The sequence below is a fragment of the Bos indicus x Bos taurus genome, chromosome 4 (assembly GCF_003369695.1).
Source record: "Bos indicus x Bos taurus breed Angus x Brahman F1 hybrid chromosome 4, Bos_hybrid_MaternalHap_v2.0, whole genome shotgun sequence".
In the NCBI taxonomy this organism is placed as follows: domain Eukaryota; kingdom Metazoa; phylum Chordata; class Mammalia; order Artiodactyla; family Bovidae; genus Bos; species Bos indicus x Bos taurus.
Genome location: NC_040079.1, coordinates 93800146 through 93944324, shown reverse-complemented (window position 1 = coordinate 93944324; position 144179 = coordinate 93800146). Strand labels below are relative to the sequence as shown.

The 144179-nt window shown below is 37.9% G+C and overlaps 1 protein-coding gene, 1 non-coding gene and 1 pseudogene across 2 annotated transcripts; 1 reads left to right on the top strand and 2 right to left on the bottom strand.

The window, feature by feature from the left end:
• The first annotated feature begins 43994 nt into the window (after nt 1–43994).
• Nucleotides 43995–96628, top strand: AHR (aryl hydrocarbon receptor). The gene is made up of 11 exons (XM_027539997.1): nt 43995–44719; nt 55863–56050; nt 73237–73340; nt 78328–78417; nt 81159–81282; nt 83069–83199; nt 85038–85240; nt 85924–86033; nt 86835–86976; nt 89663–90905; nt 94170–96628. The coding sequence occupies exons 1-11, from the start codon at nt 44655–44657 to the stop codon at nt 94302–94304; spliced, it is 2535 nt and encodes an 844-aa protein (XP_027395798.1). The 5' UTR covers nt 43995–44654; the 3' UTR covers nt 94305–96628.
• LOC113891928 lies at nt 84924–84989 on the bottom strand. Its single transcript, XR_003510907.1, has one exon. It is a non-coding gene; the product is annotated as a small nucleolar RNA SNORD31 (small nucleolar RNA).
• LOC113891948 lies at nt 96593–96720 on the bottom strand (annotated as a pseudogene).
• Nucleotides 96721–144179: the final 47459 nt, after the last annotated feature.

Here is a 144179-nt window from a genome sequence, read left to right as displayed (position 1 = left end):
CGATGGTGAAGCCCAGGGAAGGGGCTCTACAAGTATTGAAGGAGGGAATGAACAAATGCAGATATCATGGTGACTGAAGTTTCAGTGTACATCAACCTAAATGTAATCCCTTTGGTGCCAAATACAAAGCCTGTGGCACCAAGTTTAAGTCTGTCTCACCAGATAATGGGCCAAAGCTGTTGCTATAACTCCTACCTTGGTGGTAGCTGAGTCATGACTAGGAAGACAACAGTGGCCAGAGGTCTTAGAGTCTGGGGAAATTTGTCTCTGCTAACTCCTCAATTCAAATTCAAATTCATCATTCCCCATCAGCAGTTTTGACCTAGTAGATCACTCCTTCCTTCTTGACACAACTTCTTCACTTGGCTTCCAGGGCCCCATATTTTTCTGGGATTTCCTATAGACTCCTTTAGCTGAATCCTCCTCTTATTTCAAAGTTCTTGCTCCTCTTCTTATTTCCAGGTTCTTGTGTTTTTATTTTTTAAAAGTAGTCTGTCTTGAGAAGAGCAGACTTTTTAAAAAATTGAATGAAGTCTAGTTTAGCATTTTTTTCTTTTAGAAATGTGCTTCTGATGTCTCATCTAAGAAATTTTCACCTGATGCAAGATCACACATATTTTCTTCAATGTCATATTCAAGATTTAACAGTTCCAATTTAGCTTTTAGGTCTCTGATACATTTTGAGGTAACATTCTTGTTTGGGGATACGAATCAAAGTTCAATTTTTGGATATGAATGTCCATTTATTCCAGGATTCTTTTGTTATAAAGATTGTCCATTCTTTACTACATTGCCTTTGAAACTTGATCCAAATCAATTGTCTAAAACAGTGAAAAGGCAGGCTAGCAACTCAGAAAACATTTGGAAATTATATATTTGACAAGGAACTTTGCACTGAAATAAAAAAGGAAGTCACAAAATACCACAGTAAGAAAACAACTCAATTCAAACATAATGAAAAAAATTACTAGACACCATTAGAGAGAATATTTAGAAGACAAAGGAACATAGGAAAAGATATTCAACATCATTAGCCATTCAGGAGATATAAATTAAAACCACTGCTTACATGTTAAAATGGCTAAAATTAAAACTACAGTATTAAATCCTAGTGACAATGCAGAACAGCTTATACATTACTGCTGGGAAAGCATAAAACATAAGAATGTTGAGACTGTGACAAAATTGTCCTGCCTTGATTTCTTATGACAACCATTTTTCAAAATAACTTCAACTTTTTGCATATAATTACTTGTGTAATTAGATCATCTATTTTCAATAGAAATATGCATCATATATCAAGATATACATAAAACACTAAGGCCATACTTTGGATATGGTGTAACATATAATAGTAACATGAGAGATATTTAGAAAAAATGAGATTGATGATTTTTTTTTCCTTGTGCCTTACTTACTGGAATTATTTGAGGATAAATAGTTCTTTAGAAATAGCAGGGCAAACAAGATCTTCCTTACTGCCAAGTCAGTGAACTTCTGAAGTTCAAAAGGACTCTTTAGCTACTGCCTAGAGCCATTTCCTCATTTTTGATGACAGCAAAAAGTGGTTCATTTTCTCTTTTACAGTGTTTTGCCCTTTAGCTAATTCAGAATAAAACTGCTGCACTTGTTTGCTGAGAATTTTTTCGACATTCCTCACTGAACATACCCACTGTTCATAACCAGACCACATAAGTTCAGAGCATAAAGATAAGCTTTCAAAAAATAAATAGAAAATATAATGATGTCGGATCTCCATATTAATTTACCAGTGATATGTCTTGAGTTGTTTACACGTCTGACTTTACCTTTCCAAGTGCCAGCTCAGGCTGTGTAATGAGACATTTAAGACCAAGATTCTGATCGATTCACTTCTACTTCACAGGCCAAAGGTCAGCTCAAGATTTAACATTTTTACTTTGGGGTCTTAGAGAATCAAGTCAAGACAACTACTGGTGTGCTGTTTACCTCCTGGTAAACATTGTCTAATGTATGGACTAAAAGGCTTATAGAACACACACTAGTCATGATAAATGTTGGACACTGTCAACATATACAACCAACAATCACCATTTCTCCTCACTGCATGTATTTGGTGCTCTTCTTATTAAACAAAATACTTTTCAAACCTAAAACTTTGCTACTTAAAATTCAGGCATAGCAATCTTTCCTTGGGGCTAATTTATATCTAATATTTCTACCAATGTCTGTGTGTCAGCACCCAACTATGACTTCAGTTTATTGTCAACACACAGGCAGACAAAGCTCATGCATAGACCATATTTATTGAATTATTTCCTATCATAGTCTCATTGAAATGCAAAATGCTTTAGTGCTCAGAAAAACATACAGTCAATTATCCTGATCTGGAGCTTGCAGGAAGAATATCAAATGAAATTTCAAAGTTTTATTTTATCTGCATATGAAATTGATAGCTGAGAAATATGAGTTTATCAAGAACATTCTTGGTTTGTTAATAATACAAACAGTGGGTATACCAACATTTACGGAATGGATAGAGGAAAAGTCCATGATTTGAATGGAAAAGAAATGTCATAAATGTCCAAAATGCCTATTTTGGAGAGGCAAAGATAGGGTTAAGAGACAGCTTGGTGGTGTTCACTGGAGACTTCTTTACTGATGTAGAGCAGGATCCTAAGGTGGTAGCCTTGGGAAGCCCAAGAATAAGCAGAAACTATATAAGGTAGAATTCATGAATGATAAGCAGATCTGCTCCTTTGCTTCAACAAATTACTTTTATTGTTTATTAAAATTTTTAAATTTTATATTGGATCATATTTGATTGATGATATTATGTTAGTTCCAGGTGTACAGTGAAGTGATTCTGTTATGTATATATACATGTATCTATTCCTTTTCAAATTCTTTTCCCGTTGAGGTTATTACAGTATATCGAGCAGAGTTCCCTGTGCTAAACAGTATGTCCTTGTTGGTTATCTATTTTAAATATAGCAGTGTGTACAAGTCAGTCCCAAACTCCCAATCTAGTCCTCTCCCCCACCCTTTGCCCTGGTTACTTATAAATTCATTCTCTAAGCCTGTGAGTCTGTTTATGTTTTATAAATAAGTTCATTTGTATATATATATTTTTTGGATTCCACATGTAAACCATGTATGATTATTTGTCTTTCTCTGTCTGACTTATTTCTTAGTATGACAGTCTCCAGGTCCATCCATGTTGCTGCAAATGGCATTATTTTATTCTTTTTACAGCTGAGTAATATTCTGTTGACTATATGTACTCTATCTTTCTCCTTTCATCTGTTGATGGACACTTAGGTTGCTTCCATGTCTTGGCTATTGTAAACAACACTGCAGTGAACGTTGGACTGTTTGTATCCTTTTGGACTGTGTTTGTCTTCAGATACATGCCCAGGAGTGGTATTGCTGGATGATACACTAGCTATGATCTGGGCTTCCCTTGTAGCTCAGCTGGTAAAGAAGCCGCCTGCAATGCGGGAGACCTGGGTTCGATCCCTGAACTGGGGAAGATCCCCTGGAGAAGGAAATGGCAACCCACTCCTGTACTCTTGCCTGGAGAAATCTATGGGCAGAGGAGCTGCAGTCCATGGAATCGCAAACAGTCAGATACAACTGTGCGACTAACTTTCTTTCTTTCATGCTACCTATATTTTTAGTTTTTTAAGGAACTTCCATACTGTTCTCCATGGTGGCTGCACCAATTTATATTCCCACCAACAGTGTAGGAGGGTTTCTTTTTCTCCACACGCTCTCCAGCACTTATTGTTTAGATAGTTTCTTGATGACGACCATTCTGTCCAGTGTAAGGTATTATCTCATTGTAGTTTTGAATTTAATTTTTCTAATAATTAGTGATGTTGAGCATCTTTTCACGTGTGTGTTGGCCATCTGTATGTCTTCTTTGGAGAAATGTCCACTTAGGTCTTCTGCCCACTTTTTGATTGGGTTGACAAGAATATACAATGAGTGGTACTGGGAAAACTGAGCAGCTACAAGTCAAAAAATGAAATTAGAACATCCTTTAACATCTTACACAAAAATAAAATCAAAGTGGATTAAAGACCTAAATGTAAAACTGAATACTACAGAACACTCAGAGGAAAATACAGGCAGAACACTGTTTGACATAAATTGCAGCAGTATCCTTTTTGAGTCATCTTCTAGAGTAATGGAAATAAAAACAAAAATAGACAAATAAGACCTAATTAAACTCAAAAACTTTTGCACAGCAAAGAAAGCCATAGACAAGATGAAAGACACCCCACACGATGGGAGAAAATATTTGTAAACAATAGGACCTGCAAGGTATTAGTCTCCAAAATTTACTAATAGCTCATGAGGCTCAAAATCCAAAAGAACTGCTCTGGATGTAAGGAATTATTTGTTCCCCAATTTTTACCCCTACCACCAGCCAAAAATACTTTTATCTGTTCTAGTCTTTCTTTTTATTTTGAGATAGTTTTCAATGAACTTATGCTTACGACATCATTTTCCTTAAAGTTCTAAAAAAGACATTTAAAATTAACTTTAAAGTCAATATCCATCAAAAAATATTCTTAATCATTCATCACTTAGATACTTTGTATACTTGTTATATGCTGTACTAAATGATACTATTCAGTATAAACAAAAATCACTGAAAAATAATTTTGCCTTTGAACAGTTTTCATACAAACATAATGTTTAAAAGACTATGATTTTATAGCATTTTATCTTAGTCCTAAGTTTCTTGAATTACTAATATATGTCTTCTAAATTAGTCATTTCCTCAGATACCTAGCTGTGCTTTTAAATGCCCAAATCTATATTATGGCTCCTTAGGGTAGTTGTAATCCAATGACCATCATACAACAGAAATACAAAGTCAACAAGATAATATATATATATATAATGTGTCTGCCACATAAATATTTGTTTTGGCTTTTGTTTTTAAAAGCAGAGTTTTGTTTTCTTCCCCAGAAGCAGTACACATTCAAAACAATTTTCTGTGGTTAGAAGACTTTTCAAGAATTTTTTTTTTCTTAAAAGACAATCATCCCTAACTCATTATATGTCAGACATGCAGTAAGTTAGGATATACTGATCTCTTTTGCTCACAAGGGCAGTTTTAGAACAGAAGAACCCAAGACGGAAGACTTATCCCTCTTACCAGAAACGGCCTTTCTCATGTGAGCTGACTGTCATCACAGAGATACTGTGTTCCTGCTGGTTAGATCAATTTCATGTATTTTTCCACCATTGGAATGAGCCTTAGCTGTTAATATAACCACAAAGATGTGTGTCTATAGCACAATAAAGACATTTACTGTGTTTTCTCATAGCAATGAGAATGTTTATTCAGTGCATCTTAGTGGGACAATGTTGTTTACCTGGGTAATTTTTTTAATTTTTAAATTTAAAATATACTTATTATACATATAAAATATACATAATATAAAATTTGCCATTTTGATTATTTTTAAGTGTACAGTTCAGTGCCACTAAATATATTCATATTATTGTGTGACTGTCACCATCATGCATCTCCAGAAAATTTTTCATCTTCTTCAAACTGAAACCCTGTACCTATTAAACAATAACTTTGTTTTCCCCTTCCTCCCAGCCCCTGACACCATCACTCGTTGTTCTGTCTCTGTGAATTTGACTACTCTAGTTATCTCCTGTAAGTGAAATATGACAGTATTTGTCCTTTTGTGACTGACTTTTTAAATTTGTAATCTCATCCTCCAGGTTCATCCATCTTGTGGTCATATATCAAAATTTCCTCCTTTTTAAAGCTGAGTAATATTCCATTATATGTGTATGCCACAGATAAGAACTTTTAATGTGCATCTTATGCCCTAAGCTGTATGGGCATATTATCTAAAAACATTAAAAACTGAAAATTGTTGAACTGAGTAAAATGATTTGAAGGTGTGGAATCCTAAAAGTATAGACTAATTTGAAAGTTTCTAGGGCTTCCCTGGTGGCTCAGCTGGTAAAGAATCCACCCAAAATGCAGGAGACCTAAGTTTGATCCCTGGGTTGGGAAGATCCCCTCGAGAAGGGAATGGCTACCCACTGCAGTATTGTGGTCTGGAGAATTCCAGGGACCATACAGTCCATGGGGTCACAAAGAGTTAGACACAACTGAGCAAGTTTCACTTTCACTCTTCAGGAAATACACAGCTCTCAAGCTCCAGTATGAACCAGTTAGTGTTGGGTGAGACAGAATGATAATGAGTTTAAATCATATACATATATGAGCATTCAAATGATTAAAGTCATTCTTTTAAAATGCTTTAATAGTTTTGAAACAAGAGAGGTGATGGTTGTACAACATTGTGAACGCACTAGTACCACTAAATGGTATACTTTAAAATGATTAATTACACATGAGTTTTACTTCAATGAAATAAAATGCTGTAATGATAGAAATTTTCTTTAACTTTGAATTAAAAATTATATTTTTGCTATAAATATCACATATGTTGATAAACAATTTTGAAACATTTGTATTATGGTTTTAAGGGTTAATTTACTACTGTAGTTAATTACTATTCATAAAAGCAAAGGAGCAGGAAATAAGCTTTGTGGAAATGCCATTGTACAAATGGTTCTCTCTGCTCAGAATATTGCCCATGGTCTGCCCATCCTCAGAGCCAAACTCATTGGTCATTTTCTTATAGAAGCCATTCCCATTACCTGAAAATAAAAGAAAGTTTCCCCTGTTTTTGCACCTCTGTCAGAGTACTGAGGTTCTGTCTAGTTGTAATTCTCTGTTCCCCCTGCTGTATGGAAAGTTCCTTGAGGACAAGATCATGCTTTGTTCCTCTATATATTTATCTGTCAAGTAGTACATGCTCTGTCAATCCTGGTTATGTTGAAATTTACTGATTTGAATTCGTTAAAATTGATTTTTCTTGCTCACTGGACTTTGCAAACCGTTGTTTCTTAGTTACTTTTTCTCAAATGCTCCATCCATTTGGAATAAAGAAAGTGAACACAGAAGCTTAAAATTGAACCTGCCAACTTCATGAGGTCATATAAAAATTGAATGGTTGGACAGGTCTTTCTTTATTTGTCCATTCTCTTTCTTTGAGAAGCATGCATTTCTTACTGGTTTACTTTGGCAATTTGTTTCTTACTTTAAAGCAAAAATATTTTCTTACTTCTCTTGTATGTCTCTTTAATGTACTTATCATAACCAAAGCAGTCCAGTTTTCTAGTATGTACCTACAGTAAATAAATCATTGAGCAATATCCTGTTGATTAGAGTCCCTCTTCTTGAGTGGTGTCAATATATGGTTAATATAGTTGAACCATACATGCCTGAACTCATTTAAGGAAAGTGGCAGAACAGGTATCCAAGGCAGAATTATAGAAAGTAGAATAAATTGGTCATAACAAAATTTATATTTATTTATGAACAATTGAGTTGGCCAAAAATAACATTATGGAAAAATTCAAATGAACTTTTTGCTCAATCCAGTAGTTTCTTCCACGTAGCATATAAAATTGTTTCCCATGAAACAAAACGTCAAACAGAATGAATCCATGTGTGATGCCAAAAACTGAGCCTTGAGAAGTGGCTAAGTTTAGAAATCTGCAGATCCTGCATAGAAAAGAAAAGAAAAAGGAGGGAAGTATCCTAAGAGCCCAGAAAAGAGATTCTTACTTGGAAAGTGGGCACAGGTAATCTGGGCCTCCAGGAAAAGATTCTAGAACTCTGAAGAAGTCAATAATGACGAGATGCATGTAATGGGAGTAGCAAGTTTGCTCACATTCTCACTGAGAATTGAAAGGAAAGTGGAGCTTCTTCCTTTCTCTGTAACAATGAGATCATTTTCATGATATGTACCTACAAGGCAGGAAGAAAAATGTAAAATTTGGTACATTCAAAAACTAAACCCACTATAATATTAATCTCAAGTAAAATAAGCAGTATCTTAGAGGCTGTCTTCCTTGCCCCTTTCCAAACTGGTTTTTATAATGGTTTTGGGGAGTGTGGTTTATTTGACATTGTGGAGACAGGAGTAGCCTCTGGAACCTCTTTGGCATCTGTTGTGAAGCACCTGATTGGTCAGCAGGCTGAGCCAAGTGGCCGGGGAAGGGCTCCTTGAGCATCTCATCTGAGCAGCATTCAGGTAATTGCTGTGGAATTTAGAGTCTAGATACCCTAGACTCGGTCGAGCACAGTCATCTTCCTGCTGACCTCACAGGTACTTGACTACACAGCTGCTGAGCCTCAACTTCTGAGCTCCCTGAAAGAGCCCCTAGCCGAACTCTCAACTTCCACATGGCCCCCTTAGGGCACACAGGCTTGTATGGGTCTGATCTGGGACACACAGGAAGCAGGTGTAGAAGGAAACCAAGCTCAGATCTTCTCTCTGCCTTGTCACTCTCTGCCACCAAGTTTCTCTGCTATTTGGGGTGCAGGCTGACACAGGAGCCTTTGAGGGCATTGCGTCCCATGTCACACGCCTCTCCCCTTTAGAACTTCAGCCTGGAAAGGGGGAGATCTAGCTATAAATGTCTCTCGGACTTCTACCTGCCCCTCCCTTTCTCTTCCTATCAAGCCTTGGGACCCAACGGGTAAAATTTTCCCTCTTCCTCTTTCTTTTTGACTAGAAATTCTTTTTTTCTCAAAGTCTGGCTTTCAAGATTATTGTCTGTCTGCATATTGCCTTCGGGCAATTTCTTTTTTCTTCTTCTCTTTTTTCTTTCTGCTACAACTCTCCTGATCTCTCTTAAATTCCCAAGATGGTATTGGGAAACAGCTCTTCTCAAGAAAGGGCAAAAACATAACCACATGACATTTCTCAAAATACTGTATCCCTTATACCTCATTTCATATAATGCTATTCTTTGTCTAACAGGAAGATATCTAGATTATATTTCCATGCTCTATGAAATTCTTTTAAGAGAAAAATTAATTTTATTTGACTTCTAAATTTTGAATGCCATTTCTTTCTTTTTTTTTTTTTAGAGACAAATTTTTTAGAGCAATTTTGGATTTACAAATAATTGAGAGAGAGGTATAGGGATTTCCTGTGTTCCCCCAGCCCCTATACATGCAGAGCCTTCCCTGCCGTCAGCGTCGTTTTCCAGAATGGTGAGTTAGGATTATACTGACACATCATAGTCACCCCGAGTCCCGAGTTTACACTAGGATTCACTGTTGGTGCTGTGCATTCTGTGACTTTGAGCAAATGTATAATGATGTCTGTTATTATTATCATATCACAATGTATTTTCACTGCACTAAAATGCCCTTTTGATGACTTTTTCCCACATTTGTGTTTTTGTAGGTAACTCATGTTACATTGTCTAGCCTTCTGACGTTCTAAAAACACAGTGTTTACTTTTATTTATTAAGTTGTTCATATTAATTTCTGCATCTTAAAGTTTGTAAAAGTTTTTAACTTTTCTATCTGAGTTTGTAAAAGTTTTGAACCAAACGTATTTGCATTTAGATGCCTCTTTTGTGTTCCATTGTGTTTATTTTCTTTATGGCATTTCAGTTTACAGTGGTGATTTTAATACCAAATATTTGCCTTTCAGGATGCAAGTTCTGCCATTTACAACCTATACTGTCCTTCTTCATGGAACACTGTTTGATGTTATCTATAAACTTAAGATGGCTTTTATTTTTCTGGTGGTGTTTGATTACATTTACCTGTTTAATTTTTTAGTGTGAGACAGCATCCTGAATGCTTATAGTAATGGATGGTTCATTTTTTCTGAACTCCTTTTGGTAGAGTTGGTGGTTCTACTCTAGTTGTTTTTAAGCTCTTGAATTAAATTATAGATACATTTTTGGCAAAGGAAAAAATTTAAATTTGAGGTTATCCACTGCAAGCTTCAGAGTAAGTGAACCAAAAATTCAACTGTGTGATTTAATCATTTAAAAAGTGGTAGACCCTGTTTTGACTGTAAGTACAGTCATATCAGTGGGAAAGGATGTTTGAACTAGAAAGTGTAGACATAAACTCATTTTAATTTCTGGGCATCTTCCTTAAGTGTCCTATCAGATTACCATGTATAGCAACTTGCCATTCTGTGGTTACTCACTTCTAAGACAGTAAATGTCGAGAAATGCCAGACTACCACCTTGGACTGCAAAGTGTGATTATTTTGTGTATATGTGGTTTCATACCCAAGTGAGTCATTCTGCTAAGAACCTTGAGAATATCAGTCTCGTCTAGACGTTTCAATCTTAATGACTGATATACCAGGCCTGGCATAAGATTTGGTATCATTAGAAAGAGGAGGTAGGTGTAAAACGGTTTTGTACAAATACAAATACTGTATTCTTGAACCCACAGAATCTTGACTAGTCATTTCCTCTGCTAAACCTTTTCCATTCCCACCATTTTTTATTATCATTTTTTATCAAAAACTGCTCCTCAGTAAACCTCGTATCTTTAAAATCTTCTCGGCCTGTCCTATTTATATTTCCAGCATGTACTGTGATGCCTGCCTCAGTAGCTTCAGTAAAAATCTGTTAAATAAATATTGACTTCAAGGGACTTACAGGAAAACCATAGCATTTGCACCGCTGATATTTTTTCTTTTTTTCCTTCAGTCTTTCCCCCAAGTATTTCTTAAAGCTTCTAGGAATTCGTTGCTGATTTTTTACTATGTTATCCTATTTTATCAATAAGCAGATAGTAGGAATAGCCGTGAACGATCACATCAATATTACTTTTATCAGATTTTTTGGTTTTATAAGAGAATCAGGGTAATTCAATGTTAGATATTCCTCAACTCCGAGGGAGTATTTTTGGAAATATCAGTCAGTTTTGCATGAATAAATCTGCTAGTAATGGGCATAGTGATTAAAATGGAAGTTTGGAAAGTAAAATGTTAATTTTACCCAGGGCTACTTCTGTGGGCCCCCATGTTTAGAAAATTTTCATTTTGGAATCAAGTGATAAATACATTAAGAATCTAATATAACTTTCATAAAATATTTTGATGAGCATGACATAGAAGGATGTATACTAAAGACAAAGCCTGCATGATTTTTTTCTCTTCAGCGAGAAAAGGGCTATTTCTTTATAGGATAAGAACATGTAGATCTTTTAGAATCACCAAGGGTAGCATGCTTTAGAAGAGTAGATATGATGGGAAGTTCCTATTTGCCTAGAGGAGGATTATGATAATATATTTTGGATTTTTGAGACTTGAGAAATTGCCTAGTACTTTGGCTGGACCAAGATGATGGCTGCTTTTCAGCTGACATGCCCGTATCAGTTTTAACTTCTAAATATGTCTGTACTGGTTGGTGTCCCTGGCTTTGACTTCCTGGGTGCTGCAGTGGTAAGGAATCTGCCCGCCAATGCAGGAGTCATAGGAGACACTGGCCGGAAAGATCCCCTGGAGGAGGAAATGGCAATCCACTCCAGTCAGTATTCTTGGAAAATGTCATGGACAGAGGAGTCCGGTGGGCTGAGTCCATGGGGTCACAAAGAGTCAGATGTGACTGAGCACACACGTCCCTGCTTTATTTTCCCTGTTCCTTTTCCTGGAGAAACAGTAGACCTCCTAACAGTCAAGCCACTAACGGAAATGTGCCAGGGATCTTCTGGATCTTTCTCCAGCACCAGAACTTGCTTCAGTTCTGATTCATCTAGGCCCATACAGCATCCCCCTACTGAGACATTTTAGTGTAGGCCTGCCAAGCATGATGTGGAAGAATCTTCTTGATTCAGATCAAGGAGTGTTCAGGTCAGCACCTAGGATGATGGGCAGGGTGAAGGACCCAGCCCTAGCCACCAGGCTGAGGTCCATACCTGAGGTACCGTCCATGCCTCACAACTCCAGTGTTCCACTAAATGGGTGGCATCACTCCCCAGTTACTTAGACATAACTCCCTCAGGTTTTGGAGCTACCTGACACTTTGTGCCAATGGCATTCATCTACCACGTGCAGATTCCCACAGCTGGACACTTCATACCCATGAAGCAAGTAGAGTAGGGAATAGAAAGATTTCCAGCCTACGTGGTTGAGGTGACTTTAGGAAGTATTTCACCCTAGATCATGTTATTTTAGGGAGGGATCTCTTCCATCCAAGAGTAAGTGGTGCCAATAAACTTGACCCACAAGTTGCTAAGCACGATGTTTATTCTCCCACCAGAGCATCTCTTTAGCAGACAGGGTATTGAGACAGGAATAGGCTAATCTGGACTGCCCCACAAAACACACACACACACAACAAGAACACCAGAAACTGGGGACAATTAAGGCACATTATTTCTTCCTGAATTATACTTAAATAAAATACTGAAAGGTAAATAAATATTCTCTCACCTGGGAAATACTTTTTTCCCCCTCTTTTCTTTAACATTTAATCAATTTCTCAGTGGTCTCAAGAACCTGCTGCCTGTTTTGTTTTGGTCCAGTTTTCACTCTGATACCTGTGTCTTCCTGATTTCTTAGCCCCCTGGCTTTAAGCAACCACAACCTCCTGAAGATGTCCCTGTCCAAATTCCTGGAGTCTGTGACTATATTGTGTTACAGACAGAAGGGAGTTAAGGTTGCAGATGGAATTAACGTTGCTTGTCAGCTGACTTTAAGATAGGAAGATTATTTTGGATTATTTGAGTGGGCTCTATCTAATTACGCTCCTTAGCAGAGAACCTTTCCTGCCCGTGTTCAGAAAGAGAGATGATGTGGGAGAAAGGCTATAAAGGGGCCACTTAGGGTTTGCCCAGCCATTGCTGCCTTTAACGATGGAAGAAGGGACCCATGAGTCCAAGAATGTGAGCACCCCTTGAAGCTGGAAAAGCCAAAGGAATAAATCCTCCTCTAGAGCTTCCAGAAAGGATTTCAGCCCTGTTAATACCTTGATTTTTTACCCAATGAAAAACCCATGCTGGACTTCTAACCTATTAGACTATAAGAAAACCTGTTTGTATTGTTTAAGCCATTAAGGCTGTGGGAATTTCACACAACTCCCACAGAAAACTAGTGCTCCAGTCCCCCCCTCCCCCCAAACAAAACTAAATTAAAGAAGTTTATGATAATGACACAATTCTTGAGTCACATTCTCTGAAGCTGAGAAAGCAGAAAACTCCCCCTCAATTCCCTTTCAGTTTGAAAGACGTTTGCTCAGTTGTTCGTCTCGGTCTGGGCTTACACTGATAGTGTTTTCTGAAGTTACTGAGAAAACTGTCAGGGTGAGGCATGCTTTGACACACAACAGAAACATATTTGACCCTTTGATGCTGTACAAGTCATACACACGCTGAAAGCCAGAGTTCTTGAAAGAGAGATCCACACCCCATCTCTAGTCTCAACTCTTAATCAGTCTGGATTTGCTTCATTGCTCATGAAACTCATCTGAGGTTTTTCTAGAAGCCAGGGGGGGCTACATCTGTTGGAGAGTCTGGGCCTGATGGATCCTGAGTGTGGCCATGGGGAGAAGCAGCAACTATAAATTATACATTGAAATCACTGTAGATGGTGACTGCAGTCATGAAATTAAAAGACACTTACTCCTTGGAAGGAAAGTTATGACCAAACGAGACAGCATATTAAAAAGCAGAGACATAACTTTGTCAACAAAGGTCCATCTAGTCAAGGATATGCTTTTTCCAGTAGTCATGTATGGACGTGAGAGTTGGACTATAAAGAAAGCTGAGCGCAGAAGAATTGATGCTTTTGAACTGTGGTGTTGGAGAAGACTCTTGAGAGTCCCTTGGACTGCAAGAAGATCCAACCAGTCCATCCTAAAGGAAATCAGTCTTGAATATTCATTTGAAGGACTGATGCTAAAGCTGAAACTCCAATCCTTTGGCCACCTGATGTGAAGAACTGACTCATTGGAAAAGACCCTGATGCTGGGAAAGATTGAAGGTGGGAGGAGAAGAGGACAACAGAGGATGGGATGGTTGGATGGCATCACTGACTCGATGGGCATTAGTTTGAGTAAAGTCCAGGAATTGGTGATGGACAGGGAGGCCTGGCATGCTGCAGTCCATGGGGTCGCAAAGAGTCAGACACGACTGAGCAACTGAACTGAACTGAAATCTCCCATCATCTCTGATCCTTCTTGTTCAACACTATAGCCTAGTCTCAGGTTTAGTGAATGAGAAAAGGGCCTGATCTAGCCACCTTGACAGAAAGCTAAATGGAGAATATTGTCCAAGGCCTCAGACAGTAACTGTGATGGTCACTAGCTGAGAGCAGACGCTGTGGGAGAAGCCAGGATGAAAGATAAGAGATCTGTTGATTAGTGCATATAAAAGCATCCTTAGGCATCAGAGTGGTACTTGGGAGTGTAGTATCAGGGTTGAGGGGCTAATGTCCTGCACTGACCAGTAGAGCTTTAAGCAATTCTAATTCAGGTACATAAGGAAAATCAAAATTTATTTTTTCCACAATTGAATAAAGATATAGGTATTGGTTATAGCGTGAGATTATGTCTAGTATTACATACATTCTTATTACAAACCCTGGAATGGAACTGAATTGTATTTGGAAAGTTATACTGGTATGAATAGGGGCTTTCCAGGTGGCTCTATGGTAAAGAACCCTCCTGCCAATGCAGAAGGCATAATAGTTGTAGGTTTGATCCCTGGGTAGGGAAGATCCCCTGGAGGAGGGCATGGCAACCCACTCTAGTATTCTTGCCTGGAGAATCCCATGGATAGAAGAGCCTGGTGGGCTACGGTCCATGGGTGGCAGAGAGTTGGACATGACTGAAGTGACTTGGCACGTACTGATACAGATAGAGGACATGATATGGATGTGATTTCACTAAAATAGGATTTCTGCTTTGAAGGAACCAGAAAACTGTCATGAAAGTGAAATGAAAGAAATTCAACCAACAAGCTGATTTACACCATGACCCACTATATAGAGAGTTTAGGAAGAGTGTAAGGAAGAAAATAAAAAAAAAAAGAAAAGGAATGCAGACTTACTAAAGCTTGTTGAACAAGTTAATTACTTGAAATCATCAAGTAGATTCTGGTTAAAGGAAGTGATCTTTAAGTCTCCTACCTCTCACAGTAAATTGTTTGTAAGACTGAATACTTTTATTCAGAGATGGGATAGTGGATACTATGACATATGGCCTGAATCTAGGCCTGGTGACATTCCTATAAATCCAAACCTCCCATTAGAAAAACCATGTCCATTCCATTCCTTTCCAACTCCACTGCCTCTGTGTTGGCGATGACTTTCCTTGTCTGCTTCTTGGACCAAGTAGTAAGAGCTAGACTCTGCTTCCACTGTTGTGCTCATCTCACCAGCCTACATATGGACATTAGGTTCCTTTCCTAAAAATTAGATCTAACCTTGTCTTCCCCCTGCTCAAAATCTTTGGTTAGCTCCTAATCTATACATAGTATCATCTAACCTGCTATGACTGAGATTTAAATTTCTCTAATAAATTGTCCTTGTCTGGCTTTCTAACGTTATCTCTTCCAATAATACCCCTCTTCTCCAGTTTCACCCCAAAGTATCTATTCTAGTTAAAAGTGTCCAAACATTCCTTGGATCCTGCTGCTTCCATACAGAGGAGAAGGAGCTTGATGTTTTTTCAATGAGGAGATTTAGGTTTTAGTCCATCTTTTACTAACTCGAACTTGGAGCAAGTCACTTTCCCTGTCTTTTTTTTTTTTTTTTTTTTTATTTCATCATCTGTGAAGTAGGAAACTAACATGCATACTTACTCTGTAGGCAGCTGTCAGAGTCAAGTGGGAATGGTGGTGAAAGTACATGTTACAGTGTGAATTAGGATCTGGAAGAAACTTATTATAAATGTGGCCATTCTCCTCTCCTATTAGATACTTAGCTCCTGTAGGTAACTACCCTGACTTCATTTTGCTATCTTCTAAATCTGACAATAATGGGTTTTCAATAAATGTGTGACAAATTGAATGGAAACATTTGATATTGTAGCTCCAGCATTTACAAGGTGCATCATTACAAGTTTGTACAACATAGAATTATGGAGGAGAGCAGAATTCTTACACTTTTCCAAGTAAATTCAAAAATCAAAGGTCTACAGATGAAAACTCTATTTCAATAATGTATATTCTGTCTTCAAAATTTAAGTAGGTCAAAGAAATTGACATGGTGATGATAAGTTTTATTATCACTGCTTTTCTGATAGTACAGGTGGTAATGCTGTTAACAAAAATACTAAGAGCTACATGGTAAGTAAAAATATGTAAAAAGTATGTAAAAAATATGTAAAATTTTTGTAAAAATATATGTAAAAAGTCAGCTTTGTAGAAACTCTGACACCTTTTAGCATTCATGGGGGACCCATAATACATAAAGTCTTCAAGACACATTTTTTAAACCAAAGAGGGTAAATTGAAGGAAAATGGAGAGAAAGAGGAAGTGAAAAAGAAGATAAAAACTTCCTCTGTTCATTCTTTGCATTTTGAATGATGAAGACCCTTCCTTTCCTTACAGGTAATACCTGAGAAACTAAAGAATCAGATAACATAGATTTTTGAAAGCTTAAAGTTTTTTACAGTTCATCAACTCCAAATTTCTTATTTTACTGAAAGAAATGGGGATGTAAAGATGATACAGGACAGATGTAAGGTTAATTTTAAACCAGAGGTTTAAAATCTGATCATGGCAGATGAGCTTTATGCTAAAGGATTTGACAGTTACCTTCAAATATATCTTCCTTCTGGAAAAGCAGACACTGCTGCTTCTGTTTCTTATAATGGTATCTTTATTTCCTAGGGAGTCTCTCCAACGTGACAGGAAGTGCTTTTCCTAAAGCCATGAATAATAGCCTCTATGCTTTGTCAGGCTGCAGCTACAATGCGTGGAACAATACCCTTGTGCCCTCCCAGAGTTTAATGAGTCTCGCAGGGCTACTAATTTACTATGAGGGAATAGCTTCGAATTCAGGGAGATTCTTCTGTATTATATCAGTGCCCTTTTATTTTGTTAACCTTGTGCCCCTAACATTTCCCACCATTATGATTCTTTCCTTCCTTTTATACCCTAAGTCCTTCCTTGAAAAGTGTACACTTATCACCTCCCTTCACTTTACCTCTCACCCCTTAATTTGCTTTTGGCTGCTTTCCATAAACCAATATTCTCTGTATCAGGGACTTTCCTTCTCGACAAATTCAAATGTCTTCTCTTCATCTTCTCCTTCTTGAATCCGTTGTTACAGTAAACAAGTTTGAATATTGCCCCACCCCCGCTCTTTCAACACTTGAATTCTAGATTCCTAAACAAGAAACTTCGTGACCACTCCTCTAATTACACCATCTTTCTGTTTTCTGTGGGTATTCCTAAGGCTTGCTGGTTTTCTCACTCTTATCTCTGGACAGATTTACCTACGTTGATGGCCTCAGTGATCACATCCATGTGGTTGATCCCCAAATCTTGGTCTTTAATCCAAATGTCAAATGAGCTTTCTAATCTTGTAATTCCAACTGTTCTTCTCTAGATCGTGTGCCCTATCCCAGCTTGACATATCTTAAAACTAAACTCATCAGCACATTGATTAAATTGTGCCCCTTTCCGATACACCATTAAAAAGAATTTTTAAAACTACAAATTTCTAATTTTTTTCTTTTCAAACATAATTTTTTGCTCCTACTTTACAAATATACTTGAAGAATTACAGCTTTTTAATTATTTATTCTATTTTCATAGTGAATGTCTTCATTTCTATGGCCACTGTCATTACCTGAATCCATCCATCTATTCATCTACCATCATCCCCCATTGAAACTTCTTCCAGAAAAATTTACGTTTGAGTGGTCTGTACAAGAAAAATTCTGTGCAGTTTTCACAGGATTAGGTTGATTAGGTGGTCCTGAGTATATTAAGCTGGAGGAGGGCATGGCAGTCCACTCCAGTACTCTTGTCTGGAGAATCCCATGGACAGAGGAGCCCGGGGGCTACAGTCCATAGGGTCGCACAGAGTCAGACTCGACTGAAGTGACTTAGCAAGAGTATATCAAGCAGTTCACTTGGTAGAACTGCTAGTCCTCACCTGCCTTTAACCTGGATTCACACTAAATCAGTCACCATGTGCCCATCTGCCCTCTCTGTTACAAAAGGGTAGGATCAATCCAACAAAAATCCATCTGTCTTTCATTTGTTATTATTTGAGTCGGGAGTAACTCCATGAGGAATTAAGAAGGTAGAAAAACATATCCTCCCACAATGAGAGTTTATTTAATAATGTCCTTATGCCAAGGTCATCCTTACTTGTAAGAACTATTCTGAGATCTCTAGTTTTCATGTTTACATTTTGCCAAAAAGTTACTGCCCTTTCTTGCAGCTCAGCTCCCAACAACACAGCATTTGACTCCTCTGCTTAGAAAGTCTATTTTTTGTGCCAAACATGTGTCACTCTGTGGTCGTTATAGCTGTGATCTCTTTTAAAAACCAAGTGTGGATAATCATGTCAGGGAATAGGAATCTATACTGTCATCCTTGAAGAATGTTAGTGATCAGTTATTTTTCTCTATAATTTGTAAATCCTATTGTCTCATGGGTTCATTGATTCTTCAACTTATGGATTCATTCATTTGACAAAAACTGTTGAGCTACTAGGGCTTCAGAGGTGGCTCAGTGGTAAAGAATCAGCCTGCCAATGCAGGAGACATGGGTTTGATCCTTGGGTCAGGTAGATTCCCCTGGAGTAGGAAATAGGAACCCACTCCTACATTCTTGCCTAGAGAATCTCATGAACAGAAAAGCCTGGTGGGCTAGTCTTCAGTTCAGTTTAGTCACTCATTCGTGACTGACTCTGCAACCCCATGGACAGCAGCACGCCAGGCTCCCCTGTCCATCACCAACTCCCAGAGCTTGCTCAAACTCATGTCCATTGAGTCGGTGATGCCATCCAACCATCTCATCCTCTGTCATCCCTTTCTCTTTCTGCCTTCAATCTTTCCAAGTATCAGGGTCTTTTCCAATGAGTCAGCTCTTCGCAGCAGGTGGCCAAAGTATTGGAGCTTCAGCTTCAGCATCTGTCCTTCCAATGAATATTCAGGACTGATCTCCTTTTGAATTGACTGGTTTGATCTCCATGCAGTCCAAGGGACTCTCAAGAGTCTTCTCCAACACCACAGTTCAAAAGCATCAATTCTTTGGTGCTCAGCTTTCTTTATAGTCCAACTCTCACATCCATACATGAACTACTGGAAAAACCATAGCTTTGACTAGACGGACCTTTGTCGGCAAAGTAATGTCTCTGCTTTTCAATATGCTGTCTAAGTTTAGTGTGCTTTTTAGTATGCGGTCTAGGGCTACAGTCTTATTAGGTCACAGAGAACTGGACATGACCGAGAGACTGAGCACACGTACACACACACTGAGCTACCGTGACTGAGCACCGGGCATTTTGGTTCTGAGAATAAAATGTTAGATATGACAGACAGAGGCTCTGCCTTTGTAGAGAGGGGAAACAGACACTAAACAAGCAGTTTCAGGGAAGTGTGAGGAGTATCCTGATAAGGAAGTCCTGAGTTCTGTGGAAGCATATGGTATTAATATTACCATCTCAGTTCCACTACCTGTTGGCAGCAAGAGCTTAATAGAGTTGCTTAACCTCTCAAAGGCTCATTTCCTCATATGTAAAATTGTGGCCAGTAATAATACTTGCTTCATATATTTGTTATGAGATTAAATTTTAAAAAAATTACTTGGTACAGTGCTTAGCACATAGTAAGCACCCAATAAATGTAACTGCAATAATGAGATAACATTAATTTTATATTACAACACCATTTTATTGAGTTCATTTCTATCTCTAAAGTTTAAATTTTCTAATTCATTTTTTTCTTACTTCCCAGCATCCATATTTTTTTACTTTTGGCTCAGTGTCTATAAAGCTTCTAGATGTTTATTCACTTACTAAGTTCCTCATCCTTTTATTTAACAAATATGTATTTGATGCCCATTCTAAGGGCTTCCCAGGTGGCTCAGGGGTAAAGACACTGCCTGTCAGTATAGAAGATGCGGGTTCAATCCCTGATTTGGAAGGATCTCCTGGAGGAGGAAATGCCAACCTGCTCCAGTATTCTCGCCTGGAAAATTTCAGAGATGGGGGGCCTGTTGGGCTACAGTCCATAGGGTCACAAAAAGTCAGACATGACTGACTGACTGAGCAGGGGAGGTCGCCCATTGTAAACCAGACCCTGTGCCAGACACTGATAATAAAATACTGAGCAAACAAGTAGGATCCTTGCCCTGAGGCAGCTTACAGTCTTCTCAGGCCATGGGCACTGAGCAAATCATTCCATGAAGAAGTGCAGGATGACAATGTCTCAGCATGTGCATAAAGACACTTAATGATGAAGGACAAGTCTTTTATCAGAGCAATGATGAACAAGATGAGGGCTGTGAAATTGGAACAAAATGCTTCCTTCTAGAGCCCCAGATCTTAAAGCAAGCAAAGATTAATCTTAAAACTCAGAATATCGTCTGCATAATAACCTTCCACTTCCTTGCCCTATGAGGTTGCTGACAAAAATGCCATTTACTGTAACTTAAAAATGGGCTATATTATACAAGCAATGACAGTTTGAGAATGTTCTTAATGACAGCAGCCATGTTCTTGAGAATGGTACTTATGCTGAATACTCTGTCCTAGTTCATTCTAACAATATAGGCTACAACATATATGGTTTTGCCAGTGAGAAAAGTAGGCACATTGAGGAATACACCGATGTGCTATTTATTTCTTGACCCTTGTACAAAGTCCTTAAGATTGTGGATGCTGGAATCTATCTTCATTGTAAAATCTGGTCTGGTTACTGAAATTCTCAGTGCCCAGTGTCTTCATTAATAAAGTGGGGTTAATAATAGTAGCTTCCTTAAATGGTTAGAATAAAATGGGGCACATGTTGAGAACTCTGTAATACTAGTGATTACATGTTAGCTGTAGGCTCTAATTTTAAAGAAAGAAAAATGAACTATTTGAGGTCATTAGGTTACGATTTAGAGTAACCAGCTCTCCTGGTTTGCCAAAGACCTTTACCTGCTAATCGGACAGTCCTGGGTAGATAGGGACAATTGGTTACCCTAAACCTACATATGTAGAAGGCAGAATGCTGACCCACAGGCATGGTCCCCTGGCTGCATGACATCAGAAATCTAACAAAGGAACCACTAATACTGTGTGGACTAATGATGAAATTGTGATGAATCAGGTATCACAGTAAATCCAATTTGGGGTACCAAAGGTTCTCAAACTTTAATTTTTGAGTTTTAATTAGTTAACAGCACTCTAGCGTTTTCCATATCCCACAAGCAGAAAGCCAGGGAATAAGGAAGCACAAGCTCACCTCCTGAACTAGCTACTATGCAGATCCACCTATAAGTCTTACTAAATGTGTAGGCTTATTGTACCAGCTCCTGCAGTAGGTCAGAGTTTAATACCAGTGCTCCAGCCGATGCTTAAAAACAGTAACTTTAAGTAGAAGAGAATTGAAGGTGAGAGAAGGTCATGGTTGTGATCCTTGCAGTAGTTGGGTCTTATAGAATGAGGAACGATGCCAAAATAAATGCCTAAATTCTGGCTTCCCTGGTGGCTCAGATGGTAAAGAATCTGACAACATGGGGTTTAATCCCTAGGCTGGGATGGCTATGCACTCCATTATTCTTGCCTGGAGAATTCCATGGACAGAGGAGCCCGGTGGCTACTTTCCATGGGGTTGCAGAGAGTTGGACATGACTGAGTGACTTTTACTTTCTGATGTTCTTGCTTTTTTCTCTTACATTTCCTATGAAAGGTCAACATATTACCTAAATGTCCTGCTCATCTTGTAAATCTTGAACCTCTTAATACAGCATTTAGCAAATGTTAAGTTCTGAACAACAACAGCAAAATGTTGAATTGAACATAAGGCTGAAGAGATTTATTTTTTAAGCTCTTTTCTCCCTCCTTCAAATAAGTACCTATTGCAGATGTGTGGATCGATCTAAAGAGAACTGGAAAGTTCCAGAGTCAGTTGTCACACCAGTGAATTTTCAGGTTGCCATTTATCTGATCTAACATGAAATAGTGCCCTTTCCAAACCTAGCTTTGGGACATGACATTGCCAGTTTCCTGAGCTCAAGCTTCTGTGGACACAGTTGTTGCCAATTGTTGTAATGTTGGTTCGGAAAAGGCAGCTACTGTATTTAGAAACTGTTCCAGTAAATCATTTTCCAGCTGTCTGGGAGTCACAATCCATAGTCTTAAATAGATATATCTGTCATCAGTTTTATTAGCTTCAGGGTATGTGTGTCATCTGTTGGTTTGGGGTATAGAAACTGGTGTGGGCAAATGTTTTTCTCAGAATGCATTTTTAAAAAAACGCACCAATTCATTTTTCTGCCACAGACTCAGAAGTCACAAGCAATTTGGTATTTTAACCGTATAATCTTTCATATTATTGTATGTTCATTTTAAATCCCAGAGCCCAGCTGAGGCTATTGGAGATGTATAGTGGTCTGTTTGCCCTGTATCCCTTCATAGTTGCCTCTGTATATATACGTTCAGTTGTTCAGTCTTGCCTGATTCTTTGTAGCCCCGTGGACTGCAGCCTGCCAGGCTCCTCTGTCCATGCAATTTCCAGGCAATACTGGAGCGGATTGCCATTTTCCTATTCCAGGGATCTTCCTGACCCAGGGATCAAATGTGCATCGTCTCCTGCATCGGCGGGCGGATTCTTTACCACTAGTACCACTTCTGAGCGCTTTATGGAAAGCTGCAGTGGAAGCTGGGAAAGCCTCCAACTACTGGGGGAACTGTTACTGCGAACTAGTAACAGTTGAAAATAAGTTGAACTTATTTTCATCAAATTGAGAGAGGAAACAATTGACTGATCAGTGAATATATACAGTCAACTTAATGAATTTGAGGTTGTTTCTACTCTTTCAGCCTTAATGTGCTAACTTGAAATAATTACAGAAAAAGGGAAAGAGGAGAAAAACTATATTCAGAAATCCCAGACAGGAACATGTATAAGACAAAACAAACCTTAGATCTGAGATTGCTGCTTCATACAGGAAAAAGAGAAACATGATGATGACTTCATTTTCATCATTTGGAACAATGATGCTCAAATTGGTTCTCCCTAAGGAAGGTTCAAGATCTGGACCAGAGCCTCTGAGCCCTGAGCTGACAAGAACCACTTCACACACACCTGCTTTCCATTTTAGGATAAGGCACAGGCTTTAGAGAGGTAACAGTCTATATGACTTTGATTTCTTTTTTAACTTGATAAATGACTCATCTAATTTGAGGAATAATACAGTTCAAGAAAATAACTTTTTTCCCCGGGTTCAGAGTTCTAGGAGTAATTTTCAAGCTATGGAATACTAAAGAATATATACAAGTTTTTCATAAAAAACACAGAGGCATATACCATAACTTATGTTTATTTCTAAAAGTGTTTCTCAAAAAAAAATCCATGGCATAACATTAAAGTGGGGTCTTGTAAAATAATTCCCAATAGCCTTTATTTTTCGTATTATAATAACCACCTAATTAGGGCTTCCCAGGTGGCATAGTGGTAAAGAATCTACCCGCCAATGCAGGAGATGTGGGTTTGATCCCTGGGTCAGGAAGATCCTTTGGAAGAGGAAATGGTAACCCACTCCAGTATTCTTGGCTGGGAAATCCCAGGGAAGGTGCCTGGTGGGCTACAGTCCATTGGGTTACAAAGAGTCAGACAGGACTTAGTGACTAAACAACAACTACTCTACATTAATACAAACATATGGGAATTTGTTCATAAAATGCAGAATATTTGGCAGCCTGTTTATCCTCCTCCCACTTTTTATACCACAACACTCAACTACTTGTAATTCGAGGACCACACTACATTTGTTTGTGCCACCCTGACTTTGAACATGCTGTTGCCTTTACCTGGAATTCTCCTCCTCATTCTTATCTTTCGGGTAAATTCATATTTTATCTTTCAAGTGTTTTCTCAGATGTCACCTTTTCTTTGTGAATTCCATGACACCACCCCATCCCACTAAGTCCAAAGAAGCTAAACTTGTTCTCCTCTGTGGATTATTATTTATATGTTGACTCCTCAACTAGCTTAAGAGGGAGGTTTTGAAAAAGGGACATGTCATATTTATCTTTGTTTTCTCAACACTTAACATATTTCCTCGGACACAGTAGGTTCTTAATAAAGATCGTATAATTATTGAAATACACAGGAAAACACATACCTGTCTCTAGTGTATCCCTCCACCCCTACCCAAGCTTCCTTGACTAGTTCATTTTGGTTATGCATAACAGGCAGAGCAAAAATCACATCCAGCCTTACAGTTGACTACCAGTTAAAATAAGACACTAAAGCATTCTAGCCTAAAGAAATGAGCAGAATCTAATTACTTTAAAAGAATGACCTCACTTCATCAATAGGAACTAGTTAGAAATACAACTCTAAGGACCTTTTAACCTTTCTTTCCATTTCCTTTAGAAAGAGATAAGGAGATTAAGCATGGAAAACAGATTTGAATTAGAAAGAAACATGAATTTTAGGAAGATTTTTCTGCCACTGTGTCTATATAAACCACTCTGTCTGCATGCATGCATGCTAAGTCGCTTTAGTTGTGTCCGACTCTTTGCGACCCCATGGACTTGTAGCCTGCCAGGCTTCTCTGTCCACGCAATTTTCCAGGCAAGAATGTTGGAGTGGGTTGCCATTTCCTACACCAGGGTATCTTCCCAACCCAGGGATTGAACCCATATCTCATATCTCCTGCATTGGCAGGCAGGTTCTTTACCCCCAGTGCCATCTGGGAAGCCTACATAAACCACTATGTCTAAATAGAATTTTTTCATAAGCTTAGGAAATAGAAAACATCGTTGTCTGGACAGTCTTAGGGTGATGAGAAACATACATTTCAAAAACAATATAGATACAATGCATTTGGCTTGGTGTCAACTTTAAATTTGACTGGTAGTGTAGTTGGAGGAAATCCATGAAATGTTTGACCAGAAAGTTGTCAGCACTGCAAGAGGCTTATTCTTGCCTAGTTTAAAATTGCTAGATATTTGATTTGAACTTTGCTATATTGATAAATAAGGATATCCATCCACACACTGAACAGTTATTCTGATTTCTTATTTCACATCACCAGCAGAAAGGCCAGGTTCTTAAATTATCACCACAGGTACAATCTATGTTAATATATATTCCAGTATGGATTTTTTCCCTTCTCTACTCCTTCCAAGTCTCATACTTTGATTCTTTATTATTTCCTTCTTAAATCGGGGGATCTTGGGATGAGTATGGTGTCTATAAACCCCTAAAACTGAGTGCAAAACATTCAACATGTGTGCACCTTCTCCTTGGATGGAAAGGGTGCAGAGTTTTCAGAAATTTTACATAGGTTCTATGCTCCTACACCATGCATTGAAAGTTGCTTTTCCCTCAATATTTCTTCCTGAGAAATACTCTTCTTTTTATGTACTGCTGTCTCTGGTGAAGCTTTTCAGCTATCAGAGCTTCATTTCTAATTTCTCTTTAGATGAATCCTGACTCATGGCCATTAGCTACAATGCCCAGATTTACTCTAAAGCTTTAGACCTGTATTTCAAAATGCTACTGGACTAACCCCTTAAACTCATTCATTCCAAAGTAGTGATTGGAGTCCCACTCGTGGCATTTAGCACTGGAAAGACAGGACAGTCGTCAAAGACCTTCTTATATAACTATCATTTCTTGAGCATGTAATATGTTCAAAGTTTCACCTGTATTATTTTATTTAATTCTCACAAGTCTGTGAGGTTTACAGATGGGGAAACAGAGCCTCAGAGAGATTGTGTGTGTGTATGTTCAGTCACTAAGTTGTGTCTGACTGTTTACAACCCCATGGACTACAGCACACCAGATTTCCCTGTCCTTTACCATCTCCCAGAATTCGCTCAAACTCATGTCCATTGAGTCCATGATGTTATCCAATCATGTTATACTCTGCCGCCCTCTTCTCCTTTTGCCTTCAATCTTTCCCAGCATCAGGATCTTTTCAGTGAGTTGGCTCTTCGCATCAGGTGACCAAAATATTGGAGCTTCAGCTTCAGCATCTGTCCTACCAATGAATATTCAGGGTTGATTTCCATTAGGATCGACTGGTGTGCTCTCCTTCCAGTCCAAGAGACTCTCAAGAGTCTTTTCCAGCACCACAATTCAAAAGCGTCAGTTCTTTGGTGCTCAGCTTTCTTTATGGTACCGTCGCATGACTACTGGAATAACCATAGCTTTGACTATACGAACCTTTGTCAGCAAAGTAATGTGTTTGCTTTTTAATATGCTGTCTAGGTTTGTCATATATTTCCTTCCATGGAGCAAGAGTCTTAATTTAATGGCTGCAGTCACTGTCCACAGTGATTTTGGAACTCAAGAAAATAAAATCTGCCATTGTTTCCACTTTTTTCCCTTCTATTTGCCACGAAGTGATGAGACCTACTTATAATTACCTAACTATGTAGTTGAAAAGAGTCAATTTGAACTGCCATTTGCGTTTATAGGGTCCAAGTTTTAGACTACTGTGTTACACAGTCTCTCTTAGAGTCTAATAGCAGTGTTAGAGTTGGAAGCAGATCACTGCAACAGCATAACATGTGATAAGCACAGGATCATTTCCTATTTTAAAATGCCTATGATTTCCACTGGCCAGAGGATTAAGTCCATACTCATCAGCCCTGCTTGCAGTACAGCCTTAACCTGCCTCTCAGTCCTCAGTTGTGCATCTAGTCACACCAAAGTATCGATCCTTTTCTCAATATGTCATGCTTTCCTCTCGTATTTCTCTGCCTTGTGTGTCGTCCAGTTGACTGGAAAATCATATGCCCTTCCCTCTTGTTCGAAGTCTTTTATTTTCAAGATCAATTCATTGGGTGGCACCTTCTAAGTAACTCCCCAGGAAAGGACGAGTTGTTTCCAGTTCTTGTACACTTGTGCCCCTGCCACAGGGCTGGAATGTGATCTTATGTGTACTGGTCTTTCTCCATTCCTAGCTAAGTCCCTTGAGGAGAGATGCTAGTTTTCCTAGCATCGGTAATGCTAGGTAGCTATTCAATAAATGTTTGTGTAATGGATGGTATTCAGTCTTTATCTACCTCTGAGATTTATACAGAGAAGAAACCACAACAGAACTTATCTTTGATATGATCAGTTCCTCTCTCTTTATATGTATATGTGTGTGTGTGTACACGTATGTGTGTGTGTGTGTGTGTGTGTGTGTGTATATATATATATATATATATGCTATGCTATGCTATGCTAAGTCGCTTCAGTTGTATCCGACTCTGTGCAACCCCATAGATGGCAGCCCACCAGGCTCCGCCATTCCTGGGATTCTCCAGGCAAGAATACTGGAGTTGGTTGCCATTTCCTTCTCCAATGCATGAAAGAGAAAAATGAAAGTGAAGTTGCTCAGTCGTGTCCGACTCTCAGCAACCCCATGAACTGCAGTCTACCAGGCTCCTCTGTCCATGGATTTTCCAGGCAAGAGTACTGGAGTGGGGTGTCATTGCCTTCTCCTGTGTGTGTGTATATATATATATATATACACACACACACACATATATGTGCATGTGCATATATATTTATATATATATATAAAGTATATAAAACTTTAGAATTTACACTGATTACATTATTTTCCTGAAGTTTGCCTTTAACTCTGACAAGCTGACACACGTCTGAAGGAAAAATTGATTGTTACAGGGGATACGAGTGCATGTGTGCTCAGTTGTATCCGACTCTTTGTGAGCTCATGGACTGTAGCCCGCCAGGCTCTTCTGTCCATGGAACTTCCCAGGCAAGAATACTACAGTGGGTTGCCATTCCCTTCTCCAAAGATCTTCCCGACCCAGCTATTGAACCTGCATCTTCTGCACTGCAGGTGGATTCTTTACCGCTGAGCCATCAAGGAATCCCTATAAGGGGATACAGTAAGATGATATTTCTTAACTTGTTTACTTGGTATGGTAATTGTTTTGTGCAAGAGATGAGATTTCAGAAATGCCAAAATAAAAAGTAAGAAAAATCCTGGAAGTGATCTGAGAAAGCCCTTGCAAATCTGTTTAAAAGGAAGACAATGGAGGGATGGTGCCAACACAGTTCAGTGGAGGAAAGAATAGTCTTTTCAACAAAAGACACCAAAAGCATAAGTAGCCACAGAAAAAAGTAGACTAATTGGACTTCATCAAAATTTAAAACTTCTGTGCATGAAAAGACACTATTAAGATAGTGAAAAGGCAGTCCACAGAATGAAATCTATTTGATGAGAATGTAGTAGTCAGAATATATGAAATACTCCTACAACACAATAGTAAAATGACCTAATTAAAATGAGGAAACGAAATGAACAGACATTTCTCCATGGAAGACATACAGATGGCAAAAAAAAAAAAAACCATACACAAAAATATGCCGAACATTAGCTATTGTAAAATTAAAACAAAACTATAGTGAAATACCACTGCATACTTACTAAGAGGACTATAATTAAAAATGGAACAATAACAACAAATTTTGGCAAAAATATGGAGAAATTGAAATGCTCATACATTGCTGGTGAGAATATGAAATGGTACAACCACTTGGAAAGCAGTTCTTCAGAAAGTTAAACACAGAATTACTCTATGACCCAGCATTTTTACTTCTAGATACATACCCAAGAGAAATGAAGACATCAGTTCAGTTGCTCAGTCGTGTCCTACTCTTTGTGATCCCATGGACTGCAGCATGCCAGGCCTTCCTGTCCATCACCAACTCCCGGAGTTTACTCAAACTCATGTCCATTGAGTAGGTGATGCCATCCAACCATCTCAGCCTCTGTCGTCCCCTTTGCCTCCTGCCCTAAATCTCTCCCAGCATCAGGCTCTTTTCAAATGAGTCAGCTCTTCACATCAGGTGGCCAAAGTATTGGAATTTCAGCTTCAAAATTAGTCTTTCCAATGAACACCTAGGACTGATCCCCTTTAGGATGGACTGGTTGGATCTCCTTGCAGTCCAAGGGACTCTCAAGAGTCTTCTCCAACACCACAGTTCAAAAGCATCAATTCTTCAGTGTTCAACTTTCTTTATAGTCCAACTTTCACATCCATACTACTGGAAAAACCATAGCCTTGACTAGATGGACCTTTGTTGACAAAGTAATGTCTCTGCTTTTTAATATGCTGTCTAGGTTGGTCATAACTTTCCTTCCAAGGAGTAAGCATATATCCACACAAAAACTTGTTTATGAATGTTCATAGTAGCATTATTCAAGATAGCCAAAAAATGGAAGCTACCCAGTTGCCTATCAACTGATTAATGGATAGGCAAAATGTGATGGATATATCAACACTATATATAAAAAGGAATAAAGTATTGATACACTGTAGGACACAGATGAACTTTGAAGATGTTAGGCCATATGAACAAAGCTGATCCAAAAGGCTATATACTGTATGATTCCATTTATATGAAATGTCCAGAATAGACAGATCCCTAGAGGCAGCAAGTGAATTAATGTTTTCTAAAAGCTGGCAGGAAGGGGAATGCAGTGTGACTGCTAAAGAATATAGGGTTTGGAAGTGATGAAAATGTTCTGGAATTAGTTCGTATTGATGGTTTCGTAACCGTGTAAATGCACTAAAAACCACTCAATTGGCATCCTTTAAAATGGTGAATTTTATGGTGTGTAAATTTTATTTGAATTATTTTTAAAAGCACTTGTTTCATAGGGTTGTTGTAAGACTAAATGAAAGTATGTACAATGTGCAGAAACTATATCTGATAAACACTAATTTTCACTTTTTAAAAGGATTAAGTGGAAAAGATAGAGGTTATTCATTTTTGAGAATTGAAAACAATTATAGTTTGCATAGTTTACAAAAGCTATATGGGAAGTGAATGCAAATGTATTAAAACTTTAAAAATCAAAATAGTACTTACAGAAACACTAATAAATCCTAAGAAAGACAGTAGACCACTTATTAGCTTTTTTCTGACTAGTACTGTTTATACTGAAGTGAATGCACCACGCTGTTAATGCTCCTTTTAAGTTTCGTCACAATAACAAAGTCTGGTCATTGGCCTAGAGATAGACACACAACAGCCCATCCAACAATCAAGTAAACCAATTACTGAGTTACCATTGTGACTAATATTTTGGTTGCTATATATCACATAAGATATTTAAATATAGAATGCAATTATAATAATCATGTCAGAGTTTGCTGTTATCATCAATGGAGCCACTACCAGTAGCAAAAATAAAGTTCACAATTATTAGGGATAAATTATGCCAGCCTCTAGTGTCTTCATTGGTTCTGTACTTAGTAGTCAGCAGTGAATTTTAAATAGTAGCACAGCATATTGTAGAAGCTACCTTATCTGATAAGAAGTATATGCAACTGATTGTTTATGATCCTGCACTCCTGAGAGATGTGTGCCGCACTAAATGTTTAATGTGTCCTTGACCAAAAGAGAATGCAATATTAATTTTGTTTTGATGACAAGTTGACTTTCTACAGAAATAGGTGTGCAGCTTAGCTAAGTGCAGCAGTTTTAGGAACTCCTGCTCCCTAAGCTATGGAATATCTAAGAAACTTACCTTTCTTAAGAATGTCATTTCAAAAGACATTCTGTAAATTCATCAACATTGAATGATGATGAAATGCAACAAATTTTACCAATTTATCAGGAAGGTACTTTGAATGAAGTATGTCAGAGATTAAAATTCAGAAAAGGCCACAATCATAAAAATGGTTCACAGAGATCTGGGTGAATGAAAAATGAAAAAAAAAAAAAAAGCATACTTAATTTCCTGAAACACCATTTCTTCTGACTCCAGATTAAATATAACATAAATGTAAGTTTTAGGATGTTTAAGTTCAAATGTCTAGGCTCTGTTGTGTTTAGTATATAAATTCAACTTAATTAAACACATATGAAGTACTTAACATTTTACCAACATGTTTTTCAATTACATGAGAATTATGGCTTATTAATGAAAAAATAAATAATATGATAAAATAGAAGTTAATGTAAAGAACAAACACATGGTACAAGGAAGTACTTTATGAGATGGATAGGTTCAAGTTCAAGAGGAGGTTTTCCAACATGATGAAGAGAAAAGTATGAATTTGACATATTCAGGAAATCACAAGTAAATTAGTCTGATTGAAGTGGAGACGTGTTAGGGAATGTGGAAGAAACAATTAGATAAAGTAAAGATAAATTAGTTTCTGGAATATCTCAGTATGGCTAATTCAACTTGATTTGTGGACAAGAAGAAATTATAGGTTCTTGAGAAGGGAAGTGACATTTATTCAGAATAAAGTGTTTTCAGAACAAACTTTGTGGCAGTATTTAAGATGGAATGGGGAATTTGAGGTAAAGATTTAGGAACTATTTTACTAAGGAACATTAGGAACTATTAGGAACTATTTTACTAAGATTTAAAATTGGCTCAAAACAAACTTTTACATGAAATCAAGAAAATGAGCTTACATGATAGAATTTTACATGTATGGGGGTAAACAGTGTGCTTTTACACACAGCACACTAGACAACTGGACGCAGTTTATTATGTTCCATAGGCTTCCCAGGTGGTGCTAGTGGTAAAGAACTCGCCTGCCAATGCAGGAGACGGAAGAGATGTGGGTTTGGGAAGATCCCCTGGAGGAGGGCATGGCAACTCACTCCTCCAGTATTCTTGCCTGAACAATCACATGGGCAGAGGATCCTGGGGCCTCAAAGAGTTGGACACAACTGAAGCCAGCGAGCGATTTTGTCCAATATTTAAAATTATATAAAGTGAAAGTGAACGTCACTCAGTCGTGTCCTACTCTTTGTGACCCCATGGACTATACAGTCCATGGAATTCTCCAGGCCAGAATACTGGAGTGCGTAGCTGTTCCCTTCTCCAGGGGATCTTCCCAACCCAGGGATCGAACCCAGGTCTCCCACGTTGCAGATGGATTCTTTACCAGCTGAGCCACAAGCCCCCCAAATATAAGAAGGTCATAAATATTCAGCGTAATTCTTTTGTTTTCTGAATTCTCACACTGGGGAGAACTGGAGAGTGTTTATCATAATTGAGGTCCAAGTAAATGAATTTAAGTCCTGAGAGACCAGAATTATTCCCAGCTTTATCTGTATACATGAATGTATAAGGGTCTGTGTGTATCTGTCTGTCTGTCTCAAGGGCACAGAAAAAGACACACACAGAAATGGAGATGAGTCAGTAGCCAGGCTGACATCAGAGAGAGGTGAAGCAAAGTCAGGAAATACGTACCTGATTTGAAAAATATTGATGCCTTCATGATGGTTTGGCATGTGGGCTGGTTTAAAGATAAAAATTCTCTGGGCACCATAGATGCAGCAAAAACTTCCTCTGGGGAAAAGGATGATAGAAAAAGGTTAGGTTATTTTATTACTTTAGAAAGTATGAGGTCAGAGAGCACCCAGCCAAATTTTTCCAAATCTGCTCAAAATCTTGACAGCCCATCAGTCCATTTCCACTTGCACAATCCTCCACAGTGCTTCTAATTATTATCATCTTAGAAATATAATAATAACAGGAACATATAAAATTGAAGTGAAGATTTTCATTTCACTTATAAGAAAGGTTCCATCCAAAGTCATGGGCTTTCTTAGGACTAGAGATTTATAATATCTAGATACCTATAGAATATGCAATTGCTGCTTCTGTGTTATTTGCTCAACAGAACCAACATTTCACAAAATGTGTTTAGACCAATATTATGCAAGTAAAATTAATGACAGGGAAGTGCCATGAGACATTTTTAACAGCTGCTTGTAATGTCACAAACACCCATTATTATTTTTTTTAAAAAAAGGAGGAAACAGTATTCAATATACTTGAATAGCACGGTTTGGTTTTCTCAATGACCCTATGAGGTTTGAATGAAATGTGCATATGTATGTATCAGGAAAAGAACCAGAATAAGTCCCAGGTTCTTTAAGGAGATGGAAACTAAATACAGGGAATTAAAAGCTTAAAAAATAATTGGAAAGGCTAGAGATGGAGGCTGTATGCTCCAGAACACTGCAGAGCTGACATATTAGGGGAACCTCTACTTCTGCTTCAGTTAGAAAGGTGAGGAATCCAAAAGTCACTATAGAATTTGAGTTCAAAAGTGCCCACTGCAGCTAGAATTAAGGAATCAGGAAACCACCACTGCTGCCACAACAGCCTCTCAAAACCCATGAAATGTAGAACTTGGATGCTGGACACCATCACACAAAAGTCATGTCTTTGCCATCTTACTTATTAGCAGAAAACAATACAAGCAGCAGGAAGATGACCTCCACTTGACTTCTGCCTTCTAAATCTCAACCGGTGCATCTAATTGGTTGAACATCATTTGCATCTGCAACTTTAATTGCGCAGGAATCTTGGAAGTGCAATTTTCAGCCTTCGAGCTACTGCAGTCCAGGGCTGCACACTACAAAGTGGGGAATGGTTGCCAAACAGGCACATCCACCTCATGCGATTCAAAGGCTTTCGAAATTTCTCATCCAAGGTCACAGAACTAGCGAGTGCTGGAGCAGTAAATGTGAGTTCAGAGATTTTGGCCACTTGCCCAGTGCTCTTTCCACTACATCAGTCTCTAGCACTGATTACTCTCTGAAGACATTTGCCAAAGGAGACATATTTTCAAATCTTGTGCTAATTATATTTTTCAGTGAAGCATTAATTCAGGCATCTGTGAATATTGTTACCTTTTAGTCTTATGTCAAATCTAGTTCTTCTTCCAAACTCAGACTTAATCTTATTTTACAGTACTTACAGTTAAACCAACACTGCAAGGGTTTAATACCTTTGAGTATTTTTCTCAGCAGGCTTGCTGCTTAATCCATTTAATGTCAGAACAACACAAACCTTCTTATTAAAATGGGGGAAAGGACATCATTAGAGTACATTAGTGGCTTTCTTTCTACTGGGTAAAACAGCCAATCTGGCAGTATTTGTCCCTTATCTTTATTTGTTTGCATTTTATGCTAACAGTGCAAGGAAAACATTTAAAAGGAAAAAATTTGGGATGCTAAATTCTCTTGAATTTTAATCATGCATAAAAGAAAAACAGAAGGCTGAAACTCCACTTTGAGAAATCTTCCTAAGTGTATACGTCAATATTAAAATTTAAAATATGGAATATACAAATAAAGTATTTGGATAAATGGAAAAATTTTAATGTATCTCTAATATCTCATTAATATAAATATAATCACAACTTTCATTCCACATGCTTTTTAAATCAACTTTGGGAACATTTTTTTAATATGCACATTTAATGATTGAGGTACAGACACTTCTTATCTATACATTATAATATCAATTACTAGATAATGTCTATTTAGACATCTCTGTTTAGGTTTATTAATTATACTGTGTTACAATTAAAAGAAGGGGTTAAATTCATGGTACTACATAGAAAACCTAGTTCTTGCAAAGTTAGTGTTCAACTCTGAGTTATTCAAGAAAAAATGAGTCAAAGTTTGCATTTTCAATCTTTCATATGCTTTTTATATACTGTCAAAACAGTCCAGCTGGATTTAGATTGGTATTTTTACTAACGCAGGTGTATGTTTTGGTGGTGGTGGTGGTGGTAGTGGTGCTTTGCTTCAAAGAATCATGCAAAAAAATGACATAAATCTGAGATCACAAAATCTTAGTTTAAATGAGGAAATATGGAAAGACACGGTATCTAATAAATATTTTTAAAGTCCTATGTCCTGAAGAATTTAGATAAGAATTGTTTACATTATAAAATAACCAGTTGGCATTTCATTAAATACCAGTGTACTCCAAAACAGATACTGATTTCCATGCTTTTTTTCCTGAAACCCATTTGCTTTATGTTATTATTTATAGACCCAGATAACCAGAATGGATTCAACTTAAAGCAGGGATGTAAGAGTAAGATGTATCCAAAAGCTGGGAATAAATTAAATCCTTATAACCTATTCCCTTCAAGAATCCTTGCCACTGTAAAGGCAGATGGCAACTCGATCTAGGTTCAGGCAGGAAAGAAGCTCAACTAAAGTTTTAAGTTTTACAAGGGAAATTCTTTCACCCTGCCTTAGGAGGGAAGGGTGGAGAACCCACTGTTACACAGGACACTCCACCCTCAGCAACATCCCCTTGATTAATTATGTAACCAGATCTCCTTTATCAGTATCTACTTACCAGTCAGGTAATGGCAGATGTTTGTGATGCTTGCATAGCATTACTGTGAGAAGATTTAACTTGGGGTGCAAGTTAATATTTTTCCCAAAAGATTTTTTTAAAGCAATTAGTTTAGTATACATCTTACACATATAAATCCTGACTTCCAATGCATTATACAGAGTTTTATGCAAGTCAGGCAGTATAAGCAAAAGAGTGTATAAATAAGAAATTTCAAATGTACAGTACAAGAACAAATGAAAAATATTTGTAAGGTAATGGAAGCTACTAGCAGTTTAGTATATGTAAGTAGCTAGTGGATACAGCAAAATGAACAATTTGATATTAGCTTAAAGCAGCTAAATTCTCAAAAGGCACAAGTAACTACTGTACACATGCATTCTTCAGTCTGTGGATGCTGCAAAATGGGGACATTGGCTTTTAAGTTTGTTCCCAAACCAGAAAAGTGCAGAGATTTCATTGGAGTCTTCTTTCGCTTATCGTCCATCTGTTTCCTGGAATATCAAGGGCTCGAGCAAATTTAATGTCAGACGTGAGTCTTGGCCTGTAAAATATAAAACTTCATAACTTTTTCATAATCAAGTTTTACATTCATAAGAAAAGACCCAGCAAGCAAAAGGCAAAATCTGAACCTAATACATGTTAATATTTTTACAGATAACATTTTTGTCAAAAAATCTTAACATTTCTGACAACAAACCATTATTCCTAAGTAAAAAGAAATAATTTTGATGAATAACAGATTATTCCTACACATTATTTTAGTTTCCTTATTTATTTCCTTTCCATTATTTAGTTTCCTTATCAGTGTTCAGGTTAGCATTAACCAAAAAGGTGTTACTTTTTTCTCACTTCTGAGTATGACATTGTGTAGAATGTCCAAGCAAGGGAAGAGGGCATTAAGCATTTAGAAATAGCCCTTAGATGTTTATATCTGTTCTTTTGTGTTAGAGTCAAAGCAGGCAATTTGTAAACAGATTATTTTTTAAGAAATGAATCAACTTAGTTCACAGCGAGATAAAATATATTTTTTGACTGGAATAGAGGTCACAAGACCTGAATTCTTGGCTGATTAGAAGGCCGCTTTATCTTGCTGGCCCTGAGGTTTTTCATCTGTTAATGAAAGGTTTAGCTATGCCAAAGATTCCCGAATTTTCCCAGTTCATGGCTCTCTTAGTGTCTTAGAAATTTTTTCATGTTATGGAGGCTAAAAGAAATACCTATTAATAACAATTCCATTTATTAAGTAGTTAGGTCTGAACTTATTATGTATATCTGCCGTTAACTACTTAGTTGCTATTTCACAAAATAATACACATACATTTAAAAAAAAATTTGTTGTATTGTTAACAGTGTGTGCATGTTTGTTGAGTACTTTACATCTTTCTGAAAGCTTTGAATTGAATAGGAAACCAATACCTTCATTTCCTGTTCCACAGTCATTTTCCCATGGTTCTTGAGTGTTATAACAGCAGCTTACAAAGCTGTCCCATAAGATGTAATAGAAAGGACTGAGTACAGTTTCATGTTAAAGTTCTAAGCTAATTGAAGGTGGTGTCTTGCATACTGTCAAGCTGATGTCACTTTGTTGGCCTTGAAAATTTTCAATATCCCATGAGGGTGCTTCTTTGACTTTGTGTGATGCCCTTGGGGTGCCTCAGTACACAGTTTGTGAAGGATGGGCTATACTCTCTTAAATATTTAATGTAACTAACAATATATGATCTGAGATGTAGAAACGGAGAATGAGTGAAATAGATCGTTCTGAAGACCTGGGCTAAGAAGCTGCAGGACTCAAGAGAAGGTAAAAATAGTAATAAATGTCTGCATGGGGCACACCTTCCCTTCCCATGTCACCTACAAAATGCTTACCTTTGCCTCACAGTTCGGCTCAAACTTCCTCAGGGCAACCTCCCTTAAGCAAGTCAAATTAACCTATTCAGAGTAGTCATTTCATAACACCTTTCAGAGCAGCAATTATACATTTATTAGTATAACTACTTGATGAATTCTTCTCTCTCTAGTTAGAATTACGTTCTAAGAGGCTAGGAATATGTCTGGTATCAGCACTGTATCCCACAGTCCAGTATATTATAGGAGCTAAAACCTTGCCAGATGAAATGAATAAGTGCACATACTCTGACAGAATAAGGTTAGCATTCAATTATTAATTCTAAAACAGCTGCATTTTTATAATAGCATTCCTAAAACTTTCTTTTTCTCATAATATCCATCAGTGAAAAGGAACCCATACACGTATAGCTACATTGGAAACCTCAGAAACTAATCTCATCTAAACTAAGTAAAAGCATAACCTTGCTTTGGATAAGACAGTCAAATATTCATAAACTCTTACAGGCAAAATAATTTCACAAGAAAATGTCTTTTTTTTTGTAAAGTGTGATTTTATTTTATTATTAAATTATTTTCTATTGGAGTATAGTTGATTTACACTGTTGTGTTAACCTCAGGTGTACAGATATCTCTCCCCACTCTTTTTAGGTTTTTTTTTTTCCATATAGGCCATTACAGACTATTGAGTAGAGTTCTCTGTGCTATAGAGTAGATCCTTATTGTCTATTTTATATATATTTAATGTAGTGTGTATATGTCAATCCCAATCTTCCAGTTTATCCTTCCTCTCTTTCCTTTTTAGCACCTGTAAGTTTCTTTTATATATCTGTTATTCTTTATGTTTTGTAAACAGGTTCATTTGTACCCTTTTCTTCAGACTCCACATATAAGCAATGTCATAAATAGTTGTCTTTCTCTGACTTACTTCACTCAGTATGCCAGTCTCGAGATCCATCCATGTTGCTGCAAATGGCATTATTTCATTATTTTTATGGCTGAGTAGTATTCCATCATGTATGTACCACAACTTATTTATTCATTCCTCCATCAGTGGGCATTTAGGTTGCTTCCATGTCCTGGCTATTGCAAATAGTGCTGCAATGAACATTAGGGTACATGTATCTATTTGAATTATGGTTTTCTCCAGATATATGTCCAGGAGTGAGATTGCTGAATCATATGGTTACTCTATTTTTAGTTTTTTAAGGAACCTCCATACTGTTCTCCAGAGTGGCTGTATCAATTTACTTTTCCAACAACAGTATAGGAGGGGTCTCTTTTCTCCAGCATTATATTGTTTGTAACTTTTTTGATAATGGCCATTCTGGGTGGCTTGATGTGATACCTCATTCTAGTTTTGATTTGCATTTCTCTAATAGTGGGGATTCCCAGGTGGCGCTAGTGGTAAAGAACCCACCTGCCAGTGCAGGAGACATAAAGATGTGGGTTCAATCCCTGGGTTGGGAAGATCCCCTGGAGGGAGGCATGGCAACCCACCCCAGTATTCTTGCCTGGAGAATCCCATGGACAGAGGAGCCTGGTGGGCTACAGTCCATGGGGTTGCAAAGAGTCGGGCACAACTGAAGGGACTTAGCATGCATGCAATACTTAATGATGCTGACCAGTTTTTCATATGCCTCTTGGCCATCTGTATGTCTTCTTTGGAGAAATGTCTAGATCTTCTGCCCATTTTTTAATTGGGTTGTTTTTTGATATTGAGCTGCATGCATGATTTGTATACTTGAGTGATTAATCTCTTGTCAGTTGCTTCATTTGCAAGTATTTTTTCCCATTCCATGGATTGTCTTTTCATTTTGTTTATGGCTTCATTTGCTGTGCAAAAGCTTTTAAGTCTAGTTAGGTCCCATTTGTTTGTTTTTGTTTTATTTTCATTACTCTTAGAAGATGGATCAAAAATATCTGCTGTGATTTATGTCAGAGAATGTTCTGCCTGTGTTGTCCCCTAAGAGTTTTATAGTATTTGGTCTTATATTTAGGTCTTTAATCCATTTTGAGTTGTTTTTGTGTATGGTATTACAGAATGTTCTAATTTCATTCTTTTTTTAAAAACTATTTATTTTTGGCTATGCTAGGTGCTTTGTTGCTGCACGTGGGCTTTCTCTAGTTTCTGTGAGCAGAGGCTACTCTCTAGTTGCGTTGAGCGGGCCTCTCATTGCAGTGGCTTCTGTTGTGTGGAGCACAGGCTCTAGATTGGGAGCTCAGTAGCTGTGGTGCATGGGCTTAGTTGTCCTGCCTTGGACTGTCTGCAGGACCTTCCCAGACCAGGGGCTGAACCTGTGTCCCCTGCATTGGCAGACGGATTCTTAACCACCGGACCATTAGGGAAGTTCTAATTTCATTCTTTTACCTGCAGCTGCCTAGTTTTCCCAGAACCACTTATTGAAGAGATTGTCTTTCCTCATTTGTCTATTCTTGCCTGCTTTGTCATAGATACGGTTCCCATAGGTGCATGGTGTACCTGACTTTGTATCCTATTCTGTCAATCTATATTTAGCTTTGTGGTAGAAAAAGTTATATTACTTCATAAAAGTTGCTCATATACAAAATTTCAAAATTTTATCAAAGGTCCAGACCACACTTTGAGAAACATATTCTACAGTAGTGATATCAGAAGTAGAAAAGTGATAATCTCTAGAAAATCGCAGCTTATTTTTTTTAATGACACTCTGCTATAAAGCCTGATTTTATTGACATATTAAGCACAAATTTTAAGGGAAGTGTATGATGTCACTATTGAAATGAATTCTGAAAATCTTATTAATATTCTATTTTCATCCTGGTATAAAAATCAACAACTGAAGTCAAACAGAATTCTAAAGTGAACAGAAAGTAAGGATATGGGTGTAGGACAAAGTAAGATAGTGAACAATTGCATTAAATAACTATTAGCGACTTTAAAAAAAGTGGACTTTAAAAAAAAATAGTAAATTAAGATTGATTCATGGATTTTGTGCACTCAGTATATCTGTTTTCTGAAAAGTGCTTTAAGATACAGTATTGGTAAATTATATTTTGTTATGCATTTCTCACCCTTAAAGTTTTTAGGCCAAAAGAAGATTACTTGATTATACTTTATACATTTTTAGGCAGAATAGCTATGGGTAAAAATACAGAGATGGGGAAATAAAAGAGAAGGTAAGATAAAGATGGTTGATCTTGTGCACCTGGAATCGCTAATCCATAAAGAGCCAACTCCCCTGTATGCACTGTCTTCTTTGGGAACTTGTTTCATCTTTTCCCATAAACTAAAAGCTAGATCTCCCCAAAGCTATCATCTCCCAAATAGTATCTGTTTATTTTCTCTCATCACATATCCAAGATACAGAGTTGATGTCCACATAGTACCCTATTGCCACATCCTGGATCAGTTTTACCTTACAGTCTTGTTAAAAAAAAAAAAAAAAAAAAAGCTATCAACCACAAAACACACCTGTACTTCTGTAGGTCATGCTAGAAATCCCTCCTCATCACACTTTCTTTATCTTTCTGATCCAAAATTACCAGCCTATTCTATCTCACCCACCACCCTTCTGTCCCCCAGCTTCTGTAGATTAATGTTTTTTAAACTTTATGTACATTTCAGTTACCTGGGCGATCTTGTTAGATTCAGATTTTGAGTCAGTAAGGACACCCAGAGACTGCATTTCTTATAACCTCATTGTGAACCACTCTGAAGAGTTAGCACTAGAGGAGCTGTTTCTGCTATTACTTAAACTATAGTACTAATCCTCACTCCCCTCTTCTGCTTTAGCATTCTTTCCTTCCTTCCTTTTCTATTTTCAGCATCAATTCTTCTTAGTGTTTTTTGTCTTTTTTACACTGTCAATTTCAATCTTTCTCTCACCTCTTTCTGATCTGCTTAAATATCACCCACTTTAAAAAAAAAAAAAAAAAACACCACCACCTAATTTAACCCTTTACTCCCCCTAGCTGCCGTCCTAGGTCTCTGTCACAGATTTTTTTTTTTTTTTTTAAAGAATTGCCTGTGTTTGCTGATATCGATTCTTCATCTCCAATTCAGTTCTGTTCCCCTTCCATCTGATTTGTAGGTCCATTAGCCCACCAACAGTGTTCGCTAAAGTCACAAAATTACCCCATGGTAGGAAGCCACAAAGGACATTTTCAGTTCTCATATTATTTGAATCTGTCAATAGCATTCAGTTCTGTGACCCACTCCAACATTTTTCCACTTTGTCCTTCATGACAAGACAGTCTCTTTATTCTCCTGTTAACATTCTGGAAACTCTTTTTCAGACAGTTTTACAGGACCATCATCTTCTATGCAGTTATTAGATATTACAAACTGAAGTTCCTTGGGGTCCTGTCTTCCTTTTCTAGCATATATCCACACCCTGCTGCTGCTGCTGCTGCTGCCAAGTCGCTTCAGTCGTGTCTGACTCTGTGCGACCCCATAGACGGCAGCCCACCAGGCTTCCCCATCCCTGGGATTCTCCAGGCAAGAACACTGGAGTGGGTTGCCATTTCCTTCTCCAGTGCAGGAAAGTGAAAAGTGAGAGTGAAGTCACTCAGTCATGTCTGACTCTTAGCGACCCCATGGACTGCAGCCCACCAGGCTCCTTTGTCCATGGGATTTTCCAGGCAAGAGTACTGGAGTGGGTTGCCATTGCCTTCTCCATCTCTACAACCTGCATAATCTCTTGTCACTTAAATGCAAATGACTTCTGAATTTATATCTCCAGCTCATAATCTTTGAGTTACAAACCTATATATCCTGTGGCCTACTTGACACTTTAGATAGCTCAGAGCCACCTCAACTATAAGTGATCCAAGCTAAATTAATAATTTCCCGCCATTACATGCCATCTTCACATAGCCTAATTGCATAGTCCAAAAAATGTTGTTTTTGACACATCTTCTTCCTTCAGTGTCATATATCCATCCATTCCGTCTTTTAAGACCTCCTTGAATTCTATGGAACCTATTCACTTTTTTCCATCTACATTATCACTTTCACTCTTGTATCAATAATTACCATCTATTGGCTGGGCTACTGCAAATGGCTTCCTATGGAATATCATTTCCATTGCATTCTGCTCCTACCTCTTTTACACCCTGAAGATATGGTGATATTTTGAAGGATAAATTTGATCATTCATGCCTGTCTCCCCTGCTCATCCTGAATTTGTTTTAGTCCCTCATATAACATGCCAGGCTCCTTCCACTAAAGGGTTGTTGCTTGTACCGTTTCATTGATTTGCCATGTCTTCCCCTCTTTTCTTCTAAGACTTTATCCATCAGACCTCAACTCCACCATCATGATTTTGGGAAAGCTACCTTTGTCTCAATGACTATGTCAAATGTCTCTGCTGCTGCTAAGTCACTTCAGTCGTGTCCGACTCTATTCGACCCCATAGACGGCAGCCCACCAAATGTCTCTACTAGGAGACCATACTTAATCATGTGCTTCTCCATTACAATATTCCTTGAGAGTATGGTGGTGGTGGTGGTGGTTTAGTCTCTAAGTTGTGTCCAACTCTTGAGACCCCATGGACTGTAGCCCACCAGGCTCCTCTGTCCATGGGATTTTCCAGGCAAGAATACTGGAGTGGGTTGCCATTTCCTTCTCCAGGGGGTCTTTCCCACCCAGGAATCGAATCCAGGTCTCCTTCATTGCAGGCAGATTCTGTACCGACTGAGCTAGGAGGGAAGCACAACATATTTGAGTAGGAATCTCAAATGATAAAGCATTTGAGTTGGGCAATTTTTGTATTATTATTGAAGAATAACGTGGCAGAATATGAATTAGGGATGTTGCAATACACAAAATTTAATAGTATTTGTTGGAATATTTAGATGTAAGTTGTAGAAGAGTTGAAGATATTTCATAGGGTTGATAGGAGAATGGTTGAGTATATAACAGTGAGGTTTCAGCTAAAGAAAACAATGTTCAATTTATTGATGTTCTGAATGTGAGGTAACAAACTCACTAGATGGAAATGGCTTGATGACATTTTGAAATGTAGGAATGGACATGGTGCAAGATTTCATCTAGACTTCTTAGTCTGATTGCCCTTCTCCTGACAAGCAAAACATACTCCTGTGTTTACTCTTCTGGTTAAGGGCACAGAAGGAGTCAGAAATCTTGGAGGTACTTGAGATTGCTCTCTCTCACTTGTCTATTTCCATATTATCTGCTCTTTTTTCCCTCCATCCCACTGTCACTTCCCTGGACTTTCACCTGGACTGCTTCAACAACTCTACTCTCTCTGCATCCAGTCTTTTTCTCCTGTAATCCAGTTTGCACTGTCATTTAAAACTTCCAAAACACCAGAATGTCACTTGCCTGCTGTGGATCCTTCAAAAGTTTCTACTGACTGCAGAATAAAATCTGGACTCTTGATCAGGCTTTATGATCTGACCCTAGATTCCTGGATTTCACTTCCAGCCTCTCTCTCCAGCTATACCAGACTGCTTATTGTCAAATGCCTCCTGCTGCCTGCCTGCTTGCCTTCCCACCTTCCTGAAATCTGACTGTAGAGTAACAGTTATTCTGACTGGGGAAAAGATACTATACTGTCTTGTACGGAGACAAAAACCAAAGTCAAAACAAAAAGAAGAAAAATGCCTAGCCTTCAACTCAGATGTGGCCTCCTGAAGCCTTCTCCTCTAGGAAGATTTATAGCTCCACAGGTTATCTGCCAGCTCACTGTAATGCTTAGCCAAAAGTTAGCTGACCCACTGTCTCCTGCAAAGGTGAATTTAAGCTCACTACTTGGCATTTCTTTCCTTGAGGTTGTCTAATTACAAAGAGTTTGGCTACACATAATTTGTTGTCACATGTCTTTCTGGGCTGGAAATGTGTCCACAAATTCCTCCCCTTGACCTCAAGAAGATGGCTACTGGAGGGGGCGGGAGGTGGTCATTACGCCTTACGTCATCACGTGCCGGGAAGGTGGGGCCTCAAGGGGAATATTGCGAAGGGCGGGGCCAAGTAGGATGAGGCGGGGCTACGAGGGGCGGGGCGGGGCCGGAGAGGGGTCGGGGGCGCTTCTGCTATTCAGCCGGTGCAAGCAGCAGCGGGAGGCATCGCAGGGCGAGTCCACTTGATGCTAGGTTCTGAGAGCGTGACTGGGACCACCGGCTCAGACCAGAGGTAGCCGCATAGCCGAGCGGAAGCTGGTGGCACCCGTAGCGGCGGCCGGAGTCCGAGCTCCGCAGGCGGGAAGCACCCGGGATCGGGGAAGTCCCGGGAGCAGCGCAGCGCGGCGGCGCCTCCCTCACCCAAGGGGCCGCAGCGACGGTCACGGGGCACGCCGCCACAGCGAGCGACCCAGGCCGGGATTTCAAACAGGCAGCCCAGGCTCCTCCTCCATCCGCGCCGCCTCACCTGCGGGCAGCGCGGCGTCGCCTCTGCTGGTAAAGACGGCACCTGCGCCTCCAGTCTCCCTGGTCTCCGCCCCTCGCCCCCCGGTGCCAGGCCGGGGCCGCGCACCTGGACGTGCGGGGCTGCAGAAGCCGCGCGGCTTCTGGGGTGCTGTGTCTCCGCCATCGCCCCGGAAGGGCACAGGTGGAGCAGCCACAGCTAAGTGGAACCCCGTCCCGGTTGCCGCCGGGTCCCGAGGACAGGGCCGTCCGCGCCCGGGAGGAGCCGCAGCCAGCCAGGCACCATGAACAGCAGCAGCGCTAACATCACCTACGCCAGTCGTAAGCGGCGGAAACCGGTGCAGAAAACGTGAGTCTCCAGAGCCTGTCCTCTGTGCTGTGGAGGGGTGGGCGCTCAGGCGCGGGACACTGCCGCACCCCGCCCCCAAATCCCCGAGGCCGGGGGATTATGTCCCTTCCCTTTGCAGTCTGTGGAATCGAGATCTGGAGGCCGGTCGAGAAACCCAGGCCTTGGATTTTTCCGTGATTAATGATTGCATTTTAAAAATTGTGCCCCCGTTCTCTGTGCCCCCCACCCCTTCTCCAGAGCACCCATTCACACTTCCAGCCATTTGCAGCGCTGTTCACTGTGCTGTGGTCCTAATTTGTTGACAGCTCTCCTCTGCCCTGTGGGGCTGGTGGATTAGTTAACCTAAGCCCGTCTTGAAATCCCCTTTCACATTTAATATCCTCCTCTGTTAGGTTAGAGGACGGTCACCATTCTTACTCCTGGTAGGGCGAGATGCTTTAAATAGCTAAACACGTGCTGTGCGCAAGAAAGGGGCTGAGTGCCTCTGAAGGTATTTTTTTGGTTCCCCGAAACTGGCTTTCTGTTATACTCTTATTTACTTATTTGGCAGTAATTTTGTAGCGCTCAGCGTGAACATATCAATAAAATGTATAGAGGTGGTAGCAGCTTTGAGAGAGTGTAGTAGCCAGGATACAGTAGAAGATTTGTATTTTAAGTCATCTTTTGGGGGAGATTTATCACTTTGGAGGTGGTTTTAGGGTCTGCAAATGATTTGGAGATGGAATTATTGAAACAGACGTTTTCATTCGTAGCATCATTCTCTTAATTCCCTTTTCCCTCTACTTCAAAGTTTAGTCAATTCTGATAAAGTACAAACTTAGGTTTGTTTGTTTTGGTAGGGTATTTGTGTGATTATGGCAAATACTTTAATTTTTTTCAGAAAAAAGAAAAATCCGTGCTTAACACAGAATTACTTTTGCGAGTTGGCAATGTTCATGTGTTTATTCCTAATTATTATCCTTGAGTTATTTTACTTCACATTTTTCAAACTTTCATAAACAATTTTAAGAACACTTTAAACGGTTACTCAGAACAAATCAGAAGTGTGCATGTGGCTTAAGACTAAATTTAGGTCACTAATCCAAACCAGAAAAATAGCAGTTTAAGATTAATATTAAAGACCAGTTTAAAGGTTTCAGTATTCTGGAGTTTTAATTTCCTTTTAGAATTTCAGTGATTGCAGTCCTTCAGATCTAGACTTGGCATCAACAGAGGATATTCATCTATAAATTGATTAAAATTTGGAAGACTTATCCTGCAGCGTGGTTGACGTTAGGAATACTGTCAAGTCAGCAGTTTTTGTCTTGGCAATTCTGTTGACCTTGGTTTACAATACTTGTGTTTTATAGAATTGTTTCTTATAAAAAATGTGCTTGTCTAATTTGACTTTGTCCTTGATGGTTATTTAAAATTGAAAGGCATCACAGACACCTCTGTGTATTTTAGTTAATACAATAGTACACTTGACATAATGTATAATATATATATATGTATATCATAGGTTTTATTTGTATAGTTAGAAAACCTGAGAATTGGTAAGTTATTGCATTTCAGGAAGTATGTTACACAGGACCTAGATGACTTCAATGAAATGCTTTAATTTTTGTATTCATTTTAAAGTTTAACATTTTGGGCTTCTTGTTAACATTTTATTAAAGATTTTCCCTTTAAATATATTATTGCACTTTTTTTTTAAGGATGTACCTTTTATTATTTGATCTTAGCACTTAAATATGCTTTCTAAGACTTTAATATATTTGTGTTTAATATCTCCTGTAATACAACCAAAGTATTTCCACATTTACCCTTATTTTATTTAGTTAGTAGAGATGTTTATCACATCTTTACTGAGCATCATGCATGGCTTCTAATTCTACAAATGCCTTAAAATGTCACTGCTCCATAAGAAAAGCCTAGTGCTGAAATTTACAGAATCACGGGAAGTTGTTCATAAATTGTTTTTAACTGAATCAAAAATGATGAACTTAAAATGCAGTTAGAGTCCATTTCAAGAATGGAGCCATAAACCCAGTATTTTAATGTTTTTTAAGTTAAATTACTAGTTTATAACTAATAGACAGTCTAATATGGTGGCATATTGTCAGAAAAATTCACTTGAGCTGAAAATGATATTAAGATATGTTTAACTTTGACCCTGTAAGTGAGCCACTGTATTTTACTTAGAAGAAAATACGTTGTAGCATAATCATAGAACTATTAATAAAATGACCATTTAAATACAGAATTCTATAAAATTTTGGAATCAAATGGGTGACATCATTTTAACCTGAAGATCTCCCCGTCTCCCATGGTATTTATTAAGCAAGATAAACTCCCCCTAGTGGTGAAGTCCAGCATTCAAAATCATCATTATTGATAGTACAAAATGATTTTAAACGTGTTCAGTTTAATCCCACTAAAGTATCTTGTACATAGTAGACACTCAATAAATGTTTCCTTTCTTTTTGGGGTAATGAAGGGTAGAAAATTAAAGGACCTGAAGCAGCCCTGAATCCAATCTACGTTCCTAAAGAGATTTTCAAAGATGTCTTAGGAATAGGTTCTACTCTGTTTCCTTAAATGTTCCTTAAAATAAGCCTGCTCCAAAAAAAAAAAAAACCTTATATTTAAGAAAAAGCAGTGTTTTTACTTAAACCCTCTTCTTTTATCAGTATTTTTCTTTGGTGGTGAAAGACCTGTTATTAATTTCTTTAATTACTTTACATCATGAAGATAGATGAAAAACACAGTACTGAATTAGAGTCTGGATTCCCACCCCCTGCCAATGAAAATAACTTTGGATGTGTTTTTGTAGTTTTTAAGCTTTATTAACACATAAAAAGTTTTAGTGGTACTTCAGTTTACCGTTTCTGCAGAAAATTAGTGCTGAATGTTGGCAAGTAATAGGTGTTGAGTAAATAAAATCTACACCTGAAAATGATATCAACAGTAGTGATGATCAAACCAGCTATCATGAAGTGTCAGAATTAGAAATAACTCTCAGCCTTTAGGTGACCCTTTAACTTTGGTAACACACTAATAACAGTAATAGGAAAGCAGTGTCTTCCTTGCTGTTTTTATGAAATTGCTATTCCTTCTATCTAAACTAAATGAATCTCAGTTATATTGATGCCTACTTAGTTGAATAAAATTTTGCAATGTTTTCTTGAAAATGTTTGATATAAATGTACTATGATACAATTACCTAAGTAGCTTCTAAAAAAAAAGGTCTTGTTAGTTACATACTTACTTCTTCACTGTTGTTTTTCTTTCAAATAGCTTCCTTCAGATAGTTTACACGTAGTGGCTATAGAGGCTCTTACATGTTAGAACTCTGAAATAAATGAGTGAAAGTGATTAGCTATAGGTAACCTATTAAAGGAGAAGGAAATGGCAACCCACTCCTGTATTCTTGCCCAGAGAATCCTGTGGACAGAGACGCCTGGTGGGCTGCTGTCCATAGGGTCGCACAGACTTGGACACGACTGAAGCGACTTAGCATGCATGCATGCATTGGAGAAGGAAATGGCAACCCACTCCAGTGTTCTTGCCTGGAGAATCCCAGGGATGGAGGAGCCTGGTGGGCTGCCGTGTATGGGGTCACACAGTTGGAGACGACTGAAGTGACTTAGCAGCAGCAGCAGCAACCTATTCAAAATAAATGATGAAAAGAGGAAACAGTGAGATAGAGATTGAAAAACACTAGTTCTAAACGAAAAGGTGCAGTCTGGTTTCCTTGCTTTGGGTGGTCTGGGCAAGTGATTGGTCCATAAGGCAGGGCAGTCCATACCTACACTGCCACTCTTACCACTAAAATTAGCAGGAGAAAAGTGTTTTATAATCTGTAGAGGCTGCTAATGATAGAGATGAAACAGAAACTCTTAAATTTCATTCTTAAATACTTTTAGCCTACACGGTCACAGAATAACCATTTCTCCTGTGCAACAGTAAGAGGCAGTCTACGAATGTGTTCTCAATTGTGGGTGATGACATGCGGTACTCCACTAGTGAAAAACTTAACATAGTATTGCTTATTGATGCGCATAATTAAGACAGTTACTTAGAAATTAATACCATGCAAGTCTTTGACACCAGTACCTTTCTATTTCTATGCTTCTTTTAAAATGGATTTTTTTGCATACTGGTTTAATGTAACAAAAAACTACTCTTTGTTAGTGTTCACTGTGACACAGGCATGCACAGTGCTCTGCAGACATCATTTTATTTCATTTTTATAGTAGTACTATGAAAAGTTTTTATTATTATTTCAGTTTCCTCTGTAGGGACCTAAGGTTCAGATTCAGAGTTGTTAGGTAGTAAATGAAAAGCTGAGTTTGAATATCAGATTCCAGGTCTTTTGGCTCCAAAGCTTGTGTTTGTTCCAGCTTCACAATACTGTCCAGGTGAATATGTTCAGTGATGCGTATGGTTCACCCGTATATGGAGATTTCCTTATAATGCTCACTGTTTTTTCTCGAATAGTGTTCTGAAATAAATTATTCAACATTGCCCCTACCTGATGGTGTGCTTGTTTCACTCCATATGTGCATTCATGCCCTGCCTTCTTAGGTTCCCTTCCTTCTATTTGCATAGAGGCACTACCAGCCTTACCTCCTGCAAAACACTGTTTTCAGTGGCAGCAGAGTAGTCCCTTCTGCTAATGTTCTGTAATTTATTTTGAGGCAAAAATTTTTTCTTTCCAATCTTTAAATACTTCAAGTAGTACTTTAAAGAATATCCTTGAGTTTTGTGAATTTCTGTATGAATTTTTAGTTCATTCCTTTGGGGAAAATTCCTGTAAGTAGAAATTTAGGGTACAAAGATATGATGTAATTTTAAGGTTGAGCCAGATATTATGCTCTGAAACATACTGTCAGATTACCAAAAAAAATTATATTCCTATTGGTAGTCTGTAGGAGAGCCTATATCCTTGCATTTTTGCTTTATAAAAATTGTCAACTTCATAGGCAAAAAAGATGGGGTAAGCACTTGAACTTCTATGTTGAGATTGTATGTGTGGAATAATAGTATGTTTGCAGATTTTTCTATTAGAGATGTCCTTTACATACTAGTTTTCTTTGTCTTATGTTTTTCAGTTTGCTCTTTTACCTTATTTTAATGAAATACCATTTTGAAAAGTATTCATTTTAAACAACACATGTATATTAAGAAGTCAAAAATACATGTATAATGTCAAGTTTGGCATACTAAGCATTATCTGATGATCTTTTATTGTGATAGTTATGGTTATCAATGCTATTTAATCTCTTCTTCATCCTCCCAATATAGTTTTATCACAATTTTGTATTCAACTCACTTGCAGTGTTTCATTATTTTTTAAACCACATATATTGTTTACTGCTGAGTTAAGTGATACACTCTGATTACATTTTCCTTTCTGTTCTCCATTGTCATCGATTTCTTTGTTTACCTATTTTTCATCTTCATATTGTTTATATCTGTGTTTACATCTGGGTTTAGCTATGTCTTTGCTTTATCCAAGACAGATTTTGTGTTTCTGTCTCTGATTTCGTTGTTTGGCATGGTTTTCTGGAAGAGAAGAATAGCTGCAGAAAGCCATATACTCAGCCATCATGGAACTGGAGCGATTTACGTATCTCTTAAGACCTGATTGAGAAGCCACATCTCCATGAAACCTTCCCCATTTATTCTACCTATAGCTGAATCTTACCTTCCTTAACTTTCCAGCATAACTTTTAAGGCACCTACATTTTTGAGCAATACATTATGTTTGATTTTTGCCGTGTTATAGAGTGCATCTTCTCCTAGTAAGAAAGACAAGCTCTGTAAAGATAGGTGTCTTTCCTTTGTCTTTGTAGCAACTAGAGCTTCTTAGTACCATGCACATAGTAGATATCTGAGACTATTTGTTAATTTAACAATTGCCCACCACTTAAAATTTTTCATGTTTCAGTGCTTTATATATGGTAGATGTATTATATATGGGTTCCAAGGAAAATACATAGAAAAAAGTGCATATTCAAAACAGAAGAGGCTAAAGGGATCATCCTTAATTTTTTTTTTTTTTTTCCTTTTAGGATTTTGGAAGTAACAGTGGTTTCCAGGGCATATTTCATGTTCTGGTTTTCATTGTGAAAGTCTTGTGCTAAAGATTACATGCTGTTTGTACCTTATCACTGCTCCTTAAGCATAGCAGAAGCAGGAAAGGGAAGAAGCCATCATAGCTATAGAGTAGAAACAGGAGAGTAACTGAGGAATTCAGACTCCTTACAAGTAACTGCCAGTCAGAATGCTCAGAAGTTTTTATAGACCTTTTTTGCCTCACATAGGGAAGTAGATATCCAGCTGTATTGAGCTTAATGTGAAATCTGACTTTATTCATGTCATAGATTCCCCTCTCCAGTATCACATTATGCATATAATTTATGATGGTCAATATTCAGCATTTAGAGATAAATAAGTATGAACTAAAGCCATAGGAAGGACATGAAGAATGAATGTGTTTGGAGCTGGGCTTAATGGGATATGGTAGAGAGATTTATCGAGAAGTACTTCAATATCCTAGCTGTTAGAATGAGAGTCATACTGTTGTAGATGCAGAGAAGGGGTGCTCAGAGTTCTGAAAAACATGAACTTGAGGACATTCAGGTACAGAGACTGGAAATAAACAAATTATTGGAAAGTAGCTTGAAGCAGTGAGAGTAGATTAAATCATCCACAGGAAAAAGCTGATAGAGCAGACTCAGTCCTGTGATAGGTAATCTCCGTTAGAAAATGTCACCTTAATCTCATAGGATTACTGAAACAGTCTTTGGATGTCATTTTGAGGTTTTATGGTAAATGTCACATAAAAATATGAACATCTACGATTACAGTACTTTATGGTTAAACTGGGTCCTTATGTTTTTTAACTGTGTTTCAAATACTGAGCACAAATTATGAGCCTAAGAGACAGTTTAGCTCGGGATATTAAAAAGGCTTTACGAGGAGCATGCTAGCTGGCGTTGAACATACCATTGGGCCTGTTACACCAGTACTTACGGCACGCACGGCTTCTAAAGCAAAGCATGGCATGCAGTCAGCTGAAGGCTTGCTTTCACAACAGTTTTGGTTTACAGGTTGGGACAAGATTTTTGTGGTTAAGGCTTAAAAAAATAATAAATTGACTCCTTTACATGATCAGCATCTACCGTCTCTCAGAAGATGCCTGAATTAAAAATATCTCAAATCCAATCTTTTGGAGACATTTATTTATATTTCAAATGTTAGCCTTTTGTTTAAATAGATGGTTGGCAGTATGTTTTGGCATAGGTTTGAAGAGAATACAGAAGTAATACTTGCATAACTCAAGTCAAGTGTGATTGATGTAGAATTACTCTCTCTTTTTACTGTTTGGTGCATCTTAAATAGATCTGGATAAGGGTGAAGTATTTTCACAAAATAGTTGTGAATATTTCTCACAAAATCAGTGAAAAGGTACGTCAGATCTATTCCTTCAGCTTTAACAACAGTGGATCTCAAATGCCAAGTCCAGTAGGTACTTCTCCGCCCTGGCTTTCCTTAGTAACTTTGTGCATTTGACTTTGTTCTGTGACCTGCAAAATATTCTCCCCTGGTTCTTTTCCTGTCTACCTTATTGATTCTTCTCTGTCCTCATTTTGCCCATTGCCCTTCCTCATCTTTATACCTAAATGTTGACATCACTGAGGTCTATCCTTGAGTATCTTCTCTCTGTTTGGCGTACCTTCCATTAGAAAATGTAGTTGTTATCCTGAGCTCCAAATCCCAGTCATTTGTGACCTCTCCTCACCAAATTTTTTTTTTTTTCCCGTTACTCCCTATACCTAGGAAGTCAGCAAGTCAGTTTGGTTGAGTGATCATTTGAGTCTGGCTTCGTATGAGCTTTGTGGTGGATTCAAAGTGCTGTTAAAAAAATCGCAAGCCAGGCCATCCTTACTACCCCACAGTCACTCCTTTTGGTCAGGCTCCAGTCATTTCCTTTCTGGACTCTTCTGATCAGCAGCCATCAGTTGAGAGTCCTCTTTGTGTCAAGTACTATGCTGGGCGTTGGAGATATAAAACGATGAAGTTTACATCGTAATAAGAGTAACACATAAGTATATGCAATATAGGTTGCATAACACTTAGGCAATTTGATCTTCTGCTAAATATCCCAGTACGTGCATAATAATACATTAGTACTTGGACAGTTTGCAGTGCATAAAGAAATAGTCTCTGCTAGTGCAGACCTGACTTCTGCAAAGAGCCAGTACTAGACTCTAGGCAGCAATATCACATGTAGAAGCACCGCTGAACCTCTTTCGCCGACTGTTCTGTTATTTCTTTCTGTGTCTTAGCAGCTTGTCTTGCTTCAGTGTTTGTGTTACTGTCTTTTCCCCAGTGTTTTATAATCATTACTGGAAAGCTCCCAAGAGCACACAACTGGATTTTATTTTCAGTTGTGGGAAATGCCATCAGCCCAGAATCCTCCCTCGTGGAATGGCTATTGAAGGCATTTGCATAAGATGCACATGGTACCTAGTCGGATGGGAGGAATCCAGTAGGAGTGGGTCAGGGAAGACAACAAACACGATCTAATTGAGCAACACTGTGAAGCTGCTGTGACAGAACACAGGGATGCTGGGGAGTAACATGTATGAGAACATCAGAGTGCGTATTGGTGACTTAAGTCCTGTCTTTGCTCTGGAGAATAACAGGCAAGGAAGGTTTTGCCTGGGGGATCAGAGACCAGAGGAAGAGTTCGGGGCCATAGAAAGATCAAGAGGGGGTTTCGTTTGTTAGGTTAAGGAATGTGGACTGTGCAGAGCTGCTGAGTGGTTTGGATCAGAGGAGTGACAGATTTATGTTTGAGAAAGGAGGACTGGCTGTGCTGTGATCTGCCCTGCATCCCATCCCCTCCATCACCAGAGTCAGGGCAGCCCAAGATTGGTCATGCAAACCCCAGCTGAGAGCTGAAGCTGACTTCCCGATACCAAGGGCCAACTTCATACCATTTCTGTGGGGAAACCTGCTGTTTCCTCTTCAAGAACTTTTTTTTCATCAGATGCCCACATGGCTCACTCCTTCACTACATCCTTATCTGTGCTAAACCATCGCATCAAGAGACCTTCCTTGCTGATCAAAACCAGCACCACATCACTCCTTACTTCCTTATCTTGCTTTATTTTTCTTCTCAACACTCACCAGCCTGGGAAGTTATATGCTTATTTGTTTCTTTCTTCATTTGTGTATTTCTGGATCCTCCCATCGGAATGTAAGCTTCCAGAGAACAGGGGCTTTAGTATGTTTTGTTCACTGCTTAGTGTTCTGGGTGTGGCATGTGGTGGGTAGTCAATATTGTTGAAGGGAGTTGGCCCTAACCCGCTTCCCCGTCTCTCTCTTGCACTCTGAGCTTCTCAGATAGTTCTCTCACTGTTCACCTTTTCTCACTTGTGCCGCCTCCTGAAATCCTGTTCACCTTTCAAGGTTCAGCTCATATACCACCTTTTGTATAAAAATGCTTTTTCAAGCAATTGCTCACTGTCCTCAGCTCCTGTAACACTTTTTCAGTATAGAGAAGAATGTTTTCTGGGACTGCCCAGGACATAATAGGTGCAAACAAATATTTAACAGGTGATTGGTTGGTAGAGAATTATTCAATGGGGTGGACATGCATTATAAGTAAAAGTTGAAATTCAGTTGATTAATTGGAGAAATGCAATAACTAGATGTGACTTGAGTTTCATTTTACATGTGATTAGGGAAAATAGCTAGAGAGAGAGTCTCCAGTTTCGACTAGGTATGGAGTAATGCACAGAGTCTGGAGGAAAGTATTTAGGACTTATTTTGTATCCATGTACTTTACCAATTTCATACTCTTATTTTTTGTAGGAATGACATGAACTATAACAGAAACAAAAAGAAATAGACAACTTCTGAAGAAATTACCCATTAGGGACAGTGTAAAAAATATGCTGAATTTTCGTATTGCTTTCTATTATATTCTTGCATGAAGTATTACTTCTTTAAAAAAAGTATTACTTCTTCATGTTACTTCATGTAACATTGAAACCATGCTATCTAGAAATGTTTTGATTGAATCAAATTAATAGCGTTATACTCAAGCAAATTTATACTTTTTAAAATACTATAATTTGAATCATCAAAAATACTTTGTCTTCTCCAGTAAAACCGGAGGAAGAAGTCTTCATCTTAAGAATGCTCTTAATATTCTTTATATTTTCTGGTAAATGGAAGGATGCAGAGACATGATCTAAAAATGACTTTGTTTTTTAAATATCTTCTCTATATTTTAATATTGGGTATCTGATGATCTGTAAATTCACTTTTATGGATTTCTATTATGAAATCCTGGGTAAGGCCTTTGTGTGAAGTTCAGTTTCTCATTTCTGAACTCAAGTTCTACTCCTACCCATCAGTATCTTTTCTCTCAGATGAAAAGATTTTCTAATTGAGACACAAATTATGTCATAAAGATATAAAATTTGCCAGTAATTGTGGGTAAGCAATTAACCTCTAATATTTGTCGGTCAACAAATACTAATAACTGAGGTCAAATTTTTCTTGCCTTAATATTGGAGGACCCCATTAGATGGCTGGAGGACTCTGTGGAGATGCAGGAATGGGCTTTGAGAGGTTCTCATGGTCAGGATGAAAAGTGTTTAATACAGGAAGCTGAGGGTGATGAAGAAACAGCTTTGTATTTAAGGTCATTTCTGTTTATCTACAACCTAAATGATGCCAAGATGATTCTTGTGAAAGATAGCAAAGGAGGCATAATTTTACCTAACTTATGGAGATTTCTTTCTTCCCCCTAGCAATGGCTGTGTTTGAGGGAGAAAGAAACCTAGTAGATTTTTTGATTGGGAACCATATTCCACAGATGTATGAGGTGTGGAAGAGGTACTTGCGTTTTCCTGTGATGGGTTCATAGTTTTTAATAAAACATTACAAAAGAGTTTACCTATTATCTTGTTTTTCTTAATTAAGATGTGAAAGAAGCATTTTGGAAAAAAATTTATATAAACTTGCAGTAGGTTTTAGATGTTTTGTTAGAAAAATAGTTGAGATGTTATAATGCGATAAAAATGTTTGCTCTCTAGATCGTCGTGTATTTTACGGAATTCTGTTTGTTTTTCAGTGTCAAGCCAGTCCCAGCTGAAGGAATCAAATCGAATCCTTCAAAGAGGCATAGAGACCGACTTAATACAGAACTGGACCGTCTGGCCAGCCTGCTGCCTTTCCCACCAGATGTTATTAACAAGCTGGACAAACTTTCCGTTCTTAGGCTCAGTGTCAGTTATCTCAGAGCCAAGAGCTTCTTCGATGGTAAGACAGAAGGGTTTAATTTTTCTATAATCGCTTACCAAGTATTTATGTTGCTTATGGCTGTTACCACTTCTGTGTTGAAAACTGAAAAAATTAGCCTTATGTGAAAAAGTTTTGTTTATTGCTGTTGAATAAAACTTAGGTAGCAAAGCCTAATTTGTAATATTTCTAAAAATCAGTTTTCCCGATTTCTTCATCAAACAGATGCTGCCACTTAAAGGATACATATGTCATTCTTTGAAAATTATAACACATGTGAAGTATGACACTTTCCAGTTCTTCTCCTTCCAACTCAAAATTTTAAAGTCTTTTTTTAATGGAAAGAATGAGACATATTAACTACGATGATATATTTTTGCTGGGTTTCCTTCACTGTGTTTCATAGATATATCATTTCGTTTGTCCTTGGAAAGTTATGTATAGTTCTGCTGCTTTATAATTAACTATATGTTTACTCCAGGAAAATGTAATTAAAATATCTTCTTCCACCAGGAAGAGCATTTCGTTATTGGAGGCAGTGGGCTTGGCTTTCAGTCCCCAGTGTGCCACTGACAACTATTGTACTTTAATCTTTTAGCATCGCTTGACTCAGCTGAAAGCAAGGGATTTGAACTAGGTAATCTTTGTTAATCGCAGTCTATCGTAGTCATAAAGTATTCTAAATGGAAGTTTTGGTTTGAAAATAATGTTTCAGTATGTCTCTTCATGCAAAACAATTCCTCGATTTCTCTTTTGTCTGTCTTCTCTTTTTCTGTTTATATGTCAGAGTTTTTAGAAACTGTTCAGTCTTTTAAATGTATCTTGCCATTTGACCAACAGCAGTAGAGAATTAATGATAAAATCTCAACGACTTATGTCAGTGCTTCTTAACCTTTAACGTGCTCACAATCACATAGGGACCTTGATAAGATGAAGATGCCTATTCCGTAGGTTTCGCTGTCGTCAGAGATTTTGCACTTCTTACAGACGGTCAGATGATGCTAACGCCCTTGACACAGTTACAGATGCTTGAATTTGCAGTTTGTGTGCAGAATATCACAGGACAGTTATTTCCCTGTAGGTTTGTGTTTAGATGGTTTGCTGTGTTTAGTCTGAGCATCTTTTTTATTTATAGGTTTGTTTGCCTGCCATATGTTGTTTATTTTGGGTTAAAAAACTATATAGTTCAGTCATTGCGAATCTGAGCAGTATACACTGATTTCAGGATGATAATTTCAGGGAGGGTTGTATATTTAAAGGTTCATAGTAGATACTTAACATTTTCTCTGTTCTGTATAAAAAGGTCTTTGAATTTTCCAGACCCTTCATCTTTGGGGTGAGTTATGAAATATTGAGTGGTGTGTGTGTATCAGCTGTGCAGTCATTTTGTGACAGGAGCTAGAAACTAACTTTCCAGATTCCCTCTGTTGTTTTTGCAGACCACATCTCAGTTACTTCTGTCTTCTGGGAACCATATATATAGCAAAACCCTGAGGACTTTTCCCTCGGTCTGTGATTCTCAAACTATTAGTCCCCAGATGGTCAGCATTAGTTGTCCGCTGGGCATTTCTAACAGATCTTGAGCCTTACTGAGCACATTGGAATCAAATACTCTAGTGTGGTGGCAAGTTTGGGAGCCCTTGTTGTCGACTGTAACCTCAAGGGCACTCCCAGCTTCTTGGGATGCAGTCCTGACCTTCAGCATCTCTTCACACACGGTGCTGTCAGACCTGTGATGGGGCTTCTGTGACACGTACAGTGTGGTCTCTGCCCTTAGAGAGTTTATAGTCTAGAAACAAGGAGGCATTCCTTCACTCTGATACAGATGTACTGACATGATCATTTTGCCTTTTTGTTTCCTGCTCCTCTCTCATGGGAAATCAGCTTATATGTTAAAAAGAGGGGGAAAAAATATGTAGGATTTTCCTGTTTAGAAGCAGTGGGGCAGAAATGAAGCTGCTTAGAGGAATAGCCAGTGTGCCATTTAAGTACTAATATACTAATACATACTGCTTTCGAGGCTGTCTTTCTGTCTCTGTGTATGTGTATGTGTTTATGCTTACACATATACATATACACATTAATATATGCATATTTAATTAAAACTATATATACATATTTTTTCATGATTGGATGTGTATCCTGTTCAATCCCCCAAGTAAAAGAATTTCCAAAATCTACCTTATAAAGAATGTCGTAGTTTAGCAAGGCTCCTTATGGAATTGTTACTTGTCAAAAAGGGTTTTCTGGGCTCTTCACTAATGAGTTTATGTTTTATTCTGGCTGAGTGTGTTTGACAGTAGGCTCTTATTACCCTCTTAGCGTCATTCCTTCATCAATCAAAGTATCTTTCATTTGAGGTCCTTTGAATTACTGGTTTTTATACTTAAGTGTGCCTCAGCATAACTTGGAAAGCTTGTTAAATGCACATTCTAGGATGTGACCTTTCTTTTGCTGATTCTGAGTAGGCTTATCCAGAACCCAGGAATCTGTATTTTTATAAGCAATCTAGATAAGTTTAGGACAATGATTTAATCTGATTTTACACCCTGTGTTACTTAAATTTTTTTTTTTTTGCCTTTAGAAAGACAAACCCAGATGTAGACAGTTTTAGAAAGACTTATGTGTGTTTGCTTGAGGCTCAGTGGAATGTGTACTCTAAGCAGGTATTGTAGGGTTGTTCAGTACAGGAACAGAGTTAGGTGGAAGGTGAGCGAAATAATCAGTGAAAAAGCCCAAAGTCTGCCCCAGACCACCACTGGTCTAGGAAGGCAATGCAGTTTTGAAAGCACACAGAGAATACAATTTTCAGGTGATCGTTATGATCTAAACAGATACTAAGTGCAAACAGGGAAACGTGGAGCATGAGGACAGTGATTAGGATTTCTGTGTGTGCTGAAAACCACTCTCCCACTGTTAGGGAAAGAGTAGAGCGAAGGGAAGCTCTAAGTGAATAACAGGATGCAAACAGGGGGTGTGCTAATTCCTGCGGAAAGAACAATATAAACGAGTAATCATACAATCTTGTTAGAAAGGAAACTCAAGTTCTACTGTAACAATAGATATTTTTCCAAGAAAATACATCTATTTATTGCAAGTTTAAATAATCCAACTTGGATGGGATCTTCTTAAACTGTGAAGCCATGACTCTATTGCTATGACTGTCTGAAAAGCAGCACTTAAGTTTCAAGTACAACATTAATCTTGATCCATTTTTTAATTAATCAGAACATTCTGAACTATAACTTTAGAGTACTTGAACAAAACTCGGTCATTATGGTAAAGTTAGAAGGTGTTTCTGTACCATTATGAAACTAAAATGGTTTTTAAAAACATTTTGTAATTCAAGATTGTGCTTTATTTATTCTAAATACTGTGCTAAATTCATGAAGAAGAAAAAAAGGGGGGAAAAGGCTTTTCTGCCCTCTAATAGATCAAGATCAAGTGTCTTATAAACTGTGACAAATACAGTATGTGAAATCCTTTAAAAATGTGCATGTGAAATCCTTTAAAAATGTGCATATGAAATGTTTTTAATGCAACAGTTAGGGAGTATTTTCAAAGGAGGGAAAAGGATTAGAAGCTTGTTAGTTTTGGTTTCAACTAAGGAAATAATGGAGGAAGTCTTTGTATGTTTAATCCTTGAAAACTCTTGAACTACAGGTATTATAGATAGTAAAGCCCAGGGAATTTTCAGTTTGTAATTTCTACTTATTTTATAGATAAAGTAATCATTACAGCATTTTCATTTTCACAATACAATGCTTTATGGTTTTTTGGGTGCATTTAAACATGCCGCATATTGCCTATTTTTTTCACTAGAATAGAAGCTCCTGGAGAATATTGTGTCTATTGTTACACCTGAAACACTGGGGACAGTGCCTGCCCCAGAGTGGGCACTCAGAAAGCCTATTTAACACATCTGAAAAACAATGTAAAATTCATGTTGAAATTCTGAATTATATACTTTATATGAAATGTGTCTCTGGGGCTTGGTTTATGATGTTACTATTGTGCAATTTCCAGATAATCTCTCTGTGAATAGCCACTTACAATGATCATGATTGGTTCTACCAATTATTTTATTTTCTTATTTCAGAATCTACAGATGCAGGGGATGCTTGTTTTAAGGAGCTAGAGCAGTAACAGGTTTTGACATGGTCTTTCATCAGTTGGCTGAATCATATAGTGAGACATGTGGAAGTACGAAGGACCCAGTCTGCTTTGACCTGGCTTCTCACCGCCCTTTCGCACGGCTCTCCCTGCAGCCCTTTGCGTTCGTGGCTTCTCTGCCTTCACGTTGTGTTTATTATCTTGCCCCTGGGCCAGGGTCCTTTTCTTCCCTTTTGGCTGTCCCTGCTGCACTTCCCAGTAGTCTGCCAGTGTATTTTTAAGTTTTGTCAGCGCCGATGGGATGTACAAATAGGACTCTGAACTTAAAAGGAAAAAGCACTCTCTTTGTACATTCAATAGATGAAAAATGCCAGAGTATAGTGACATTTTAATTTCTGCACCATGGACACATTTAGACATGCTTAAGGATGAACAACCACATATTAATACTAGATTAATTGGAATTGTAAGTGTTTTAAGTTCTGTTCAGTTTCCTCAGCAGCATTGCTCTTCTGTGTTACCTTCCTTTCTTCCCAGCTTCACGGTTGAAAGGCTTTTCTAAATTATGTATCTGTGAAGTTTTTCTGTAGAGTCTTCTCTATTTTTAGAAAACAAATTTTAAAAATTCCAAATTACTGTTTTCTGATGTTAGTAATTAAATAGGAACATAGGAAAGTGCAGTTTTTGCTGCTTGATAGATTAAATCCAAGAGAAGCAAGCCTCAGGACAGAAAATGACCAAGTGGACCTGTGACCTGGCAAGTCAATGTGAAAGCCTAAAATCTTTAACATCATGTTAAAACAACTGTCCTTTTCTAATTTTTTTTTTAAGTAGAAAATAAAAGGAAGACCTGTGTCACAAATGAGTTTTAAACTCACATATCATATTACCTCTGAGATGGAAAATATTTAGAATAAAATTTAAATAACTTAATGACTGTGATCAATAGTAGGTTATTAAGAGAGACTTAGATTTGGGGGAGTTGCATGTAACCTAGTCTTTGAAATTGGTTGATGTGAAGGAAAAGGGTTGTTTCCTTCTTCATTGTATCTCTTAAAGCCAGGATCAAACAGTGGACATTGTGCTTGTTAGCCAGTCTGAATCAGTATGGTAATGCTTTATTCTTAGTAAGAGTAACTTCAACTTGTGAACAATGTTAAATAAGATTTCATTATCATTTTAAAAAATATTCATCATCATGTATCATTTACATTATTCTACTTTTTGACAGCCCTCCCCAAAATTAATGAGAATGACTAATCCACTTCTGTGTTGAAACACAAATATCTATAATGAAGTAAAAAAAAGACAAGTTTTCTTTCTTTGAGACAATAGTAAGTGTCAGGGCATGTAGAATTGATCATTCTGTAAAATATCCATAGTACTTGTTGTCCCTTTAAATACAGTCTTTAACTGTGAAATCTTACATCCTTCATTATACCTCAGTCATGAGTTATTCTTCATGACATCTTTACAATGAAGATGTACAGATTTAATTTGTGGAAAGGAAAACTCAGAAACAGGAAAAGGTGATTGTGTCTAGAGGTGAGTTTGTGGATCTGAGTTTGTAATTTCAAAGTTCTGCATTTGCAACTGTCACGGGGGACAGTTTTCTGGTTATTTGTAAAACTAGATGGGGCTTCCCAGGTAGCGCTAGTGGTAAAGAACCCACCTACCAATGCAGGAGATGCAAGAGACATAGGTTCAATCCCTGAGTCGGGAAGATTCCTGGAGGAGGGACTAGTTACCCACTCCCATATTCTTGCCTGGAGAATCCCATGGACAGAGGAGCCTGGTGGCCTCCAGTCCATAGGGTCGCAAAGCTAAAGCGACATAACGAAGCGACTTAGTACACACAACACAGAAAGCTGGATAACATAGGGGCAGTGAGTCATGAATCACTGTGTATGCTTAAATAATCACTGTCTTATAAAGCATAAACATTTTACACATTGGAGTATTTTAGATTCATAGAGTCTAAAAATGCTGTGAGAAGAGAGGATGAGAAGCATTAACTTCTGATATATGGTGATCTAAAATATATTCAGCCTCAGTGTTTACCATGGATCTTGGTAGACTGTTTTAAATTAGAAATTACATGTGCTTTTTTCTTGGTCTTCCTTTTGTAGATATTTAATAATTCGCTTCCAGTTCATTAGGTTTTCAAAAAAGAGTTGTTGTGTTTATTCATCTTTAGCTTGTATATTTCTCTCAATTTCAGAACATTATCTTGAAAAGTATATATATATATATTTGAAGTATATATTTGAAGAATGAACTTGAACAAGCAGTAAAAACCAACTAAGTAATAGAGCCTTTTTAAGGGTTGATATAAAAGTTTAAGGTGTTTGTATATGTGTTTTTTACATTTACTGAATTTGTATGCTAACTTGATTTCCTTTTTTAAAAAAAAATACTGTAGGCCAAGTAATTCACAAAACTTTCAGTATCATACATAGCAACTGTAATTTCTTAATTCTAGAAATGTCCTAAAAGATCAACACATTTGAAATCATCCAATAGTGTTTTGTTAACCCACTGTATTCAGATGGTAATTTATATGTTTTTTTCCCAGAACCTGAAAACACGAAACTCTAACATTCATGATACCTTCCATAAATAAACTCATAAAATTTAGAGCTTCTTTTAAATTTTAATTTATGGGCAATATAATCAGATCCATGCAGATGGAAACATGGATACATGAAAAGAATGGTAGGACTTTCTTATTGAGTCAGGGTGTAGTACATTCAAGTCCTGGCTCTTATATTTAATAACATGACCTATATGGGTCAGGAATTTAATGTCTCTTTTCCACGTATAGTCTAACTTACAGCAAAAGAGGCATTGAATTCTACCGGTGGTGGCTTAGTCACTAAGTCATGTTCAAGTCTTGTGACCCTACGGACTGCAGGCTGCCAGGCTCCTCTGTCCATGGGATTTTCCAGGCAAGAGTAGTGGAGCATGCTGCTGTTTCTTTCTCCCCGGGATCTTCTCAACCCAAGGATCAAACCCAAGTCTCCTGTATTGCTGGCAGATTCTTGACTGACTAAGCTACCAGGGAAACCCTTAAATTCCTTGAATAAATAAGTAAAATGACAAAATTATTTTATGATATTTTATATAGGATACTTTTATCTAGAGTGTTTTTCTTTGCTTTGGCAAGTATTCTTTAAAAACACAGTGACATGCATATCAGAATCTGTGCTCATTATGGTCTTTATAATATGTTTTGCTTCTTTCTTGTCTCTCTTAAATTTACTGCTTTAATGGGTTTTCTCTTTGATCATTTCCTAGTGTTATATGACTCCAGGATCCTTGATCCTTACTTGCTTGGCCATGAGCAGTTCCAGTTGGTTATAAATTTATGGGCTTAGCTTTCTTTTTAAAGGAAGATTACCACTGGAGAAATATTAAAGCCAGCCCAACTTTTGTAGTTTTCTCTTTCCTCCACCACCCCCACCCCAGTACAGGTTGTAAATGTCTTTAGTTAAATTTTAGTTTGAGAGACCTTGTGAGGCGTTTTGTGAGACTTCACTGTTGGTTAATGGAAATATACATCTGCCCTGTTGTAGTGTTTTAGAAACTATTTTCACATATAATGTAAAATTAATCCCTTGAGGGTCTGTAATGAGATACAGTAACACTACCACTAATCATTTTTATTCAGTAATTATATATATGTATTATTTTTTAATGCTCTTATGGCTTTTCGACTTTTTGATCAACTTTTTGTGTGTGTGGTATCCTTTTTAAAACTTTTTATTTTATATTGGAGTATAGTTGATTATCAGTGTTGTGATAGTTCAGGTGAACAGTGAAGGGGCTCGGTGATACATATACATGTATCCATTCTTCCTCAAATTCCTCTCCCTTCTAGGCTGCCAGGTAACATTGAGGAGAGTTCCCTGTGCTATACAGTAGGGCCTTGCTGGTTATCCACTTTAAATATAGCAGTGTGTACATACCAATCCCAGACTCCCTAACTATCTCCCCGCCCCCTGTAACCATAAGTTCTATTTCTTAAGTCTGTAAGTCTGTTTCTATTTTTGTAAATAAGTTAATTTGTATCATTTCTTTTTAGATTCCACATATAATGGATATCATATATTTCTCTTTCCCTTACTTACTTCACTCAGTATGAGAATCTCTAGGTCCATCCATGTTATTGCAAACAGCATTATTTCATTCTCTTTAATGGCTGAGTAATATTCCATTGCATATATATATGTATATACATCTTCTTTATCCATTTCTCTGTTGATGACATTTAGGCTGCTCTTGGAAACAGTGCTGCAATGAACATTAGGGTGCAAGTGTCCATTTTGACTGGTGTGAGATGATACCTCATTTGCATTTCATTATTAGTGATGTTGAATGTCTTTTCATGTGTCTCTTGGCTATCTTTATGTCTTCTTTGGAGAAATGTCTATTTAAGTCTTCTGCCCATTTTCTGATTGGATTATTTGTTTTTATGGTATTGAGCTTCATGTGCTGTTTGTACATTTTGGAAACTAATCCCTTGTCAGTCACATCATTTGCAAATATTTTCTCCCAATCTGTGGATTGTCTTTTCATTTTGTTTGTGGTTTCCTTTGCTGTGCAAAAGTTTTTGAGTTTAATTTGGTCCCATTTATTTTTGGTTTCATTTCCTAGAATAAGGAGACAGATCAAAAATATCTTGCTGTGACTTATGTCACAGAGTGTTCTGCCTATGTTTTCTAGTTGTATAGTATCCAGTCTCTCATTTAAGTCTTTAATCCATTTTAAGCTTATTTTTTGTGTATGGTTTAAAGAATGATCTGATTTCCTTTTGTTATAGGTAGCCGTCTGGCTTTCCCAGCACCATTTGTTGAAGAGACTGTCTTTCCCCCATTGTGTAGTCTTGCCCCCTTTGTCATAGGTGATCAATCATTTTTAATCTGTTGTTCAAATTCATTTATTTGTTCATAGCTGGAGATTTAAATTTGGGAGTCATCATAGTGTCATTGGAATAGTGTTTTAAACCATGAAAATGAATAAAATATTCCTGGGGAAAGCCTATAGACTAAGAGGAAAAATACCAAAGATAAGACGTTTTAGGAGTGGCCAGAGAGAGAGGAAAGCACATGTGTGTGTATGTGGAACATGAAATTGTGATACAGTTTCAGCAAACGTCATTATGGTGATGTTTGCTCAAAGATGACCTCGTTTGGTGTTTCAGGTTCTTAGAGGGTCAAGGAGAAAATTACACCTGAAAGTATAAACTAAAATGAAATTAAAATCCACAGAAAAATACTACTACTAGAGAAAGTAATTTCTGGTTCTTGGTTGTCCATAGAAAACAGTAAGCCATCCAGGTGCCCGCAGTGGGAGGTTGAGAGGAGAGACAGTAAAATTGGATCAAGTGGAACCTAAAGTTGTCTGTATGGAATTCTTTTAGCCTTAAATTGGGCTTCCCTGGTAGCTCAGATGGTAAAGAATCTGCTTGCAAAGGGGGAGACCTGGGTTCAGACCCTGGGTCTGGAAGATCCCCAGGAGAAAAGAATGGCTACCCACTTGAGTATTTTTGCCTGGAGAATCGCATGGACTGAAGAGCCTGGCAGGTTGCAGTCCATGGGGTTGCAAAGAGTTGGACATGACCAAGCCACTTTCACTTCATTCAGCCTTAAGTTTGCCCACATGGTGTGAGAGGGCTTGTATGGTCAGTTTTACAGAATATGCTGTTGTCCACTGGACTGTTGATAGTGTCTAGTCTCTGTGTCACAGAGGTAGCTCCCCTCTGTTTGTCCTGGCCCAGTAGAGGGAGATTGTTGCATAAGGAGAACACCAGCAGGAAGGGGACTTGGAGGTGCTTCAGTTACCTAACCCTGTGGCTTTAGATTAGACCTTTATCCTCACTGTTCCACAGAGTTTTCATATTCTCAGCATGGACAGTATGAATGCTTGCTTGCCTGCCTGATATAAGTTTATAGTGGATTTATCCTAAATAGTAAGATCTTTGTGAACCAGATTCTGAAATTAAAATTGTTTATAGTTGGCCCTTGCACAACATGATGATTAGTCAAAAATAGGCATGAAACTTTATAGTCAGTTCTCCCCATCCATGGTTCCTCTCTAGCCAAAGCTCTGCATCCGTGGATTCAGCCCATCATGGATCATGTAGTGTTGTTATTTACTGGGAAAAACCCATATATATGTGGACCTGCCCAGATCAAACCCCATGTTGTTCACAGGTCAGCTGTACATATACAATTTTTTGTTACTGCCCTGTGTTTCAGTCATCAATTCTGTGGTTCTACTTTCTTCTTTATAAAATTGAGATGAGAATTCCTTCCTGAAGACATTCATGTTAACAATGAACTCTTTAAGCAGATGAATGATAATTTTAGAGGATTTGAGGGAATGAGGTCCAGAACATTGTGAGTTAACTTCCTCCATCTTGATTTTCTGAGTCACTTGGAATCAAGTGGTACCTTCTTGGTACCACTACTTGGAGCAGTGGTACCTTCTCTTCAGCATCTCTTGGGAACTTGTTAATGAAGCAGACTGAGGGGCCCCATACCAGGCCTGCTGAATCAGAATTCTAGAGGCTGGGGTCCCGCAATGTGTTTTAATAGTCTTCCAGATGATTCTGATGTCTGAGAAAGTTTGAGAATCACTGCTGTGGTTGATTAAATTCTCCTACTTAGAATGTAGTTTTAATTTCACTGTTTACATGGAAAGTCAAATGCAACTCAGTTCCCACTGAAAAGGTAAATTAATTGCTCTAGTTTGTTTCATTAATTCAGAGGCCTAACGTAGTTGCAGTAGAATTACATATAACTAAAATGTAAAACTGAAAAATTTTGAGTAATATCTTTCAGTTTCCACTTGATGGAGAGTAGGTTAGATAATTTCCACTTGATCTAACTTTAAGAACTTTTTCAACTTTAGAATGATGGGTTTTTTTTTTTTTTAGATTTGCTAAAAAAAAGACAGTAACCACGACTTTAGCCTACATTCACTCATTATAAACTAACATTTGCATTTTAAAAACCAAATTTACTTTTATTCTGCCTTGGTGAATAGAAACTTCCAGGCAGAAAAAATAATCTGTGACTATCATCAGAAACCACTGAACTATATACATCTTTGTCTCCTAGAGACCTAGGAAAATATAATATGTATATATTCTCCTAGAATATAATGTGGGTTTTTTTTCTTAATTTCAGTTCTTCTTTCACACAAAAGGGCAATACTTCCTTTACCAAAAAGCAAACTTCAACTGAAGCGAAATATCTTATTAGCTCAAAGGATCTAGAAGAAACTCCCATATATAAGTATACTTATATATGATTGGAAATTATTTGTAAATACTCATCCATACTCAATTGGGGGATGTAGTATTAAGTAATATAGTATTTTTTATATTCAGTAGTATAGTATAGTATAGTGAAGTCGCTCAGTCGTGTCCGACTCTTTGCGACCCCGTGGACTGTAGCCTACCAGGCTTCTCCATCCATGGGATTCTCCAGGCAAGAATACTGGAGTGGGTTACCATTTCCTTCTCCAGGGGATCTTCCCGACCCAGGGATCGAACCCGGGTCTCCCTCATTGGAGGCAGATGCTTTAACCTCTGAGCCACCAGGGAAGCCCTTATATTCAATAAATACTGCATTATTTAGCGGAGAAGGCAATGGCACCCCACTCCAGTACTCTTGCCTGGAAAATCCCATGGACGGAGGAGCCTGGAAAGCTGCAGTCCATTGAGTTGCTGAGGGTCAGACACGACTGAGAGACTTCACTTTAACTTTTCACTTTCATGCATTGGAGAAGGAAATGGCAGCCCACTCCAGTGTTCTTGCCTGGAGAATCCCAGGGACAGGGGAGCCTGGTGGGCTGCTGTCTATGGGGTCACACAGAGTCAGACACGACTGAAGTGACTTAGCAGCATTATTTAGCCCTTTTTAATTTTTGGTGATAGTTTTGCTCTCTTACATGCTTATATGAATGTGGGAATAGAACTTAAACTTTTACTGCCAGAGGTAATAAAGGGGGTGATAAATATTATTGTAAAAGAAATTGAATTTATATCAACAGAGATTAAAAAGACTTATGCTTTTTCCTGGCAAGGCATTTATCGTGACATCCTTCTGTTTAAATGCCAACTACAGTAACAAAATACAAAGTATAGTTTACTACATGCCAATATTTGTTCCCCATGAATTTCTCTCTTGAACAGTTCAGAGCATGTTTAGGAAGAGGAAATATTTGGCTTGTAGGGAGAAATGGAAATCTCAGCTTTGCTATGTAAAGAAAGAAAGTGCCATGTTAGAAACATGGATACAGTTGAATGCATGTGGGAATAAGACTTGAATATGGAGAAAAGACTTGAATCAGTTGGTAATAATTAAAATCTTACAATCTGATAATGCTGTGACATATTTACACTCTAAATTCTATTATCAATTAAATTCTTGTACAGCTGTTTCATTGATCTCTCAGAGGAAATAGTTGAAATATTGTGATGGTCTATAACCTTAATATCCCACTGAATGCTCAAAGTCAGAGCCTTACAGCAGACTTTGGAAGATGTGCTGTTCCTACAGATAAGGGAAGGGTTTTAACAAGGTCTGTGCAGTAGGGCAGAGGTTTCCCAATCGCAGAATTGACTCATGACTTGTTTTCAGATAGTATATTTTGTTTCTGTAAACTGCCATGTATTTAATTCCAGGGGTATGATGATTAACGTGTCTTCTCCATCTGATTATGCATGTAATTTTTATAACAATTTATAAGTTTGAAATACCTTCAAATTTATGTTTGTAGTCATCATAGCAGTCCTGTCAGACACTCATTAATGCTCCCTGGTTAGAGATGAGAAAACACTCGGTTATCCCTGGTGTGTAACTTTTAGTGTCAGCTGCTGTCATGGTTTGAGGGTGTATAAACTCAGTGCACAGCCTGTTCTCTCCGTACTTGACTGTCAGTTATAGAGTCAGGCATTACCCAAGTACTCTGCATGCTATTTTAGCCCTCATAAGAATCTGTCTCCAGAAGTATCACTGTCCTGATTTAAAGACGAGGAAAGGAAAGATGACAGGTGGTTAGCATGGGGGAGGAGTCTGGTAGGTGGTTGGTAATAGCTCATGCTATTGGGGTCTAGCTACCTGGGTTCTTACCTAGGCTTTACCATTTCAAGGTATAACCTTGGGAAAGTTTCTTAACCTCTTTAAGTCTCAGTTTCCTAATCTACTGAAAGGACAATAAGGCCAGTCTTATAGAACTCTTGTGAAGATTAAATAAGATGTAATACCTGGAAATGGCTTGGCATAGAGTGTGAGGTCTGAGTATCACACATTATTACTAAGGCAATTATTGAAGGGCACTCAGATGGTAGGAAGGTCATCTCCCCACATCTGCTTCTTACTCTTCTGTTGCTTTCTAATCAAGGCAAGAAATGCGCATGTGAAAGTGAGTATTATTAATTAATACATCTTCTAGAAGGCAGAGGTGGTAGGTATGAAATCAAGAAATAGAGGACAGATTCATGGAAGGGCAATAATTACATAATTTGGGACAAGTCTCTAGGATCTGAGTTTTCTAAAAAGTCATATTAGTTTTTTTTTAGGTGAGAATGGGAAGGGAGTGTACCCTTCCTGGACTGATCTTTGCACAATATTTACTTAAATTCTTAAGTGATTATTAGCCTTAAACATGAGAGCAACAGAAGTACTTGTTTGCTTGTCTTTGGAAGAACCCTAGTGATCCTTCTCCAAAATGCACTCATCACTTTTCCTACTTAAGCAGTAGTTATACCTATTAAGTATTGTCCCTCCAGCAGTTAGAACTGTAAGTATTGTTGTTTAGAGAGAGTTTATACTTTGTCTCTTTCAAGTTTCTCTAATATTTTAATTAAATTCCATGCTGGTACTTAATATTTTTGTCATTCTTTTCTAGTTCTTTATTTCCATAGCTTATATGCCCTACTTAAAGGCAGAGTCTGTCTCATGTCTAATTACATTGGCTGATATCTCCCATACAAGACCAGAAACAAATAAGTTACTGAGATGAATGGCCTCTTTGATTTCTTATTCAGCTTCTCAGCGGTCCAGTAACACTAGTGGGAACTGACATAGATTCTTTTGATTGAAAGTTAATTTTAAAAGATTCCTGATAAAATTTAGACATTTAAATTTGACACTATTCATATCTATTTTTAGGATGACTTTGCTTCTTTCCTAATATCAGGGTTTGGATTTTGTTTTCTTAATAACAAATCTTACCAATATTTGGTATAACTTTTTTGCCTTTTATTGTATTGCATTATTGGAGTATAATTGCTTTACAATGTTGTGCTAGTTTCTGCTGTGAATCAGCCATAAGTATAGATACGCACCCTCCCTTTTGAGCCTCCCTCCCACCTCACCCCCATCCCACCCCTCTAGGTGTTCCCAGAGCCACTGATGAGCTCCATGCGCTGTAAGGCAGCTTCCCAGAAGCTAGCTATTTTACACATGGTAGTGTATATACTGGAGAAGGCAATGGCACCCCACTCCAGTACTCTCGCCTGGAGAATCCCATGGACAGAGGAGCCTGGTAGGCTGCAGCCCAGGGGGTCGCTAAGAGTCAGACACGACTGAGCGACTTCACTTTCCCTTTTCACTTTCATGCATTGGAGAAGGAAATGGCAACCCACTCCAGTGTCCTTGCCTGGAGAATCCCAGGGACGGCGGGGCCTGGTGGGCTGCCGTCTATGGGGTCGCACAGAGTTGGACACGACTGACGTGACTTAGCAGCAGCAATGTATATACTGCGCTTCCCTGGTGGCTCCGACCATAAAGAATCCAGTGTGGGAGACCTGGGTTCGATTCCTGGGTCAGGAAGATCCCCTGGAGAAGGGAATGGCAGCCACTCCTTGTATTCTTGCCTGTCAGTGCTCCTCTCCTTCACGCTGGAGCTTTTGGAAAAGTAGGAGAGTGTAGTTAACCCTGACACTGTGAGGCTTTAATGGATTCCAGCCGCTAAAAGGCAAACAAGAGAACTTACAGGATATAAAGGGGAGAAACAGGAAAAAAAGGGGAGAAAAACCTTTCTGTCCTTTACCTTTCGGTGAGAAGAGATTGAGCCTTTTCCTTTGGTCTTGCCGAACTGTTGGATCAGTTAGTTTACCTCAAACTGCTTTTTGGCCTAAGGAAATCTGTTCTGTGGCCTTTGGGATTGTTACATTCAGAGGCCAGTGTTTTGGCCTCTTCTTTCAGAGACATGTTTTAAAAGTTCTGCAAAGGCCAGAACTTGGCATAAGGTTGAAATGTGACACGTACATTGGTGATTTACCAGAAAATACACTTCAAACATGAAAATGTTTTATATGGAATGCTTTTCTCAAACTGAGAGGAAATTTGGTTATTAATAAATCTCTAGCTTATCACTGAGCCCAATTATCCTTAGCACATAAAAATTTAATGAAGAGATCTTAAAAAGAATGTCAAGGTTTGTTTTGCTTAATGGCTTCTCTTATTCAAATATCACAGGTTACAAAAAGATCAGTAAAATAGAAAGGTATTGTAATAGTGTCTAAAAGTCCATACTTTACAACAGGGAAATGCATAAGCTCTGGGAAATACTGCTAATAATTAAAGCTACCATTTACTGAAGTAATATTGAGTTCCTCTGTGCTGGAAATTTCACATATATTTGAATTATTTTTTATAACAGCTCCTGCAGGGTAATTTCTTGTTTTCTCAATTACCATTTTACATACCAGGAGACAGGCTCAGAAAGCTCCCACATTTAGGAAATGGCAGAGCTGAGATTTGAACTCAATTCTCTGTGATACCAATGTCCACATGTTTTAATGGAGAGAATATTTGATAGTGCTCAGGAAAACGCTGAATAAGTAAATAGTGGCTGTTATTATTTTTGTTCAGCTGTGCTGTCTCCCAGACTAAATGTGTACACATACACACACACACAAACACATACACACATAAACACACAGGAGAGAGATGGGAATGTGGTGATACATGCTGCTTGAGAGCATGGTATCTCCTACTGTAAGCATCTCACCATCCCATCCGCCTCTCCTTCACAAATGCAGTCCACAAGCTAGTACTCCTGTCTGGAAAATCCCATGGACGGAGGTGCCTGGTAGGCTACAGTCCATGGGATTGTAAAGAGTCAGACAAAACTGTGATTTCACTTCACTTAATGAAAGAGAAGCCACGTTACAAGGTGTAACACCTAGGAACAGACATAAAAATACATCTTTTTTTGAGGACAACTTTAAAGCATTCTAGTGGGACAAAAAATAGAGACTTGAACAAATGGAGAAACATGCATGTTCTTGGACAGACTGATTCAACATCATAAAGATGTTAATTCTCCATGAGTTGATTTATAAATTTCATATGAAGGTAATAACAATGCTAACAGTTTCTTACCCTAAAACTAAAGGCTCCTAACTTTGATGGACATATATCTCTTTAATAAGGTGTTTGATTGATTTTTTCTCTTACTGCCCATAGTTCACAGAAGTTAGATGAATATATAGAGAGATTATTTTTTTTTATAGATTAGGTTGTGAGGAACCTTATTATTCTAAATAGATGAGAACCAGAGGAGTGTTATAGCGATGTCATGCAGTTCTTTGAATAATAATAATGTGTGCTAGTCGTGTCCAACTCTTTGTGACCCCAGGGACGATAGCCCACTCGGCTCCTCTGTCCATGGGCTTTTCCAAGAATACTGGAGTGGGTTGCCCTTTCCTTCTCCAGGGCATCTTCCCAACCCAGGGGTCAAACCTGGGTCTTCTGCATTGGCAGGAAAGATTCTTTACCAGTCGTGCCACCTGGGAAGCAGTTTACTTGAAACTTCTTAAGTAATATGCCAAAAATCATATAGTGAACTCATCAAAAATTGTCTTTAAGAATCTGTCAGCTGACATTAGAAACCACCCATTGGCAAAGGATTATTTACTTAGTCATTGCAGTGCCAGTAGATACCAATTTTTCAAATTGTCTCTTTTTTTTGGTGTACATAGGTTTTTTTTTTTTTTTTCCTTAGAGCTCTTTGAAATTGCTTATTTTAAAAACTAACTACTGTATCCTTGTTTTTCCCTCTTTTTTCCCTAGTTGCATTAAAGTCCTCCCCAGCTGACAGAAATGGAGTCCAGGACAACTGTCGAACCAAATTCAGAGAAGGCCTCAACTTGCAGGAAGGAGAATTCTTACTACAGGTAAATTGTAGTAGATATAGTTCTCTTTCATTAGAACCATTATAAATGGAAAATTAGTTAACAGCCTTTTAACTGTCCCTCATTTCTTTAGGACTCAGTGATTCATAGCAATTTCATCTGAGCTACAGTAGTGGTATAATGCTAGTACATGAATAAATGGAATTTTATGAAGTATTAGAAGTCCAGTTATCACTTTCCCTGTTGCATTTCTTTAAGTAGCAAGAAATTCTAGATCATTTTAAAGGTTCTCATTAAGACACTGGTTTTAGGTATATGTTTTTAGGAATATAGCGCCATTAAAATAATTTTATTTAATAGTTAGAAATTGTTCTTAACCTGAACAATGTGTTCTTGTAACTATATTTTCTTTTAGCAGCTGTGTATGGCTTACCAACATGCTATAGATTTTTTTTTTAGCCTCTATCAGCCCTATTGTCATGCATTAGAACTCTGAGAGATTCTGGTAGATTTGTCTGTGAAAGTATTTTAAATCTTTTCCTATTTTTCTTTCTCTTGGAGCTGATAAAATGCTTGATTCTCAGTTAAATTATCAGATATTTATTCTGTTAAAGACTGAAGACGTATGCTATAAAGAATGTACATATGCATAACGGAATCACTTTGCTGTACACTTGAAACTAACTCAGTACTGCAAATTAACTGTACTTCAATTTAAAAATATTAAAGAGAAGAAACTCAAAAAGATATGTGCTGTAATCTGTACTATATTACAGATTTTTAAGTCTACAGAATTTTTAATTCTACATAATGATTTCTAATTCTTCCCAGTGAACTGAGATGTGAACTTAATTTGCAACTGTGATTAAAAAGTAGCTGTAAGTTTCAGTAACTCCATTCAGTAAATGGTTAAGTATAACCTGACAATTTATAACATTTTATTATAATTTATAAAATTGTATATAACAAATTATAATTTTATAATTGTGTTCAAATCCCTGATAGGGAAAATTAACTTTTGCTTCCATTATGTTAGAAAAAAGTTAAATATATTCAACCATGAGTCATCCTCCTGCCTCTGGCTGAGGATTTCTATGTATTGATATATTAGCTGAAACACAAAGACCCCTTAGGTCACAGGAAAGCATTCTAATAATTGCTGCTTAATATGATTAAACAGAGCGGGCTTCCCAGGTTGCACAGTGGTAGAGAATCTGCCTGCCATTGCAGGAGACGCAGGAGATGCCAGATTGATCCCTGGGTTGGGATGATCCTCTAGAGAAGGAAATGGCAACCCACTCTAGTATTCCTGCCTCGGAAATCTCATAGACAGAGGAGCCTGGCAGGCTACGGTCCATGGGGGTCACAAAGAGTTGGACACGACTGAGCGTGTGCGCGCTCACACACACCACACACACAGACACACACACACACACACAATGTGATTAAATACATCTCGGTTTATATAGTAACGTAATAAGGAAGTTCTTTATCTCAAGTGAAAATAGACAAATGTGGCATGCTTCACACTTCTTATCTTAAACTGGCTTAAATTATGGGGCAGTGATTTTTATTTTCCCCCTAAAACATTTAGACAGATTGTCAACATATCCTATATCAAGGGCCCAGAATAAAAATATACTGCTGCAAGCTGGTGTTCACTTTTTAATTTTCTAAAAATTGGAAGCACTTAAATATTTAAAATGAATAGTCCATCATTAATTCTGTTTTATGCCATTTGTAGATTATTCTCCAGCAGGAGGCATCACATACTATAAATTTTGCTTAGGACGTGCTAAGTCACTTCAGCCATGTCTGACTCTTTCCGACCCCGTGGACTGTAGCCCGCCCATGCTCCTCTGTCCATGGGACTTTCCAGGCAAGAATACTGGAGTGTGTTGCCATTTCTTCCTCCAGGAAATCTTCCCAGGGTTTGAATCCCTGTCTGTTAGGTCTCCTGTGTTGGCAGGTGGGTTCTTTGACACTACCACAATCTGGGAAGCCCTTACTTAGGACAGTACTTGTTATCCCATATGAAGTAGATGACCAAAAGCATAGTAGACATGTGAAGATGGGATATTTCATTATGTACAGTTACCATAATGTGTGGTTATCAACTAGTTACCAAAGAGGATATGTCCAGAGGTACAGCACACTATTTGGCTTGTAACTTTGGTGAGTCTTTGCCTTTGGTTTTAACAAAGGAGGCACATGAAGAAAATATTTTTAAATATTTAACAAAAGTTTAAAATATTTATTTTCTTGATTAAATTTATTACTGTCTTATAAGGAATGAAAATAAAACAATAAGTAACTTTTGTATCTTTTCATTATGTATATATGTTCTGTCTGGTGATACCTAATATTGTGCTTATTAAAATCTACAGCTTCATTTTTGAAATAACAACAGTTCAAATTATAAATAACAGTATTAATTGCAATTCATTTCTCTTATTAAATAGTAAGTGTAGCTCAACCTGATTTTCAGATAGTTGTGACTGAGACTAATAATAATAATCTTGTTAGTATGTAATTACCAAATTTATTCCTTCTCTTAACTTGCTAAGATAGTAATTCAGTATAACTTCATTCCGCATGGTATTTCAGATCATTTTATATATATATATATATATATATATGTGTGTGTGTGTGTGTGTGTGTGTATATATGTACATATATATTTTTAAGAGGCTTTTTGGTTTATTTCTCACAGTTAACATTTGTCTAAAAGTTACTGGCATACCCTAAATTATCTTCGTGTCTCCAGGAATACACTAATGAGCTTATTGGAAAGTAGTAAATTTCTTCCACTCTTTAGAAAACATGATATTCTCCAAAATAATATGCATACGATCAATGGATACTGTTGTCTGGAAGGAAGATATTTTCAAAACAAACAAAAAAAATGTGGTAATGGACATAACCCTACTACAACCAAGTAAAACTTAAGAATGCTCAATTTGAGGGGTCCCTGGTGGCTCAGAGGTTAAAGCGTCTGCCTTCAATGCAGGAGACCTGGGTTCGATCCCTGGGTCGGGAAGATCCCCTGGAGAAGGAAATGGTAACCCACTCCAGTATTCTTGCCTGGAGAATCCCATGGACGGAGAAGCCTGGTAGGCTACAGTCCATGGGGTCGCAAAGAGTCGGACACGACTGAGCAACTTCACCTTCAGTCATTAGACACTTTAGTTCTTGGTGGGTGCCGTTGCCATTCTTCATCCTGGGGAAATTGCCAGGCATGATAAGGCATAATATGTGAAGTCAAGGATCTCAGATCCCAGTTGTGATTGTGAGTTACAGCCATGCAACAGTTAGTGATTAGTAACACTTAAAGGTAGCAGATCATGATACGACGTACGATGCTAAGTGGGCAAACTCTAGAGCCAGTTTCTCCCTTGTGGTTCAGCTTGTTCTCAGCTCTTCACTTCCGTGTCCTCAATTTACAAACTGGACTGTGACACCTACTTCTGTGGATTGCTGAGGGAATTAAAAGTTACTTGAATACATAGAAACCATTTAGAAAAGTGATTGTTAAAGAGTAGGTGCTGCTTGCTCTCAGAAGTATAATATAGACCAGGGATCCTGCAGGTGAAAGGGATTGGAGTGAAACGGAAGGCAGTCACTGTGTTCTTTCACCCTGTCTGACAGCGAGGGTATTTACTAGTGTGTGGGCATCATAAGCACAGGGGCGACGGCTTGTTCATTTGTGAATCTCAGTACTGAGCACGTGTCCTGTCCGTGTGTAACATTTTATTAAGTGCTGAGCAGACTACTTGCTATCATTTATGTGTCCCTGTAGTTCACAAAGCATGATCTGGTAATACTGGATCTGCTCATTTCCACAGCTGCCTTTTGTAACAATGGTGCCTCACATGAGCTGAGCGCCAGCTCTATACCAGGCACTGCGTTAGGTGAGACATAGTCATCCTATCACCTGATGAAGAGCCTGGTTTTCAGTCAGGGACACTAAAGCTCGAACGGGTAAATAACAAAACCACACTGTTAGTAAGAGAAGAATCTAGTCCAAATTCTGACTCCAAACTACGTGGTTCTTAAACTAAACCATCCCATGTCTCGCTTTACAGAGAAAAGAGTGTCTCAGGAGGGTTTAACAATCAGCGCATACAGCATGAAGAAAAACAAGTACTGAGTTGAACTCGAGCAGGCAATAATGAGGGCTTGAGATTTAAAAGATGTGATCACAATGAATTCTTAAAGTGATCTAAATACTTTTGTTACCATATAGAGATATTAACACAGGACTCGAACAACCACTAAAAGAATAGGAAAAGAGAGCATAACTTCTAAACTAAAAGAAAGAAAACAGGATAATAAAAAATGATTGGCCCAACGGAGACAAAGAGGAAAAAGTAGCAGAGTATATAGGTTAACAGAAATAACACCCATGAAATATGATCGCTGTAAACCTAAATGTTATTAGTAATTATGTTAAATAGAACTTAAGTTGCTATATACTTGTCTTACATGTATATATTAGTTCTAATGTATAGTCCATTTGTATTCCTTTTGTAAAATAAAAATGTTTTCAATGTTTTATAATACTTTGAGAGTATCTAAATTTCAAACTGTATTAGTGCTTAAACTATCTTTACACAGAGATTTTCTGCTATCAAATTTCTTTTAAGGCTCTAATCAACATCTTTACATGCTATCTTCCTTTAAAAACAGCGTGACAGAGTGCAGTAAATGATATGTGTACAATTATGTTTAGAAAACATGTCCAGTATATTAAAAATGAAATCTATAGAGCATGAGGAAGAAGAAATCAATATTTTATTCAAGTTATTGTGATTGAGTATTCAACGAGCTCTAAGATTTTCTTTGGCCAAATCGAATGGATTCTTTTCACCACTGGGGGTGTGGTGTTTCTGCATTTCTGGAGTGTAATCATTTTAACGATTTAAGAGATTTTTCATCAGTAAAAGTAATAACCTTAACTGAAGTCAGTACTTAATGGATGATAACATTGGTAGTCACATTACTAATTTTCTAACTTTTCTCCTTGTAGGCACTAAATGGCTTTGTACTGGTTGTCACTACAGATGCTTTGGTTTTCTATGCGTCTTCTACCATTCAAGATTACCTGGGGTTTCAGCAGGTAAATATAGTTTCCTTAGGTCATTAAAAAATCCTTTTTTGAAAATTAACTTACTACTTTTTATTTATCTTATACTTTAGGGACACAAGTGATAATTTTTAGATAAAAATATAATTGAAATACATATGTTATAGAATAAAAAAATGTATGTTTGCAGCTAATATATTTTTATGCTTTTAATATTTTACTGCATTATAATTTCCTTAAAGGTACATGTGATTCATGGGTTTTGTGTTTTTTCTTTCATTTATAAGGAATTCTTATGTATAAGAAAGAGCAGATGGGGTTTGGATGGGGGCAGACAGGAGAATATTTGCCATCAAATTAGTTATGGAAATTGGAGGGCAAGTGGTAACTATGAAATGAATGAGGTAATATGTAAAGGTACAAGCAAAATACTGTGGCTTATCCCTTTAATTCCTACTTGTGTGGATTATAAAAGTTTTCCTGAAGGAAATGGTATTTAATCTGAAGAGAATGTGGGGTCCAGATGAGTGGACAGTTGTGGAGGGAATGCAGAGAATAAAAGCTAGCCATACTATAAGGCAGTAAGCTGGAAGGCCTTGAAGGAGGTAAGTGTGTCTGGTTTAATGTTACGAAGTATATGGTGAATATGGATTCGTAAGGTGTTGTGTGTATTTGAGGGGCGAAGACATCGAATATGATTTGGGAACAGTTTGTGAGTACACTTGAATGCTCACTACTCTTACATATCAGTAGTTCTTAATTTCTAATGTTCTTAATAATCACGAAGAACTTGATAAAATGTCATGTAACTGATGAGCCTCAGTCCCATATAATCTGATTCAGTATGTCATAGTGGAGCCCATGTATTTTATTTCTAACAGGCTCAACAGGTGATGCCAAGACTGATGGGTGAATAACAGTGTCTGCACTGTTATACAGCCTGAAGTTTACATTATGTCATACACACTATAGAAGCCACTGAATACTTTTGTTGAAGGGGATGCATGTGCTCCAATCTATATTTCACAAGATAACTCTGGCAGTTGTGTAATGGATGGCATAGAGATGACTTCATGTTAGAAGAAAAGGTTCATAGGAAGGTTCAAGTCCAGATAGCTAAAGTGGTAGAATCTGGCTCCTGACACCAAACCTAAGTGTTTTTGAATTTTAAAGGAAATGTATTAATGTCCACGGAAAAACCTGTTAGAAACTTCATTACATAACTAGCTTAATTATTATTTGATTGATTCATAACAGTTAAGAAATCAAAAAGCTTAGCTATTTCCCAATCTTGTTTTTTTTTTCTTTCCTAGTTATACGTAACCTGGATATTCTTTAAGAAAACATTTATATCTGACATTGATGGTGGTTTATGGCACCATTTTTAAAACTGTAGGTCGTGACTCATGAGTGGGTGATGAAATTGATATAGAGGATCACCAGTCATTCTTTTTAGCTGCTTAAAATAAAATAGGAAACAATATTGTCACACATAAAAGTGCTCTGTGGAACTTTTTTCCATGTCTGTATGCACACACAAACACCCACAATGGATGGAAAATACTTCTTGCTGTGAGTTGCAATAAAAAGGTTAGAACGCTAATGGTGGAAAGGCTGAGGTCTCAGCACTGCAGTAAATGCTGAGAAGCAAGAGGTGGAGGAAAGACTCTGACCTTTGTAAAGGCATAATCCCTTAGTCTTAGGGAATCTGCTAGAAGTCAAAATTTCATGTCAGGAAAACTGTTAGAGAGCAGTGAAGTAAATATGTAATACTTAAAGCTGAGAGAAGTCAAATTTAACTGAATGTTCAGACAAGTTTTGTCAAAGGAAGATTTTTTTAAAAATTTTTAATTGGTGGAAAATTGCTCTATAGTGTTTTGTGGTTTCTGCCATACGACAGTGCAAATCAGTCATAATTTTATATATAGGTAACCCCTTCCTCTTAAGCCTCCCTCCCCTCTCCCCAGCCCTCTAGGTCATCACAGAGTGCCAGGCTGGGCTCCCTGTGGTATGTAGCAACTTCCCACTGTCTGTTTTGCACATGATGGCATATATATGTCAGTGCTCTTCTCTGAGTTCATCCCTTCTGCACCTTCCCCTGCTGTGTCCACAAGTTCCTTCTCTACTAGGTTCATCAGTACTGTTTTTCTAGATTCCATATGTATGTGTTAACATATGATACTTGTGTTTCTCTTTCTGACTTACTTCACTCTGTATAAGAGGCTCTATTTTAAAAGATCCATAAATAAAAATTGTCAGAACCTAATGTGTTACATTAAGGAACAGGAACGTGACTTATTTGACTAAAAAGTGGGTCACATAGGGAAGTGATGGCAAATGACCTTTGACTTGTCAGCTGTAGCGCTTGTGTCTTTCCAGCTTTTCTTGTCTTGAATTCCAGGAGAGCTTTGCAACTGTTTGATTTGCATACATCACCACTAAAAAGCACCCTGTAATCTAGCAATTAGGTTTTGAAATTAATAAACCACATTTTAAAAAATCAGTGTGTGCGTGCTCTGTCACTCAGTCACATCCGACTCTGCAACCCCATGGACCATAGCCCGCTAGGCTCCTCTGTCCTTGGGATTCTCCAGGCAAGACTAGTGGAGTGGGTTGCCATTTCCTCCTCCAGGGGATCTTCCCAATCCAGGGATTGAACCCACGTCTCCTGTATCTCCTGCACTGGTAGGCAGATTCTTTACCACTGAGCCACCAAGGAAGTCCTTTTAAAAATCAACACTACTTGTTAATTTATTTGTTTCTTTTTTCTTTAGTCTGATGTCATCCATCAGAGTGTGTATGAACTGATCCATACCGAAGACCGAGCTGAATTTCAGCGCCAGCTGCATTGGGCATTAAACCCTCAACAGTGTCCAGACTCTGGACAAAGAATTGATGGTAAGAATGTTTACCAAAAGGTAGTGTTGGGAATTGAATTCTCTGAAAGGAGGCAGAGAATCTTTAGGGATATAGAACTCCACAGTGAAGATGAGGAAGAAGGGGAAAGACATGAATCTAGCCATGGGCCAGAACCAGGTCACAAGAAGCCTGATGACCTAAGGAGGACCTCGAGAGATGACAGCCATTGATGAATTCCAAGTGATAAAGTATAGCCATATACTCAGTAATATAGTGTATAAAAATAATTCTTACACTATTGTGAAAGAGGGGATGGAATGTATAAGGTTAATTCTGGAGTGTGTATATATTGTTTCATGTTTCAATTCAGTTCAGTTCAATCGCTCAGTCGTGTCCGACTCTGAGAACCCATGAATTGCAGCACACCAGGCCTCCCTGTCCATCACCATCTCCCGGAGTTCACTCAAACTCAACGTCCATCGAGTCGGTGATGCCATCCAGCCATCTCATCCTCTCTCGTCCCCTTCTCTTCCTGCCCCCAATCCCTCCCAGCATCAGAATCTTTTCCAAAGAGTCAACTCTTTGCATGAGGTGGCCAAAGTACTGGAGTTTCAGCTTTAGCATCATTCCTTCCAAAGAACACCCAGGGCTGATCTCCTTCAGAATGGACTGGTTGGATCTCCTTGCAGTCCAAGGGACTCTCAAGAGTCTTCTCCAACACCACACTTCAAAAGCATCAGTTCTTTGGTGCTCAGCCTTCTTCACAGTCCAACTCTCACATCCATACATGACCACTGGAAAAACCATAGGCTTGATTGACTAGACGGACCTTTGCTGGCAAAGTAATGTCTCTGATTTTTAACATGGTGTCTAGGTTGGTCATAACTTTCCTTCCAAGGAGTAAGCGTCTTTTAATTTCATGGCTGCAGTCACCATCTGCAGTGATTTTGGAGCCCCAAAAAATAAAGTCTGACATTGTTTTCACTGTTTCCCCATCTATTTCCCATGAAGTGATGGGACCAGATGCCATGATCTTCGTTTTCTGAATGTTGAGCTTTAAGCCAACTTTTTCACTCTTCTCTTTCACTTTCATCAAGAGGCTCTTTAGTTCCTCTTCACTTTCTGCCATAAGGGTGGTGTCATCTGCATATCTGAGGTTATTGATATTTCTCCCAGCAATCTTGATTCCAGCTGGTGCTTTTTCCAGCCCAGAGTTTCTCATGATGTAGTCTGCATATAAGAAAATGCACCAAATATAAAAGCAAACTGGCATATGAAAGAATTAAAAAATACTTTTTTCAACAAAAGCAGTGTCTTCATACATATGTAAAAATGTTAAAAAGGAGAAAAAAGGTGTTAGAAAATATAGAAATTGTTGACAGTGATAGGGTAAAGTTCTATGTAGTAAAAGTATTATTCAGTAAGATTTAATTTCTTTTCACTAGCTCCTCTTCCGAAAGTGATTTTTTTTTTTTTTTTTTTAATAATCAGAACATAGCTTTGGTTTAGAAATGAACACAGATTTCAGCTATTCAGACACTTGTGCTGTGCTGTGCTAAGTTGCTCAGTTGTGTCTGATTCTTTGCGACCCCCTGGACTGTAGCCTGCCTGGCTCTTCTGTCCATGGGATTCTCCAGGCAAGAACACTGAAGTGGGCTGCCATGACCTCCCTCAGGGAATCTTCCCAACCCAGGGACCAAACACGTGTCTCTTATGTCTCTTGCACTGGCAGGTGGTTCTTTAGCACTAGGAACACGTGAGAAGCCTAAACACTTAATTTTTAGCAAAATGGAAAGTAACTTTGTGTTGCTATTTATCTCTATAGAAGCTAATGGACTCTCCCAGCCAGCAGTGTATTATAACCCAGACCAAATTCCTCCAGAGAACTCTTCATTTATGGAGAGGTGCTTCGTCTGCCGACTCAGGTGTCTGCTAGATAATTCATCTGGTTTTCTGGTAAGGTGTAGCATCTTATACTGGCATTTACTATGAAGTCGTAGAAAATTAAAAAGAAAAGTGAAACAAATTTGAATGTATTTGAGTTTGGGTTTTCAAAATCTACTTAATTAAAGAGTTTTATAAAGGAAAGTAACTTTTTAAAAGTCTTTTTAGATTTTTGAAAATATCTTCCGTAACTCAGAGCCTCTATCCTTTAGGATGCAGTATAACAAAGACTGAATGGAATAGCATTGACCATTGTATTTTGCCCTTCTTTTGGACTTTGTAGGTATAAGATAATTAGGTAGCGCTTTTTTGGTGGCAGACTGCTTATTATCCTCTTTGGGTTTATGGAAAAATTATCATGGCCCTTCCCATATGGCTAGAATAACTGCTGTGTAGAAAAATGGTTGCATCTTCATCACTGCAGGATCCTCATCTGGTATGAGACACTCTTGTGTAGTGTGAACTCTCATGTGTTGGAGTGAACTCCCATCACAACATCCTGTGTGAATTCCCAGGATGACCAGCAAAGGGAGAACACTAGGAGTGGAGGTAGATGGTCCAGGCTCTCGCTTGTATCCTTAAGACAGTGCACTCCACCACAGATCTGTTAACAAAATGATTTTTGTTGGTGCTTTATGTCTGAATTTTGCTTACCCAGAATTAAAATTGTGCTTTGAGATAGTTTTCCTTGTACTGATGACCAATTAGGCTGTATTTCTAGGTGAAATTTCTTTGTGTAATTGGGCCTTTTCTGCCTTGTACTGGTGTCATATTGATGTCAGAGTCATCCCTTGGCCTGGTCAGTACTGTTTTAAGCAACCAAATTGATCATGGTCATGATTGTCTGTTTCCTCTGTCTTCTAAAATTATTCTTTATCCTAATAGAGGTCTGCGTTCTTTATATGGTTTTAGGATTCATTTTAGTGTTTTTGAACAGTTGTGTTTTCTCTCTACAGAAAAGATTTCCTAGAGTTTTGAAATATACTCTGAGCTATGCAATCTAGCCCATGTGTATTTGAAAATTAATGTGGACTTGCTGACTTTATCACAATTCATTTGTTCAGGAAATAGATTTTGAGCATGCACTGTGCACAGACCCATGCTAGACATAGATGCTAGGGCAGCTGCAAGCTCAGAAAACTATGTAGGTCTTCCTATTGTGATCTGTTAAAACAAGGAGTGGGTCACTTAGCAGTCCCTTGAGGACAGTCTCATACTATCTTTTAGGATATTTTTAATGGGCTTCCTGGGAAGAAGGGAACAACAATAGCGTTTGATAGCCTCATGAACTTTTGTGGAATTATCAAAACACTGAAAATGGCCTTGATTGAGCCCTTTAAAACGGAACCATTTTATTTATTTTTCAAAGGTTTAAAAAAACAAAACTTTTATTTAAAAAGGCTGAAACTGAAGTGATTGTATACTAATGTAACAGGTAAGTTGTATAAGGAAATTCCACTTTTTATATTATCCAAGAGCTGGATTACATTCTGTGTGCTTTGCTTTTTCTTCAGACCTCTTAACTTCAGACTGGAGTTGAGCAGAAATGTTACTGCTTTCCTCTGGAAAAAACTGATTGGGAACTAAGTCTCTCAACCATCCCCAGAGGACAGGCATATGCGATGAAGATATAACAGACATTTTGTAGAAGCAGCCAGCCAGTCCCCAAAGCTTCCTATTGGCTATAATGCCTACTCAGTTTTCCACCACTGTCACTTTTCACCCCAGGGCAAACTCACAGCTCAGAAAATATCTTTGTCATAGTGATCAGACTGGGGTGATATGGAACATATCACAGCATTAATTTTAATTATACAGCATTAATCTTAATGAACTTTTTGTTTCTTAAGGCAATGAATTTCCAAGGGAGATTGAAATATCTTCATGGACAGAACAAGAAAGGGAAAGATGGATCAATACTTCCACCTCAGTTGGCTTTGTTTGCAATAGCTACTCCGCTGCAGCCACCATCCATACTTGAAATTCGAACCAAAAATTTCATCTTTAGAACCAAACACAAACTCGACTTCACACCTACTGGTTGTGATGCCAAGTAAGTGAAACTTTTTCGGGTTTATTTTACCAAGTGTGTATTTTATTGCAGTAAGTCTGTCTTACATATATATTTTCCATATGGTATAGTTTATAACCTTGTTTATTATCATAGTAGCTAGGATTAGTTCATCGTTTGTAGCATAGCCTTTTAAAATAATTTCATCACATTCACAGATCATTTATTTTATATCTTACAGTATTGCCACAATTTCTGAATTATAGATGATGTGTTTATATTAATAAGATTCAGTATCCATTTATTGCTGGCTTGTTTTACATTGTACAAAGTTTGACTTTTAGCCCTGGAAGTTCAGTAACCAAAGTATGTTTCTGCTTTTCTCCTTCCTAGTATGGGAATGCATACAGGTTTGAGAAACCCTGCCCCTCCAAATGGAGTAAAAGTATTCTAGAATATAATTAAAGATTTTGTATTTCATCTATATAATCTACTCTGTTAGACTCATCTTTAGTGATTATTCTCCTGAATGAAGACCATGAAAATTATCTGAAACTGAAATTTGCAGACATATGCAAAAGGAGCAATTATAGAAATGTGTTCGTCTCTGCCTGCTAGTGTGAAATTCTGAGTGTCAACATAGTGCAGAAAATAACTAAATAATTTATGTAGGTGACTTCATTTGTGTTAAATTTTAATTTTGTTATTATTTTCCCTTTAAACAGAGGAAAACTTGTTTTAGGCTACACTGAAGCAGAGCTGAGCATGAGAGGATCAGGATACCAGTTTGTTCATGCTGCTGATATGCTCTATTGTGCTGAGTACCACATCCGAAGTAAGTTGTAGTTTCTTATGAACTTGACTGAGAAAATACCTTAAAGTCTAGGACTTCTTTCAGGTTATTACTGATATAAAAGTGTTTAAGGAAACTATCTGGATTAGCTTCTACTCAGTATCACACAACTGTGAGTAACTGGAGTTACATTCTTAATTCATTAGCTGCCACACAGTAATGGAGTAGCTTAATTACTCTGAAAATGGCCATTTTGTCTCATCAATTTATTTCATAACTTTGTTAATATAGGGAAAGTGTTAGTTGCTCAGTTGTGTCTGCCTCTTTGCAACCCCACAGACTGTAGCCCACCAGGCTCCTCTTCATGGAATTCTCCAGGCAAGAATACTGGAGTGGGTTGCCATTCCCTTCTCCAGGGGGTCTTCCTGACCCAGAGATTGAACCTGTGTCTGTTGCATTGCAGCCGATCCTTTACCATCTGAGCCACCATGGAAGCCCAAATTATACTTTAACATTGTATAGTAAAATATTAGACTGTAGGACATGTTCCCTTTTAAAAATGAAAACAATTTCCCCCCCAAACTATACTTACTCCCTATAGTTTCACATATTACTTGAATTGTCTGACTTAATCTTTCCTTGAATAATTTTAGTCTGAAACAGGAAAAAACAGCAATGCTGAAGAACTGTCTTGATGCATTTTAATATACTGTACTTGGAAGTCATCAGTGTATTTATCATCTTTGGTGATACATGAATTACATCCAGAAATATTACAGAGATTTTCTTTACTGTGTTGATTTTAGATTTGCTAATTTAATTTTGTTTGTTTGTTTGTTTTAGTGATTAAGACTGGAGAGAGTGGCATGATAGTGTTCAGGCTTCTTACGAAAGACAACCGATGGGCTTGGGTGCAGTCAAATGCACGCTTAGTTTATAAAAATGGAAGACCTGATTATATCATTGCAACTCAGAGACCTCTAACGTAAGCACAAAGACCTAGAATGTTTCATGTTTTTTTTTTTTTTTTTTAACACTTTGGTTTAGAAATCCTCTTACATGAAAACCTTAAAGTAAATTCTAGGAGAATTTACACTGGAAATAAACACTGAAAAGATATTATGTGTAGAGAGAAGCATAGGTTAAGTTAAAGACACTGAGAAATCAGAGTTAACCAACTTTCTTGAACAACTATGGATGTAGAGCTATTGAAGAGAATAATTAACAAAAACTCCAAGGGTTCATCCTGGGTATCTGAAAGTAAGGTGAAAAGCCAGGGCCTTCTGTTAAAATAAAAACATAACAGTGCTTTATTTAGCATATGTTTGGTAATAAGCAGGCAGTGATTCTTAAGTTTCTCATATGTTCTAGAAGTGAGTATGTTGTCAAATATTCACATTGCACACATTTTCTCTACTCTGGAGAATTGATTTGTGTATGTGGCTTTGAGGGTAAGGATCAGAATTAGTCTTTTTCCCTTATATGGACATTTAATCAACTAGTAACATTTATTCAAAAGATGATTTTTTTGAAAAGACCACCTTTTCCTCACTGCACTACATTTCAATCAGAGGATTGTATCTGTGATTCTGCTTCTCCGTTCCATTGGTCAAGTTGGCGGTTTTTATTCCAAAGCACATTGTCTGTCTTAACTATTCTGTATCTTGATATGCCTTGATATCTTTATGCCCACCATCTTGTTTGTTCAGAATTTTTGTTCTCCTTGGATAGAGTCTTGGCCTCTTCTTTACCCTTTATATTTCCATATATATTTAGAAATCAGTTGCCAATTCCTATGGGAAAATCTGTTGAGAATTTTAACGGGACTATACTGAAATTATAGTTCCTTTTGGAAAAATTAACATCTTTATATTGAATCTTGCAACCCATGAATATGGCGGTCCATGTGTACGTACCCGTGTTTTCATCTTAATAATGGGCTGTATTGTTCTTACCTGAGTCTTATACATATTTTAATTTTATTCCTAGATATGTTCTATGATGTTGTTTTAATTGGTGTGCATATATATTATATATAATATATAGAAATAGTTGAGTTTTTAATATTGGTGTTTTATATCTAGTGACCTTACTTCAACTCCCTGATTAATTCTAATAAGATGTCTGTAGACTTTTAAGGTTTTCTAATATGTCCTATGTAGTTTGCAAATAATTTTTTTCTTTTAACCTTTAGACTTAGTTTTGGTCTTTAACTTCTTCCATTGTACTGGCTAGGCCCTCAGTAGAATGCAATGGAAATAATGATAATTCAGTTTGGTATTATTCCCAACTTTAAGGGAAAAAGACTTCAAATACTTGATCATTTCATATGATATTTGTAAGTACTGGGTTTATTGTTTCAGGTTTAAAAGCATCCCTTTCTTTAGTTTACCAGAATATCATCATCATGAGTGGTTGTTGAATTTTTACACCAAATACTTACTTCGCATTCATCAAATTTACACCAAATACTTACTTCACATTCATCAACATCATGATTTTTCTCCTTTATGCTCTTATTTTCTTTCTGTTCTATAAGTTCTGTACTCATATAATTTTAAGAAATATTTTCTGGTATTAGGAATTTGTGCCCTGTCTTAGTCACTATTCCTAGAAGGCCATTAATTTTATTATCCTTCTCAAGGAGTCAGCTTTTGTTTTATTGATTTTCTTCCCATTATACATTTGTTACCTATTTATGTCTGTTCGTTATTATTTCCTTCCTTCTACTCGTCTTGGGTATAATTTGAATTTCTTTCCACCTTTTTCTATTTTAATGTATTTGGTTAAGGTATTAGTTTTTCTTTAAGTATGATTTTAACCACAGTCCTTTGTCTTTATCATTCAGTTGAAAGTATGTGCTAGTATTTATTTTGACTTGTTTATTCAGGAATTATTTAGAAACATAAGTGTTATGTACTGTTCAATACTAGGGGATTTTCTAGTTGTCTTTTTGTTACTTTAAATTTAATTCCACTGAGGTTAGACAATAGCCTGAAGGAATTCAGTCCTTTGAAATTTGTTGTGGCTTATTTTATAATCTAGTGTATGGTCAGTGTTGATAAAATATCCTACATACGCTTGTCAAGACTACACGTTCTTTTGTATGTATAGTATTCTTTACATATCAGTGGTCTAGTTTGTTTTGTTCATGTTTTTATACATTTGCTATTTTTGTTTGCTTGTTCTATCAGTTATTAAGAGGTTGTTAGACCCATTTGGAGCTCTTTACCTAATACCAGCATTCAATTTTACACATATACACACTACATAGTATATATGAAACTATGACATTGATTTCATGCCTTAACCTAACTTATGAATTCTTTTCCCATGCAAAAAATTTTAATTTTCATATGTCAGTCTTCCTTTAGAGCTTTATATTTCAGCATGCCTCACTTGTATATTTGGATCTGTATTCCATTCAGAATTTGTTTTTTCAGGTAGGGACGGAATCTGAGAGTGAAATTTTTGGACAAATTCTATCTAAATTTAACAATTTTAAGTACTCGTCATCAGAAAGATTTCTCTCAAATTTATGTTCACCTCTAGCAAACTTAACTACTGTGTATTTTGCATGCTAGTTTTTCTTTTTTTTAATTTATTATTTTGGAAATATTTAGGATACACCTTTTTCTAATACATGCAAACTTTCTTGTGCCCAACTGTAGAGATGAAGAAGGAATGGAGCACTTAAACAAGCGCAATATGAAGTTGCCATTTATGTTTACCACTGGAGACGCCATTTTATATGAGATAAGCAACCCTTTTCCTTCCGTAATGGATCCCTTACCAATAAAGACTAAAAATGGTGCTGGTGGAAAAGAGTCAACCACCACATCAGCTCTAAGTAAGGATTCCCTCAACCCCAGTTCCCTCCTGAATGCCATGATGCAACAAGATGAGGCTATTTATCTCTATCCTGCTTCAACTAGTACACCGTTTGAAAGGAATTTTTTCAGTGACTCTCTGAATGAGTGCAGTAACTGGCAAAACAGTGTTGTACCCATGGGGAGTGACAGTATCCTGAAACATGAGCAGATCAGCCAGTCTCAGGACATGAACCCAACTCTCTCTGGAGATCATACCGGGCTCTTTGCAGATAACAGAAACAGTGACTTGTACAACATTATGAAACACCTAGGCATTGATTTTGAAGACATCGAACACATGCAGCAGAATGAGGAATTTTTCAGAACGGACTTTTCCGGTGAAGATGACTTCAGAGATATTGACTTAACAGATGAAATTCTGACCTACGTTGAAGACTCTTTAAATAAGCCTGCCTTCGGGTGTTCAGGGTACCCTCAGCAGCCATCCATGGCTCTGAACCCTAGCTGTATGGTCCAGGAGCAGCTCCAGTTAGACCAGCAGCAGCTGCAGCCCCATCAGAGGCACACAACAGTGGAGCAGCAGCAGCAACTGTGTCAGAAAATGAAGCACATGCAAGTTAACAGCATGTTCGCAAACTGGAACGCTAACCAATCTGTGCCTTTGAATTGTCCTCAGCAAGACCTCCAGCAGTACGTCTTTGCAGACTTACCTGGGACTAGTCAGGAGTTTCCCTACAAACCTGAGCTTGATCCTATGCCTTACCCCCAGAACTTGATTCCCTATAGTCAGCCTGGGTTGCCACCGCAACCTCAGGGTGCACAGTTAGACTTTCCCATGGGCGATTTTGAACCAGCCCCGTACCCTACCACTGCTTCTAATTTAGAAGATTTTGTCTCATGTTTACAAGTTCCTGAAAACCAACAGCATGGACTCAATCCACAGTCGGCCATGGTAGCTCCTCAGACGTGTTACGCCGGGGCTGTTTCAATGTACCAGTGCCAGCCAGACCCTCAGCACAGCCAGCTGGCTCAGATGCAGTACAACCCAACCACACCAGGCTCACAGGCAGTTGTAAACAAGGTAAGTATGGTCTCAAACTGAGTAAGTCCTTTCAAATGCCTCTTCATACATTATGCTGCTGCTAAGTCATGTCAGTCGTGTCCGATTCTGTGCGACCCCATAGACGGCAGCCCACCAGGCTCCTCTGTCCCTGGGATTCTCCAGGCAAGAATACTGGAGTGGGTTGCCATTTCCTTCTCCAATGCATGAAATAAATACATTATAAACAGATGTAAATTATGAGTTTTCTGTCAGTGACTGATTTTAACCTTTTATCTGTAGCATGTATGGGAGAACATGTCTAATTTGACTATTTTGTGTAAGCTGGTACTTTTACATTACTAATACAAGTATATAATATTTAAAAGAAATAAAGGATGAAAGCATTATGAATACATCCACAAGTTAAAAGTAAAATTACCAAATTAGTTAAAAGTACACGATTTAGAATAATGTTGATTTTTTAAAAAATCTGACCTTTTAAACATGCAGACTTAGAAAGCTTTAAGGTTTTAAAAATAGTTTTTTCAAAGCTCATTTTTTTTTTTTTTTACTGACATAGTTGATTTACATTTTCAGGTATATAACACAGTGACTCAGTATTTTTATAGATTATACTCATTATTATTAAATGTTGATTCTCTTCCTGTTGAAATTGGGTTAAAACCAGTATCGATGTGTTTCCTTCAAATACTTTTGTCCTAGGTGATCTCTGGTAAAAGTCCTAGGCTCCTCAGTGTTCTATCTTCATTTTATCCTTCAAGGTAAAATAGTTTTTTCCCTGGTATCTTAAGAAAAATAAGAAAGATAACTTATCTGGCTTTCTATCATGAGACTCAAGCTGGATGGTTTTAAATGTGTCATTCAGACCCTTCTACCAACATGGTAACTTAAGGTGCTTCCTAATGATTGCTGCTCTTTATGACCACCCAGGAATGTCTTATGCTTGCCTTTATGCTTTTCCATTAGAAAATATGATGTCACCTGTGGGTTTTTCATGGCCTCTATTGTATTAAAATTTGTTTTCCCACTCTTTTGAGTACTTTTGTCATGAAAGGATGTTGAAAATTCTTTTTCTGCTATAATTATAATGATCATGTGTTTATTTTTCCATTTGTTTTTTAAATGTAGAGTGTTACATTAATCAGTTTTTATATAATAAACCATCCTTAAATTCTGGCAAAAAAAAGAAAATATTGAGTTCATGCTGTGTATTTTAGTTGTGAAGCAAATCCCAATAAGACTGTAATAATAGTTTATAAATGTCATTTGCAGCTTTCTCATTAATTGTTTTTTTTTCTGATATTTTTTATACACTTGGTTTGTTTGATTACATATGAGTTTTTCCCTAGAAAAAGACTGTGAAAACTTTTCTTATCCTCATTCCTGACATTGTTCAGTTATATTAAAATGTAACAATGAGGAGTTACAGTCTATCTCACAACATTGCTGCAGAATAAGCACAGGTAGGTAACTTGTAAACTGTAGAGAAGTGAATTTTGTAAAATTATATTCTGAAGAGGGCCTGTATTAGCACCAGTTCCTTACAGTGTGTGCTTTCCCACTGTTTTGTGTTACTTCCTTATGAACAGTAAGAATTCTGGACCTATATATTCCCCCAAGGAATTACTGGACTTCCCTGGTGGCTCAGACAGTAAAGAATCCGCCTGCAGTCAGCAGACCTGGGTTCAATCCCTGGGTTGGGAAGATCCTCTGGAGAAGGGAATGGCTATCCACTCCAGTATTCTGGCCTGGAGAATTCCATGAACAGAGTTGCCTAGAGGGTTACAGTCCATGGGGTTGCAAAGACTTGGAAATGACTGAGCAACTTTAAAAAAAAAAGGAGTTACTAAATCTAAAAAAAGTTGGAACTCCATCTGTGGCTCACATTATATTTCTGTTGACTAGCACTGCTCTAGGCAGTCTTTTCAGGTGACGCTAGTGGTAAAGAACCCGCCTGCCAATGTAGGAGACATAAGAGACACAGGTTCGATCCCTGGGTTGGGAATATACCCTGGAGGAGGAAATGGCAGCCCACTCCGGTATTCTTGCCTGGGAAATCCCATGGACAGAGGAGCCTGGTGGGCTAGGATCCCAAAGGGTAGGACACGACTGAAGTGACTTAGCACACAGTCTCTTTAAAGACAGTTGCTGATGTGCATTGTATTGAGTGATGAAAGTAATTTATCCAAAACCTACCTTTTGCTGAGCAATTATTACCTTCCCTTTGAAAACTTGATAAAGTTTAGAAGGACAGAAACCTCATGTTACATAGGCTTTAGAAAGGTAAATTTCATTTGAAGCAATTGAAGGTATGATTATAGTCCATTACTTTCACTAATTATACTAAGATTCAAAAAGTTCTGTAATCTATAAAAACCTACAGAACTATTAGGAATTATTCAGGTCAGTCGCTCACACGTGTCCAACTCTTTGCAACCCCATGGACTGCAGCACGCCAGGATTCCCTGTTCATCACCAACTAATTATAAGTAACAGGAATTATTCCTGTAATTCCACAGAACTGTGTGTCTCAGGGTCCTCCCCTCCCTCCTTTTTTTCCAGTAGCACTTACGGAAATGAGACTAAATTTCATTGTTAAAAGGCAAGAGCAAGCACTTTACTTTGGTAATTTTTATTTCCACAGTTAGGACAATAATTTTAGTAGTACTTTAAAAGCATATTATGCCAAATATCAAAATGAATCCGCCACAATTTGTAAAGTTTAAAAATAAAATAAAATTTTAAAAAAAAGAAAAAAAAAGCATATTATGAATAAAATTGGTTCTAGAAATCATACCCATGGTATATAGTATGTAAGACATATTAAGAAACCTCTTGCAAATCATAACTTGCCTCTTTTCAGAAAGTTCTGGGTTATCTGTAATCCAGTGTAGTAATCTTGAAGGTAGTTAGTTTACTGATACCTAAAACTTACTGAGATACAATCTGGTCAAAGCAGACTTACTTATGACAGAGAATAGTACCTGTGGTTCGTGACTGGTACTTTCTGATCCAGTGGTTCCTGCCCAAACCAAAGGCATTTCATTGATCAAATAGTCAATGTATGGAGTGCCACATCTGAAGTGAGACAATATCACTCACCTATACTATCTAATGGAGAAACTGAAAGATTGTAAGTGCAACTAATACCTGTGTTCAATATGACTTCACTGAATGAGTTACAATAACAACTCGGAGGATAAAGATTTTAGAACTACATTTTCACATATCTAATGGCTTAATATATATGAAGGATCTGTTCTAATAAGTTGCTGTTTGCAGTTTCAGAACGGAGCAATTTTAAATGAAACGTATCCAGCTGAATTAAATAGCATGCGTAACACTGAGCCTGCCACCCGTCTTCACCCATCAGAAGCCAGACCTTACCCTGATTTGACATCCAGTGGATTCCTGTAATTCCAAGCCCACTCCTCACCTTGGTTTTTGAGTAGTTTGTGAAGCATCACAGAGTAATAAGACTGTCCTTGTTGGATGTCAGCAAGTTCACATGGAGGCATTGATGTACATGTTATTTTTACTGTTATAAAAACATTAAAATCTGGTTTGTAATAAGAGGAGTTAATCGCCTATGCTACCATCATTAGAATAGTATGCTGTCACAAAGGAGCGAAATACCATCTCCAGTTTACAGTATTCTGAAATAATACCACAGAATATACAGAACTTTTTCAGGGAGATATTATGACACTTTTAAATATGAAAAAATGTTCTCTGGTGGAATTACTTCCATCAGATTAAATCAAATACTTTGAGTTTGGAACTTGTAGATTATTAGTGTACCAAATACGAACTATTTCCTTTTACTTTTAGCTTCTGCTTTTATCTCAGAGGTTAAAACAAGTGGTTTGGTGCTTGTATAAAAAGATAATCTCAGTCTGCTCCTCCCTCCTTGGTAATGTAAGTGCCTCACACTTTTTCTACCTATAACACTGTAGGGAGTATATTTTATGTAAAATATATATTTACATAAAATATACTTTTTAAAATTAATACCATTCTGCACACAAACATTATTGGTATTTCTTAAATTCAGTCATTTTTTATTAATCTAGGCATGTTTCAACTGCACTACTCACCCACTTTCTTCAGGTAAAGAGCAAATAATGGTTGAAAAGAGAAATATTACTTACTCTAGTGGTTTCTAGATTTTAATGTCGCCGTGTGCCTTACGTTGAAAAATTTTGGAAGTGGAAATATCTTCCTAAATTTTTTTTTAGTTATTGTAAGAGAGCAGCACTAAAATTTCAAGAGTTTTCAAAAGTAAGAGATATATCACCATTTAGCTTTACTAAAATCTCCACCTTAATAGTTGAATGTTGCCCTGTAAAGAATCTGCTGTTAAATGCAACCCTGAGTATTAACTTAAAATGAAGAGAAGCGGCTTTATTTTTAGCTCTTTAATAAGTACAGCACCCATTTCAATATGTATAAATTCTTTAAAAACTGTTTTAGAGCTGTAATCCTTTAAAATGTAGTATGTTGACTTTATAAATTTCACTTCTTAGTACAGTGGAAACTATTTGTTTTTCTCATATTTGAGGAGTGTTAAGATTGAATATAGCAATGTTTGGTGCAAAGTATTGGTATAAGTGAAAAAAATGGTGCATTGTATAGTTTATAATGAACAACAATATTTGTAAAATGTTTTCAGTCTTTCATTTAAAAATAGTGCATACCTTATTTATGCACATAAATAACTTGTTCGGGTCTTAACATATTTTATCACTGTGTCTTTTTAAGAAAGCAAATTAATCAGACCAGTAATAACTTTACCATCCTTGGGTGACTTAAAAGTGCCACCATCTGACTTTCTTTTACTTAAATAGGACAGCTGAAAGGCATAGACATGTTTTGCATGTATTATATAAAAACAATGAAATCCCAAACTGAAATGTAGTATTAAAATACATTTCTTTTTTTAGTAAATCAGTGTATATAAAAGTGACTTTAGACACAACAGCTAAGTCAGTTTTATGCATTTTCCAACAGAATTTTGAACCTGGACAATGAATTCAAGTGTTGAAAAAAATAAATTTGTCTAAAACATTTCATAATTTGTTTGTAGCAGGAGGAATCACTAAAGATTTAGACCAGATTAATATTCCACTTTTACATTGAAACCTTTCATGAAAAGTCTTCATCTAAATCATTTTTGTTAGTCTCTTCCACATGTTACTGGATGAACTGTTTAGTGGGGGAAAAACAGGCTTCTAAACTGTATGTGAATATGATGACGATCAAGTATACACTTAAAAATTTAAAGCAATATTGTATATTTTTATCTATATAAAGTAACTAAAATTTACCTAATAATAAAATCACATTAAACCCAATACACCTTTGTCTGTATTGCTAAGTGCCAAAGGAAGAATCTTTGTGTAATGCTATATTGAGGGATTTATTTTTCGATGACGTGCACTTCTAAGGATGTGGCTGTTTCTACTCTGATCTTTTTCCTATGCCAGGTTGTTCCTCCAGTACCTGAAGATTTACCAGTGTTCCAGTGTATTATGCATAGCTTTTATTCATTACTCTGCACAATCTAGTGTTTTTCAGTATTACTAAATTTTAGGTAAATGTTTTCATGGGTGTTTCCTCCTTCAAGATGTTACTGCTTACATATGCCATGCATACATTTTTGTTTAAAATATGATTTATAATATCCTTATCAAAAATTGTATACAATAATTTATGGTAATAAAATAATCACCAAGTATCAATAGTATGTTTTAACACAAATTAATTTTGGTCCACATAAAGGAAATGAGCACTTATAGTACACTTGATCTTAGCCAAAAGGCCGAGAAGCGATTGGAAATGAGCACTTATAGTATAGTATTATAATTATGTCAGATGAAGGCAATCTATAATATTTAAGGATAGGTTATGTCAGTAATTCCTAAACTTCTTACGAAGTTCTGCTCCCCTGGATATTTTGGGCTTTACTGGAATATAAAAAAAGACTTCAAGGAAACTCATAGATTAAAATGCTTCTGCAATGGACTGTTCTTTTAAACCTTGCACAATCAGTGTTATAGTTTAGTGGTGGTAGTATTAATTCCATTTTAATAGTATTTTAAGAATATTTATGAAAAAAATTTTAAACAACCCATGTTCTATTTTCGGCTTAGATAAGAAAAGTTATTGCCCAAACTTATGTCTTTATCAAATATAAATGGCATGTTAAGCCTTTGGTATTACATTCATAACTATTAAACACTCACCTTGAATTCTGCAGTTGGCATTATTTGAAGAAAAATTCCTGAGAAAAAGTTTTCATTCTCAGTAACAATTGTTTACATTAATTTTACACTTATTCATCATAACAACTTGATAGTAACATAGCAAATTCCCATTACACCTGAGTCTGAACATTTGAGAAAGACTAACACTGTCTTTTGTCTGAAAAGTGCATAATGTATTCAGTTTCAAATATTTGATCTCAAAGAACCAAGAAAAAAACCCAGATAATCATATTCCTGATGCCTGCTTTCATTTAGTCAGTTGGTTTCCTTTGCATGAATGACTTCAACTTGCCCCCCTGTTATCAAGCCTATCAGACACTGACCAGGGATGTTATTAAGCTACTCACCAGACTAAGGAATATTGCTCTAAGCTTTTTCCCAATGTCTCCAGAGGACCATGCTTCCAATTCCACTAATAACTGAAACTTTCAAAACCCCACAGCACACCCTAAGTGACTATGTACTTTGACCCCGGCAGTACCATTGGCCTCTGCTCTTAAGCCAACCTCCAGTGAGGGAGAAGGAGAACATCCCTTGCCTTCAAGATTAAACACCCTTCCTAATGCCAGCCTCCCACTCCAACCCTCCCTCAACCCTCACCCACCCCCTTGGGAATGACAAGTCTTTTCTCTTATGTCCATGAGGAGGGTTAGCAGATGTAAGCTATTACATATGGAATGGATAAACAAGGTCCTACTGTATAGCAGAGAACTGTATTCAGTATGATAAACTATAATAGAAAAGATTATTTTTAAAATGTATGTGTATGTACAACTGAATCACTTTGTACAACAGAAATTAACATTGTAAACCACTGTATTTTCCTCTTCCAGAATCTTTTCTCTCTCCTATAAGCTTACCTGTGTACAGGTCATCCTCTATCCTGGAAAAAATGTTACTTAATTCTGCATCCCTTTCCTTATCACTTCTTTGCCTCCTTTCTCATAAAACAGTGTCGAGCTCCTGAAATCTTGTTTTCCTCCCATTATGTTGCTCTGTTGAAGTTCACTTAACTTCCTTCTTACCATAGGCTGGTTCTCTGTGGCCCTGCAGCCAAATATATTGTAGCCTCAATGAATGTCTTTCCTCCATTCTCTTCTGTGGTATTAGTTGCCCTGCATCCGATTATTCCTTCAACTCCTCTTCTCTCCTCCCACCTGGCAAGAGTCTCATTTCTGATCACTGTGTATGGTTCCTTCTCTTCACACTGACCCTTTGGAAGCACATCCTTTCTGCGACGACTACTTTTGTGATGAATCCTCTCAAAAACAGATCTTACCTCTGAAATTGTGATAGAGACACCTTATCTCTGATCTATATTTGTAGAGCATCCTTTCCCTCCAAGAGCAGCAGAGTAGAGCTAAGCACTGACACTGAGGTCAGACTCCTGGCTTCAGCACACATATGATGTGAATCCCTGGGAAGGTTTCTTCCTCTCTCTGAGCCTGAGTTTCTGTTTCTACAAAATAAGGATAAGAGTAATGCTTCACTGTATTGTTGGGGTATTCCACAGAGACTTTATGTAAAAACAGTTCTCAGGAGGCCAAAATGGGAACAATTTGAGCAAAACAATAACAGTATTGGATTACAACCCAAGGAATGAAATATCCGTGAATCTATGTTGATATAAAGAGCTGCATAAATAAATGGGGAAAAGGGCAAATCTTCCTAATAGAAGAATCCCGAGTGTAGATAACTATGCCTTCTAATAGATAATTAAGCTTCCAAAGAGCTTAATATCTCCCACCTTCCCTTGAGTGTGGGCTAAACTCAGCCTCTTGCTTCCAAAGAATACAGTAGAGAAAGGGGAAAAGTTAAAAGTTGGCATTATAGAAATCTGTCTGCTGCTGCTGCTAAGTCGCTTTAGTCATGTCCGACTCTGTGCGACCCCATGGACGGCAGCCCACCAGGCTCCCCTGTCCCTGGGATTCTCCAGGCAAGAACACTTGGAGTGGGTTGCCATTTCCTTCTCCAGAAATCTGTCTAGCACCACTTTAACCAAGCAGTCGAGTTTGTCAATAAGTCATGGTGGTCCTCTCAGATATAATCATATGATCAGTACACTTCTGCTCTGTGGCGTTTTCTCAAAAACACGTAACCCTAGTCTAATCATGAGAAAATGTCAGACAAACCCCACAAGGTTTCTGGGAGTGTTCTTCTTCAAAGTGTTACAGTCAAGAAAACCGGAGACTGAGACGTTTTCACAGATTAGAAGACTAAGGAGACGTAACTGTTGGATCTCCTTGCAGTACAAGGAACTGCATAATACATACATAATATACACAATAAATACATAATATAAATACATAATACAACAGTATCTTGGACTGCGTTCTGCAACAGAAAAGAGGCTTTGGTGGAACACCTGTAGAAAGCCAAATTAAAATTTAGGTGATAGTATTGGGCCAGTACCATTCCTAGTTTTACCAAAGTACCATGGTTATGTAGGAGGTTAAAGGAAAATGAATGGAGAGAATAAAGGAACTCTGTATCTTTACAATTTTTATGTAAATCTAAAATTATTCCTAAATAGTTTATTTAAAAATCATGTTTGTATTAAAAACACAGTTTGTTGACTGTCATATAGCAAGTACTGAATAAATGTCCGTAATTACTACTTCCCTGTGATTTCCAGTCAACCTCAGTTGTAGGTAAGTCTCTACATTGGTACTGTTCCTTCTCATTCTGTTTCCTATTTATTTCATGCATATCTAGGTTTTTAGTCTCCAGTGCTCCTTTCTACTTTAATCTCCTGATTATCATCCTTATCAATGATCCTTCTAGCCGTGTTTCCAGAACTCTTACACATCAATATAATAATCTATTTTTCCATTCCAGCTAAAAACAATCACATCTCCAACTTTGAGCATTTGTAGCTGCCTTTTTTCCCCCAACTTCAAATTTCCTTTTCTAATCACACCATCTTCCACTTTCCTGATCCTTTCTTCTTTGTTCAACTAGCTCTTTGCCCTTCTTGTGATCTCCAGCCCTGTGAGTACACATTGTTCTTTCTGAGTCCATCAGCCTGGACCTCTCAGTATCAGGGCGTCAGCAATGTGTTTGCTTGTACCCTGGAATTGCTCACTTCCTTATAGGTAACTGACACTCCAATCCATAGCCCTGGCCAACACTCATCAGCACAGCACATAGCCTGGCCACTTTTTTTCCTGATAAGCCGTTTTGCTAGACAAAGTGACAAAACTGGAATAATGGCCTCACCACAAACTGAACTGGAAGGAAAGCTAAGACAAACCTAGACAGTGTATTAAATAGCAGAGACATTACTTTGCTAACAAATGTCCATATAGTCAAAGCTATGGTTTTTCCAGTAGTCATGAACGGATGTGAGAGTTGGACTAGAAAGAAGGCTGAGCACGGAAGAATTGATGCTTTCGAACTGTGGTGTTGGAGAAGACTCTTGAGAGTCCCTTGGACTGCAAGCAGATTCAACCAGTCCATTCTAAAGGAAATCAGTCCTGAATATTCATTGGAAGGACTGATGTTGAAGCTGAAACTCCAATGCTTTGGCCACCTGATGCGAAGAATTGACTCACTGGAAAAGACTCTGATGCTGGGAAAGATTAATGGTAGGAAGAGAAGGGAACGGCAGAGGATGAGATGGTTGCATGGCATCACCTACTCTATGGACATGAATCTGAGCGAACTACCAGAGTGAAGGATGGGGAGCCTGGTGTGCTGCAGTCCATGGGGTTGCAGAGTCGGACACGACTGAGAGACTGAACCACATACAAACTTTTACCACGTCTATGGCAGAGACTGACAATTACCTAACACCAGTAACATCTTTCCTTCTTTCTCTGTAAGAGAACCCTGACTTTTCTCTGATCATTGAGAGAGAAAAAGGACTACATTTTCCAGACTCCTTTATCGATAGGTATAGCTAATATAAGATCTGGCCAACTATATGAAAGCAAAACTTTTGTGATACTTCCAAGAAGGATGCTGAAATAGAACTAATGCAGCTGCAAGAAGTCTTTTGTGCTTTTTTGCTTTTCCTTTCTAGCCAGCACACATGGATGTGATCAGTGGAGATTCAGCAGCTCTTCTGAACCTTGAAGACAGAAGCCATTAAACTAGGATGGTGAGGTGAAAACAGGACAAGCCAGGGTCCCTCATGATTTAAAACCACAAAATAAACCCTGTCTGCCTACCTCATGACTTCTTACATATAAGATAAAAAGATTTCTGCCTTGGTTAACCCATCATTTTATGATCGCCACAGTATCTCCATCTTCTCACTCTCTCCAATGATACATTATCTCTGACTTGACTCAAAGAAAGTCTGATGTGATAATCAGTTTCCTCCTTTTTTTACCTTTATGTTTTTATCGATCAGTTATCCTCTCAGGCTTTCCCTACTCCTTTTTCTTGCATTTTCAAACATCGAACGTGTTGGTTTCTCCAGCACACAAGCATCATCCATTTTCTTCTAAGGACAATAAATCACACTACTACTTCATTCTTTGTCCATCTGTCCATTCACTCATTCATTTCTATTGTTTTACATCTAAATAGAGCAGCTTGCTATGACTTGCTTTCTTCATAACTGACCTATTCCTTAAATCTTCACAGTGTGAATTTACTACCAATTTGTAAAAATGTTCTGTTAAGTCAAGAAATCTTTCTTCCTTGATACTTTCTTACCTTGGCTTCTGTAACATGATAATATTTTATTGCTCTTGGTCCCCGTCTCGCTCCTAAGTAAAAGATCTAAATAGACATTTCTCCAAAGAAGACATACAGAGAGCAAGAAGCACATGAAAAGATGTTCAACATCACTAATGATTAGAGAAATCTAAATTAAAACTACAATGAGATGCCACTCTACACCAGTCATAACAGCCATCGTGAAAAAGATCTACAAACTAAATGCTGGGGAGGGTGTGGTGAAAAGGGAACTCTGTTGTACTATTGGTGGTTAGCAGTATGGAACTTCTTTAAAAAACTACCATATGATCTAGCAGTCCTACTCCTGGGCATGTATCCTGAGAAAAACATGATTGGAATGGATACATGCACTTCAGTGTTCATTGCAGTGCTGTTGACAATAGCCAAGACATGGATGCAAACTAAATGTTTCACAGATAGATGAATGGATAAGGAAGGTGTGGTACATGTATATAATGAAATATTACTCAGCTATTAAAGAGAATGAAATAATGTCATTTGCATCAGTATAGATGGACCTGGAGATCTCATACTAAGTGAAATCAGAGAAAGTCAAATATCACATAATATCTCTTATATGTGGAATCTAAAAAAATGATACAAATGAACGTACTTACTAAACAGAAACAGCCTCACAGACTTAGAGAAGGAATCTATGGTTTCTGAGGGTTACCTTTTAACAAACTCCTCTGATGAGATGTATGTTACGTTAAAATATGAAAACCATCAGGATAATCTTCCAATATAAGTATTAGACTAGGGAGGCTTGTCCCAAGCTACACTGTAACTTGAGTGATCCCAATCAATCCTTTGGCTCCCAACTGAGAAAATCACGTTTATTAGGTTAAATGCCCTCTTCCCCTGGTATGTGCACATGCTCGATAGAATTTAATTTGGCCCCATTAGCTTTCCTGTGCTGATGCATTTAGACTTTTAAATTCTACTAGGCAGAATCACAGAGAAGGCAATGGCACCCCACTCCAGTACTTTTGCCTGGAAAATCCCATGGACAGAGGAGCCTGGTGGGCTGCAGTCCATGAGGTCGCTAGAGTCGGACACGACTGAGCGACTTCACTTTCACTTTTCACTTTCATGCATTGGAGAAGGAAATGGCAACCCACTCCAGTGTTCTTGCCTGGAGAATCTCAGGGACGGGGAAGTCTGGTGGGCTGCCGTCTCTGTGGTCGCACAGAGTCAGACACGACTGAAGTGACTTAGCAGTAGCAGTAGCAGGCAGAATCAGTCCTGGCTTCCTACCCAACCTCCAGCCCCACCATCACCACCTTGGACAGGATCCACTGCCTGTGGGGGTCATTTTCGGATACTAGTTCTTCCACTTCTAGAAAAATTTTTCAGGAAGAGTGATGGACAGAATTCTGTTTGGTGTCTAAAGTATACGGGCCTGCATGAAACAGCTTACAATTTAAAGCCAGCCAGAATTTGAAAGAACACAAGACTCATAGAGGAGAACATAGGCAAAACACTCTCCGACATACATCACAGCAGGATCCTCTATGACCCACCTCCCAGAATATTGGAAATAAAAGCAAAAATAAACAAATGGGACCTAATTAACCTTAAAAGCTTCTGCACATCAAAGGAAACTATTAGCAAGGTGAAAAGACAGCCTTCAGAATGGGAGAAAATAATAGCAAATGAAGCAACGGACAAACAACTAATCTCAAAAATATACAAGCAACTCCTACAGCTCAACTCCAGAAAAATAAACGACCCAATCAAAAAATGGGCCAAAGAACTAAATAGACATTTCTCCAAAAAAGACATACAGATGGCTAACAAACACATGAAAAGATGCTCAACATCACTCATTATCAGAGAAATGCAAATCAAAACCACTATGAGGTACCATTTCACACCAGTCAGAATGGCTGCGATCCAAAAGTCTACAAATAATAAATGCTGGAGAGGGTGTGGAGAAAAGGGAACCCTTTTACACTGTTGGTGGGAATGCAAACTAGTACAGCCACTATGGAGAACAGTGTGGAGATTCCTTAAAAAACTGGAAATAGAACTGCCTTATGATCCAGCAACCCCACTGCTGGGCATACACACTGAGGAAACCAGAAGGGAAAGAGACACGTGTACCCCAATGTTCATCGCAGCACTGTTTATAATAGCCAAGACATGGAAGCAACCTAGATGTCCATCAGCAGATGAATGGATAAGAAAGCTGTGGTACATATACACAATGGAGTATTACTCAGCCATTAAAAAGAATACATTTGAATCAGTTCTAATTAGGTGGATGAAACTGGAGCCTATTATACAGAGTGAAGTAAGCCAGAAGGAAAAACATAAATACAGTATACTAACGCATATATATGGAATTTAGAAAGATGGTAACAATAACCCGGTGTACGAGACAGCAAAAGAGACACTGATGTATAGAACAGTCTTATGGACTCTGTGGGAGAGGGAGAGGGTGGGAAGATTTGGGAGAATGGCAATGAAACATGTAAAATATCATGTAGGAAACGAGTTGCCAGTCCAGGTTCGATGCATGATGCTGGATGCTGGGGGCTGGTGCACTGGGACGGCCCAGAGGGATGGTATGGGGAGGGAGGAGGGAGGAGGGTTCGGGATGGGGAGCACATGTATACCTGTGGCGGATTCATTTTGATATTTGGCAAAACTAATACAATTATGTAAAGTTTAAAAATAAAATAAAATTGGAGAGAAAAAAAAAAAAAAAAAAGAAAAATTTCTAGAAATCAGGGATTAACAGATTAGAAAAGAGAAGAGATCTGTGATGTGATTACCTACTTCAAATAACTAATAAACTAGAATTGGGGGAAAAGATTATTCCTGTCATTTATGGTCCAGAAGTTATTCCAGGATCAATGATAAATGTTACAATAGGAACTAAAGAGCCTCTTGATGAAGGTGAAACAGGAGAGTGAAAAGCTGGCTCAGAACTCAACATTTCAAAAAACAAAGATCATGGCATTCAGTCCATTAACTTCATGGCAAATAGATGGGAAAACAATGGAAGCAGTGACAGATTTTATTTTATTGGCTTCCCAAATCACTGTGGATGGTGACGGTAGGCATGAAATTAAAAGATGCTTGCTCCTTGGAAGAAAAGCTATGACAAACCTAGACAGCATATTAAAAAGCAGAGACATCACTTTGTTGACAAAGGTCCATCTAGTCAAAGCTATGGTTTTTCCAGTAATTATGTACAGATTGAGAGTTGGACTGTAAAGAAGGCTGAGTGCTGAAAAATTGATGCTTTTGAACTATGGAGTTGGAGAAGACTCTTGAGAGTCCCATGGACAGCAAGATCAAACCAGTCAATCCTAAAGGAAATCAACCCTGAATATTCACATTGGAAGTACTGTTGCTGAAGCTGAAGCGCCAATATTTTGGCCACCTGATGTGAAGCATCAACTCATCAGAAAAGACCCTGAGGCTGGGAAAGATTGAGAGCAAGAGGAGAAGGGAGCAACAGAGGATGAGATGGTTGGATGACATCACTGACTCAAGGGACATGAGTTTGAGCAAACTCCGGGAAATAGTGAAGTCTGGCATGCTGCAGTCCATGGGTTTGCAAACAGTCAGACATGATTTAGTGACTGAATAACAACGACAGATTTTACTTCAATATAAAGAAGACCGTTACTGAAATATCTCTAGAGATGAAATAAACTGATTCATTGAAATGTAATGATCTTCCTGTCTCTAGAAACACCACTTAGAATTTATGCTGAGAAAATAATTCCAAATTCTGAAACATTACACTTAATCACTACTGTTTCCTTCTACTTCTGAGAGTCTAGGATTTCATTAACTTCCATGTTAGATGTGAGCTTTGAGATGATGTATTTCATGACCCCTGTTTTATGCTTGAAGAAAGAACAAGGCCCAGATACTCTTTTGTGGAAGTTGCACAATTAGTTGATAAAATGATCTCACCTATTTTGAGTTCTAAACCAGTAATTTTTCCCCAACACAAGAGATTGGTTTTATTCTCCAGTTAGGGAAATAAAAATATTCAAATAACATTATTTTTTAACCATTATGTATGAAATTTTTATTTTCTTTCTATTCAGAATTATAGTTTCACCCTCCTTTCAGGTAAAGCTTCAGGACATCCTAATCCTTGTGGAATGTCTAAAAATTTATCAACTCCATTTCCCCATCATGCTGTATCTTCAAAACATTTTAGACTATGTATTTGTTGACATTTGAAAGTACTGAAATCTAATTTTGGAACTTTGTCAGCATGATTTGGAATTGGGTTTCGGAATTGGGTTAACATGAATTCTGACTAAATGAATATCTATTTCAAGGGTGTTAATGTCCATTATCTTTAAAGACCTTCCTTTCTCCTTATTCAATCAACCGACAGGTAGAAAATCCAGACCAACTGCCTTTGAATACTGAGTGATTCATTGCAATTAAAAGGGAATAGAAAAACTTACTTTATGTCAAGAACTCTGAATAGTTTAAGACTCTCCCCTACATTCAAGCCAACACATTAACTAACTGCAATAAGACATATGATTTCTGGGTCAGAGGCAAAGAGTGGTTGATTACTTACAATAGTAATAGCAGCCAGCATACACATTTGTGTTGGTTCCCCACAAGGCAAGACAATCATCCCCACACACAGTTACAGGAAAGGAGCCCTGAGCTTAGGGAACCCAAACCTTTTAAGATGGTGGTAGACATGCCTGACCCTTTGCTCTGAAGGGAAATACCTTCAATATCTTCTCAGGCTGTTCACGATACAAACTTCCTTGAAAAGATGGTTCAGAACAAAAGCAGCCAGTGCCTCTGCTTGCAAGCACATGCAGAAGCACAAGAGCCCCATGGAGAAGGGTCTCCAGCACTTATCCTGATGGGTTCTGCTTGCCCTTCTAACTAAAATTCTCATCCTTCTTCTGTTGACTGCCTCCCTGTTCTAACTTCACAGACAATTCAAATAATTTCAGTTATTTTCAAGGGAGTGAAGCGAGTGAAAGTCGCTCAATCATGTCCAACTCTTTGCAACCCCATGGTCTATATAGTCCATGGAATTCTCCAGGCCAGAATACTGGAGTGGGTAGCCCTTCCCCTCTCCAGGGCTTGCAAGGGGCTGCATGGCAAACCTGAACATTTTCTATCCTCAAGTTACATTGTTCTGACTCTCCATGGAAATAGAGAAACCCTGCCTTCAGTTTTCTGCTCCAAGTCCTTGTAAAGGGCAAGACATCATGATGTTTAAGAGTCAAGGCAGGGGACACTGTGTTGGAACTCTGACTCTGCTCTTTTGCTGTGTGTGTAGTATAAGTTGCTTATTTGACCTTTCTGTGTCTTTGTTCCTTCCTCAAAAAAGAATGTAATGACTTTACCTTAGAGGATATTGATGAGATCCAGGTGACATAATACATGTACAGTGCCCCACACAGATCCTGGCACATGATATTAAGTGTTAAAGAGGACTGACCCCAAGTACTGAAATTGAAACTGACTTTAAAACTTCCAACAAACAAAATTCTAGGACCAGATGGCTTCATAGGCGAATTCTATCAAACATTTAGAGAAAAGTTAACTATTATCCTTCTGAAACTATCCCAAAAAATCGTAGAAGAAGGAATTCTTCCAGACTCACTCAAGGGGCCACCATCACCCTGATACCAAAACCAGACAAAGATACCACCAAAAAAAAAGAAGAAAACGTCAGGCCAATATTGCTGACGAACATATTGCTGATGAATCCAACAACACATTAAAAAGATCATATACCATGATCAAGTGGGATTTATCCCAGGGCTGCAGGGATATTTCATTATCTGCAAATCAACCAGTGTGATACACTGCATCAGTAAATTGAAGAATAAAAACCATACGATCATCTCAATAGATGCAGAAAAAGCTTTTGACAGAATTCAACACTCATTTATGATAAAAACTCTCCAGAACATGGGCATAGAGGGAACATACCTCAATGTAGTAAAGACCATATATGACAAACCTACAGCTAACATCATACTCAAAATGATGAAAAGCTAAAAGTATTTATTTCTTCTAAGATTAGGAACAAGACAAGAATGTCCATTCTCACCACTTTGATTCAACATGATGTTCGAAGTCCTAGCCATGGTAATCAGAGAAGAAAAAGAAATAAAAGGAATCAAATCGGAAAAGAAGTAAAACTGTCACTGTTTGCAGATGACATGATACTACACAGAGAAAATCTTAAAGCTGCCACCAGAAAACTACTAGAGTTCATCAATAAATTCAGTAAAATTGCAGGATACAAATTAATACATAGAAATACATTGCATTTCTATACAATAACAATGAAAGTTCAGAAAGAGAAATTAAAGAAATTATCCCATTTCCTACTGCATCAAAAATAATAATATGCCTAAGAATAAACCTACTTAAGGAGACAAAAGTCCTGTACTCCAAAAACTATAAGATACTGATGAAAGAAACAGAAGATGACACAAACAGATGCTCTTTGACACATAAATCATAGCAATATTTTTTGAGCCATCTCCTAAAGTTATGGCCATAAAACAAAACAAATGAGACCTAATTAAACTCAAAATCTTTTGCACAGCAAAGGAAACCCTAGACCAAACAAAAAGACAACCACAAGAGGGAATATAATATTTGCAAATGATGCAACTGACAAGGGATTAGTCTCCAAAATTTACAAACAGCTCATGAGGCTTAATATCACCAAAACAAATAATCCAATCAAAGAACGGGCAGAAGACTAAACATACATTTCTCCAAAGAAGACATACAAATGGCCAACATGGAAAAAGTCTCAACATTGCTAATTATTAGAGAAATCCAAATGAAAACTACAATGAGATATCACCTCATACCAATCACAATGGTCATCATCAAAAAAATCTACAACTAATAAATGCTAGAGAGGGCGCAGAGAAATGGGAATGTAAACTGGCATAGCCACCATAGAAGTTCCTCAAAACACTAAAATAGACCTACTATATGGTCCAGAGGAAAACATGGTTTAAAAGGATAATGCACCACAATGTTCATTACAAGGCTGTTTACAATAACCAAGCCATGAAGCATCCATCAATAGATGAATGGATAAAGAAGATGTAGTACATACACACAATGGAGTATTACTCAGCCATTAAAAAGAATGAAATAATGGATGGACCTGAAGATGATCATACTAAGTGAAGTAAGTCAGACAAAGACAAATATCATATGATATCGCTTATATGTGGAATGTAAACAAAATGATACAAACGAACTTATTTACAAAACAGAAACAGACCTAGAGAATGGACTTATGGTTACCAGTGGGGAAGGGTGAGTGGGAGGGCTAGACTGGGAGTTTAAGATTGACAGGTACACACTGCTATATTTAAAATAGATAAGCAACAAGGAGTTACTGTTTAGCACAGGAAACTGCTCAATATTCTGTAATAACCTAAATGCGAAAAGAATTTGAAAAAGAATAGATACATGTATAACTGAATCACTTTGCTGTACACATCAAACAAACACAACATTGTTAAATACATGTTGATATAAAACAATGAAAAAACCCTCCAAAAAAATGTTAAAGAATTGTTAGCTCTTACTGGTTTTGGAGTCCGTATGAATGAGTTAGGTGAGCAGCTTGGTATAATGAAGAGATCAAGAATGAGTTATTTCAAAACTGGGCTTTTTTTCATGTGAGTGGCTGTGGGCTCTGCTCCAAAATGCTTCCCAGGCTTGTGGGGCAACTCTTCTAGCCTCAGCGTGCTCCAGCCACTGCCTTTTCCTACCAGGAGAAAGGAAAGGAAAGAACTTGTTCGGGCCAAGGATCTTTAAGAGCTAAAGGCGCAACTTGCGTACATTTTTTTTTCTGCCCAACTTTGGTACCCATGGACTTAGTCCTCAGATTATACCTGGCTGCAACCATCTGCCCAGCAAAAGTTCTACTTCTATGGAAAAAGAAGAAACCGATTTTGGTGGGTAACCTGAAGGACCAAGACCAAAAATAAATAACACTTCTCGATTCCATCTGAATTTTGATGCTACTGAGAAATAAGAAAAAAGTAATGGAGGAAAATGTCATCATTATCAGAAACTATAACTTAGAAGAGTCAAACGGGAGTTGACCACTCCATTCCTCAGTCTTTAATTTAGACCCCTGTGTAGACCATTCTGGGGTTATTTTCAGTGGGCAGAGCCAGCCTGCTTTTCCAAGTCACTGTCTCTTACAGTTCCAGAGAGAGCAAGAAAGGGGGAAAGGGACCAAATTCCTCATGCCCAGGACCATTGAGAGATTTGCTTCATATATTTGAGGAAATTGAACCGTGGCCATCTCCCACCCAGCCTTTCTCCAAGGGGAAAATTAAGGGATAAGACAAGAGGCTAGAACTGTTCATCCTTCCTCATAGAAACCCAAGTAACAGAAAAGATTTTTCTGTCCAAACCTGACCATCACAACTATCACCGTCATTATTATTATAAGGCAACCTAATTTGGTAAAAATTTCAGTTTAGGGCCCTTTCCACTGTCCATTATTCTGTTCAGTGGCGCCTTTGAGATGCAGAACTAAGTCAGAGTTCAGACTGAGAAAAAAGATTTCTCTTCAGGCAAAGTGCTAATCTATTTCATCTACCTCTCCATGCTGCCAGAAAGCACAGAATTCAGATTTGTACTCAGTGCAACAGCTTCCCTCTGCCTGTATTTCTGGCTAATTTATTTGTGCTTCTGCCTGACCACTGTTGGGTGTCCCAGGTGGTACTAGTGGTAAAGAATCCACCTGCCAGTGTAGGAGAAGGTAAGAGATGCAGGTTTGATCCCTGGGTCAGGAAAATTCCCTGGAGGAGGGCATGGCAACGAACTCCAGCATTCTTGCCTGGAGAATCCCATAGACTGAGAAGCCTGGTGGGCTACAGTCCACAGGGGCCCACAGAGTCAGACAGGACTGAAGTGACTTAGCATGCATGTTCGCTGACTACTCTCCCTGCTTCATCCATCATTTCTCTCTGCTGCTGCTGCTGCTAAGTTGCTTCAGTCATGTCTGACTCTGTGCGACCCCATAGACGGCAGCCCACCAGGCTCCCCCGTCCCTGGGATTCTCCAGGCAAGAACACTGGAGTGGGTTGCCATTTCCTTCTCCAATGCATGAAAGTGAAAAGTGAAAGTGAAGTTGCTCAGTCGTGTCCGATTCTTAGCGACCCCATGGACTGCAGCCTACCAGGCTCCACTTTTAAGTTTTCATGTCAGCTGCCACAAATTCTTTTAAGGCAGGATATAAATTATCGTTATAAAGATACAGTCAGTGAGTGTGCTCATAGATAAATATGCTATCCACGAGTGCTTTTAGAGAAAATATTAAATATTAATGCTCCCAATTAAACTTGGGAGCATTAACAGGAGACAGATTGGCTCAGGACAGAAGTAGCCTTCAAATGAAGGGATGATGATGTGAATTACAGCTTCAGTTTCCTCTGCCTTTCACAGAGGTGATGACATTTATCATGATCATTCTCTCTGACACTGCAAACTTAATTGTGCTTGAAATACTTGACTTTTGACTCATCTAATAGTACCAATCATCATTGTCCTGTATCTTCTACTAGTTCCTATTCCTCAGATTATCTGCTCTCTTTACTGGACTTGAGTGAACCAAAAGGGCCCAGAGTAGAAAGGACTTGGGAGAACTGGGGTGTGGATATATACAGGACGGTGCCTTAACACTCCTATAAAGAAGTGGGTGAGACTGTGAGGAGGTTCAAAGTGCTTCTTTTACAGGTGGGGTCAAATTGAAACTTGAATCATTACTCACAGGCTGGTGAGAAAACTCAAGTTGTTGTTCAATCTCTAAGTCGTGTCTCTTTTGTGACCCCCCATGGACTGTACCCGCCAGGCTCCTCTGTCTATGGGATTTCCCAGGCAAGAATACTAGAGTGGGTTGCATTTCCTTCTCCAAGAGATCTTCCTGACCCAATAACTGAATGCACAGCTCCTGTATTGGCAGGTGGATTCTTTACCACTGAGCCACCTGGGAAGCCCCTTTCTTTTATAGGTGGGGTTATATTGAAACTTGAGTCGTTACTCATAGGTTGATGTGAAAACGCAAGTTGTGCATTTAAAAAGTGAGAAAACGGAAAGGTACAGTGGCCTCTTCAGGTAACAGGCAGCAGTGAGAGCAGAATCTCAACTCTGCATCTCTGAATTAAGAACACATAAAAAAATCTTCTAACAGGCACTATGCAAGTGTTTTGCTATGATGACTGAAGCTAGGCTGTCTCATTGACTTTATATCCCCAGGGGGTGAATATCATAGTTCCAATTTTACACACAATGAAACTATTTTAAAAAGCAATCAAAACAACCAGGATGATGGTGGTAGATAAAATAATGGTGCCCCCAAAGATGTGCATATTATAATCCCAGATTGGATGGCAAGAAGGTCTTCACAGATGTTACTAGGGAAGAACCTTGAGATGGAATGCTTGTCCTCTCTTACCTTGGTGGACTCATGTGATCACAAGAGTCCTTATAAGAAGAAGGGAGGAGGGTCAGAGTCAAAAGAGGAGAGGTGATGACAGAAGGAGAGAGAAATTTGAGTATACTCTGCTGTTGGCCTGAAGATAGAGGACCACAGGCCAAGGAATGCAGGCAATCTCTAGAAGCTGGAATAGGCAAGGAAACCAATTCTCCTCTCATGCCTTCAGAAGGGAGGCAGCCCTGTCCACAGCTTGATTTTAGGGCTTCTGACCTCCAGGACTTTAAGATAATTAATTTGTATTGTTTTAAGCCACTAAGTTTGTGGTAATCTGTAACAACATCAACAGGAAACTAATACAGTGGTTATGGATTTTAAGAAGGCAAAGAAGGCCTTTGGGAAGAAAACAATTACTCCCCCATTATTATCATGTCTGATTATAATTAGGGCTTCCCTGGTGGCTCAGACAGTAAATAATCTGCCTGCAATGCAGGAGACCCAGGTTCAATCCCTGGGTTGGGAAGATCCCCTGGAGAAGGGAATGACTATCCCACTCCAGGATTCTTGCCTGGAGAATCCCATGGATAGAGGAACCTAATGGGCTATAGTTCATGGGGTGGTAAAGAGTCGGACACAACTGAATGACTAACACTATACTTATGATCACGTCTAGAAACAAACAGAAGAGCCATTCTCTGCCCCTCTCCTGCTACTCTGCAGTAGTCCCCATCCCTCTGCTCCACCTCAGCTACATCTGGGCCTGGAAAAAGGACCTCCCCTTTCTGGATGATGGTGTTGCCTGGTAAGCTCCAGTCTTGCCTGGGCATGGCAAAGAAACATGGGAGAACACAGCCAACACAGTTTCATTACAGCTTTGACTTTTCCAGATATTTAGCTCATGTCAGAGGCCAGGAAATATGTTGCTTATAGCCTGCATTTTGTTTCTAAAGAAGGGTCCTGATAAATGTGTCTAGTCTTTGCAAATAACCTGAAAAATTGGCCAGATTCCTAGGAGAAGAATGGCTTTACTCCAGTAATTTAGATATTATATAAGCAATATCAGATATACAGCTAAGTGTTGGTTCTTCTTTTACAATTAATAAAGCCTTTTTGATAATGCAATTTTCAACTATGCATCTATGGTGCTATGGGGAAAAAACACGTTTTTACCTAGACCATGATGTTATCACACAGATAGGTTGAAGAAAAGACTATTCAAAGAGAATAAGTGACCCAGAACTGTCTGAAAGCTTTTCTTTGCTGAATGCAGGCCAGTGTATTTGGACACACAGTGCTGTATTTGGACACCAATCTCACAACCATTATCAGAATTGCCAATAACTATATAAGGTGAGCTTTTTTGGAAAAAGAAGAATTCAAGAAGATTATGTAACCCTACACCGCCAGTAACTGGTAGGATCAAAAACTGTGTGGAAGTCACCTTACCTCCAAGTTCAAAAAATTTTTTAAAATAATTCAGATTGGTCTTCAATAAGATACAACAGGAATTGAATCACTGGTTTAACTACATGCATCAAGCAATTCAAGTTTATCTTGAAGTTGAGCTGCTACACTGTGGGTTAAACTTCAGATAGCAAGGCAGGAACATTTGTGTGGAATCTGCTAAGGAAAGACTAGTGAGGAATCCCTACAGTTGAGGAAACTGAAGCTAGAATGTGAGATAATTAATGCTAATGTGGGGGCACTAGTGGTAAAGAACCCACCTGCCAATGCAGGAGACATCAGAGATGCAGGTTCGATCCCTAGGTCAGGAAGATCCCCTAGAGAAGAGCATGGCAACCCACTCCATTATTCTTGCCTGGAAAATCCCATGGATTGAGGAGCCTAGTGGGCTACAATCCACGGGGTCACAAAGAGTTGACACGACTGAAGCAACTTAGCACACATGCAGTCACTACCCAAAATGACCTTCTGTCATGTAAATTGTTATAACCAGACTTAAGAATCATCTTGGAGAAGGCAATGGCACCCCACTCCAGTACTCTTGCCTGGGAAAATCCCATGGACGGAGGAGCCTCGTAGGCTGCGGTTCATGGGGTCGCTACGAGTTGGACACGACTGAGCGACTTCACTTTCACTTTTCACTTTCATGCATTGGAGAAGGAAATGGCAACCCACTCCAGTGTTCTTGCCTGGAGAATCCCAGGGATGGGGGAGCCTGGTGGGCTGTCTATGGGGTCGCACAGAGTAGGACACGACTGACTCGACTTAGCAGCAGCAGCAGCAGCAAGAATCATCTGGCCATCTGACTGACCAATCTTTCAAAAGGTCTCTCTGCTTGATTCTAGTGAGATATGAAACAAATGTCTCCCACTCAACATTCACAACAGCTAGAATATTCAAGATGGCTCTTTGCTCTTGACAGAACTTCATGGTTCCTAGAAAATTAACATGTGCCTCTGCACTAAGGCCATTGACAAAATGTCATCTTGAATTTGATATATAGATAGATAGATAGATATAGATATCAAGGAAAAATCCTAAATTGCCAACTGGACTTAAAAATCTTGAGAATACGTCACTTTAAAAATATGACAACACTAAGATAATAGATTCCCATATTTTCCCTGAATTCACTAACTACCGCATTTGAAAATTCATTTAAAAATCAAGTTACCAAAAAGATTTTATCGTATAGAAAGAATTTTGACTTCTCACTACCTTCCATGTTCTAAATATCCATTATATAAATTTTCATTAGCCTTCTGGGGTTTTGAGGAAGCCCTGTGTCCATTTTATACTTGTTTGAAGTAAATATACTAGAATCCCATTCTGGCTGCTGGTATGCAGGAGCCCTGCATCAGTGTCTACTGTTTTGTTTCCTAGAATGTTCTTCACATTGATGTTTTTTAAAGTGGTTTTAATCTTAATAATACATTGAGTTAATGTCATCAGAAACTATGAGATGTTTTTCAGGGTCTGTTTTATAGAATATTAGTCACACCAAATATTAACATGTGGATTTGATAATCAAATAAGTTTGGGAAACACTCAGCAAAGAAAAGTTAATCAGATTGCTTCATTATGGTTCTCTAATGTATTACTGTGCTGTGTAGTATTTTTGTGTGTGTGTAGTACTATCAGGCATTACTACTACTACTTTTCCAAGAAATGGAACTGACGTGCAATATTCACCAAACTTATTTGACACTGGAGCCATTTTCAGACCTCATTATTACATGATGTTAGTATGTCAAGTAAAGTACTCCGAGAAAACTATGATCTATGGCAAAAGATTCCAGGTTCTTCTCTTGGATTGTACCTATGGCTCAGAGTCCTTATTTTACAAATACAACTTGGAAGACCTATGACGCACCCATCAACATGAAGTTATCTGTCATTTCTCTAAGCACACAGATTCATTAAATCCAGCTTTTTACTATGTGAAAAGTTGAAATGTTATTTCTAATCTCAAGTATTCACTATAGGAGCTCTTCTGTATATCACCTATAAAAATACCGCAAACTTTTCTTTTGATCCAGCTTGACCATCAAAAAAACTCTGTAGTTTAGCCTTATTACTTTGAACCATATGCAGAAAGAGTTTCACTGAGCTTATCTTGGGAGGTTTTTAGGTTTTTTTGAGAGGTAGTAGGAGAAGCAGTCTTATGAGATATATTATGGCAATTACTGTAGAGATTGTATTTAAGTCCCTTCAAAGAAGATCCATTTGCCTTTTTTAGTATCAGAACTAGCAAAACAGCATGTTTTCACCTCATCAAATTATAATGGAGTCTCTTTTTATTCTGAACACCAAGAAGCACAAAGCCAAGTCAGGGCACAACTAGATCAATGATTTATGCTCCTACAGACTGCACATGTGTGTTCTATTTTTATCTCTTCCTAACTTGTATTAACTTTTCACTCCAATTTATTTCTCTGCTGTCATTTTGCATTTATTTTTCTGCTCATGCTATCCTATTTTATGTGTTCTCATTTTAATCAAATTTATCTTCTTCTTTTTGGAGTAATTTGATAAAGTAACAAAATAATGCATGTAAAAAAATCAAGAAAAATAATTCTGGTTCTAATAATTCTTGATTACTAGAAGCTGTGGTACCAGACTTAATTGATACTGGGTGAATAGTTCATTCATAGTTCAATTTGGAATGCGTGTCAGCAAAGTTCATGATAGCAGATTTTTTTCTGGTTTTATAAAGGTGCCATCATACACAATATAGGAGCCAAATTCTTCAATCCTCCTTAATTGATTCAGTTAAAAATCCATAAGTATCTAAAGGTTTGAAATAACTACTAAGATAATTATTAACAGGGAGGTAAGCCAAGATGGCAATAGAGGAGCCTCTTGAATTCCCATCTTCCTATGTACACACTGAATCTATGGCTACACAAAGAGCAATTACCTCTGAAAGAAATCTGAAACTAGGGAACAACCCCTATGTATCAGGCAAATTAGAAAATAGCCTGCCTGCATCAAATGGCTAGGAAAAGCTGAGACGCATGCTTGCCATAACCTGACACAGCACCATACAATTGGAAGGGAACTCCTAACTTCCAGATTCTCCTTGAGGAGCAAAGAGTTTGTCCAACATTTAATACCCCAACTTTTAAAACTCTCAACAGACGTATATGCTCCCTAAAACTTCTAATTCTTAAGGCTAATGAGGCTTGGATCCACAAGACTATAGCAAATAAAGAAATAGTTGTTAACGGGTGTGCAAGTGCTTGCAATAGAGCTATTCTTCCAGCTTTGGGTACAGAGAGAGCAGACAAAGTTGTGCATCTCCTAGTCTTTCCCCCAAAGGAGTCCCTCTGTATACTTTGAAAGCTGCTGCCTAAAATGTAGGCTTTCAATTTAGCACACATATAGGGGATAGCTGAAAGTTCTCAGAAATCATGGAAAGTAACAAACACCTCTCTTGTTGTCTCCTGGTAGCCTGCTCCAAGTCACCAGTATATCCCTGGCAGGAGCTTATACGTATGTCTACGCCCCAGGTTTTGCAATTGCTGCCCAAGGTGCAAATCCCTGGTATGTCAGGTAATGACATACCAGGGGCCTCCCTTCACATGTCCAACAAGACTGTGACAATCTCAGGTAAATCCCTGCAACAATATGCCTGGATCCAATACAGGGGAAGCAGAGGGGAAAAAAAAATGCCCACCTCTGGTTTCTCCTTGAAAGGGACTTAACTCCATACATTCCCTTCCACCTGATGGTCCACATTCTAGGCCCTGAGCATGATCCTCCTTCTAGGGACACTGACAGGTTTTGGCATGCCCTCAACTTTTGGGAATCCCTAAGAACAAAGAGGGCAACTTGGTTAACTACAAAGTCTTGAGAGAAAACCAAGATGTCAGTCTGGACTGATTGATGAGTTTCATCTCTTACAAGAGACCACTTGGTCAAGACTGGGAAAGGGGCTGCTTTACCTCATGCATAGAAACCAACACAGACAGTCAAGAAAAATGAAGAAACAGGAAAATGTTTTTCAAATAAAAGAGCAAGATAAACCTCCAGAAACAAATCTTAATGACACAGGATATTAGTAACTAACCTGATAGTTCAAAATATGCTCATAAAGATGCTCATCAAGGTTAGAACAGCAATGCATGACCAAAGGAAGAATTTCAACAAAGAGACAGAAAATATTTTAAAACAGTGAAAAATCACAGAGCTGAGACTATAATTCAGCTGAAAAATTCAACAGAGAGGTTTAGCAGTAGAGTAGATCAATTAAAAGAAAAGATAGGGAAACTCAACAACAGGCAGTGGAATTCATCCAATCAAGGAGTAAAAGGAAAAATGAATGAAAAAAATGAAATAGCTTAAGGAACTTATGTGACACCAATAGGCAGACCAATATTCAAACCATAAGGGATCCCAGGAGGAGAGAGAAAGGAGCAGAAAGCTTATTCAAAGAAATAATGACTGAAAATTTCCCTAACCTGCAGAAATGAACAGATTTTCAGATTCAGGAAGCCAACAGAATTCCAAATAAAAGGAATCCAAAGAAATCACACCAAGATACAGCATAATTAAATAGTCAAAAGTTAAAAACAAGAAAAAAAAAAAAAGCAAGACAAAACTAACTTTTTACATGTAAGGGAACCCTATGATCAGAATTTTCAGCAGAAACATGCAAGGCAGAAGGGAGTGGCATGATTTAATAGAATGGTGAAAGAAAACAACTTGCCCACAAGAATATTCTACTGCAAAACTGCCTTTCAAAATGGAAGGAAAAACAAAGAGTTTTCTAAACAAACGCAAGCTAAAGGAGATCATCATGACTCGGCCAGCCTTACAAGAAAAGCTACAGAGGATTTTCCAAGCTGAAACAAAAGGATGCTAATTACTAACATGAAAACAGATGATAGTATAAAACTCACTGGTAAAAAGTAAATATACAATTTACTTCAGAATTCTTTAATATGGTAAAGGGGGTGGGAAAATCATATAACTTTAGTACAAAGATTAACGGACAAATACATTAAAATAACTATAATTTCAATAATTTGTTAACTTATATACAAAGGGCTGTTGTGCTGTGCTTAGTCGCTCAGTCGTGTCTGATTCTGTGCGACCCCATGGACCATAGCCCACCAGGCTCCTCTGTCCACCAGGATTCTCTAGGCAAGAATACTGGAGTGAGCTGCCATGCCCTTCCCAACACAGGGATTGAATCCAGGTCTCCTGCACCACAGATGGATTCTTTACCAGCTGAGCTACCAGGGAAGCCCATATGCAAAGTTACAATATGTAAATTTTGACATCAGAACACAAAATGCAGAGAGAGTTAAAATTTAGAGCTTATGTGTGCACTTGAAAATGTTATCAGCTTAAAATAGACTGTTATAATATAACATGTCTTATGTAAGACTCATGTTAACCACAATGTAAAAACTTATAGTAGATACACAAAAGGTAAAGAAAAAGGAATCTAAGAATACCACTATAGAAAGTTATCAAATCACAAAGGAAGAGAACAAGAGAGGAAGAAAGGAACAAAGGATTTATCAAACAACTAGAAAACAATTCACAAAATGGTAATGAGTCCATATCTGTCAATAGTCAAATAGAAATGAACTAAAGTCTCCAATCAAAAGACACAGAGTTTCAGAATGGATACAAAAAACAAGAACCAACTATATGCTGTCTACAAGAGACTCATTTTAGATTTAAGGACACACATAGACTGAAACTTAAGGGATGGAAAAATATATCCCATGCAAATGGAAGCCAAGAGAAAGCAGGGGTAGCTACACTTATATCAGAAAATACAGATTTTTAACCAAAAAACTTAAACAAGAGACAAAGAAAGCTATTACATAATGATAAAGGAGTCCATTCATCTGGTGGCTATTATGTCAATAAATATGCATATACCCTTTATAGGAACACAATATCTTTAAAGAAAATATGAACTTATCTGAAGAGAGAAATAAATTTCAATACAAAAGTCCTAGGGGATTTCAATATCCCACTTTCAACAGTGAAAGGTTCTCATCGACAGAAAATCAATAAGAAAATTAACCCAAGCTATGTTAGAGGAGATGGACCTAACAGACATTTACAGTACATTTCTATTGAAAGCAGAACACATTCTTCTCAGTTTTAATAAATTTAAGGAGATAGAAAGCATATCAAGCATCTTTTCCAACCACAATAATAAGAAACAAGAAATCAATTATAAGAAGAAAACTGGAAAAATTCACAAGTATGTGGAAATTAAACACTACACTTCTGAACAACCAATGGATCAAAGACAAAATCAAAGTACAATAAAAATATCTTGAATTAAGTGAACATGAAAGCTATGCAGAAAAAGCAGTTCTAAGAGAAATTTCATAGTGATAAATGTCTAGAGTAAGAAACAAAAACATCTGAAATAAACAGCTTAACTTTACAATATAAGGAACTAGAAAAAAGAACCAAGCCCAAAGTCAAAAGAAGGAAGGAAATACAAAGATGAAATTAATGAAATAGAGACTAAAAAAAAAAAATAGGAAAAAGTCAGTGAAACCAATCCTCCTCAAACTATTAAAAAAAAAAAAAGATGAAAGAACACTTCTAAACTCATTTTACAAAGGCAGCGTTAATATCCAGAGAAACAATGGCACCCCACTCCAGTACTCTTGCCTGGAGAATCCCAGGGACGGGGGAGCCCGGTGGGCTGCCATCTATGGGGTCGCGCAGAGTCGGACACGACTGAAGCAACTTAGCAGCAGCAGTAGCAGCAGCGTTAATATCATACCAAAACCAAAGACACTGAAATGAAAAGAAAATTACAGGAAAATTTCTTCAATAAACATAGATGTGAAAACCATCAACAAAATGTTAGCAAACTGAATTCAACAATACATAAGAAGGATCATATACCATAATCAACTGGAATTTATTCCAGTAAAGCAAAGTTGATTCAACATGCACAAATCAAATATGGTGATACACCACATTAACAAAATGGAGAATAAAAAATCATATAATCATCTCAGTCAGCATAGATAAAGCATTCCACAAAATTTCACATCTTTTCATGATAAAATCTTCCAAGCATCTTGCTGGAGAGCGGATGTACTGCAACATGAAAAAGGCCATATTTGACAAGCCCACAGCTAATATCACACTCAATGGTGAAAAGCTGAAACTTTTCCTCTAAGATCTGGAACAATACAAGGATGCTCACTCTTGTTACTTCTATTCAATATAGTACTGGAAATCCTAGTCAGAGCAATAAGGTCAAGTAAATAAATAAAGGCCATCCAAATCAGAAAGGATAAAATTGTCTCTATTTGCAGATGCTGTGCGATTACATAAAGAAAATTCAATCTGCCACAGACCAGCTATGTCACAAAGTTTTGAAAACACAGAACACTCTTTGACATAAATCATAGCAAGACCTGTTTTGACCCGCCTCCCTAGAGTAATGAAAATAAAAACAAAAATAAACAAACGGGATATAATTAAACTTAAAAGCTTTTGCACAGCAAAGGAAACCATAAACAACATGAAAGGACAACCCTCAGAATGGGAGAAAATATTTGCACATGAAGCAACTGACAAAGGACTAATCTCCAAAATATACAAATAACCCATGCAGCTCAATACAAAAAAACAAACAACCCAAACAAAAAATGGATAGGAGACTTAAATAGACATTTCTCCAGAGACACAGAGATGCATGGCCAAGAGGTACATGAAAAGATCCTCAATATCACTAATCATTCAGTTCAGTTGCTCAGTCATGTCCAACTCTTAGGGATGCCATGGGCTGCAGCATGCTAGGCTTCCCTGTCCATCACCAACTCCCAGAGCTTGATTAAACTCATGCCCATACAGTCGGTGATGCCATCCAACCATTTCATCCTCTATCATCCGCTTCTCCTCCTGCCTTCAATCTTGCCCAGCACAGGATATTTTCCAATGAGTCAGTTCTTCACATCAGGTGGTCAAAGTATTGGAGTTTCAGCTTCAGTATCAGTCCTTCCAATGAATATTCAGGACTGATTTCCTTTAGGATTGACTAGTTTGATCATCTTGCTGTGCAAGGGACGCTGAAGAGTCTTCTCCAGCACCACAGTTCAAAATCATCAATTCTTTGGCACTTAGCTTTCTTTATGGTCCAACTCTCACACCCATACATGACTACTGGGAAAACCATAGCTTTGACTAGAGGCACCTTTGTTAGCAAAGTAATATCTCTGTTTTTTAATATGCTATCTAGGTTTGTCATGGCTTTTCTTCCAAGGAGCAAGCATCTTTTTTTTCATGGCTGCAGTCACCATCTGCAGTGAAATTGGAGCCCAAGAAAATAAAGTCTGTCACTGTTGCCACTGTTTTCCCATCTATTTGCCATGAATTGATGGGACCCGATGCCATGATCTTAGTTTTTATAATGCTGAGTTTTAAGACAGCTTTTCCACTCTCCTCCTTCACTTTCATCAAGAGACTCTTTAGTTCCTCTTCACTTTCTGCCTTAAGGGTGGTGTCATCTGCATATCTGAGATTATTCATATTTCTCCTGGAAATCCTGATTCCAACTTGTGCTTCATCCAGACCAGCATTTCTCATGATGTTCTCTGCATGCAAGTTAAACAGGCAGGCAGGGTGACAACATGCAGCCTTGATGTACTCCTTTGCCAATTGAACCAGTCCACTGTCCCATGTTTGGTTCTAACTGTTGCTTCTTAACTTACATACACATTTCTCAGGAGGCAGGTAAAGTGGTCTGGTATTCCCATCTCTTGAAGAATTTTCTACACTTTGTTGTGATCCACAGAGTTAAAGTCTTTAGCATAGTCAATGAAGCAGAAGTAGATGCTTTTCTGGAATTCTCATTTGTTCTATGATCCAACAGATGTTGGCAATTTGATCTCTGGTTCCTCTGCCTTTTCTAAATCCAGCTTGTACATCTGAAATTTCTTGGTTCAAGTACTGTTGAAGCCTGGCTTGGAGAATTTTCAGCATTACTTTGCTAGCGTGTGAGATGAGTGCAATTGTGCAATAGTTTGGACATTCTTTGGCATTGTCTTTCTTTAGGATTGGAATGAAAACTGACCTTTTCCAGCCTTGTGGCCACTGCTGAGTTTTCCAAATTTGCAGGCATGTTGAGTGCAGCACTTCCCCAGCATCATCTTTGGGGATTTTAAATAGTTTATCTGGAATTCCATCACCTCCAGTAGCTTTGTTCATAGTGATGCTTCTTCCTAAGTTCCACTTGACTTCACACTCCAGGATGTCTGTCTCTAGGTGAGTGATAACACCCTAGTGGTTATCTCGGTCATTAAGATCTTTTTTGTATATAGTTTATCTGTGTGTCCTTGCTACTTTTTCTTAATATCTTATGCTTCTGTTAGGTCCATACTGTTTCTGTCCTTTATTGTATCCATCTTTGCATGAAATATCCACTAATCATTAGAGAAATGCAACTCAAAACTACAATGAAATATCACGTCACACCAGTCAGAATGGCCATCATCAAAAAATCTACTAACAATAAATGTTGGAGAGGGTGTGGAGAAAAGGGAACACTCTTGTACTGTTGATGGGAATGTAAATTGATACAGTTACTATGGAAAACAGCATGGAATTCCTCAGAAAGCAAAACTCAGGGCTACCATTGACCCAGAAATCCCACTACTAGGCATACACGCTGATAGAACCATACCTCAAAGAGACACACGCGCTCCAATGTTCACTGCAGCACTATTTACAGTAGCCAGGACATGGAATACCTAAATATTCATCAGTGGAGGAATGGATCAAGAAGATGTGGTACACATATACAATGGAATATTTCTCAACCATAAAAAGGAATGAAATTGGGTCATTTGTAGAGACATGGATGAATCTAGAGACTGTCATACAGAGTAAAGTCAGAAAAACAAATATCATATTAGCGCATATTATGGAATCTGAAAAAAAATTGGTATCGACTATCAGAAAGACAGAATACAGATACAGATGTAGAGAACAAACGTATGGATACCAAGGGGAAAGGTGGATGAACTGGGGGATTAGGATTGAAATACAACACTACTGATACTATGTATAAAATAGATAACTAATGAGAACCTACTGAATAGCACAGAAAAGGCTACTCAGTACTCTGTGGTGACCTAGTTCTGTTCAGTTCAGTTCAGTCACGTCCAACTCTTTGTGACCCCATGAATTGCAGCACGCCAGGCCTCCCTGTCCATCACCAACTCCCAGAGTTCACTCAAACTCATATCCCTCGAGTCGGTGATGCCATCCAGCCATCTCATCCTCTGTTGTCCCCTTCTCCTCCTGCCCCCAATCCCTCCCAGAATCAGGGTCTTTTCCAATGAGTCAACTCTTCCCATGAGGTGACCAAAGTATTGGAGTTTCAGCTTCAGCATCACTCCTTCCAATGAACACCCAGGACTGATTTCCTCTAGGATGGACTGGTTGGATATCCTTGAAGTACAAGGGACCTGAGAGTCTTCTCCAACACCACAGTTCAAAAGCATCAATTCTTCAGCGCTCAGCTTTCTTGACAGTCCAACGCTCACATCCATACATGACCACTGGAAAAACCACAGCCTTGACTAGACAGACCTTTGTTGGCAAGGTAATATCTCTGCTTTTGAATATGCTATCTAGGTTGGTCATAACTCTCCTTCCAAGGAGTAAGAGTCTTTTAATTTCATGGCTGCCATCACCATCTGCAGTGATTTTGGAGCCCAGAAAAATAAAGTCTGACACTGTTTCCCCATCTATTTCCCATGAAGTGATGGGACCAGATGCCATGATCTTTGTTTTCTGAATGTTGAGCTTTAAGCCAACTTTTTCACTCTCCTCTTTCACTTTCATCAAGAGGCTTTTTAGTTCCTCTTCACTTTCTGCCATGAGGGTGGTGTCATCTGCATATCTGAGGCTATTGATATTCTCCCAGGCAATCTTGATTCCAGCTTGTGCTCCTTCCAGCCCAGTGTTTCTCATGATGAATGCTGCATATTAGGGGTGACCTATATGGGAAGGAAATCCAAAATAGAGATCTATATGTGTATATATATATATATGTGCATGTGTGTATATATATGTGTGTGTGTATATATATGTGTGTGTGTGTATATATATATGTGTGTATATATATATATATGTGTGTGTGTGTGTGAGTGTATAGTGTGTGTATATGTGTGTGTGTGTGTGTGTGTGTAGCAGATTCACTCTGCTGTACAGCAGAAACTAACACAACACTTTAAAGCAACTATAAAGCAATACATTTTTTTTACAAAAAGAAAATTCAAAATCCTCCACTAAATAATGGTTAGAACTAGTAAACAAATTCAGTAAAGTTGCAGGATACAAACACAATTTACAAAAATCAGTTATGTTTTTACATACTAACAATGAATTATCAGAGAAATTAACAGTCCTATTTACAATAGCATCAAAAAATAATACACTACTTAGGAATAAATTTAACCAAAATGGTGAAAGATCTATACACTGTAAACTATTGATGGAAAAAAAATGAAGAAGACACAACAGAAAGATATTCTGTGCTCATGAATTAGAAGAATTTTGTTAAGAAGTCCATATTACCCAAAGCAATCTCTGGGTTCAATGCAATATCTGTAACATTCAAATGGCATTTTTCACAGAAATAGAAAAAAAAAAAAAACCTTAAAATATGTATGGAACCACAAAAGACCCCAGATAGCCAAAGTCATCCTGAGATTAAATACAAAGTTGAAGATATCACACTCCCTGATTTCAAACTACATTACAAAGCTATTGTAACCAAAACAGTGTGGTATTAGTATAAAAATAGCCATATTGATGAATGGAACAGGATAGATAGCCCTGAAATAAACCCTTTCATATATGGTCAACTCATATTTTTCAGGGGATCCAAATATACTCAGTGGGAAAAGATAGTCTCTTAAATAAGAGGTACTGAGAAAACCATACAACTAAATGAAATGAATGAAACTGAACCTCCACCTTACATGATACCCAAGAATTAAAGACTTGAAAGTCATATCTGAAATTCTTAAAATCTTAAAAGAAAATGGAAGTGGTTAAGGTCTTTGCCTTTGGCCTTAGTAATGATTTTTTTTTTTTTTTAATTTAACACCAAAAGCAAGGGCAACAAATGTAAAAATCAGCAAAAAAAAGTGGGACTGCAGCAAACTACAAAGCTTCTGCTCAGTAAAGGAAACAATCAAGAAACTAAAAGTCCAACCCCATATCCAATAAAAAGTTAATATGCAAGCTATACATGGAACTCATGTATAATAACCCAATAGTAAAAAAATTTCATGAAAAATTTTCATGAGATTCATAAAATTTCATATATAGAAACCCAATAGTTTAAAAAAACACAAACCCTCAATTAAAAAATGGAGGAAGGAACCAAAGAATTGTTTTTTTCCCCTAAGATGAAAGTATTCTTGCCTGGAGAATCCCATGGACAGAGGAGCCTGATCGGACTCTGAGCACACCTAATTCCTGTATCTTTCTCTTTTCCAGTAGCCCCTTGAAATAAGTAAATAGTTCCTTGCTCTGTGGAGCCTAGTTGTAAAAGATCACCAAGCAGATTGGATCACTTAGAAAGGAGACAGTTATTCACACAGAGACTGAGAAGAGAGGCCTTTGACACAATAAATTATGCACAATGAGTAAGGGCTGACAGTACGCTCATTACAGAAAGTGGTGGGATTGGTAATACTATATAAGGAAAAAATGTTCATCTTTATTATTTGTTTCAGATTATAGGTGTAATATATTTTCAATGTAAAGAGCCAAATTTAAACCTATATTTGCAAATGTAGTTTCTGCTGTTGCAAAGTGTATAAAGAAATGCATGAAACAAAAAGTCAAAGTTTCATTTTTTTCAAACCATTTTCCAGAATTTACCATTTTTAAATTGTAAAAATTTAATGGCCTGCTGCATTGATGTATATACTATCATACTCTATATGCAATCATTTCACTGTTTCATTTGTGTGTGGGTGTATGAAGCTTTTTCACTTAACATATTTTCTATGGAATGATTCAGTTTTTTTCTTACTAGGAGTTTAGGTAGTGATTTAGTGTATGCACATGCCACAAACTATCCAACTATCCCCTATTAATGGAAGCTTAGGTTGTTTACAATTTTTTCTAACTATTTTACAAACAAGGAAGGAATACTCATCTTTATATGTATATCTTTGTATACTTTGAGATATTTATTAAAATCTTAATATTGGAATATCTAACATAATATATATTTACATTTAAAATACTGAGAGATAACAGCCAAACTTCCCTCTGAAAATATTATAGCAATGTAAATCCTACTACAGTGTTCAAAAGTGCACCAAATATTAATAATAATTTTATAATTCCTACCTATTATGAGAGAAAGCAGACTGGGACATGTCAAGGAATGAAGGAAAGATACATTTTCTCCTGCTTGAGGTGTGGAAGAGCTTGGCTTCTTTAATGTCTAATGTCTTTCTAAGGGACAGTGGAAGCAGGTTATCCCATCTGAGGAGATTCCACAGGCCCAGGCAGAAAGCTGCACATGAATGTGGCTACAAGGCTAGGTGGACTGTGTGTGAGCAAAGCCTAGCGTGAGGACCACCATTAGGTCTGCAGGAGCCACAGTCCAGATGCCCACCCCTCCAAGCCTCCCAGCTCACCACCTGCAAAGGCTCTCTGAGTTCTTAAATACCCCTGGGCGAGGACATTAATTGTGGATGTTTTGCTCATCTAATGGCTAGTAGGTAGGCCCGGTTCTAATTTGCCTTGGGAAATGAAGAAATGTGACATTATTTCCAACTCTAGATCATGGAGCAGTTTGCACTGGCTACCTAGACAATAAAAAACCATTATATTTTTCTATACTCTGGTTTATAGTCAGAAGAAATCTCACTTTTCTGCTTAATTATTCGATCTTTTCCAGAGGAAAAAGAACTCTGAGTGCCCTGCCTGTGCTTCAGAGGTGTGGTGGTGTTGTGGTTGGGCTGGTGTCTGTGACCTTATGGTCTCTTGGATTGTGCAAAACCAAAAAGCCAAACTAGCATCTCCAAAATCACACTCTAGGAACAGCTCTTGAAAGAAGCCTGATTGCAAACACTTTTCTTCTTTGTGAGTTGTCTTGCAAGATCTTCCTAAACCCCGGCTTCCTGTTTTCAAGTGCAACAGGCTGGAAGAAAGCAGCTGGGTGACTTCTGCTTTGGGATTTAAGTGGCGTGACCAGGAACAAGTAGGCATTGCACAGGGGCCCACGTGGCACAACCAGGCAGAGCCTGCTTGTACAGACAAGGCTGCTACTTGAAGTAAAAGTGTTAGTCGCTCAGTTCTGTCTGACTCTTTGCGACCCCATGGACTGCAGCCCTCCAGGCTCCTCTGTCCATGGAATTCTCCAGGCAAGAATACTACAGTGGGTAGCCATTCCCTTCTTCAAGGGATCTTCCCGACCAAGGTATCAAACCTGGGTCTCCCTCATGGCAGGCAGACTGTTTACTGTCCTAGCCCACCAAGGTGGGTGTTTGGTCATGGTTCAGTTACACATGATGCAGGTAACCAGGGAGGCAAGGAATGCTCCTACAGAGAGCAGATCCAAGTGCCAGTCAAGAGGAGGCACACCCCGACTTCAGTAGGTGGGAGGCAGAATATTTTACATAAAAGTTCAGTGGCTATGAATTGACGTGCATTGATGGTACGTACTGGCCAGAGACCTTCTCTTTAAGTTTACATTCACCAGGGTAACTCAGGCAGCTATAAATGATATTTATTTTGGATGAAAAAATTGTATTTATTCCTACCATGTTAGAAGTGGAACAGAACTTAGAGATCCTTTAATCGTCACTCCCTCTTTTCAAAAAATGAGACTACTGAAGCCCAAAAGGTGAACTGATTTGCCCAATACAACAGAAAGTGAAAATGTTAGTCTCAGTTGTGTCCAACTCTTTGTAACCCCATAGACTGTAGCCCACCAGGCTCTTCCATCCATGGGATTTCCCAAGCAAGAATACTAGAGTGGGTTGCCATTTCCTTCTTCAGGGGATCTTGCTGACCCAGGGATCAAACCCAAGTCTCCTGTATTGCAGGCAGATTCTTTACCATCTAAACCAACAGGGAAGCCCAGAACTGGTCATAAATAAGTGCCCACATATTTTGAGAGGAGTGAAATGCATTTCATTCACAGGCTCAAAAATTAGGGCTTGATTACCATAGAATGAAGATCATCTAGCAATGCATCCTAATCTTGAACATGCTTAGCCATCTACCTCCACCTCCCACCCACATCTTGTGACAATGCAGATTCTGATTCAGGAAATCAAGGCTGGGCCTGAGATTCAGCACTGCTAACATGCTCCCAGGTGATACCCACATAGCCTGCCTACAGGTTTGAATATCAAGTGTGTTTAGGCAACACCCTGGTCTTGTGGGAATGGATCTCAGCCTCCAGCTGAAAGGTATGCAAGACTTCCCACTGAGAATTCATTCTGTCCTGGTAATGGTAAGGAGTTCCCATCAGAAAATTATTTTGCTGTGCCTAAGGTAAATGGAATTTCTTGTGAGTGCTCTTTTCAGAAAAAAAGTAAAATTAAGGGGATGGATGCATTTAAATGTCTTCTATCTGTGTAAGTATCCAAATTGTACTTCTGAATGTCCTTGGCAGAGGAACCTCATAATTCAGAAAGTTCACGGCTGTTTCTCCCACTCAGTTGGAGCATGCTTTGCTTCCTCTTAAGTAATAATCAACATTGCAAAACTTGCAACTACGCAACTAGCAAACTGTTCCCAGGAAATACAACTGTGAGCTTTTGCTCATAACAAATTGTGTTCCCTGTCTCCTGCAGACTCTTGTTCATGGGTTTCTTGGCTTCAGCACACCTGCCATTTGGGGACTGATGGATCTTGATTGTGGGGAGCTGTCCTGTGCCCTGCAGAATTCTTCAGCAGCATCTCTGGGCTCTGGTCATGTCTTAGCTCAGGCTGCTAGAATAGAACATCCTATATTATATATTATAATACCCTATGTTATATCTTGGGGCTTCCCTAGTAGCTCAGATGGTAAAGCATTCTCCTGCAATGCAGGAGACTCAGGTTCAATACCTGGGTCGGGAAGATCCCCTGGAGAAAGAAATGGCAACCCATTCCAGTATTCTTGCCTGGAGGATCCCATGGACAGAGGAGCCTAGTGGGTTACAGTCCATGGGGTCTTAAAGAGTCAGACACAACTGAGCAACTAACACACACACACACACACACACACACATTATACTCTACATAACAGATGGGGTGGCTGAAACACAGTGCATTTATTTCTCATAGTTCTGGGGGCTAGAAGATCACAACCAGGGTGCCAACATGATGAAGTTCTTGGTGAAGGCTTTCTTCCTGGTTTATAGAGAGCTGTCTTTCAGATCCTCACTTGGTAACAAGAGATCAAGAGTTACCACTCTTCCTCTTTTTACAAGGACAGTCATTTCATCATAGGGGTTCATGAACTAATCACCTCTGAACGGCTCCATCTCCAATACCAGCACATCAGTTTTGTGAATGAATAAATAAGGTATGCAAACATATGAATTGGGGGGTGGGGGGCACTAACAGTCTCCTGCAACCCACCAAATGCCAGTAGCACCACACCACCAGTCATGACAACCACAAGTGTCTCCAGAAATTGTCAAATGTTCCATAGGAGGCAAAATCACCCCAAGCTGGAAACCACTGCTTTAAAAAGTAGTAGAACTGTGTTAGAAAAGATGGGTAACATTTAAAACTGATTTAAAACATAACATTATACACGTTTAGATCTAAAAGGAATCTTAGAGCTCTTCCTGCATCTTGAGGTCATACACTGAATTTAAGTCGGAAAGACCCTTATTACTACTGGTCACATTTCTTTCTGTTCCAATAGTAAAGTACTACACTATCAGTATTCCATTTTTCAATGGTTCAAACTTCAGTTAAACAGAATCCAGGTCAAGATAGAGTCTTTGCTGCTGTGGTGGGGAGTGGGGAGGAATCGGTACTTGTCTTCAACATCATCAGTACAAGCTTAGAAAAGGTGAGACCTGAACTGTGTGGAGGCGCCAACATGTCCTCAGATCAGGAAGTATCCAGCTAGGGTGTGAAATGTCTTCAGTCTTCCATAAAGTGCAAATGTACAAACATCACTTCGAGATAAAATTCCTCACCCACTACGCACAGCTTCTCAAGCCTGTAGTTAGCTAGCTAAATTCTGGAACAGCTTGCGTTTCCATTCAGCGACAGTAGGTCAGCTTACAACAGACACCCCAGGATTCTGAGAAAAGCTTTCTCACTGCAGTACTGGTGACAAATGTTTTTACTAATACTCTATTGACAGAAGAGACAGCAAGAGAGAAAGAGCGCCAGCAATCAGACATTTGCCTTTTGGCAAATGCTGAACTGAACAATGGTCTGCTAAAGCCACCACTTGTTACTCCATTTGTTAGCTCACTGTTAAGAGAGCCCTGAAGTAAAAAACACAGGTCAAGTACTTAGAAACTCACTTCATGTTTGTGGATTCACTAACATTATGGAAACGGGATGGCTGAGAAGTGTGTCAGTGTCAACACAAATTATTTATGGTTGCTAATAGTAATAGCTTAAGGCCCTGGCACAGGGCCAGATTAAAGGGGCCCTATTTCCTATCTCCCCTACTGAAAAGGAAAAGGAAAAGCTAGTCTCTCTCTCTCTCTGCTCTAAGCTGGGGATGTCCATCACCTTCCAATAAATAGCCTGTTGTCCTGTAGCCGCCACACCACCTCTGTTCACACTCTACTAATATTACTTATACACCCATCATGTGCCAGATGCTAAGCCAGGCATCACCACATCATTTATCTTAATTTTTACAACTCAGTATATTTCAGGAATATAAGGAAAGCATAAAGGTTAATAACACCAAGCCTATTGTAGAGTTCTCTCTGCTCAAAAAGAAATTACACTCATTTTTAAAATTTTTCTACTTTTTATTTTTATCTTTGTTTATCACTTCCTTCCTTGCTTGATTTCTTTATGCTGTAGATATGCTCCCAAAATTGGGAAGCAAGTTGCAATTTTCTAAGCTGACTCACTTTAGAAAGTTTTAGTATGGCTCAATATTTAAGACTCATGCAATAAATCTGCCTTTGATTAAACAAAACGTCCTTTGGTAAAAGGGCCAGCCTTTATCTGATTTTTTAATCCTGGATTTTGACTTTAAAGTTTTCTTCAGGATGGCCATATACAGTATTTTCTCAAGTAGTCAAAGAAATCTAAACCAACAAAAGCTGACATTAATATTTTTACAGTGATGAAGTAGACGGTATAGGAATCAATATTAATGCCAGTATTTGGACCAATCTAAAGGAAGGTACAGATGTCTATCCTGAATGTTTTTATTAGTTCCCTATTGCTATTATAACCAATTGCCATAAACTTAATGGCTTAAAACAATACAAATTTATTATCTTATCGTTCCAGAGGTCAGAAGCCCAAAAATCAGCTCACTGGGCTAAAGCCAAGGTGTTAACGAGACTAGTTGCTTCTGGAACTGGAGGAGAAATTATTTTCTTGCTATAACTGGTTTAGGTAATTAGTTGGCTCCCTACCAATTTTTAACTTAGTTTGAAGTTTGTTTTAAAACTTGCCTTTGTCAGTTTCTAGAAGCCACCTGCATTCTTTGGCTCATGACTTCTTCATGTCACTCCAACCTCTTGCTTCTGTTTACTTCTACCCATCTAATCTCCTGTCTGCCTCTAATAAAGACTTTCCTGATTGCCTTGGGCCCACTCAGATAATCCAGGCTAATCTCTCCATCCCAAATTCCTTAATTTCATCACATCTGTAAAGTCTTTTATCACGTAAAGTAACATATTCACCTAAAGTAACATGTTCTAGGGACTAGGATTTGTGGGGGAGGGGTATTATTCACTGTATTGCAACGTTAAAACAAACTTCAAACTAAACTTAGTTAAAAATTGGTAGGGAGCCAACTAATTACCTAAACCAGTTATAGTAAATAAGGACTAGGTCTGCAAAAATTAATTGACTGATTAATTTTAATCCAACATACTGATACAAATCTGGGACTTTTCATTGTCGTATTAAAACCAGGAGCCAGGCTTCCTGAAAAGATTATTGAGATGCCCTGTAATTGTAACTTGTTTCATGGAAATGAAAGGAAAACTAAAAAATGATCCCTAAAAATCCTGAATTTTGCTCTGTTTTATCAAAGATCTTGCTAAATAACAATATCATAGAACCCGGGCTTTTAATCTCTCTTCTAGATTAGCTTGATTTGAACCATTCTTTTTATCTAGATCCCATTTATAATCGATGTTTCATATCTATTAAAAAAGGGTTTGAGATCATACCTGCTCTGACTACGTGGGGGAGCTCACTTAGACAGTTTGCTTGCTAAGTAAAGTACACTTTAAAGAATTCAGTTTTATTATTTTCCAGTAGGTGTAAAAATCATTCTAAACTATGGTATAACAGCTGTACTAGCTCAACAAATATTTAGATATAGTTCCCATTAAGGTAGACATTATATACTTTGCATGCTAGTTTACTTCAGTCATGTCCTACTCTGAGATCCCATGGACTGTAGCCTCCCAGGCTCCTCAGTACATGGGATTTCCCAAGCAAGAATACTGGAGTGGGTTGCCATCCCCTTCTCCAGGGGATCTTCCTGACCCAGGGACTGAACTCACATCTCCTGCATTGGGAGGTGGGTTCTTTACCACTGAGCCAACTGGGATGCCCTGTGTACCTTGAGGGAGACATAAAGAGACTTTCTTCTTGAGTCCAAAGCACCTGTGGGGTGCTGGTCTCCTCTGGGCTCTGAACAGGTCTGTGTCTGCTTCAGTCAATAGAGTTTACCAGATGGGAGGCAGAGTGACCGTCCACAGCTGGAAAGGCCACTGAATGTCAGTTAGAACCTTTGTTCTCAGAGCCTTAGCTGACATATAAGGCGGAGCTGTGGGGATGCCCAGAGTACATGGAGAGTGCCTGTGGAAGGCACCAGTGACAATCTCAGCTGCAGTCAGCCTTCTTGTCATTCCAGCCCGGGCCCCAGAGGCCTGAGGGAAGATAACTCTGGATGATTCCCACCCACTGCCATTCAAGTCCCCTGCAGCCGAGTGAACCTACACCATGGACCAGAGATAAGCCATCCATGTCCAGATAGATCCCTGACCCAGGGAATCTGAGGGGATTGTGAGATGGTGTTTAAAACCACTAAGGTTTTTTTTGGTTTTTTTTTGAATTATAATAATAGCCTACATTTATTAAGTGTTTACAATGGAAATATATATATACATGTGGGTATGAATTAGAATCAAAATAGCTGTATTAGGATATGAGATTTTTATGATCTTCTTTATTTTCTTGAAAATTTTCTTTGATATTATCACAGCACTTATCAATGAATACAAATATAATCAAAAAATTAATTCTAAAGGAAAAACAAAGTGATAAATATCCAAATTACTGCTATTGATTTTGTTTTCATTCTCTTTTCCTGTTCCTTCTGTTGTTGTTGTTGTTTTTAATTCCACATATATGCATTAATATTTCCTCTCAGAGGACAATATAGGAAGAACAGTCTTTGACATAAATCACAGCAAGAGTTTTTGACCCACCTCCTAGACTAATGAAAAATAAAAATAAACAAGTGGGATCTAATTAAATTTAAAAGCTTTTGTACAGCAAAGGAAACCATAAACAAGATGAAAGGACAACCCTCACAGTGGGAGAAAATATTTGCAAATAAAGCAACTGAGAAAGGATTAATCTCCAAAATGCACAAACAGCTCATGTAGCTCAATACCAAGAAAACAACAACAACCCAGTCGTCAAAAAATGGGTGGAAGATCTAAATAGACACTTCTTCAAAGAAGACATACAGATGGCCAAAAGGCACAGAAAGAGATGCTCAACATCACTAATTAGAGAAATGCAGATCAAAACTACAATGAAGCATCACCTCACACTGGTCACAATGACCATCATGACAAAATCTACAAACAATAAATGCTGGAGAGTGTGTGGAGAAAAGAGAACCCTGTTGCAGGGAATATAAATTGATGAAGCCACATGGAGAACAGTATGGAGGCTCTTTAAAAGACCAGAAATAGAGGGGCCATATGACCCAGCAATCTCACTTCTGAACATGTACCCGAAGAAAACCATAATTCAAAAAGACACATGCACGCCAATGTTCACTGCAGCACTATTTACAACAGCCAGGACATGGAGCCAACATAAATGTTCACTGACAGAGGAATGGATAAAGAAGATGTGGTACATATATACAATCGAATACTGCTCAGTCATAAAAAGGCGCAGAGGTGTTTGGGATGGGAAGGAGGTAGGGAAAGCAGGAGAAAAAAGATTATGGCACATCCTAAGGGGACAGTAAACCCAGAAGATACAGATCAGGACCTTATTTTTCAAGGCATCATTTATCATTAAGAATAAAGAAATGCTTATCTCACCTCCACAGGTCTCAATCTAGGGTGATTAAAAAAAAAAATACTGATGCCAAGTCCCTCCCTAGACTGATTGAATCAGAATCTCTGGCTGGAGTGTAAAGCCCAAAAGTATATTTTAAAACTGCCCAGGTGATTCTAAATAGGCCAGCAGTTTTGATTATAAATATAAACAAAAGCAATTCAGGGAAACTGTCCAAAGATTAGGTTCAGTGGAATGGAATAAAAATACTTGAGAAGTTAAATGTCAGCCTGATGCTGGGCAGGGGTGTGGCATCCTGGGACTTGGTCTCCTGCTTGCTAATCCTCCAACCCTGGCCTCTGGCATCTTTAAAATGGTACTATGATGCCACCTACACTCTGACTGCAGTGACAAATAATGAGATAATCCACGTAAGCCATGAACTGTTTCTGGTAAATTTGAATACGCAGAAAGGACCTGGTATTCATATAAGCTTATCTTGGAAGTTTACACTGAAATACTGCCATTCCATAAAGTCTTTTGGAGTTTTTAAATTGTATTTTATTTCAGCTCTATTTTAGAATTCAAACAACCATGTCAGATTGATATGCTATTTTTCAAATTTTTCTCAATATCAGAAAAAGCTGCATTTTGCCTAAGCAACTAGTCTGCTTTCATTTTTCTCTTTTATTTCAATGTGGATGCTATGAATTTTGTGGTGACCTCTCTCTTTGTTTTGGCCATTCAAAAACGAATGTGTCTGAAATCAAGAACTTAATCTCAAGAACTAAATAAAACTGGCTTTATTATTTTCTCTCCTTTTTCCCCTTTTCTCCTTAAAATCTCAGCTTTTACATTACACTTTTACATATTTTGTACATTTTACATATATATGTTTTATATAACTTTATAAAAACATCTGTATTTTTGTAAGGTGATTCAAATACTTTATGGAATGGGACCAGCATCAATTAATTACATTAAAAGCACTTTTCTATGATGAGATTCAGGCTAATAGGTAATTGATTAGTTGAAATATCCAAGTAAATGCGAACTTCTTTGAAAACCTGATGTACATACATCTTAAAAATTTTAACTAAAAACATAAAAATTATACTTCTTTTAATTGATCTTTTGATATAAACTCAAGCCCTTTTTCTTAGAAATAATAGATCAACTGATAGAGCTTGTCACTGTCTTTCTTATATTTATCATATCTGTAATGAACTACTAGCCCCATTTTTTTAAAAAAATGGAGTAAGAACTCAGAGACACTCCTAAAGAAAGCAGAGTGCTGAATGTCCATAAAATGTTAACATTTTATTCCCTGATCTCTTGTAACAACTTTTCTGCCTACAATTAATTCAAAAGCATTTTTTAATGATACCCCTTCTTAAAACATATTAGAACTTTAAACTGAATTTTCATAGACACAGCAAATTTCTTCCTTGTTACACTTACTTCACTTGTAAATTTATAATTACAGGTTTGAAACAAGTGAAAATGAACCTCAGTCAAGACACAACTCAATGCTTGGAAACAAAAGTACATGAAGCCCATTAATTGTGAATGTTCTGTGCTCTAGAGGTTTGGTCTGGGTGTTAGAGACAGAGTGAAATGCTTTGCAGAAATTATTGACTTAGAAAAATAGCTAGATGAATAGGCCCATAGAAAATACATAGCTAAACTTAGCAATGAGAACATTCAGAGGCACAAATACACACATGTGTGAAGGAACATGAGTGGATTGTCATGGATTACTGTGTAGATGTCCGTGTGTGTGGGTGTGCCTGTGTTTTCCCAAAGAAGCTATTTTCCTTCCCTCCCTCTCATGGTGTTGTGTTTCCAAGGACCTGAAAATACCTTTCATTTGGTTGTCACTTCCAGAATTGAGGCATCGTTAGTTTTTAAATTGGTGACATATAGTTCAAAAGGTGTTTCCTAATTGATATTTGCTGTTCTCTAAAATTCGTGGGAACACTTGATACTTTTTCCAAAGTGGAAAAAAAAAAAATTACAACAGGGTTATGCTTAGTAGAGCACATTCTACCTCTTCGTGGTTCTGTTTTTAAATTATTAATAATGTGGCTCAAATGATAAAATAACTAATTATCTACTTGGGAATTAACATCACAAAACAATGGATCTCTTTAAACTGGAAGGTAGGTTCAACACTGAGCAATGAAAACTGCTAAATATTAGGAGCTAAATATCTATCCCCTCTGCAGCCATGTATGACATGCATTAACATGCCATCTGAGACTTTCTATGACTCTTACAGAAAGAAAAATTCGTAATAGGAGTGTGTGTGTGTGTGTGTGTGTGTGTGGTGGGTGGGAGGGGGTTGATCTCTCTGATGGACTGGTGTACTCACAATCAAAATCATACTCAAAATGACAAGCATTGAAGGCAAAAGATTTTATCTAATTGCTGTTAAATCACAGTTACATCTGCAGTAATGCCTAATGTTACAGATTTATTCAAAACATCATGGAATTTGGACCAAAAATATGCACCAAAAGGACTTTGAAATGCACATTAAAATTGTCAAGTTTAAAAAGGTAACTTAAAAGAAAGTTAGCCAGGGTTACCAAATAATGAAGTACTCTTACCTTCTCTCTACCGAACATGAAGGCACGTGAGCTCTCTAGATACTTACATGCATCCACCACTGGTTATCATTTTTTTGAGGTAGTTTTTTTTTTTTTTTAATTATTTTTCATTGAAGGATAATTGCTTTACAGAATTCTGCAGCTGCTGCTAAGTTGCTTCAGTCGTGTCTGACTCTGTGCGACCCCACAGACAGTAGCCCACCAGGCTCCTCCATCCCTGAGATCCTCCAGGCAAGAATACTGGAGTCGGTTGCCATTTCCTTCTTCAATGCATGCATGTATGCTAAGTTGCTTTAGTCGTGTCCGACTCTATGCAACCCTATGGACAGCAGCCCACCAGACTCCTCTGTCCACAGGATTCTCTAGGCAAGAATACTGGAGTGGGTTGCCATTTCCTTCTCCAAGAATTTTGCTGTTTTCTGTCAAACCTCAACATGAATCAGGCATAGGTATACATATATCCCTTCCCTTTTGACACTCCCACCCACTTCCCTCCCCATCCCACCCCTCTAGGTTGATACAGAGCCCCTCTTTGAATTTCCTGAGCCATATAGAAAATTCCCATTGGCTATCTATTTTACATATGGTAATATAAGTCTCCATGTTACTCTTTCCATAACTACCCTCTTCGCCCCTCTCCCTATGTCCATAAATCTATTCTCTATGTCTGTTTCGCCATTGTTACCTATAAATAAATTCTTCAGTATCATTTTCTAGATTTCATATATATGCGTTAGAATACGGTATTTATCTTTCTCTTTCTCACTTCACTCTATAATAGGTTCTAGGTTCATCCACCTCATCAGAACTGACTCAAATGCATTCCTTTTTATGGCTGAGTAATATTCCATTGTGTATATGTACCACAACTTCTTTATCCATACATCTGTTGAATGACATCTAGGTTGCTTCCGTGTTCTAGCTATTGTAAATAGTGCTGCAATGAACAATGGGATACAGGTGTCTCTTTCAATTTTGGTTTCCTCAGGGTATATGCCTAGGAGTGGGATTTCTGGGTCATATGGTGGTTTTATTCCTAGTTTTTTAAGCAATCTCCATACTGTCTTCCATAGTGGCTGTATCAATTTACATTTCCACCAACAGTACAAGAGTGTTCCCTTTCCTCCACATCCTTTCCAGCATTTATTGTTTGTACACTCTTTGATGAGGGCCATTCTGACCGATATGAGGTGATATCTCATTGTAGTTTTGATTTGCATTTCTCTAATAATGAGCAATGTTGAGCATCTTTTCATGTGTTTGTTAGACATCTGTATTCTTCTTTGGAGAAATGTCTGTTTAGGTCTTTTTCCCAGGTTTTAATTGGGTTGTTTGTTTTTCTGGGATTGACTTGTATAAGCTGCTTGTATATTTTGGAAAGTAATCCTTTGTCAGTTGTTTCACTTGCTATTATTTTCTCCCATTCTCAGGGTTGTCTTTTCACCTTGCTTATAGTTTCCTTTGCTGTGCAAAAGCTTTTAAGTTTAGTCAGGTCCCACTTGTTCACTTTTGTTTTTATTTCCATTACTCTAGGAGGTGGGTATTAGAGGATCTAGCTTTGATTTATGTCATCGAGTGTTCTGCCTATGTTTTCCTGTAAAAGTTTTATTGCTTCTAGTCTTATATTTAGGTCTTTAATCCATTTTGAGTTTTTCTTTGTGTATGGTGTTAGGAAGTGTTCTAATTTCATTATTTTACATGTAGCTGTCTAGTTTTCCCAGCACCATTTATTGAAGAGGCTGTCTTTGCCCCTTGTATATTCTTGCCTCCTTTGTCAAAAATAATGTACCCATAGGTGTATGGGTTTATTTCTGGGTTATCTATCGTGTTCCATTAGTCTGTGTTTCTGTTTTTGTGCCAGTACCATACTGTCTTGATGACTGTACCTTTGTAGTATAATCTGAAGTCAGGAAGGTTGATACCCCCAGCTCCATTCTTTTTTCTCAGGACTGCTTTGGCTATTCAGGGTCTTTTGTGTTTCCACATGAATTTTGAAATTTTTTGTTCTAGTTCTGTGAACTAGAATTTTTTGTTCTAGTTCTGTTTGGCATTACCAAAATGCCATTGGTAATTTGATAGGGATCACATTGAATCTCTAGATTGCATTTAGTAGTATAGTCATTTTCACAATATTGATTCTTCCTACCCAGGAACAGTAATATCTCTCCATCTGTTTATGTCATCTTTGATTTCTTTCATCAGTGTCTTATAATTTTCTGTGTACAGTTCTTTTGTCTCCTTAGGTAAGTGAAATCGCTCAGTCATGTCCAACTCTTTGCAACCCCATCGACTGTAGGCTACCAGGCTCGTCCATGGGATTTTCCAGGCAAGAATACTGGAGTGGATTTCCATTTCCTTCTCCAGGAGATGTTCCCAACCCAGGGATTGAACCCAGGTCTCCTATATTGTAGGCAGACCTTTAACCATCTGAGCCACCAGGGAAGTCCCCAAGTATTTCTTTGAGCTGCTTTTTTTTTTTTTTTGGTGGGGGGTAAGAATACTGGAGTGGGTTGCCATTCCCTTCTCCAGGAGATCTTCCCGACCCAGGGATTGAACCCGGGTCTCCCACACTGTAGACACTTTACCATTTGTCTCCTTAGGTAAGTTTATTCCTAGATATTTAATCCTTTTTGTTGCAATGGTGAATGGGATTGACCTTAATTTCTCTCTCTGATTTTTCATTGTTAGTATAGAGAAATGCAAGTGATTTCTGTGCATTGATTTTGTATCCTGCAACTTTGCTAAATTCACTGATTCAGTTCAGTTCAGTCGCTCAGTCATGTCCCACTCTTTGCATGAATCACAGCACTCTAGGCCTCCCTGTCCATCACCAACTCCCAGAGTTCACCCAAACTCATGTTAATCGAGTCGGTGATGCCATCCAGCCATCTCATCCTTTGTCATCCCCGTCTCCTCCTGCCCCAAATCCCTCCCAGAATCAGGGTCTTTTCCAGTGAGTCAACTCTTCACATGAAGTGGCCAAAGTATTGGAGTTTCAGCTTTAGCATCAGTCCTTCCAATGAACACTCAGGACTGGTCTCCTTTAGAATGGACTGGTTGGATCTCCTTGTAGTCCAAGGGACTCTCAAGAGTCTTCTCCAACACCACAGTTCAAAAGCATCAATTCTTGGGCGCTCAGCTTTCTTCACAGTCCAACTCTCAGATCCATACATGACCAATGGAAAAACCATAGCCTTGACGAGACAGACCTTTGTTGGCAAAGTAATGTCTCTGCTTTTGAATATGCTATCTAGGTTGGTCATAACTGTCCTTCCAGGGAGTAAGTGTCTTTTAATTTCATGGCTGCAATCACCATCTGCAGTGATTTTGGAGCCCCAAAAAACAAAGTCTGACACTGTTTCCACTAGATCTGATAGACAGAGTGCCTGATGAACTATGGACTGAGGTTACTGACACTGTACAGGAGACAGGGATCAAGACTATCCTCTTGGAAAAGAAATGCCAAAAATCAAAATGGCTGTCTGAGGAGGCCTTACAAATAGCTGTGAAAAGAAGAGAGGTGAAAAGCAAAGGAGAAAAGGAAAGATATTCCCATTTGAATGCAGAGTTCCAAAGAATAGCAAGGAGAGATAAGAAAGCCTTCCTCAGAGATCAATGCAAAGAAACAGAGGAAAACAACAGAATGGAAAAGACTAGAGACCTCTTCAAGAAAATTAGAGATACCAAGGGAACATTTCATGCAAAGATGGGATCAATAAAGGACAGAAATGGTATGGACCTAACAGAAGCAGAAGATATTAAGAAGAGGTGGCAAGAATACACAGAACTGTACAAAAAATTCACTGATTAGCTCTAGTCATTTTCTGATACTATCTTTAGGGTTTTCTATGTATAGTATCATGTCATCCTAAAACAGCCAGAGTTTTACTTCTTCTTTTCCTATCTGGATTCCTTTTATTTCTTTTTCTTCTCTGATTGCTGTAGCTAGGACTTCCAGAACTATGTTGAATAATAACAGCCAAAGTGGACACCCTTGTCTTATTCCTGATCTTAGGGGAAATGCCTTCAGCTTTTCACCATTGACAAAAATGTTTGCTGCAGGCTTATCATATACGGCCTTTACTATGTTGAGGTAGGTTCCTTCTATGCCCATTTTTTGAAGAGTTTGGTGCTGAATTTTGTCAAAGGCTTTTTCTGCATCTGTTGAGATTATCATATTGGTTTTTATCTTTCAATTTGTTAATATGGTGTATTGCATTGATTGATTTGCATATATTGAAGAATCCTTGCATCCCTGGAATAAACCCAGCTTGATCATGGTGTATGAGCTTTTTGATAGGTTGCTGAATTGTTTGCTAAAATTTTATGAGGATTTTTGCATCTATGTTCATCAGTGATATTGATCTGTAGTTTCTTTTTTTGTGTTTTCTTTGCCTGGTTTTGGTATCAGGGTGATAGTGGCCTCATAGAATAAATTTGGAAGTGTTTCTTCCTCTCCAATTTTCTGATACAGTTTCAGAAAGACAGGCATTAGCTCTTCTCTAAATGTCTGATAGAATTTTCCTGTGAAGCCATCTGGTCCTGGGCTTTTGTTTTTGGGGAGACTTTTGATCACAGCTTCCATTTCAGTGCTTGCAATTGTGTTGGTCATGTTGGTCATAATTTCTATTTCTTCCTGGTTCAGTCTTGGAAGATTGAACTTTTGTAAGAATCTGTTCATTTCTTCCAGGTTATCCATTTTATTGCCATATAGTTGTTCATAGCAGTCTCTTATAATCCATTGTATTTATGCATTGTCTGTTGTAACCTCTCCTTTTTTATTTTTAATTTTGTTGATTTGATTCTTCTCTCTTTTGTTCTTGATGAGTCTGGCTAAGTGTTTGTCAATTTTGTTTATCTTCTCAAAGAACCAGCTTTTAGTTTTATCAATCTTTAATATTGTTTCTTTCATTTCTTTTTCATTTTTTCTGCTCAGATCTTTATGAGTTCTTTCCTTCTAATTTTGAGGGGGTTTTATTCTTCTTTTTCCAGTTGCTTTAGGTGTAAAGTTAGGTTGTCTATTTGCTGTTTTTCTTGTTTTTTGAGGTAGGATTGTATTGCTATAAACTTCCCTCTTAGAACTGCTTTTGCTGCATCTCACAAGTTTTGAGTTGTCGTGTTTTCATTGTCGTTTGTTTATGGAAATGTTTTTATTTCCATTTTGATTTCTTCAGTAACCTGTTGCTTGTTTAGAAATGTGTTGTTTAATCTCCATATGTTTGTGTTTCTTACAGTTTTTTTTTCTGGTCATTGATATCTAGTCTCATAGCATTGTGGTTGGAGAAGATGCTTGATACAATTTCAACTTTATTAAATTTACTGTGGTTGGATTTGTGACCCAAGATGTCTGTCCTGGAGAATGTTCCTTGTGCCCTTGAGAAGAAGGTGTATTCTTCTTCATTTGGATGGAATGTCCTGAAGATATCAATGAGATCCATCTCATCTAACGTATCATTTACGACTTGTGTTTCCTTATTAATTTTCTGTTTTGATGATATGTCCATTGGTGTGAGTGGGGTGTTAAATTCTCCTACTATTATTGTTTTACTGTCAATTTCTCCTTTTTTTCTATTTATGTTACTCTTATGTATTGAGGTGCTCCTATGTTGGCTGTATAGATATTTACAATTGTTATGTCTTCCTCTTGGATTGATCCCTTGATCGATATGTATTGTCCTTCCTTATCTCTTGTAATCTTATTTATTTTAAGGTCTATTTTGTCTGATATGAGGATTGCTACTCCAGCTTTCTTTTGCTTCCCATTTGCATGGAATACATTTTTCTATCCTCTCATTTTCAGTCTATATGTGTCTTTAGGTCTGAAGTGGGTTTCTTGTAGACAGCATATATATGGGTCTTTTTTTTTTTTTAATCTGTTCAGCCAGTCTGTGTCTTTTGGTTGGAGCATTTAACCCATTTTTATTTAAAGTAATTATTGATATATATGTTCCTACTGACATTTTCTTAATTAATTGGGGTTGATTTTATAGATCTTTTTTCTTCTGTTGTATTTCTTGACTATATAAATCCCTTTAACATTTGTTGTCAAGCTGGTTTGGTGATACTGAATTCTCCTAACTTTTGCTTGTCTGAAAAGCTTTTTATTTCTCCATCAATTTTGAATGAGATCCTTGCCAGGTACAGTAATCTTGGTTGTAGATTTTTCCCTTTCAGTACTTTAAATATATCCTGCTATTCCCTTCTGGCCTGCAGAGTTTCTGCTGAAAGATCATCTGTTAAGCATATGGGGTTTCCCTTGTATGTTACTTATTGTTTTTCCCTTGCTGCTTTTAATATTCTTTCTGTGTGTTTAGTCTGTGTTAGTTTGATTACTATGTGTCTTGGCATGTTTCTCCCTGGGATTATC

What these genes read in the sequence shown, in the direction of transcription:
- AHR (XM_027539997.1), top strand. Translation starts at nt 44,655, where the DNA reads ATGAACAGCAGCAGCGCTAACATCACCTACGCCAGTCGTAAGCGGCGG. An exon ending in TGCTGAGTACCACATCCGAA is followed by an intron (nt 86,034 to 86,834) that starts GTAAGTTGTAGT and finishes TGTTTGTTTTAG; the next exon opens with TGATTAAGACTGGAGAGAGT. An exon ending in GCAACTCAGAGACCTCTAAC is followed by an intron (nt 86,977 to 89,662) that starts GTAAGCACAAAG and finishes GCCCAACTGTAG; the next exon opens with AGATGAAGAAGGAATGGAGC.